The sequence below is a fragment of the Ciconia boyciana genome, chromosome 1, assembly GCF_034638445.1.
Source record: "Ciconia boyciana chromosome 1, ASM3463844v1, whole genome shotgun sequence".
NCBI lineage: Eukaryota > Metazoa > Chordata > Aves > Ciconiiformes > Ciconiidae > Ciconia > Ciconia boyciana.
The window spans coordinates 158,760,278-158,894,244 of record NC_132934.1 but is presented as its reverse complement, the minus strand read 5'-3'; the positions used below and the strand labels follow the sequence as shown (position 1 = coordinate 158,894,244).

The 133,967-nt window shown below is 41.7% G+C and overlaps 5 protein-coding genes and 1 long non-coding RNA gene across 23 annotated transcripts; 4 read left to right on the top strand and 2 right to left on the bottom strand.

The window, feature by feature from the left end:
* Positions 1–25,180: 25,180 nt before the first annotated feature.
* LOC140646271 (uncharacterized) lies at positions 25,181–32,084 on the bottom strand. Its single transcript, XR_012040387.1, has 4 exons — positions 31,990–32,084; positions 31,849–31,959; positions 28,683–28,815; positions 25,181–27,696 (listed from the first exon to the last, which is right to left on the bottom strand). It is a non-coding gene; the product is annotated as an uncharacterized lncRNA (long non-coding RNA).
* Positions 32,085–32,337: 253 nt separating this feature from the next.
* Positions 32,338–39,623, top strand: TEX30 (testis expressed 30). Of its 9 annotated transcripts, none has more exons than XM_072849916.1 (6): positions 32,352–32,367; positions 33,683–33,778; positions 34,367–34,539; positions 36,087–36,138; positions 37,690–37,895; positions 39,074–39,623. In XM_072849916.1, the coding sequence occupies exons 2-6, from the start codon at positions 33,760–33,762 to the stop codon at positions 39,245–39,247; spliced, it is 624 nt and encodes a 207-aa protein (XP_072706017.1). In that variant the 5' UTR covers positions 32,352–32,367; positions 33,683–33,759; the 3' UTR covers positions 39,248–39,623. The 9 variants fall into 9 exon arrangements, with proteins under 9 accessions (XP_072706023.1, XP_072706015.1, XP_072706017.1 ...); XM_072849915.1 differs by lacking the exon at positions 32,352–32,367 and adding an exon at positions 32,380–32,764; XM_072849923.1 differs by lacking the exon at positions 32,352–32,367 and adding an exon at positions 32,662–32,764 and having other exon boundaries at positions 34,309–34,539; positions 39,074–39,622.
* A 1,814-nt stretch (positions 39,624–41,437) lies between these two features.
* POGLUT2 (protein O-glucosyltransferase 2) lies at positions 41,438–53,456 on the bottom strand. Its single transcript, XM_072849913.1, has 10 exons — positions 53,040–53,456; positions 50,584–50,789; positions 49,961–50,166; positions 49,107–49,184; positions 45,082–45,254; positions 43,798–44,035; positions 43,011–43,220; positions 42,558–42,647; positions 41,915–42,019; positions 41,438–41,706 (listed from the first exon to the last, which is right to left on the bottom strand). The coding sequence occupies exons 1-10, from the start codon at positions 53,216–53,218 to the stop codon at positions 41,689–41,691; spliced, it is 1,503 nt and encodes a 500-aa protein (XP_072706014.1). The 5' UTR covers positions 53,219–53,456; the 3' UTR covers positions 41,438–41,688.
* Positions 53,457–56,567: 3,111 nt separating this feature from the next.
* On the top strand, positions 56,568–72,107 carry BIVM (basic, immunoglobulin-like variable motif containing). 9 transcript variants are annotated; one of them, XM_072849907.1, is made up of 12 exons: positions 56,568–56,697; positions 58,727–59,330; positions 59,688–59,714; positions 60,791–60,917; positions 61,824–61,919; positions 62,009–62,113; positions 63,987–64,081; positions 65,353–65,485; positions 66,601–66,672; positions 67,554–67,637; positions 69,594–69,690; positions 70,616–72,107. In XM_072849907.1, exons 2-12 carry the CDS (start codon positions 58,841–58,843, stop codon positions 70,898–70,900), a joined length of 1,611 nt encoding a protein of 536 aa, XP_072706008.1. In that variant the 5' UTR covers positions 56,568–56,697; positions 58,727–58,840; the 3' UTR covers positions 70,901–72,107. The 9 variants fall into 9 exon arrangements, with proteins under 9 accessions (XP_072706008.1, XP_072706006.1, XP_072706004.1 ...); XM_072849905.1 differs by lacking the exon at positions 56,568–56,697 and adding an exon at positions 57,081–57,259; XM_072849903.1 differs by lacking the exon at positions 56,568–56,697 and adding an exon at positions 57,081–57,370.
* A 1,188-nt stretch (positions 72,108–73,295) lies between these two features.
* Positions 73,296–90,459, top strand: ERCC5 (ERCC excision repair 5, endonuclease). Of its 2 annotated transcripts, none has more exons than XM_072849901.1 (16): positions 73,296–73,442; positions 73,893–74,013; positions 74,797–74,972; positions 75,487–75,602; positions 75,701–75,793; positions 76,616–76,676; positions 77,610–77,753; positions 78,687–78,894; positions 79,169–80,119; positions 80,524–80,753; positions 81,137–81,256; positions 83,486–83,699; positions 86,317–86,461; positions 87,161–87,361; positions 88,282–88,366; positions 89,710–90,459. In XM_072849901.1, exons 2-16 carry the CDS (start codon positions 73,926–73,928, stop codon positions 90,259–90,261), a joined length of 3,384 nt encoding a protein of 1,127 aa, XP_072706002.1. In that variant the 5' UTR covers positions 73,296–73,442; positions 73,893–73,925; the 3' UTR covers positions 90,262–90,459. The 2 variants fall into 2 exon arrangements, with proteins under 2 accessions (XP_072706002.1, XP_072706003.1); XM_072849902.1 differs by having other exon boundaries at positions 87,161–87,318; positions 88,292–88,366; positions 89,710–89,849.
* Positions 90,460–91,650: 1,191 nt separating this feature from the next.
* LOC140649084 (protein-lysine methyltransferase METTL21E-like) lies at positions 91,651–113,842 on the top strand. Its single transcript, XM_072855804.1, is given in 6 exon segments — positions 91,651–91,721; positions 92,073–92,222; positions 93,912–94,021; positions 109,697–109,854; positions 112,375–112,492; positions 113,418–113,842. Coding segments are annotated over 6 exon segments (1,032 nt in total).
* Positions 113,843–133,967: the final 20,125 nt, after the last annotated feature.

Below are 133,967 nucleotides of genomic sequence, written 5' to 3'. Positions count from 1 at the left end.
TGGGCAAACTAGCACATAAATAACGTGTGTGGCCACTTGGCAGTAGCCCAAACGCAGAGAAAAGTTCACGAAGCTCCTACTGCCAGGAAAAGGTCAAGTCTTCCTTGCCCTGCTGAGCGTCTGGCTGGGGAAGCTCTGGTACCCTCCCCTGCCCTGAGTCACAGGGAGTACGGGGAGCTGATGGTCCCGAGGAAATAACAGCTTTCCCATCATCTTTAGTGCAGGTCGTAACCATAGGAAATATTATATCTACTGAAAGAGAGGGTGCAAACATGAAAATCACACTTTCATCAGAAAATCTTGCAGTTGCTTGTTTTAAAACAGATGGATGTTCTAGATGTTGGAGCTAAACCAAATATGTATTCCTTACACGTTTCAAGAATTTGAGAGTTTTATATGCATTTACCACTTTGCAACCCTTCTGCCCTCCCTTCTCCTTCTTGGAAAAGATGCTGTAGAAAGAAATTGAACTGGAAAGTAGAAAAATTTAAAAGGAGCTTTGAAAGTCATAAAGCTACAAAACAATTCCCGGCTAATTAATGGACAACTGAAGGTTGGCAGTAGAAATTGGGGGGGGGGGGTAGATTTTTAACTCAATTTATAGGCATTTTCATCTTTGGATGAACAGCTTTTGAATTCAGGTCTCTGGAAGAGTGGCAAAGGAAAAACAGAGCCTTTTCTGTCACTGCAGCTGTGTATTTCACATGTTAGCTCTAGCAGTCACACCAAGTACAGGAAACACTTGGCTGTTCATTCAAATGCTCACCAGTTTCTTTTCTCTGAAATTTTATAGTTGACACCTTTTTTTTTTTACACTTGGGACCTAGTATTAAGATATTAACTGTATTAAGTTGGTATTATAAACATTGCATTTCACAGGCCCACCTGACTTTACATGTAGTGCAAATGAGCAGTCCCAAGCTAGGTCAGTAACTGTTATTAGAAAGAAGAAGGCAGATACGCTGCTGTTGGAATGACTGCCGTACCTTTTTTTAAAGACGTGGTCTTTTTAGCAGGCACGTTCCTGCTGTCATATTTATTGTATTTGTCACCAGGAGTGAATGTAGCTCAGACTGGTGCTGCTGTTGAAGTTCTGTCCTAAGCTTTGGCAATGGGATTGATGGTGAACATAACTGTTTATTTTTTAAATCATCTCAGAGGAACTAGCTTACTCTATATTGTCTCTTGTGTAAGCAACTAAAAAGGATGGCAACTGTAGGGACAGTGGTACAGCTTGCTTACAAATCATGTAGGTATGGCTCAGTTTCTTGTTTGTAAGTGATACAGGAATCAACACTGATACTCTGAAATGTAGCTGTTGTTGGCATATATTTACTATATAATTTCTATAAATGCTTCTTATGCTACAGTCTATCTCCAAGCATTTCTTGTTTAACATTGAAAATTAGTGTTGTCTGGAGGTGTAGCCCCATGGAATTAAAATTTCTCCAGACTTCTGTGAATAGGCAGACTGAGGGGAGTACAGCACCTCAGCTCAATGTGTAAAGGGGCGATTTTCAGTTATTAACTCAACATCCAATTCCACAAAGCTGTGAATTATTCAGTTGGCTTTTCTGTTTCTGTAAACACTCATGGGAATTTTGCCACGCAGACCATTTGTGGAAGACAAAACACAACAGGCTGCCAAATGTGATGAAGTAAATAAAACTTCAAATATTTTTAGAATGTGTTTATTTTTAATGCAAGAGTTGTGTGGCTTGGGTTTTGGGGGTTTTAAGTCTGGTTATATGAAACCTAATTGGTGATGTAGGTCTTTTTCCTTTTCAGTGCTATCAAACTACCAGGAAAGCTGGGAAGGGTATTCTTCCTAACTCTGCCTGTCACTGAACTCAGCAGTAGCATCCTCTTCAGTGTATAGGCAGAGTAGAACTATATTCATATTATTGGATTATAGATTAGAGTGATTTAAATTTAAAACAAATTTAAAAGTTCCTCTGCTGTTAATAGTAGCAAGTTCACTGTAAAATGATGTAAAATTGTTAAAACCTTAATTAAAAGATCGTGAGAAATAGGTATGAAAATGTTACGGTCTTCTCTGAACCCATCAGGAGCAAGAAGCTTGCCAGATTTGTGCCGAAAGAAGACAGAGTTAAAGCAGATGAGTTACAGATACTCTTATCGATGAAGTTAATAGTGACAAATCACCAGGACCAGACAGTAATTACCCAGAACTCTACTGTGAAATTACCAGCCCCGAACCAGAGTGTGGCACCTGCTGCTTAAAGTAGACTTCATACCAAAGCGCAGGAAATTGTACAAATGTGAGGTGTATTTCTGAGGGGGTCTTGGAGGGATCTAGGGAACGGTGGGCCAGTAAGTCTGACATCTGTGCTAGTTTAACTGAGAATGGTACTGTTGGTGTTAGCTGATAAATAATAAGGCATAGTGTGGAAAAGGAAGAGGGTTTTGTATGTTTTTTGAAAGTGTCTACAAACATGTAGTTCAGGGTTCTCCAGTTAATGCAAGGTACATGAATTTCCACAAGCTTTTGATAAGGTCACTCACTAAAGATCCTTACAGAAATTAAGCTTTGCTGGGATTAGAAGGGGGAGTTATCTTTTGTTTTAATTATATGTTAACAGCAAGGAGGCAATAAATGGTCAGGTTTACAATGTCCCATGGGGAGCTGTGGTACTGAATGTATTCCTAAAAGATAACGGGAAATGAAGAAAATAGTGTGGTGACAATAATGTAGAATTATTCAAGATAGTGAAAACAAAAATAAGCTGGAGAGTTCCAAAAGGATCTCTGACACGTTATGAGAGGTGATAATATGATAAATGAAATTCGGTGCTGACAAGTATAACATAATACACAGGGACAGCCTCTAACTCAGTACCACCTAGGAAAGAGATCTTACTGGCACCAGAGACAGCTATATAAAAATACCTTTGCAAACCGTATCAGTAATCAAAAACATAGAGACTGTTGTGTTTTTATAAGGAGCAGAAAAAAACCCAAAACCCCAAGAAAAAAACCCAAAGGAACATTGTTTTTCCACTCAAGGAATTGAGAGTTTGTCTCACACTTTCAGTGTGTGCCTCAAGTCTTCGATTAAAACATTCAGGGTCTCGGAGCTCCTGCAGGCTTTGCTGGAGGTCCTGGGTGGCCTGGTGAATGACCGATGAAGAATGGCAGACTCCCAGTTCTAGAGCAGATTCTCCTCATCCTTATTGCTGTAGGCATCTGCTGGACTTTTCTGGATGTGGAAAGCATGTTTGCATTCTCCAAATCGCAGGGACTTCTTAACTGCTGTCAGCAGCCAGCTAAATGTCTACAGCATGGTGTTGACAGGGCCTGTGCTGTTTGCTAACATACAAACAACTGCAAGGTGAAATTTGTTCCATCTTCAGTGTTTTGGGTTTTTTTTCCTATTCCTTATGGCTGTGGGATGAATCCCCAGCGTTAAGTCACTTACACCCAAAGGTAATACTGGTGGCCTTCCTGTTTAGCAGCAGCCAAAGGTGTAGAGCAACACAGAACATGATCCTCAAACCAAACCCACTGTTTTCATTATTTTTAAAATTAGAAATCCTTTCTCCTTGGTACCCGCCTTCTTTTCCTCACCTAGCTGAGGTCACTCAGGCGTGGTGACTTCACCACTTCCCTGGGCAGCCTGTTCCAATGCTTGACAAAAGCATTCTTTTTTTTAATTGATGTTGCATGTTAAGTTAATCAGGCTTAACCTTATTTGCACATACAATGAAACGGCACACATCTCAAAGAAGGGAGCAAAGCAGAGTGTTGCCAGATAAGTAATTATTTAAAATTGTGCTACCACATAGGGGATCTTCATGTTCAGGAGCTTGGAAGAATGAAGAAACGCTCCAAGCTTTTATGCTGAGAAGAGGGACACCAGGCTGCGCCCGCCTTGCCAGCGGCTCCTGACTGCCCTTGGCCCTGTGTCGTGCATTTACTGCCTGCTCTGTCCTTCCCTGGCAGTGCAAGCGCTGCAGCTTGGTGGCAAAGCTGTTGGGGAAACTGGTGCTGCACCACGTGGGCTCACTGCAAGAACCAAGATGGTGAGGAATGGGATTATTAATTGAGTCTGTGTTTCCATCATCTAACCATCCTCTGTGACTTGGGCTGCTCTGGATTAGGCTCAAGAGCCTTGTTTATGTGAGAGTAGATGTGTTCTGTACTTTGTGTCCACCTGTGTGATCTCTTACCTGTTAAGCAAGCGCTCTTGCTGCCTCACCGGAGAAGCAAGGAGACCGCTGAGTCAAAATTTGGCTTTGGGTGGTCTGAGTAGGACCTCCTTTCATGGGTCTTTAAGTGAAGAGCCCTGGAGTGTTATTTAAGCACATGCTCTGTAATACCAAAAGTAAGATTCTTTTTTTTTCCTAGTAGTTTTCTTGTCGTTGAGGTTTTTGTCCAGCTTCTGTATGTGCCTCCTATCATAGCAAAGACCCATTATGTAAACAAATACAGGTCATTTAGATACCATGCGCTTGCACGAGGAGATTGGTTAGAGAGGTCCAACTGCAGAGGGAAGGCAGTGGAGGGAACAGGGAGGCACAACATCTGGCACCGCTGGATATGAAAAGTGCATTTGACCACATGAAGTCATGGGTGAACCAGATCCTTTGCCCTCGTATTCACATATTGACAGCAGAGGCAATATGACACACCCATGGATTTTTTTTTTTTTGCAGCTCTTTAACTCCTGTTTTATTGTAAACGCACACACTTCTGCTCTCCTCAGCAATGAGCTTTGGGGATGTCTTCAAGCCTTCTATAGTTAATTTTTCAAAATCTGAAGCTGTTTGCTGTCAAGGGATAGTTTTAGTTTTGAACTTCCTCATTAATCTTAGTTCTCTTCTGTATTTGGACAGCACCATTTTTAATAGGGACAGGTTTTTCCCTTGGTGCCACCTCTTTCTCATCTGCTTATTCACCCCACCTGTTTGGAGATCCGCTGCTCCCTGGGGAAAGAAGTCATTAAAGCTGAACTTTCATCTGAACTCTCTCAAAGCTTGGGAAGAATTTTACCTCTTCACTGAGGAGCCCTCTGACCTGCCACGGGGTGTTGTCTTACCTCCCGTGGTCCCTCTGCCATTTCTCAGCCGCTTGGTTGCTCAGGGAAGGACTCAATGCCATCTGCTATTTTTTCCTTATGGCAAGGAAAGAGATCTTGAACTAATTCCATGGGGCTTTTTATAGAGCAAAGACTGTGATGGTCTTAATTTACCGAACTGGAAGTTTTACAGCAGGGCTGCCTTTACTCGATCTGTTTGGGGCTGGTTTCTATACACACAAATGAGGGACCAGCTTCAGCTGGCTGTGTTAAGGATGAACACACCACTCGCAGTGCTACAGGCTTGGGTGGACTGCAGTTACCACCATGCAGAGATAAACTGGCAGGGCTTTTTTAACAGCCTTTTTTGTGTGGGACACTTAGTTATCCCCTGTTGTAATAGTATTTGCCTAGGATTAAATTCTGCTGAAGCCAGGGAGAGTTTTGTTGTTGTGAGAGAGGGTTAAGTGGCTGAATAACAAGAATGCAAGATCTGATTAATGGTATCCCACTGAAGAGTCTCCTTGCTTCTCTTCCACTTGTGAAAAATCTGGTGTTACTCCAGAAGGCAGATAAAAATGGATTTAAAGTAATTCCAAGTGAATGACTAATGAGTAGCTCAAGCAACATTTACAACTAAGCAATTAGTTTTGCAACGGGAATTATTTAGAAATTAGTCTTTGCGGGCTATTATTGGAAGTAACTTCACCTTATTAAAAAGCATTGTATGGAAGAGTGTCTATTGACTTGACAGCCACCTTAATGCAATGTTTTTTAACAAACGTGGCCTTCTATGAGCTTAACTGTACAAATACAAAGGGCAGTAGGAAGTCTGTTTCCATAACTATTGTGCATGCAGATCAAAAATCTAATGCCACTCAAAGCAGCTCTGTGCCTGAATTAGTCCTCAGGCTTGATGACATTATTGAAACCATAGTTAGAATGTCAGATTGTGACCATAAGGTCAATTTCTCTGTCATTAGCGTCAGTGGGAATTTTGCCTTGGACTGTGAGAAATGTAATATTTTATCATTTCCTCACCTTTAGCTGTAAAAGGGCTCTTGTGCATTTGGTATTGTGCTTTTTCTTTTTTTTTTTTTTCATTTATAGAATGAGTTTGGGTGCGAAAGGGATAGTTGGAAGCCTCCAGTTTCACTTAAATTTAATCAACATCTGCGTGCTGCAGTATGCAATATGTTTGAAAGCTCAGCAGTCTTGTCTAAGCAAGAACTGCAGAATTTAATCCCGAGTCACTACTAATGTTTATTTTTTAAAAAAATCTATTAAGCTCCTACATCTATCATCACATCTTTGTAACTGCTTTCCAGAGCTATAAATGGGCTGTAAATTCAGTACTGACTTACCTTCTGAATCTTGCTGTGCACCTGCTTCACAGGCAAACCTGTGCTGGCTCTCTCTTAAGTAGGAGTAGGATGCTGACTTTGCTCTATAAAAGTCTAAAAGGATTACAGTCTGGATATTTAAGAAACAGCTTTCTTCAATCACAAGTCATCATTAAGCCCTTCCTAGCTCACTGAAGAGGGAGCTGCTGGCAGTGTACCCCCCATGATTTCTTTAGGACACCAAAACCAGCGCCTGGTTTTGATCTGCAGAAGCACAGATTGGGCTTTGCTGCCTTTTGGGGATATAAAGCAAAGTTTGACTGTTTGAAGGGAGACTCCTGGTATTTTTTTTGTCAGAGGGACACTTGGATCTTGGCACGTTTCCTCGGCTTCACCTACCGTATCAGTGTGTTTTTGTGGAGGTGAGAGGTGAGAAGTCCCAGGAGCTCGGCTCCAGGGAGGTAGTCGGTCTTGGCAAACCTTTTGTTGTCCCGCTGCCTCCGCAGTCATGCAGTGTGCGTGTAGTATGTTAGGAATGGCCCAGAGAAAGCAGAATTACGTTATCTGGAAAGTACCAGTAATACTTAAAGCTGTGAAACATTTGCCTGGCAGCTCTAGTAAGGCTGTTCAGAAAAGATATTTTGGGATGACTATTACAGCAAGGTTAAAACTATTCCCCACCAGCACCACCAAAAAGACGAGGGGTCGCTTCATGCATTTTAAGCCAGTGATGGGCCCCACAAATACTCTGTTGGCTTGCTCCCCTCTGAGGACACGGTCCCAGATGGAGAGCTGGGGTCTCAGTACTCGAGCCTACTTGGGGAAAAAAGGGATTATTTTAAAAGCTGTTTAAGGACCATGATTGCGCAGACAGAAGCTCAGACGAGGGGTGGCCGTGCTGTGTAGGAAATTATCATCAAATGAAATGTGTGCCATGAGTAACAGTATCCTGCCACAGAGCACAGGCTAATCCAGTGCTACAGCGGTAGCAATCCCGGACAACTACAGCTGGTGTTGCAAACCCATTTTTGTGTCCCTTACTCATCCTCTCCTGTCCCAGAGCTCTAACCTGCCTGTCTGCAAGCTTGCAGTCGCTGGCAGGTGTGCTGCCTTTCTGCCTCCGCATGCTTGGGTGGTGGAGAGCGATGCTCAGGTCCTGCGTGAACAGAGGTGACCTTCTCTTCTGTCACTGCTCTGAGTGATGCCTTTCTGCGGGGAAATTATTATTGATGTATCTCCACAAGAACACTGTGTCGTTGTATGGATGCTTTTATGTTATTTCTCTTTCTGGTCAAATACTGAAATGTATTGCTAAGATTGCAAGGAGCCCTCTCCAGCTGTTTCATGAGGAAAGAGTTGCTGTGAATGCTGTATAGTAAATGCTTTCCTATGCAGTTATCCATGCATGAGTCATGAAATTCAATTAGAAGAATAATAGTCTTATTTTGGTTTTAATTATCACCTGTTCTGCAATGCAGCTCTTCTAAAGAATGTGATTAGTGGTAGTACCATGTGAGCTGAGCTGTTTTTCCCTGCAACAACTGCCAGCTACAAAGACTTTAAAAAATAAATAAACAGGAACTGAGCTTTGCAGTTATTAGACTCGTTTATAATAACACATCTTCTTTGACCCAGGTCCTTGATCTAACATTTCAGTGACTCCAGACAGCCATCTCGGTGGGTAGCAGCTTGATTTTCAGCAAAGTCTTGTCTAAAACATGATCTAGCCAAAAGGAAAAGGCAGAAGCAGAGACAAGAGACATTGTCTACTGGGAACTAGTCTTGTCGTTGTAATTAATACGGCTCAACTTTTTGCTAAAATGTGTCATTGTAACTTGCATAACTCTGTGTGGTAACACTGGCTTTTAAATACATTATTTCTGTAATATTAATTACTGTGGGTATATCCAGTGTCTGTGTGAGTTAAGACAGCTCTGCCCTCTTTCACTGCAGTCTCCTACTGTTCCCATGCTGAGTGGGATGTTTGTAGGTGGGTGCTTGAGGCATTGCTGATCTATCGCTTGGATTTGAACATGGTCAGTGCTGGACCCTGCACGTCCCATCAATGAAGCTGCTCCTCTGCTGGAAGCCGAGGCTTCCTCCTGCATCTGCGGGTTTCGGGAGGTGGCGAGCAGCCTGGCATGCCTGCCTGTTGCTGGGGGATGTAATTCTCACCCAGCTGTTGGTCCTCCTGCCGTGCGCTCGCAGACATATCTATTGCAAAGGCACTTGCGACTTTTTTTTTTTTTTTTTAGTCCTTGCTGACCAGATCCTGCAATGTCACGCAGGCACTGCGGAGGACGCGAGAGCACGGTGACGTTCACACCTTGCTGATCTGTGCCAGATTTACAGGCTGGCGACAGGAGCGGCTGCTCATGTGCCCCCCGGCAGGGCCTTTTTTCAGGCATTTGTTGGTAACTCTCAGTGACAGGAGGAACTGGATGCTCTTCAGGGACCACCCCGATTGGCCTCAGGGCAATACATTGTGCTCTAAATCTTAAACCTATATTTAAGCACCACCAACAAAGAAATTCAGGATCTTAACACTGTGAGCAGACTCATCCTGCTGGAAGTTGAGTATGTGCTGCACATGGACAGTTGGGTGTTGGCGAGAAGCTGAGCGTGCCAGGGAATGAGGATGGTCCGGAGTCATGCCTGGGGCTCTGCAAGCATCCATACCCTTAGGCCGTCCGTGTGTGTATAAACTCTTCTGTCCCCATCTCCTTTCTACAAACTGAAGGGAAAGGGAGTCCTTTACAAGAATCTCGCTACAGCTATAGAAGTTTCTGAAACGCCAAATGAAGGATTTTTTATTTTTTTTTTCTAAAGGAGTCGCTACTTCTTTCTTCCCCAGTGAGTGACAACTTGTGAATTGGTTCAACTGAATCAAGTACCAGGGAAAGACAATTTGCTGTCCTGGAAAGCCTGCACGTATGCAGGGTGTTTCTGTGCTTTTAGCCTCCTGATTTGCACTAAAACTTCTCTTTTTTAAAAAAAATGATGCTTCTGAATTTTGATGCTAGGGAACCCCTTGGATTATACACAGTGAGTTGAGTTTGAAAGCTGGCTAAGGGGGAGCAGGATTTATCCCCTTAAGTTAAATGATTATTTTAGTGAGAGAGAAGATAAGTTTGCATTTATCCGCAAATATAAAAATGCTCTAGATGTTTATTGCCTGTCCCTGTGCAAACTGTTACTTTAAAGCTTCCATTTTTTTTAAACTGCTGGGATGGGGTTCAGGGCTGTCAAATAACAGGCTTACCCAAACCCATCTGAGTTAGGTGTCGTCTTTGCTCTCCTGTACTGCTCGCGTGGTTGTGTCTGGAGCTGACAATGGAAACCTTTCATCATCTCGGCACCAAGGTTTCCTTTTATCCCCGCTACTCCTTGCCTGACACGAAATGGCAACGTGGCATTAGGGGTTTATTGGAAGAGACTTTGCTATCCTTACACCTGCTCACTGCGATAAAATAAGAGATTGGAACTACGTGAATTGCTGTCTCACAATAGAAAGACATGCTCACAAGCAAGAGTATTTAAGAGTACTTAGACGCAAAGACAATTCTGTGTATTTGCCAAGTGAATCTCTTTGCAAAGTCAGAGAAGACCCTGTAAACAATTAAGTACAGCGAGTCATTCAAGCTCTCCTCCTTCACCTGGGGATAATCCCCATTAATTTCTTTAGTTTAGCCCCTCCTCTCATGGCTCCAGTGCACATCAAGATTTCTCTTGCTCTCTGCTGTCTCTACCCCTTTACTACTGTGCACAGCAGCACAGTAGAGTCTGTTCTCACCCAAAAAAGCAGGCAGACAAAGCCTGTGTGCTCCAATGATAAACACACGGTGCCACTCTGCAAAGTCTATGCTGACACCAAAAAAGAATTTCAAACCACTGAATACTGAAGTAAAATTCACAAATCTCTACTGAGGACGGGGTTGGCAGTAAAAACACAAAAAAACCTAGCAGCGTGGCTCTAACTAATAAAAAAGTGCTGGGGGATCTGTGGTGGGGGCTGTTAGTGTGAGAGGGCACAGCTTGTATTACTTTGATAGGATCACCAGGTCCTTGGAATTGTAGGACAGAAAATGGAAATTGTTAGTGTCAGCCTCCAATATACTTTTCAAGCTGCAAAGTGGTACATGGTGCAAAATCAGCACGGAGCGAATAGGTGCTGCCCCTGCGAGCCAGCGGTGCAGCCAGCAGACATGACAAAAGTCTTGGGAAGAACATCAGTGCAGACTTTGGCTCTGTCCTGCCCAGAGGTGTCAGAGTGCCCCTGGTGCTGACCATGCTGACAGCATCCTCCCAGCCATCTTCAAGACCCTATGGGCAGGATGCGGTGGCCTAAATACAGGTGCCCAAAGCCCTCTGAGACATCTCAGCATGTCTAGAGTAACTGGTGGGTCTGACAGAGAAGACACGGCACTGCTGGGAGACTCTCACCCTCCTGCAGCAGCGGCTGGAGTCCAGGTGGGGTACCCGAGATTGCACTAGACACCCATATTTAGGCCACTTAATCCTGCTGGGGGAGGAGATTCAGTTCCAGGTGAGAGCAGCTAAATTCAGGCATCAACATGGGGGTTTGGTTCGCTCCTATCCACGGAGATATATTCTGTATAATCGATGATTCTAGAAGTAATTAATCTCTCTAAAACCGGGATTCAGTTGCCTAAAAGCACATGTCTAATGCTATTTTAGGTGTTGTGGAGTATCCTGGTTGGCATCCTGTTGCTGCACCAAAAAGAACGTGGGCTTCCTCCGTCTTGCGTCACGTCTGCCAGCCCCGTGCAGATGTCTCATCTGCCCTGGAGTATCAAATGGCGCAAGGAGCCAACGTTAAGGGAACTGAAGACCATCTGTGCTGGTAGGGCATCCGAATCACCTTCCAGGCTCCTTTGACTCTATCAACCAGATCTCTGCTGATTATAGCAGGAGCCAAGATACTAAATTTTAAGAGAAGATATAAGCCTGACTCCCCAAAATAAAGCTGTCTGACAAAATCACAAGATTTAGGACACTGAAAACCCCTTTTTATCCGCAGCTAGATGATTTATGGGTGCAACTGTCTCTGTACCACCCTTCTCATACCTCCCAAAACAGCAGTCCAGTTTTTACAGGCTGATGGTTATTTTTAAGTCAGTTTTTAACAGTCCCTCCTGTTGTAACTGTACCCCCGCTATAAGCATCCCCTGTTACCTAGAGAAGGGTGCCATAGATGCCTTCAACCAGGCAGTCAGCAGCAAAGTATGACATGAAGCAAGGGGTAGACTTAAACTTAGGTCTTCCCCTTGCAAAGTGAAATAGATGGGAAAGCATCTTTACGGGAAGTCCATCAAGTCTTGTGCTTGGACAACAGCACTTGGATTTGACTAATTGTAACTATGGCCAGCAACTGACAAGATGGAGATTTTACCATGGAAACAGAGCTACAGGGTAGATTTTGTCAGAGCCAAGCATTAGCTTAGGGTGGAATTCACAGGATATACATTTTGGATTTGGCTGCCCAAGCGCAGCCTACAATTGCCATTTGTGATTTAGACTTTTTCCTGTCTGTGTCAACCCTTGGGAGAAATAACAGGTAAAATGGGATGGAAAGTATGTCCTCTCAATCAATAAATTGAAAAGGATTGTCTTCCGAACAGAAAAACATTATCTTTCCTCCGATCTTCTCTTCTTGGGGAAGATGTCTAGGTAAACTTTAAAAGGTTTGAGAGCTACAGAAAAATCTGCATAATGAATTTCATTATTCTTAATTTTGGCTACTAACTAATAGCTGTACTTATCATCCATGTAATAGTCTAACCATCATGTAGCATAATTTCCTAGAAGTCTCAGAAAATTGGGTTGCAATTGCTTTTAGAAGGCCATTCTTCCAGCCCAAGGCAGGAGCAACTATACCTAAACCATTCCTGGCAGATACTTGTTTGCTCTTCAAGACCACCAAAGAGATGCGGTCTTCATTTTACTGAGGTCTGTGATGAGCAGTGGATTGCAGATGCAAGACCTGGGTGCAAGGGTTAGAACAGGTTGGGACAGTTTGTTTTTGTACAGCCTCTGGTTGAAGCTCCAAGTCAGATCGCTCAGGTGTAGGACAATCATTACGGACATTCCAAATCCCATTAAATCCAGTAAGATTAAGTTGAAAAATATATGTAAGCACTTTGCTGAATGACAACTGCAGATGTGTTTGAGTGTGAGCTGGGATTACTTGCCACCTTACCATATTACTTGGTACCTTGCTAGACTGAGACTTACAGGCGAGAAGTCGCTACAACCCCTTATGAGCCAACAAGTTACGCAGGGAACAGTAAGTGTTGAGTGTCCTCTGAGTTAAACTATGCTTCTTAGTGAGATTACAGGGCAAATGCTCATTTAAAGAGAATTAATAGCATAGGTAGACAGATACGCTACTCTATTCCCACCCCCACTAAATTTCAAAACTATTTCTAAACTGAAAAGTTGATATGTCACCCACTGGTGCATATCATCTGTCCTGACAGAGGACCACATGGAAGGAAACTTCATTTTGGCATGGTGGGTTTTTTTCCAAATTGCATCAGTCTGAAGACCGAACAAGAATGTACTCACTCCTCAAACCTGGAATAAGATCCTGCAAACGGAGCTATATCCAGCGAAGTTTTATAGACTTGGAATTATCTCCAGCATCTGTGCAGGAAACATGAGAAAGGACATTCGTGCTCTCTGGTTTAAGATGTTGCTAACGAGGGTAAGGTTGCCTCCACTCCCTCTTGTCAACTCCCCCATGCACACCCAAGCTACGCCATCATTTCAAGCTCTCCCCTTCAACACTGACCTGCTAAGTGCTCTTTTCTAAAGGCTACATCTAACGGGTCTCACGTGCTGTAGTACACCTGTAAAAGGAGGAAGACTTGTCCAAGAGTACTCTCTGTGGCATCTGCCACCCTTCTCCTGTATGAAGCCATATCACCGGTTTGTGTGTTGTCTGACTAGAAAAACATTTTTCAAACAATTCTCTGCTGCTCGACTGATGGGAGAATTTGGGACCAGTTAGTCATTGCCATAGTTCTTGGTGATAAAATGCATCTCCAAAGAGCAATGCTGGCATGACTATTTTGAGCATCGTAGCACAGCTGTTTTCAGCCAGCTGCTATCCGGGACCAGGACAGCAATAGCCAAAGCCACCAAAGTCAATTGGAAGTAGCCAAAGCAGCATAAAACCCCTTAAAAACAATATCACTTTCAATTTTTTTAAATGATTGACAAAACAAGTATAGCCTCAGTTGAAGGAGACAATTTCTGCAAACATACTACTTAACTCACAGAGTTTTAAAGGTTTACTTCTGCACTTCTAATTTAACATCTGTCTATGCTGCTCTGAATAGGAGAAAACCTGCTTCTATGCTCAGAAGCTCCTTTAATAAGGATCTTTGATTTGTTGGTTTTAAATTACAGCTCACAAAACATCAAAATTCTTATCTGCTACTAAGCAATATGTAATAAACAACAGAGGAAAAACATGCATACAGCTAAGCTTGTCGTGTGCAATAGTTATCTTTTTGTTCAAATTCACCAGTGAGTAACAGTGACCTATTATTTAGGAGAACGCCTTGCCAGTGTTTGCTAATCACTATTCCTAACAGTAACAGATATGCTGGATGGTCCAACAAATTGTAAGTCAATCTTCAGGTTCAGTGCAAGGCAATATCCTGAAAGAAAAATTACTTTGGCAGTTTGTGATCAGCAACTTGAATTACAGCCTTGGTACTCTGAGCATCACACCGTTTCATTTAAGAAGCATGACCACATGTTTGCAAAGTGAGGAATGGCTTTTTATTTCATTGCAGAAGCCAAGTTAGAGATCATAAAGATAGCATGACAGCAACAGCCTGCCTCATCCAGGGGACGAAAAATCAGAAACTAACTGTTAAGAGGGAAATAATGATATTTAATAGTATAATCTTTTATATAATATATATAATGCTAATTATAACATTGGGCTGATTGTTTAATGAGAGCGCTTCTGTGCTTGTTCCACTGCTCTGATCTCTGAATACAAATGTGGTATTCATTTTTTCCATTGTGAGTACCAGGTCTTACCAGTTTATCGGAAACATTTAAATGACTGGTGTCCCCTGTCTCTAGAAAGGTCCCTTTGATATAATTTGGGCTCTGCAGCATTGCTGAAAGGTGGGGCAGAAGAGAAGCAAAGGCCAGGGGCTGCCTCGCTTTGCGTCCCCATTGATGATATGAAGGACGAGGCTATGACCCTCGCAGGCTCTGCCCTTGCTGCCAGAGCCGACCTTGGGGTTAACCAGAACGGTGCCCAACATGTGTAGGGAGAACCTGCTCTGGTTATTAATCCAGAGGAACAATGACGGGAGCTGAACGCAAAGCAACAGGCCTTTTGGCAGAGCGAAAATAAATTAGGAAAAAGCATTCAGGAAATCCTCCCTCTGTCACCCCTCAGCAGACAAGGCAGGGTTGGGCAGGGGACACCTGGACAAGGTTCGAGATGGCTAACACAAACCTCGTGGTGTGTGCCAGGTGAGGAGCTGCCCAAGCGCAGAAGGGGGAGAGGTGAGCTTTCCTGGTCCTGATCTCTGGCCATGCCACCCAGAGCCAGATGGGACATTTCTGACCTGCTGTCTTCAAGACCTAATTAGCTCGGGCTGTTTCCAATGAGCCCTGAGACCCTCCTGAGTCAAGCACCACAACGTCGATCACTCAGTCCTAGATCTGACCTGCTCAACCCTCCACGGGGCAGGAGGGGACAGCCTGCACCGGCACCTGAGCTGGCTCCCAGGAGCTCTCCAGAAGGGGGGCCACAGCAAGCCAGGGCTCATGGGGAGCTTGGCAGCGTTAGCACCCACCTGCTCACCCGCTTCCACATCAAGAAGTAGACACCCTCAGTGCAGCCAGCCGGCAGCTCCCCCTCACTGGAAGCAGGACATTTTGTGGTGAAGGAGGAAGAAGAGGAACCACGTTCTCGCTTGGATGCACCGTCCTGTGCTGGCATGGAGGCTCCCACCCTGCTGAGAGTCCTGCAGTTGACTCGTTTAAATCAATTCAACGGGGTACTTGCACACCAGGAATGAAGCCTGTGTTTTGAGGGCTTGTCCTCTGCAGGAGTGCTGCAGCTGCCCCTTCTCCAGCCAGATTCAGGAGTACCTGAATCCAGCACGTTTGCGTTGTACATGGACAGCAATAGAGATGTGAAGTTACCTCTCTCGCCCGTTTTTCCCCATCCTCCCTCTTACCCTGTTTCCAGGACACTCTCCTCACTTCTTGGCTAGAAAAGTCCACTGGCACAGTTTCACATGAGCGAAGACTCCTTTCACAGAAATACGAGCTTTTCTAATCTTGTCCACTCCCTGCTTTAAAGACCTGCATTTAGACCTCTGACCAGGTGCCTCATTAGTTGTGGTGGCTATTATGGCATTTCTAGTTCAAGAGGACAGTGAGTAACTCAGGCTGCCTTTTCTGCTGGGCTGCTGGACCATGGAGAGAAGCAGTCACACCACCTCACCCAGGCACCTCTGTCAGGTGGCACCAGGCTTATTGGTTCCCTATGGAAAGGGAACTGTCATTCCCTGATGGAAAGCCATGACCAAGAAGTAGTCAAAACATAATTTAAACACACCTAAGAAGTGCCCAAGTGCACTACGTATTGCATCTACAGTGTAACATGGCCTCAGCAGACCAGAGACTCTGGCCCTTCCAAGCCTGCTGAATTGGTGCCTAAGTAATTGCGTTATTTATTTTCACCTTTCTACTGTCAGTTACTTTCTCTTACTGACTCAAGTAGCGTTGAGTTTTCCAGAGTGGGGACCATGTCTGCCTGTAAAGCACTCGGCATAGTGAGCTTTCCACGGCGGGGTGTCCTTGTGTCCCATTCAGTTGCAGATGTCCCATCTGGACAGCGATTTCACCTCCTCCTTCGGACACAGGGAAGGAGAATAGGGAGGCGACAAATCCTTTGAATTACAGACTTTAATATACACGCGCTGTAACATCTCTGATTCAAAGTTGCCTACTGCAATAGGACACGTTTGTGCTGGAATGGAAACACAATCTTGTTTTTAGAATAAAGTTCACGATACAAATTAGGCCTCCTAATTCAATGATTTTATTTCACTAAGCCAACACCCCAAATTCTAATTCAATAAAGTTCACAGTGGCACAGATTGGCTTATCACTCGGGCATGTGTAGCTCTAAGCATCAAGTAATGCATGGCATGCTCAAGTTATGGATGTGCTTAAGGGCTTATGTTTGACCTTGGTCCGCAGCAGCAAACTCCTTTGGATCTGATGTGGATGTGATGTAGCTGTAAGCAATCCCTTCTTCAATTAAATATGGCCTGGAAAGCAGCTGCTTAATAAGCTGCAGATGCATTTAGCGGTCTTCATATTTAAGATTACTTCTTATTTTAAAAGAGCCTTGGAGTGTTTATTTCTATCAGAGGGTGCAACTCTTCACAAGTAATTCTTCTTGTATCCTGGAGCTTCCCAGCCTCCCTCAGCAACTTTTCCTAAAATCCTTTGACTGTACTGTATAGAAGGATCCTGAAAGTGTTGGGAATAACCTGTTCCCTTATCTCAGTGCACTTAAGATGTATAACCCTCCTGGAATAGCCCCGTTATCCCATTCAACGCTCCTGACTATACATACACCTAAAAGAAATTAAGTTTAGGTTGAAATATGTATATCCATATGTGCGTACATGGACTCTACACACATACATGCATACACACATTTCTTTAGAAAAAGCCCTCACAAAGCCTTTGACATACACCTATTTAAGAACATGCAGGGAGCTTTTTGAACCCAGGTGAATGCGTCTCACTTCATGCACCCCCGAACACACCTGGATCTTTAACTCTGCAGCTGGATCCCTGTGGCACTGGGAAATACGCCAAAGCTGGACACCTGACACGGCCGGGCACCGTCAGGCCAGCGCTCTCCTGATTCTGCTCCCCACACCTCCGAGGAAAGAGGAAATATCCTGGCATGGTCCTTCCCCGGGAAACTGAAACCTGAAGTCAGAAGCACACGTTACAGCCCTGCCATTGCCTCAGTGACTGATCCACCGGGATGGTGCCAGAGCGTCGCCTCTGATATCTGTCACAGTGTCAGAGGTGTTAACATCCAATTACAGGAAAAAATGAGCTCTGCAACCAAGGGAAAAACTGATGCTGCCTTTCCATTGTCCTGGGAGATTTTTGTTCCTGGGAGAGAGGGGTTTTTTGTCAAGTATGAAATAAATAAATAAAATTACTGTGAGATGTGCTTCCATTAAATTGAAAACAAGGGGTTCTTTTAGTGTGTAGATATTCTTCCAAAGTACAAGGGACATTATACACAGAAAGATTTTGCTAATGTATGAGAACGGGGAAACTAAACTGTCTAGCACTATCAAAAACTAAAGTTATCTTGATCAACATCTGAGACCTCACTGAGTTTCAGAAACACAATTTCCTTTTCTCCATTTTTATTCTGTTCATTTTACATGTCTGTTGGCATGGGTTTTTATGCTTGCGGTTTTCAGGGTCCACGGCGAGCTGTTATTTGAGTTAAAAAGGCTGATGCAAAGAATGGCACCAGACGTTACCCTCTGCACATCAGTACTTAGGATCCCCCTGCCTCTGTGGGGATTAGGTTACTGGTAAGCGAGAAGGACTTCATGGTCAAAAATACCCTGGGGATAGTCCACTTCCCAACTTTCCATAATAAGCAGTGACGAAAGAAAATCTGCCATGTTGTCGTGGTTTAACTCCAGCCGGCAACTGAGCACCACGCAGCCACTCGCTCACTCCCCCCTTGGTGGGATGGGGGAGAGAATCGGAAGGGTAAAAGTGAGAAAACTCGTGGGTTGAGATGAAGACAGTTTAATAGGTAAAGCAAAAGCCAACACACACAAGCAAAGCAAAACAAGGAATTCATTCACTCCTTCCCATGGGCAGGCAGGTGTTCAGCCATCTCCAGGAAAGCAGGGCTCCATCACGCGTAACGGTTACTTGGGAAGACAAACGCCATCACTCCGAATGTCCCCCCCTTCCTCCTTCTTCCCCAGCTTTACATGCTGAGCATGACGCCATATGGTATGGGATATCCCTTTGGCCAGTTGGGGTCAGCTGCCCCAGCTGTGCCCCCTCCCAGCTTCTTGTGCACCTGCCAGAGCACAGGAAGCTGAAAAGTCCTTGATTTAGTATAAGCACTGCTCAGCAACAACTAAAGCATCTCTGTATTATCAACACTGTTTTCAGCCCAAATCCAAAACACAGCCCCATACTATCTACTATGAAGAAAATGAACTCTATCCCAGCCAAAACCAGCACACGTGTACCCACAGATGTGGCTGCTGCCTTCACTCTCTCACACAGGTTTGGGTGTCTCTGCCCTGGCCAGCTGCGGTTCCTTCCCTTACCCCAGGAGGAACTGGGAGATGCTCCGTCTTGAGACATGCTCCCCAAGGGTGACAGGGCTGTGCTGTCCCTTTGCAGCTACAGCAGTGAGATGGCAAAGTGCCACCTGCGGGGCCAGGCTGCTCCCGCTGCTCCCTCACACTCCTGTCGCCCCACAGGGAATTGATGCAGAAAACAGAGCGGCCAGGAAACTAACCTTACAGGGGCAAAACAGGGAACAATTTTCTCTAGCTTTTTGCCCATTCAGTTCCCTGAATGCAGCAAGACTTTCTACGGGAACATCGTAAAGCAACTCATTGAAGGACTACAGGAGAGAGCGGGAGGAGGGCCAGGCAGACATTGATGGGGAAGGTGCGAAGTTAAAGGGAGTATAACCTCACGTGTCCTCCTTCCAATGGGACGTGGACATGTCTCACAGCAGGGGCTGAACCACATGCTTGTGACTTTTGGCAGTCAGAAGAAAATGGAAAGAAGATGAATCTTCGAAGACTTGCTTCAGCAGCGGGAAGTCCAGCCCTGCTCACAGCCCCTCCGTGAACTTGCTGCCCGGTCCCCAGGAGAGCGCAGGCAGAGCATCCTTCCTCTCCAGCAACTGAAACAAAGAGAAAAGTAGCCATCACCTCTTCCCCACAGCTGGCCCAGTGGCCTCTAGCCACATGGGGGTTGCCTCCTGCCACCAAGAGGTTTGTCACGTCTCCTGACCAACCAGTAATGGCACTTGGGGCTGCTGAGGACAAGATGGTGGTGCTCACTTGCCCAGAAAAGGAGAGTCCATCCAGGGAACAGGAGCTGTGGGGCACGATCCAGTCGGGATTTTGCAGGTACCTCTCTGCTGCCTGGGAGGACACCTGGGCATAGCTGCGATGGAGGTCACCTCATGCTTTTGGCAATCATCTCCTCCACAACCGTTCCCAGCACTGCCTTCCTTGCCCTTCCTGCAGGCACCCGGCAATTTATTGATCATATCATGGCATCATTTTGAAGTCTACCACTCTGCTAGGCCAGGCAGCTTGAAATTACTGTTAGGGACATGGTGACAGCAGGGTGGAAGACTCCTCCAGAGCTAGACATTGCAAGCAGCTAGGGAAGTGGGCCCCGAGAAGAGCTTTGTGCTACACCCAGACCACTCCTGTCTCAAATACGGCCTCAGACATGGTCTCATATCAGCAGAGCAAACTCCCTGACTTGCTTACCTCTTGCTCCCAGAGCTGCCTCATGGGCTGCCTACTAACGCTACGTATATCAAGCATGGCCTGAGGAGTATATCTAAAAAATTGTGTTCCCCAGGGGACCTTGATCTTGCACCACCTGAATGCTGAAAGCGAGGAGAACACTGCTGCCGGACACGCACAAGCCAGCCCAGGTGCAGGCATTTTCCGAGGTTAGTCGTAAGCCCCGTGGTGCACACGAGGATGTGCTGCCCTCACCTCCGTGGCATTAGCCACGCACATTTTGCTAAGCCGCACACCAGATGCTTTTCATAAACATGGTGTCCCTTGCACAAAGACTTGTTTATTGATATATTGCTCACTGATTGATCCCAAAGGACCGGGATGTCAGGGAGATAGATACTCAATATGTGTTTCTCCCCTGTGGATGCACTTTCAAGCTCATTAACCTAAGCACTGGTAGCTAGCTACCCACAGCAGCATGGGGTTCAGTCTAGGCTTCAAACCCTACCCCACAAATGAACAAAACAGCTCAAGCTGAGCTCCAAGCCGCAACATTTTACTGGTTTGATGCTACCGACCTAGAAGTGTTTTTGACAGGCTTATCTGAAATCAGGGCACTACAGACATAGTTCAGGCTGTTTTCACAGCACCGCTGCTCTTTCCCTCCTGACGGGTGTTTTGATGGGGATTTCTGCTCTCCGGGGAATATCTGAAGAAGAATCTTCTGAAGGGAGCAGCTGACCAGCAAGGGATCCAGCCACCCTCAAAGCCGTCATGTGAGATTTTTCACAGGATGCCAGAGAGGGCACAGAAATCAGCAAGATCACAGGTTTTCCAGGCATGGATTCCCAGTCACCCTACCTGTAACTATTAACACAAGCATTACTTCACAGTGAACGAACTCTACCCATTCCCCTTGCAGAGATGTGGCATGAGGCTCCTGCAACATTTAATACTATTTAAGCTCTCAAAATAGGACTTTAACAAGGCTTAAATGCTGCATTCGTGCTAGACCTTCCAGAGGGAAGTTTATTTCATCCTGCAGGCCTAATATTTACGAACCTGAAGCAACTCTGGTGTAAGTAAAAAGAAAAAAGTGCTGTTTTACATGTGCATAAGCATATCTGCATATTTTTGTGGGTATTCCCATGTGCTGGCATTTGAAAATGTACTCCATGAAGCATCTAGCCAAAGATTAAATGGTATAAACATAAACATGAGAAGAGCTGGGGGTTTTTTCTGCTATATTTTATTGTCTGCAATAAGCACCACATTAGAACTGCAAATGAAGAATAGGAAGCTCCGAAACTGTGAATGTAGCCCACGGATGTGTATGTATTGCAAGTCTCCATGTGTACCCACACTGCACTGGACAGAAAGTGTCACCGATGATCACTATGGTCCCTTGAGGCTCAAGATGCTCTAACCAGTCCTTGTGGCTTGGAAAATCCTTTTATCAATTGCCTATAGGTTAGTCAAAACTTGCCTGCTGTCATATAAATGGTGTAATAAATGCACACGCATCTTCCAAAGACGTGGTCTTATTTTTACAGCTGCTTTGGGATTCGGAAAAGTAAACTGGGGAATAGAAGACCTTTTTTATTAATATTTCTGTCATTTTCTTCCCTTGCTTTTCTCAGCAGTTTCTCACCATCTCTAAGATGCAGAAGGAGGAAGCCTATGCTTACTACGCTCCTGCAGTTCTGGCTAACACAGGCATTCAGTAGGCTCCAGGAAGACCATGTACTTCAGTGTGCAGAGCCAGCAATAGGCCATCCCTACAGATGAACACCTAACTCGCAGCATGTATTAACTTTACCAGCACAGCTACCACTCTGGTGGCTTCAGTGCTCCTGCTGCCAAACCAATATCCTGTGCTACGTGCGGGTACAGCGTAGGCCAAGCCACCTGCAGTTCTATAAGAAACTGTTAGCACAAGTAACATATGACTAAACCTTCCTCAAGTTGATAACAAAAAAAAGCAACTGCCACTGGAGGATTTAAGGCTCCTGAAGAAGAACGGAAGGAAGGAAGGAAGGAAGGAAGGAAAGAGAAAGAAAGAAAAAGAGAGGGAGAGAGAGGGAAGGAGAGGGAAGGAGAGGGAAGGAGAGGGAAGGAGAGGGAAGGAGAGGGAAGGAGAGGGAAGGAGAGGGAAGGAGAGGGAAGGAGAGGGAAGGAGAGGAAGGAGAGGGAAGGAGAGGGAAGGAGAGGGAAGGAGAGGAAGGAGAGGGAAGGAGAGGGAAGGAGAGGGAAGGAGAGGGAAGGAGAGGGAAGGAGAGGGAAGGAGAGGGAAGGAGAGGGAAGGAGAGGGAAGGAGAGGGAAGGAGAGGGAAGGAGAGGAAGTTGAGGTGAGTGTCTTTGGAAAGGTAAAGAAAGGGATGTAACTACCGGAGGAGAAAAAGCAAGACTCGATGTATTTAAGGTATTATCAGCCTCAAACAATAAACTAGAAAACTTGTGAAAGGTGGTCAGAACTAGAACCCATAAGCACAGGAACTTAAAGGAGTACATCTTCATGAAACTGTGAAGTCTCCATCTTCAGGCTCCCCAGAGTTTTTAGGTGTGTGGCCAGCAGGGTGGTGATGAGACCTCTCAGCCAGGTCTGCAAGTCACTGCTCGGTTTCACACAGTTACGCGTGTAACCAGCAAAGCTGGCTGTCAGAAGAGACACTCGGCTGCTGACTGTTTGACTACTGGCTATCCAGTTTCACCACCTTGGTAACAAACAACTTTGTCCCATCAGTTTCCTTGGGATGTATCTGAGGGATGACAACATGGCATTTCTGACCACTCTGCTACCCTAAAATGTGGAGGTGAGTCTGCAAGAGTCGAAGAATGGTAGAGTTGTAGAAAACAAAGTCTTCTCTACAATCCTCCACTGAACAAAATCAGAAGGAGGACAGATAGAAGGACAGACAGAGGTCAGTCCAGGAAAGAGAAGGCCCCAAAATTGCATGTAACATCCTCCAACTTCTTCTTGAAGGATTCATCTGTAGTTACCTGAGAGCGCGGCCTGTTCTCAAGTCAGCACAATCTGCTCAGGCCAAGCCACTTGGGGTGCCCACAAACTGTGCCAGTCTGCAGAGAATTTGCCTGCCCTGCCAAAAGAAAGGAGAAACCTTCTTGGGAGTAGTTGAATAAACACAGTATGAAACTGTAAGTGCAATTCAGTATTAAACATTATGAGACAGTATTCAGTATTATAAAGGCAAGCCCTGGGACTTTGCACATAAATGCTCTGTCATATGAACATTAAAATAAATATGCACTAACCTGCACTGTGTGTGCAAACAGAAAACAAGCAATCTGTTTCAAAAGAAGATAACGCGGTTCGTTGCACACTTCCCCTTGGCAGTGGGGGAGAGGACAAACATCTGATGTTAATTATATTCTTTAATATAGGTATAAGCTTACAGGGAGTGAGAGGGCTAAAGGGACTAAACAGATTACCTGCTGTGTTTGTACTAGCACAGCCTCTTCCTTCCCCTATTTGGGGTTGCGTCACCTCAAACACAAGGACTGCTGCCATCATGCAGTCTTAAAAGTTCTCAACAGCTACCACAGTGAATGTCATACAACATTGCACTGGCAGGGATAGGACTAGATGACATGCCTGGCTTCTGATCCTCTAATGTATATGGTCCTACGAAAATGCCCTACCGCTTACAAGATATGTAACTGCAGTGATGTCAAAGCATCTACTGAGATACATTTCTGCTGCATCTCCTTCTGTGGGATCCCACTAATACATACTGAAAGAAAGATTTTAAGAATTTTAATAGATTCATGCATTAATGCAAAACTGATGCAAAACCATTATTTTCTTCCAACTCTTATTTGACAAATCAACTGACTGATCTCACCAATCAACTGAACTGACCTCCTTCTTTGCTGGTACAAATTCATACCTGACTTCTAGTTTAGATAGCGTACAAACCACATGAGGGCCTATAATCTCAGCCCAGCATTTAGACAAGGCCAAGAGCTCAAAGTGAACCAAGCATCCAAGAGAATGACAAGTTAATAAACACAGTTGGCCACCTAAGACTGATTTGGCCACACTACAACACTGGGCTAAATCTGATCTTGATCCAAACTGAGGACTGATAGATCTCCCTTAATCTGGAAGTGATTCATTTTCCTAAGGGTCAAAATTCTAAACTCACTGCCCAGAAACCCTGCAGTCATTCTCTTTGGAAAAAGAAAAAAAAAAACCAAACCCAACCCACAAAACCAAAACCAAAAAAACCCCACAGGGAGCAAATACTCCCTTTGGAGCATATAAAATTGCTTTCAGTCCTTCCAATTAAACCACAAAACAAATAGCACCATAAATTCCATCTTGCAGATGATCTTTCCCTAGGTCCCTTTCTCACCATCCCTTTCATTAGCTCTGCCCCGTCCATCACGCTATAAAGCACAAGGCCAAAACCTTGCCGTGTGCACTGGTGCAAGCTGGCATAGGCGTGATGCAGCTTGCCAAGCTTGCCTCCTTCTGACTTTATCACTAGCTTGCCTCTTGACTCCAGGGAGGTGTGCCTGATGTCACTGCTCAGACATCCTCAGTCTGATTTACTGCCATTGGCAAAGACCTATGAATTCCCTGTGGAAATGAGTCCTCCAACTTCTGAGTGTAATGTAACTATTCTTAGCGTTTTCCCAGAAGGCTAAAGTGCAATGAGCTTTTTTTTTTTTTGTGGTTGTTTTTCAGCTAATGGGATTAATTGCAGAACAGACATGTGAGACACCTGTGATCTTAGATCTCAGTAAATGATGGGGCTTTGCTTGCTGAAGTAACCAGGTGATCAAGGCAAGGCTGCGTGTCCCAAAGTTCAAAGGTTAAAACTAGGATGACCAGTCTCACATAAATAAAAGTCGTGTGCTGCTACAGGATCTTTGAAGTACTCACTGTGGATGAAGTCCTGTGCTTCGTCTTTCTTCTAAACTTATTCATGTCATATAATCTATTGATTGACAAGTGCTGAGGAAAAGAAGTGCCAGACACATCTGGGACTAAAAGGTGTCATGTGGACTCCTGTAATTTGTTGCCCCTGCAGCATCTCGTGGAAGATTTTGCACTTGGCACTAACAGAGTCCTTATAAAAGGAAGGCAGATTTTGTGACATGCAACCCGTAACTTCAAGTGGAGGTCAGGATACCTGACATGGTTAACTTCACATAGCAAGAAGCTCAGAAGAAATAGGTCAGGACACATTTAATGGTGTATCAGAGAAGCTCTTATAAGGCTCAGCTTTATTTAAAAATCTGGATTTTAAATGAGCCACATGTACAATGTACCTGCACCATTCCCAAATCCTCTCTTACAGCCTATCAAAGTCTTTGCAATGGCTGTAAGAGCCATTCCTGTACAATTTCATAACAGCTTTGATCCATTAATTTCAGCTGAGTTCCAGATGAGTTCTCACCCCAGCACAAGAAAAAAGCTTGCATATTCTAACCAGGTCTTCAGCCTTATTCAAAGAGCATTCTTCATTCAGTCAACATATAATATTCAATTTTCTATGCATCTCTTTCATAGATTTTGCGGCCAAAACTACAAACAGGTAGGGTAGAGATCACTGACACCATACTTAACCATTGCTTTTCAGGCAGCTGTAAAAGATGTGAAGCACACTTGTAAGAACTGAGGTGACAGTAGAGTTGATCAGGGTTGGAAGCTCCTGAACAACATTGTTTCTGGCTGGTCTTTCCTTGGGAGGGAGATTGCGGAAAAGAAAGGAGGGTGAATGTAGGACAGCTGAGATGGAAAAAATATAGTATACAGAAACAGAAAGTGGGGAGCTTCTGCTCAGCTGAGGGAGTAGGGATACAAGGACCCAAGAAAAGGGTAAGGGAAAGGCTTTTCAGCTAGTGATGTGGCTGGGAACACAGGAGGGCTGTAAGGCAGGACATTGTCTCTCTGCAGTCAATTTCTCCTGTACTCAGAAGAGCAGGTCTTGTAAATAAAGAGATTTGCGCCAAAGATACTTGACTCCAAGACAAACGTCATCTCTGCAGATATGCTCAGCCTGGTTTTAGATATGGCAGTAAATGCAAGACTTCAAGAATGCCCACCTACTTGGACTACCAAGTGCAGCAAGATGTAAACTCCTGAAAGCACTGATGTGTGGAGCACATGCACTGAGATGAATTCACTAGTTTGCTGAGCATTGAGCATAGCTCTGCATGACACAGGAGGATTTAAAGTAGCTGGCAATAGCCATGTAAGCATTCCCCCACCTAAGACTCATTGAGCATAGTCAGGTCACATCTGAACTGTCCTTTGGGCACACTGTGAGCTAGGAGACAGCTCTGAGCAGTACCAGGTCTTTTAAAAATTCTGCCTGGGGCTATCCATAGCCACATCTGTCAGTTTTCAGACATTTACAGACTCGTTTCCTTGCTTGCCAACGCTTTTAGCGTGCATGTGTTGGTAGCAAACTAGATCCTGTTACATATGTAAATTTATGACAACGTGCAAGTTAAAACAGAAAAATAAGGAGAAGACAAGAATTAGACGTTTCGGTTTAACTTCAGTTCCTAGGCACTAATAAAGCAAATACACACGCTTTGTGTACACTGAAATCTACTTAAAGATGAACACTATCCAGAATGGATTTGCTACGTCGTGTCAAACCAAATTATTTTTCCTCCTACACCAGTGTAGCAGATTTTGTGAACAGCAGATGTTGACTTTAGCAAACTTTGCCACTGCTTCTTTCTATTAGACTAGAGAATCATAACATAAATTAAACTTCCAACAGCACACGTGCAAAACCAGAAAACACTTCTCAGTGATGCGAGTGATATCCTATCGGAAGAGAAGAATAAATCAAAGAGGGTTCCACGCGCTCCTTTCTGGAACTCACTATGTTTAGAAATATCTTGGATTACCGAGTAGATAATGTAGTTCTTAAATGTACAGGTAATGTGAGGCTGACAGGGGTTGCTGGAATGATTTCGAGAACGGGCTTAGAAGGCAAACATCTGCATAAATGAAAGAAATTACCTAGAGGAATGGTAACTGAGGAAGGTACAACTGACATCTGCAGAGTCTCGGGGTTACTCTGCAGTTGCCCATGCTTTGACAACTTAGGCATAAACAAAGGGCTTCATTTTCTGATTTGTGTGAATCTGTGTGAGTTAAAGGTAGAGAGAGGTGCAATGTCATTTTCTGCATGTTAGAACAAATCAATTTATCAATGGAAGTGAAAATGGCCTAGGAGCTTGCAACAAGATGCAAAATGTACCAAGTTCCCATATTTAGGGGCTGTAACACGGCGTTTATAAAATTAAATAGCAAAAATCTCCAGATAAGTAACTCACTTGGATGACTGATTACGTGACTGCAGAGGGTATCAGTTTTTTGGACTGAGAATTAAATATTAAAGAGTTTCAGATCTTAACACAGTGTCCACAATAAAGGTAATCCTAGCAGCAGCAATAATGTTCTTTACCATCCTTAACCATGCTAATCTTCTGAAGAAGCAACAGATAGAAACAGAGTGAAACTTCAGAGTGAAAACATACATGGAATCGAGTTCAGCACTCAAAGATTGTATGAACGTGCCAAAACTATTAATTCTTCCCTTGCAGCAGTGGGAGCAGAAAGGTTTGTTCCACTGGCTCCTGGCCAGGTCAGCTCACCGTCAGCCAAGGGGAGAGAATAGCCAGAGCCACGTCCCGCCAGCAGTCCCCCATGCAGTCCCAGCACACAAACGAATTGTAACAGCTGCCACTGCAAAACAAAGTGGTTGCATTTATCAAGAACAATGAGGGAATACAAAATCCCTAACAAAGACCCTGAGAAATGTATAGCATCCAAAAGTTGCCATCCAGAAGCACGCGTTGTGATAACACCTTCCTTAATTAAAGTAAGGACCTTCCATTTAGCACCACAATTACAAAGCCAGAAATGTTCCCAAAGAGTCTCGTGCAGTTCGAAAGGGAAAGTTTTTATGCATTGCACGTTTGTTACCTGACGTTATCCGTGCTCCCAGAGTTTGTGACCAACATAATGCTACAAAAGACACCAGTCCTCTGTCATGTCACAGTTTCATAAAAATCAGTATCTAACAAATACACATTACAGTAAGTGTGCTACTGATATATTACAGTATGAATAGGCTAATTAATGACGGATGGACATGAGAAAGCTGAGATCACAGGAACAACTAGAATAATAAAACAATTATATTGTTATCAATGTCAAATGAACGAATCACCTAATAAATACATTTTATCAGCCTGAATTACAGAATTACCACTAACAGAAATGGTTTCAGTTTGGCTTGGGTAATTCACCTTCTGACTAGCCTAAGGTCCCAAGGGAAGTTACAGCCAAGACAGTTTGTGACCTCACTAGTGGACGACATCCACATCTGCAGAATGCGAGCATCTGGCTTGCTCTTTCATCCTTCCCGGAGAAAATTGTCCAATGCAAACAGCTGAGTTCTCTGGCTCATCGTAAAGACATGGGGATTTACACACACCATGCTAAAATCCTGTATTTTTCTGCACCTTATAGTGGTTCTGCTTATCGCCTGCCCATCACTTCCTCCTTCACAGAGGACCTCAAAATCTTCTCAGAACCTCAAGAAGTACGATAGAATAGTTAAAATTAGTCAGCGTTATCACTACTTTTTAACTCAAGAAACTATACTGGCTAATCAAACAACAGTTTGCTGATGACTTTCAGAAAATTAGCAAAAGTGCTTTTAACACCTGTGCACGCAGCATGTGCATGTGTTGCTGTGTATCCACATCCTCAGGAAAAGAAAAAATGAAGGGTCTTGGTCAAAAGTCAAGTTTCTAGAGTAAAAGTTGAACTTTTGGAACAAGTATGTATGTCTCCAGCCTAAAACAAACAAACAAACAATATTTTTATGGTCTTTCATTAAGAAGTTTGAGAAAAGAAAAAAATGGTTTCTGATCCCCACATGCCCTTCAGCCTTTAGTTATTTTGCACTGAAATACAGAAAAAACCCCCATATTATTTTATACTTTTATAATTATTTTTACACATTTTTCTAAACAAATTATTCCGACACAAGATTAGTGGGAAAGGTCATCTCTGTTGTTCCTATTGCGTATAAATCTAAGTCTCTGGTATGAAAAGCTGTATTTATAATCCAAGGAAAAGAACAGGGATTTTCTGATGCGCTACCAAAAGTTAACAGGTCCCAAGTTTAGATTGGGGATAATGTCATTCTTTGATAAACAGCCACTGTTTCTTCAAACCCAGCTGTCTTTGGCATATCAAATCTGTCAGAGGTGCTTACAGCAGTGTATAGGTTATTATAACACACAACATATAACATGTCAAATCACATACCTTTCATAATTTTCATATTTGATTACAAATTTAGATTATTATGCACCATATATTGTTTTCAGAATAAACTTCTATTTCCAGGAGTGATGTAAGTTTAAAGTTATAAAATGATGGCATGCATCTAAGAAACCGAATTTTCTTAGATGTTTAATTAAAAACATTAATTCAGAAGTTCAGAAAATATTTATAATCAGTATTTTCAAAGGTGGGAGCTTAAACTTAGACTCTTCAATCATACTTTAGCATGTAAAGAAAAGCTTTTTGATTTTCAATGACTTCTGGATTTCAGCAGTTACTCGGCACACTTGAAAATCAACCAGAATCTACTTAAATGTCCCCCTAAAACCACAGAAACCTAATTTTGAGTAGCTAGATATGGGAGTTGCCTTATGTTGCAAAACTAAAAAACAATTCCTTCACATTTAAATCAACAGATTTCATTATGCATGCAGAAGTTCATAAAAACAGAATGTATCCATCATAAAATATATACCCACAAGTTGGAATCTAATATATATATTCATCCTAGCCTTTGACATATTAGCAATACTTGGGCCACTATAAAGGATGCTTATTTTCCAGAAGGAAAGCTATTGCAGAAAAAGTGTGGCAAAAATAGACTGGTACAACCCTATTCCCATGGACTAGAGGATTAAAGAACAACAGAGTCTCTCCTCCCTCTGCACATTCACATGTTCATTTGCATTGTGCCGGGTATTAGCTAGCCTACCTCAAACGCTGTGCTTATGCTGCGAAGAGTTTTAAGTATTGAAAGGAGATCGGGGCTAAGAAAATGAACAGAGAAAATAGGAAGTAGACTGGTAGCAGCTTGCTGTATGCAGGAAGCATAAGAAAATAGTTTTCCAGTGGGAAGGGGTTACACATGCATAGATTTAATAGGATACACGTTTCACAAGGCCTGCTCTGGAAACAGCATGTGAATAACCAAAAGCAGGAGAAATACAGCAGGTGGACTGAAGAGGAAGGAAAAATAAAAACAGAGAATGCAAAAATCAGACCAAGAAAGAACCAAAATAACACCAAAAATATAAACTACATCCGAGCACATAAGCATCCATTAAGTACAGGAAAGAAAGCAATAAAGAAGAAACTAGAAAATTCATATGAAGTTTTCCTTAACTCTCTTCTTTCTTGCATTCCTTTGTTCTGAGTTGAGGCTGAGGCTGTAACTGCTTTGGGATGAGAAATCTTCTCAGTCCCCTTTTGCTAAGTATCTCAATTATAAAGACTTAATCGGTATTAAGTATTAATCAGAATAGTGTGATCTCCATCCAAGTTAATCTGGCATTACTCTGAAGCAGTTTCTTTCGCCTAGTCTGCTGGAGTCCCCAAATGTGAGCACTACCTCAACACCATTTGTAGTTCAGCTCCCAGTGACCTGAAACATGTACAACTCACGCAGGCTGTGCTGGTGGCTTCACTCAGCTTTATGCTTCCGCATCTTGCTTTAGCTTGACGTTTTTTAGGCAAGGTAGAAATTCAGACAAATCAAGCTTCCCATCTTTTTCAGCTTGATTACAGATAAACTTTGCTTCTGTCCTTAACACTTACATTTTATGGTAATAAGGCCTGGGCCAGGAAATTGCCTGTGAGGCTGGCAGTCCTCAGACAGCAGGGGTGGTCACTGAGATAGCGGGTACATCAGAGCTGCCCTGCTGTGTTCGCTTCTCAGAGGACCACAATATTTGGATCCCAGCGTTTGACAACATGCAGCAGGCAGAGTGATAGCGAGACACTCAGAGCACAAGCCAGAGTGCGCTTATTTTCCAGCGGGTGAACTCATAAAAAACAAAGTTTCACTTGGTGATGGCATCTTCCATCAGCTAAGTAATACGGCATCCTCATTTATATGAGTTTTATACACTGATAATGGAAGAAAACACGATCTCTGACTAAATACCTTGCCATAGAGGATTCTAGAAAGTTTTTTTTTTTTTACATATCTGTGAAATAATACCCAACATATAAATACCACAAGCATTGTTGTAGAATATTGGTGCCGTCTTCCATCAGTTTAAGATTGTGTTTTGAACACACTATTGAACATGCTATTTTTTTCATTGTACAATAAGGGTCAGCTGTATGTTAGTACCCAAAATGCTAGCCATCTAGTCCGTCTCTCCAGTTTGTGAATGCCACATAGATCCAGTGTAGCATCAGCTGCCAGAAAAAAATCACCTGATGTTGCTCTGGACACCCTGCTCATAGTAAGGATCATATACATACCCCTTGAAGTCAGTAAGAACCTCATTTTCCAAGCAGTTGCCAAGCAATTGTCTTTATTTCCTCTGAATTATCACTAGCGGTCTGTATTTTCCACTTATGGATGAATAAAAACTATTTACAGGGAGTGGTGTGAACTCTCCAAACAGCATAGCTCACACGTAATTAATTCAGCAACTAAATAACCATCATTTTTTAAACTCCCTCGCTAGTCACTATGATTATTAAGACGTTTCCTCTTGATAGACCAACAGTTTTTAAAAACAGTTACTAGTGCCTGATGGCCACACGATGTGCACTTGACCACATCACCTGGTAATTCAGGCACCGCCGATACCCACAGCACCGAGCTCTTGCCGGACGTGCCCCAAGGGCTCCGCTTTCTCTCGAGGCCTCCTCCAGGGACGCCTCCTCCAGGGACGCCTCCTCCAGGGACGCCTCCTCCAGGGACGCCTCCCCACAGGCCTCAACCCAATCCCCGTTCAAAATTCCCTCCAGGGCAGCCCCCCGCCTGCAGCCAACACCTGCCGGCGCCGGTGCCGGTGCCGCGGTGTCCCCTGCCCCCGGCCAGGCCGGCTGCGCACCCCGCTACCCAGGGGCCGCCAGCCTCCCCGCCCCGCCATTATCTCTCCCCTCAGGCCCCGGGCGGGCCGGCTGCCTAGCCCCGCCCCTCGGGGCAGGGCCTTGCGCACCTGTGGGCCAATCAAGCACCGCGGCAGCCACCCCGCGGGGAGGTCCTCTCACGCGGCGGGGCGGGGATGGGGCGGGGGGCTGTCACTCGCGTGACGTTACGGGGGCGGGTCCGGGGGCAGCATGAGCAGGCAGGCAGAGGTATGGCCGCTGTCGTCCTTGCCCCTCCTGGCGCGGGGCCCGCCCCGCCCGGGGGGAGCTGAAATCAGCTGCCCCTTCACCCGTGGAGGAGGCCGGCGGTGAAGGGTGTCTCACGGGCCGAGAGGCGGGCTGCTCTCCTCGGCGAGGGGTTCGTGAGGCCCCGAGCCCGGGGTGAGCCCCGCGGCCTGGCGGGCCCGGGCGCACCGCGGTGTCACCGGTACTCGGAGCGGCCCCGGGCTGCTCTGGGGTGGCCGCAGGGTACTTGGTCTGACCCAGCAGCTGCGGCGGAAGGCAGAGCAACTGCCCGTGGGGGGGTCCGTGTGCCTGTTTTGCCTTCGGAGGTGTAAGGTCCTGCAGCCGGTGGCAGCTGCCGTTCGCCTCTAAGGAACCCCCAGAGGTGGGGAAGGGGGCTGGGGTGGGTGTGCTGCCGCCTCTGCCTTCCCAGGAGAGGTGTAAACATGGCTGTTGGCCAGCTGAGCCCCGCCTGGCCTGGTGTCTTCACTGAGCAACGGCCTGGTGGTCGAAGCAGCAGCTCTGGCTGTTTAGGCTTCTGTCCATCTCTGTACACGCACGCGTGGCTGCTGGCTGTCCCACAGGTCTGACTGCCGTGCTCTGTCTGGCATCCTCCACCCATTTCAGGTGGGCAAGGCTGTAAAGGCAGCAGCTCCGTGAGGCCGCTGACAGCCTCCTCCTTCGCTGTGCGCAGTGCCCCTGTAGCACCGCTGCCAAGGAGAGCCTTTGGGAGGCGGCGGTGGCGTGAAATAGCGTTCCATCCCAGCCCCAGGGTGTTTTACTTTTTGCTTTCAGAAGCTGCAGCACGTACAGGGCCACATGTGCTGTCCGGTCCCCTTTCATTCAGCTCAACATCAGTTCGTCTTGTGTCTCATTCAGCTCCTCCAGATGTCTGTCACGACTGGAGGCCATCTGTCAGCCTGCAGCTGGCTTTGTCTGAGCCTGTGCTGTCTCTCTCCTGGCCTTGGGGAGAAGTTCAGTCTTTGACTATATGGGGACTGCAGCTCCACTGAGTGGTTACCACTGTGTAATTTGAACATACTTGCTGGGCTGTGTCTTCATGTCTTATATTTCTGTGGTTTAGGCTGCTAGTTAGAGAGTAAGTGCCTTGCTTATCTTAGAATATCAATTATGCCAATAAATGAAATATGTATCTTGTGACATCTGCCAATATTTATTATTGAACACTTAATGAAAAAAGTAATTCCCGTGCTTTTTTTCTTATGGTTGCGTGTAATATCTAAAGCTATTCAGATCCATTTTTCATAATACTCTGTTTTGGTCTTTTCCCTATGTAATCAAGCTTGTACATGGATCCTACAGCTACAAGATTAAGCAGGTGCTGCCAGCGTGGAGTTCTCTTAATCCTGTATATTCCATATGGCTCTACAGACCCAAAGTAATTTGGTTGTAAAAAATGTTTACAGGCTTTCTTAATTCTTTTATTTAATAATGTCTGTGAGAGATGGGAGATAAAAATACTTTTTCCTCTACAGGAAACTGTCATTATAGAAGAGTTCATATTTTCTGTTTAAGTCTTATAGAAGAGTTATTTTTTCTCATTGTGGAAGACTTAATATTCAAGTCAATTATGGCAGTTAGCTCTCGAATAGCTAGATATAGATATATATAAAAGGTAGGAAGCATTTCAGTTTATGCCTTGAAGCATCCTTTGGAGCTAGGGATGCTTCATTTTCTAATGGAGAAAATAAGGTGTGGAGTGATAAGGTGACTTGTCCATTATTACATGGAAAATCGTTGAGCCAAAGGTGGAGTTACTCATTTAGTACTCTTAAACAGAAGAAATAAAAGTGGACTTGCAATTTTGGTTTCCTTCTTAAGTGTCTGATTGTTCTTCATCATAATGTGTAGACTGGGAACATGCTTGCTTTTTTTTTTTAATTATATCGTTTTATGTTTCATTTCTAGGTTAAAGTGAAAATACCTTTTGGAAACAAATATCTTGATGCTATCTTTTCTGTCCCAGAGAAGAAATCAACATATGGAGTGGTTCTTACCCATGGAGCTGGAGGAGATATGAATTTCCCTCACCTAGTGTCTTTGGCAGCCTATCTTGCATCCCATGGAGTTCTGTGCCTGCGGTTTACTTGTAAAGGCCTTAACATTGCTTATAGGACTAAGGCCTTCAAAACAGTTGTGGTAAGAAATGACCAAATTATGCCAAAGCTTAGATCCATGGGTGCACAGGATTTAAAAAAATAATAATTAAAAAAAAAAAAACAAAAGAAACAAAAAAAAAAACCCAAAAAAACCCAAATCCTGTCTTCTTCCAGCTTTCTTAAATTACCACCAGCTATTAGTCAAGCAGCAATGGGAAAATTAGAAATTATGATTAGCTGAATGGAGCAGTGCCCATGAGCAGAAACAGCAGGAGAAATTTTCATACAGGCAATAGCTAGAACAGCTGCAGCAAATACCTGGGTTTGAGTTCAGGGAGAGAAAGAAAAACTTGAGAAAAGGATGTGAAGAAAGCAAGGATGTTTTGGGGAAAAAAAGCAGGAAAATGAAGTATTTAGGATGGAAACAAGAGTTCTGTGAGGGCTTGGTGAGGGGAAGAGGATTAAGGGATACAGCTTTGGGAGCAGTTTTGAGAGGAAAGAAGCTGACCTGGGAATTGTGCTGGGTCTCTGAGGGTTGGCATCTGGGAGAACAAGCTGGGGAAAGAATAGGGGATTCTGGGTTGCAGGAGGAGTTGAAGCAAAAGAGATTGGGAGTAGCATATGGGAGCTCTAGAACCTAAATAGTCCTTGATTTCCAAATCAGTTTAAACTGTTATATGCATGTGTTTATCTCTTTCTGCTGCTGCTACATTATTTAAGATGTTCTTATATACCTAGATTTTGATAAAATGAGCAACCTTTTGTGATAATACTATCAGCTTAGAGTATCTTCCTGTTCTGGAGTGCGTAGGAAAGAGTGGAAATTTTCTCCTGATTAGCCACTCTTACTAGGGCGTGGGAAGGTAGCTTGAGTGCTTTGCATTGAGCATCAGACATTTTTATCAGGGAACTAAGTCCAGTTCTTAAGGAATTCATTTGTATGATGTCATTGTGATTATATGTACATTAATTTGAGGTTAGACTTTGCTAGCTTTAATGGGGACCTGTTCTCCATTCTTTTTTGAAGAAGCATAATGTTGTTAGTGAGTTTACGTTAATATGCTCCTGTGTAAAAGTGATTTAAAGGCCTCTGCTAAGATAGCATCTGATTAGTTATCTCCTAAAACCTGGAAAATTTGTTGCTGAATTCTGTCTTCTCTATCAGACGTAACTCATTGTGTCTTAAACTTTTTGTTGGAAATATGTGACCTCAGCCTCAGTGGCAGGCATTTTTGCTAATTTATTTTGTCTTTTGATGGCTTAAGAGTGTGCATGGGGTCTGTTACTAGAACTAAGTTGATACACAGTAACTGTTTATGTTTTGGTAACTTGATACTGCATCTGAAATTTTGGACTTGCTGAGAACTGATGTGAAAATGCTTATGTTTATTATGTTGTTACTGCAAAATGTTACAAAATCATTTGTGTGAAACAAGGAGATAGCAACTTGTATGTGTCTCTTCTTTGTTAATCTGCAGTGCTGAAAGAGTTTCCCGTTTTGTGTTTAGGAGCTACAAACAAAAAAACCCCACCTCTCAGCTGCCCTAATTCTGACTTGTAATGTTTCTCTTTATTTTATTTCTTTAGGAATACTTAAAGCTTTCTGATGATTATAAACTTTTGGGTGTCTTCCTTGCAGGTATTGTTTTTATTACCTATAATTTTCTCTCTTATACTGCCTCCTAATGATAGCAATCTGTAATTACTCCATTTTTTAAGTCTGTCCCACTTTGTTAAGAAGTGAATGAACAGATGTGGATGACGAGTTTCAGTTTGAGGTGGGCACTAAAAACTTGCTGTTTAACTTGGGAACAAGCTGAATAAACTCCCACTAGTCAGTACTGCCTAAGGGAGAGCAATTCCACTATCTGCTGGGAGGACCTCCTTTACAAAGAGTTGAATGCTCTGTAATCTTCATTAATTGATTAACAGTCCATTGACTGCCATGGGACTGCAGGTGCCAAGCACACTTACAGACCTGCGTTTGGGTGTCTGAATGCTACCAGCCCTGTAGCTGGCGGCTGCGCAGGGCAGGTGTGCAGCTCTGCTTTCTTGCGGCTGGCTTGAGCAGCACTGCTTCTCGGGTCGCAAATGGGAACATCCAGCCTGCAGCTTTCACCGCATGCTCTTGAGAGCATGGCTGTCTAGACCTATTCACCCTCCTCACGATGCCACAGATTGTGCTCCAGAAGGAGGAAGGAAAGAGCAATAGACCATGTTTTCCAGGTACTCTGGGAGAAAAATTCCTTGTTGTTTATAAGTGACAAGGCATGAGTTCTCTGATAATCCATGTGTACTTTTTATGTACTTTTTAACTGTGGGTCTTGAAGAATTCCGGTTACTGGTAAATGGAAAACCATTTTGCCAAAACAGGTTTTGGTAGATAAAACCTAGTGGCAGATAGAAAATCAGTTATATTATGTGAAAAAGGGAAGTAGATGGGTGTGATTAGGAATAACTTGATCCAGGAAACCCTGAATGTTCTCTGACTAAGCGAAACCAAATCTGTGCTGATGCGAGTTAATCCTACTGGAATCACTGGAATCAGCCACTTATAACACTCAATTACAGAGCATTGTCAGCTCATATGCCTCTTCTTTGAGGAGATACTTTGCTATCCCCTTGCTGTTACTGCCTAACATCATGCTACAAGTTCACACTTTATTATTTTTTCTTTTCCCCTTTTACTTTTAGGCTGACGTTTGAGGTGTGCATAAATACTTGCTGGATTTGTTTTGGGAGTAAGGCGCATAAAACTTCGGGTTTAGTTTGAGCAGATTAAGGTTGCATGAAAAAAATGATACAAGATAATAGCTTTATGATCTGGAATTTCAAGGGTCTGGAGCATAGGACCTGTCCCTCTCTTCCTCCTGCCCCCAGGATGGGCTGTTGTTCCTTCCAGTATTGCAAAGGATCCCTCTCCCTATGTCTTTTCTTCCCCCCCACTTTCTTTTTTAAATGAGGATGTGAAAACATAATATAACCAGACAAATATTTTAGCAGAAAATGTTGAAATTAGGATTAATGTTTTTCATGGAGTAGATTAATACAAGCATCCCTAGCATCTTGTACTACTGGTATGCTAAAATATACTCAGCTGAATTGTTCTTAGGGGTTGTTTACTCAAACCGAATGTAGATGAGGTGACAGCAGATACACTTTTTTTCCTTTATTTTAACATGGGAGAAAGGCCGTTCCATGGGCTCACGAGCTGCTGCCTCTGTGATACGACATCTTAGCCAGGAGGATGCTGATGACTTCATTCGAGGTCTAGTATGTTTATCTTACCCATTGCATCGACCAAAACTTCAGTCCAAGCTCCGGGATGAAGATTTATTATTTATCAGGTGTCCAGTGCTGTTTGTCTCAGGATCAGCAGATGAGATGTGTGAAAAAGTGAGTACCCTTGTAAATGCTGCTATGAAGGGGCAGTAAGGGGGAATAGGAATGAGTCTGAGTGATGTCTGTACTGGTGTACACAGCTGTGACTTTGATTAACAGCCTTCTCTAAGTATATATACATATATCTTCTGAAGGAAGCCTTGGGTAGGAAACTTCATTGGACACAAGGAAGCCTGGGGGTGCTTTCTTTTGCTGCTTAAAACTTCTGGATCGTGCTTGATCATCCACTTTAGCAACCTCATCTTTGGGCCACTAAAATACTGCTAATATAAATGTTCTGTCTTTTTCGATAGGATGAGATAGTACAAATTAAAAGTGGCCTGTGGAAGGAGTGAGTTATTTGTTATTCTATTTTAACCTTTTCGGGTTACAAAACATAAACACTGTGCTGTGCTACCAGCCCACATTCATCACGTTTTCATGACAAATTCTAGCAAAGCAGTTCTACCCACAAGTCAGACTTCTGTGGTAGAAAGTGGTATTTTTGTAGAGATGAAGAACAGGTGTGCAGAGACCAGAATACAGTGGTTTTCTGCCTTGTTTTCTTGCAAATAGTTCTTGAATAGTTCAGCTTGAATTTGGGACTGTGTGCAATTGGCATTTTCCATGCTTCAACAGTTTCTACGGAGTCATAATGCTTTCGTGAGGAGCTGTCACCAAAAAAAGTCAGGCTAGCAACCAGCAAGCAGATCCTTGGAGTGCCCTCTTAATGGGGAAATCTTTAATACTTTCTGAGCTGGTTCTTAAATCTGTTTGAGAAAGTTGAACAGAGTCAAAGCCAGTCTGTAGGGAATTATATTGCTACTCTGCCACTGTAGACAAGTCGGATGTAAGAAGTTCTGTCATTTTATTGCTAGTACTACTCTTTGGCAGTAAAAGTGGATTCCTTCGGGGGGAAGGAGCCTGCACAGGGTTGTGACCTTTGCAGTTTTTTAAGTTCTAATCTTCTGCTGTTGTGTGTTTGAGTGAGGGCTAACCTTTGAGCAAATTTCATTACTGAACACAGGATCATCACATCTTTTCTATCAGCATGTTTTTAATGTGCACACAGATCCATTTTGTTTTTAAGAGCTGCCTATTATGTGTTGCACAGGCAAAGTGAGAGACATCTGTGAGTTGCACAGTTTGTAGCAGCTGATTCTCTAACTTTTTCATTCTTATTTTCTCCGTAGCAATTGCTAGAAGGTGTGGCAAGCAAAATGAAAGCCCCTAAAAAAATCCATTGGATTGATAAAGCAAATCATGGGATGGCAGTCAAAGGACGAACAACAGACGATGTCATGGAAGAAATAAATGCACAAGTTTTTTCTTGGCTTAGAGAGAACATTGAACTGGAGCACAAATGATTTGCAGTGTTTAAGCAGTATCTTCATTTAGCTTTTCCTAAATGCAGCAAATTAGAGTTTGTTATTTCTGAGAGACTTATTTTTTAAAATGGGTATTTTCAGAGGTCTAAGTGTAAATGCAAATAAAGCATTTTTGTGTGAATGAAAAAAATTATGCAAAACAATAAAGAACTTCTTAAAGGAAGGACAGAAATTTTACCAAATATTTAATACCATGGCAGCATTGTTTTCTGTGTTTCTACGCAAATAACTGTATATAACACTTACTTCCTTGTTAATGCAGAGCACTGCTTTTGACTGACATTTGAAGTAATATACTGGAAAGAATCTATTTTGACAGCAAATCTTTAGATGCATTTAATTTCTGAGTATATTGCTGATGCTATACTTGTTTGAAATTAAAGCCTACTGATTGTAGAGTTCCGTGAGCACATCCCCTGAGGCTGGCCAGCGTGGGTTGTACTACTCTGCCTTGGTACCCCAGTGTGCTTCAAACCCTGTGATGTAGGTAGAGGAGTCTCTTGTCATTTACAATGTCACTATCCTAAGGAGCCAGATTCTCAGCCTGTGGGGGGGGAAGAGGTAATGCAGACATGCTTGTGCATGAAGAATGAAGAACATGGCTCAGTTTTGAAAAGTCACCCTCTAGGAACTTCCCTTGCTTAAAGGACTGATCACAGAGGCCCTTTGGAGAGATGGACATGGAAGACTATTAAATAAAAACTGATAAAAGACAAATTATGCTTATACTGGTGGAGGAACTCCTGGAGGAGGAAGCAGTTAGGACATGTTGCACAAGGCTCTGTCAGGAGGGCTCAGAAGAGGCAGGTGGGGGTCTGGACCTCGTTACCCACTAGCAGAAGGAACTCAAGTCTTCAACTGAGCTGACCTTGCAGAGTGGATGAAATACTTTGTCTGCTTGCAGCTGCAGATTTCCTCATCATAGGCTATGAGTAACCTGTTGGTATAACCAAAGGTTATAGCAATATATTAATTGCTTTCAGCCAAGTCATCAGCAAGGATCAGCTGCATGATGACCCCTGAGATGAAATGGCTGGTTCGTCCTGAGAAAAGCATCTTGGTTTTGCCTCCAGAGATGGTGGTCTCCTCTTTACTGCCAAGAGTTGCCTAAAACCTGCTCCGGTCATTCTGCAGCTTGCAGCTTGCTGCTGCAGTGTGACCAGTTGAATGTGAACAGGCAGCTTTAGCCTGGAGGTTGTTCTTGGGAGGAGCTGTCGTGTGTGAGAGTGCAGAGCTCCTTAAATGTATGCTGAGTCAGCCCTGGTGAGCGGAGAGGATTTCTGTGATGTTTTGGTCAGGTGCTTAGATCGGATAGCTTTATACGGTGCTGTATTGTGTAAAAGATCTATTTAAGACTCTAGGTTAATATAGTTAAATTATAACATATATTGTTTACTACATGATCAAACTATTCCTTAGGCTTGCTTTTACTATAGTAAAAATAATAGGCAGGTGGGAGTTAAAAATCAGATACATTATTCCATTGTTTCTCACAAGATGCCTCTAGAATGCTCATCTCCCAGCAGTAATGATGTTCAATAAGCACAGCACACATCTAAATGATTGCAAAGAAAAAGCCATGTGGTTTTTAAATGGACTGGCTGTGTTACAGAGAAAATAAATCCTCACTTTGGAGTGGAAACATACGTGCTAACTTTAGAATTCGATGAATTTAGACTTGACTTTAAATCCGCCTATGTATCATTTTTAGATTATGTTGATATGCTCAGAAAGTAACAGTTGAATTACTTAGTATCAGTGGAAAGCAAGTATTTAAAAAATAGACTAGACTGTTGAAACAATCAGTTTAGTTTCAGTAGTCACTGCTCAATGCTACTTGATTCTTTTCACATTGCCAAAGAGACTGAGTTTCACAGAGAAAGCATCTGTGAAAAATCATATGGAACTCAAAACTTTTATCTAATATTCCTGAAGTGTCCAATAGCACAGTGTTTTTCCTTCAGGTTACAAAGATATATTATAAACCCCACATCGTTGTCTTTGAGAATACTGATTCTCTCACAAGGAACAAAGTTATGGTCTGAAAAAGATGACAATTCTTATCTGCCCTTTTTTTGCAGAACATGCTTGTGAGTAGACTCAGTATAACAAGCATGAGTAAAAAGTATCTGCATTTCCAAGGTATCTATCTCAGGACAGTAACACATGACTGATACAAATACTGTTTTTATTTAAAAAATTATAAAAATGTTTTTGAACAAGGTTTATCTGCAACCACTGTATGATAAAAAGGAAACAGAGGGTGCTTGGTTTTCTTCCATATGTAGATCATGATACAGTAAACTTCATAATATCCACTGACATTATCCATTGGCATTTTAATCCAAATTTTTCTTCTTTCCTTAAGAAGGCATTCTCAATGTAGGTAAATATCCAAAGAATTATTTTATTTCTTTCTGTCAGAGTTCATCTTTGGCCTGTAGTCAAGAAAGAAGAAACATTTTTCAGTTAATTGGAAACTCAATTTTTAACTGTCTAGTCCTGCAAGTACATTAAGAAATATTTCTAAGTTCAATAGGTGTTCATGCTCTGGTAACCAATACCATGGGCAATGACTGTTCCTGTTTGGCTGAATGTGAGCTGAAGACATCTAGCACTTTACATTTAACAATGTACGTACTGTACCTTTTTTCTGTGGCAAGTACATGGAAAAAGGTCATCATCAGGCTGCTGCACTTTCTCCATCCCATCTCTGATTTTTGGCTCACTCACTTGCAAGCTGGCATACTCCTAGTTTTAAAGAAGGAAGGTATCATTAATTCATAAACGTGTTAGATTGTACATCTGCTTGTAAATACTGCACCAGCTCAGCTGAGTAATTCTGTAAAAACTCTGGGGCTACACAATCTGTTACTCCATACTGTGTCACAGACAGGGTAAGCAGATACTTAACTGCAGACAGGAGCCCCTTCGGGTGCCTCACTGGAGTTTCGGTATGTCGGTGCTAATGCACAGATATTTTCAGCTGTGGTTCACAGGGTGTGCGTCTGATGTGGAATTCTTTGATCATTGTGGGCAACATATTCTTGCAGATTAGACCAAGATTTATGGGATCCGATTGCTTCTCTCAAACCGCCAGCGTTGTCTTAAGGGGTTTCATAGGAAATAACTGCATGCAATGTTTGTAAACCAACTGAACTTCTTAATTGCTGCTGCTTGCTTTGTGGCTTCAAGTACTGGACTGGCCGATTTCCAGCAGCTCCGTGACCCTGAATTCTTTTTGTGGGATTTCTGTTTTTGTGGTAGTAGCCGTTAAAAATATACTAACCTGGAAAAGTTTGAAATAGTAACAAAAAATGTGATCTCCCATGAGATTGTTTCTTGCAAATTCTTGTCCAGATTTTGCGATATTTTTTGCCTGTCAAAAAAAAATTAAAGTTTTTTTTTAATTCTCAAAAAATAGTAGTTATTTCAGTATTGATTCTGGAGTTAAGTATAGTGTTGACAGTTTAGGATAACTTACTTATTTTTATTTAAGCATTCTTAATTTTAAAAGTAAGGCATTCTTATGAAAATACTCGTATTTTTTCCAAAGTTCAATTTAATGTCAAATTAAGGGCAGTATTATGTATTTTTTTAAAAAATGTTTTTCTTATTTGTAGAGTTGATGAAAATAATTTTTAAGTCCTTCTGACAGACTTTTTTGTTTTAAAGAAATGCACTTTTTGCTCTTTCTATTTTGTCTAGAAACATTGCTGAGTACTTCTAAATGTGTCTTTACCTCTTCATCATGCTCTTTTGCCCACTGTAGTTTTTCTAGCAGATCACTTAGGTCACTTTTAAATGGAATATAATGTTTCCATGGCTGCAGCTCGTTATAAAAATGCTCATAGTAGATGGAGTCTTGCTTTAGCACCACACTGTTTCCTGCTAGTAGATAAGGCAATCTGTATGCTGCCACTGTGCCATCAATATTAATTTGATATTTATACTGGAAAGAAAATTACCATAAGTTATTAACAAACAGAAGATCAAAGTAGCTTGGTTAGGTTATATTATTCTGAGGGCGCTGGTATTACTGACTTGCTGATAGTGAGAAATGTAGGATTGGCTAGGCAAGCATCAATGTTTAAGTAGCTTTTATTATTTAGTTTGGAATTCATCACAATGCAGGGTACACAGAGATGCCCTCTTCATCAATTAAGTTCTCCGGAAATTCTTAGACGCTCATCCTCGGATGTGAGGGTAGATGTGCCACTTCATCCACTGATTTTCCCACTATGTTAGTTATGTTAGTAGTCCTGATCGCTGAATCAGGAAAAAGAAATAAAAAGGAACTTGGAGTTACATAGATTACACAAGGTTCTACAGAACCTTTAGATGTAAATCAAACATTATTGTCCTCGGTGTAAGAGATACATAGCAGTTAATCCCACTGGAGGGATGCCTATTCATGCTTGTTATTGGTGTTGTGCTGAAAAACTAAAAATCACTTTAATATATACAAAGTTATTTGATAATCGGAAACAACGAGAACCTAATTCTATGAAAAATGGTTAGTGGCTTACCTTAAAAAAATCAAAAAATGAAATGTGCTTAACAATGGGGCCATAGAGGCTTTCATCATGTTTAAAAAAAAAAAAGTTCGTGAAAGCAGCATCTATGATCTCTGGGTATTTTCTGCTCAGTTTTACAAGCTCAAGCCTCTCTTTGCGGCTGTCACGTCCTCTCCAGAATGCTGTGGTATTCTTGTCTTCCCATGATGGGCCAGTATTTGCTTGAACTGACATCATATCCAAACTGACTCTGGAGGAGAAAGAAGTGATTTAATAGTGAAGCCTACTGGAAATTTTTTTAAGTGCAATTACTTAAAAGAGTTTACACTACCAAGAGGTAAATACCAAGGATGAAGGTAAGTCACGAGCACACCCGTATATGTATTGTATCAGCATTTGTGCAGTGATAAAAATAGATAAGGAATGTCAAGTTCACAGGCCTGTGGCAAGACAGCACCAGTTCAACGACAACATGGCGCGTGGAAAGAGCACCTGTCAGTTGTCATGGAAAAAAGTGGCTAAAAGTGGATATGGTTGCCAGACAGATGAAGGTGATACAGGGTAAAGCAATAGCTGATAATGGTGATGAGGCGGTCATGATAGTCCAAGGTTTTTATGTAACTAGCTTAATACAACATATTTCACTTCCTTTGCTAAATGAAAACACATAAATTGGGGGGCCAGGGGGGAGCAAATTTAGGAAAAGTCTTGATAATAAAGACAAGGAACCTGAACTGAATGCAGAGAAATTATAAGCTCAAAGTGGGTAACAAAGATCTCTTAGAAGCTGGCTTTGTAGTGTTTCAAGACAGCAACAGAGCAGCTACGAAGGCCAGTTATCATCAGCAATCAAAGTGGGAGATGGTAGGTCCTAGGTCGAGAATTCTGGCTACGTAAGGCTTTAAAAGGTACAGAAAAAAGATTCTAGGAAAATGAGGAAAAAAGAGACCTGGCCAGTTGTCAACATGTTCATGGGGGGGAAACAAAGCAAACAAACAGAATACCTACCCGTGAAACATTCCCTCTAAATGTTGTTTTCAGTGACTTCACCATGTTTAGATTAATTTTGACTTTTGAAATGAAAGTGTGAAGTATTTTAATATATGTCATTTACGTTACATAATACATAACTTGGTTAATGCTAAGATATTGATTATGCAGTTATTGCCTACCTATTGAATGCCCATGTCTCAATAAATAAATAAAGAGTAAAACAGTTAATATATGGTTAATACAAATACCTTTTTGGAAGATCATTCACTGTGAATTTTGTGAAAATTTTAGGCAATTTCTTACCGTCCCATAGTCTCCAAAACTGAGTCTGTTAAGTCATATGTGGGCATGACAATGTCTTTTGACTCACTGGACCCACACCATGAGAAGATGGGGTGCAGGTTCTGTGGGGACTTCTTTTTCTCCAGAGGCCAGTCTCCCAAATTAACAAAAAATTCTACATCTGGCATTTTCACCTAAACAGAAGGAAAGTAGGCACAAATGCATTTTAATACAAAGCAGTATTCTTCTGCTGGTATCTTGCATTTTGAAAACAACCTCACTAAGAGAAAAAATAGCCAGGTGTCTAATATACTTAATGTACCTGTAATAAACTGTTAAAGTTTAGAAACATGTTAGAAGTACTGAGACCACAGAGTAAAGCCTACAAGACAATAATTTTTTTTTGAAAGATTTGCACAAAGTCACATAAATGCTCTCTCTTTTTTTTAAGGGATAGGAACACCCCAGTTTAGAGGATGGCTTCTTGTTATACTTTACATGATTGGCCACACAATCTTTGTACCAGGCTAGCACTGGGATCTAGTAAGTGATCGTATAGTTCCAAGGTAAGTTGAACCACCTTGTTGACTGTATTGAAAATTGCTGTTAGGTGGTAAATTAGTTTTCTGTCACATCAGTGAACTGATTTGCCCTGTGTCTGCACGATGACTAAATCCAACAGAAGAGAAGTAACAGAAATGAATTATTAATTCTTAAGCGTAATGTCCTCACTTATTTAAAATAGTTGGTGGTATGGAACCATATCTGAAATCATTGTCGCAGCTAAAAAGCAAGTAAAATACTGTTGATGGCCAGGAAATGTTATAAAAACAGGACAAAGGGCATAATTTTGCTGCTATATTAAACTTTGATGCACCCCCATCTTGGGCACTGTGTGTGGTTCCGCTATTTGCAAACAAAGCAAGCTATGATAGGGATGGACCAGCTGCCTTGTGAGGAGAAACTGAAAATGGTGGGACACTTCAATCTGGAGAGCAGAAGGCTGAAGGTGACATAGGGTTGAGTTTTACAGAACCCTGAAGGCATGTATAACGTCAGTGCAGAACTGATGCCGTATCTGTTCTTAGTTCACACTCTTCATGACATTAATTTTTTTAAATTACAAATCTCCACTACATCCCCCTTAGTTGCCTCTTTCAAAGCAAAAGAATCCTAGTCAAATTAGCTCGTCTTTGCATGTCTGAACAGCTTTCTTGCTGTGTAGTTCTTTTTGAGAAAGTAAAATGAGAACTGCACCATTTTCACAAGATAGGCATATCACAGGTTTTATACTGTAATATAATCTTTTTTTCTTTTGTTTTTGCCTCCCTCCTTAGTAAATCTTAATTAGGTATTTGACTATTACAAACATCTGATTCTTATACTGGCATTTTGGGAAAACTGTTGGAATGACTCCAAGATCTCTGTCCTATCTACTAACAGATAATTTAGAGATCATGACTGTATGTGTGTGATTAGGACATTTTGTTCAAGTGTTATCGTCAACTATCTTAATATCTACATGAGAAAATGTCTTCTCTGAAGAAAGAACAATTATGAAGGTTAATAATTCTCAAATTAAAATATACATATATACATAAAAATAGAGTTTAAACATATTGCTGACTCCTCATCGTATATATGCATCAAAGCATTTCTCCTCTCAAGCCCCTTTATTCTTCAGATCAGAATGGCTGGTCACAGGCTAATATTTCAGGATTCTTCTGTGGCCCAAATAGGTTTCATTAAGTAGGTTTCATTAATTTAATTTATCTTTATGGACAGAGATAGAAATTAAAAATTTGCCAAATATCAAACACCCTTCTAAATGGTTGAAGATATTAGTCTCTAACTTGACGACACAGGAAAACCTTTGGCAGAGACATCCAGAAATTCTAAAGATGGAGACCCAGAGCAGTACTTTTTGTTTTCAGTATACAGACTGACAGAAAAGGTTTTATTGTGTACCTTCATTTCGAAGGGGGGTTGGCTACACGTTCTAATTTTCAGCACTAAACTTTACTAGTACAGTGCCATCTAATGGTTATAATGGACATAGAAAAGCTACAAATTATATTTTATCTACATCCTCAATGGCAGAATCATTCAACAGGTTAAATCTTCTCCAACCCAATAGATCTGTTGTCTTTCAGTGGCACTGTCTTAATAGAAATTCCTGCAGTATTTAATGGAGATGAGACAAATTGTGTTTTCTAGATCTGTAAACAGTTTCTGTCTTTGGAGTTAGCAAATCTTTTCCAACATTTAGCATAAATACCTTCGATGCACTTTAATTCCAGTATTTCTTGTCCAACACTACTGACACTGAGAACAGCTTACTTCCATCTTCCATATAACAACCTTTTAGATCATTAAAGGCTACATTTGTGTCTTCCCTTAGACACTGTTAGGTGAAACAATCCCCACTTAAATGAATCTTCATTTGTATGTCTAGTCATTCTTACCACTCTCCTGTGCAATGTCAGTAATTGAACAATCTTTCTTGAAGCATGACACCCAAAGGCAGACACAGTAGCATAACTGATCCATCACTAATCCTGAGTATAGTGGAAAGATTATTTTACATTTCCTTCATGTGTTTGTTCTGTTAATGTGTGTGTTTAGCTTTTAGCAACAGCATGCCACTGTTGACTCATGTTAAATTTGTGATACTGTAACCTTTACACTTTTCTGCAGAAAATAACCACTCACTCCCTATTTTAAATAGGTGTCATAAGGATATGTGTAGTATCCTGCCTTTGTGTAGCATCCTGCCCTTGTCACTTTATTTTATGCATTTTTCCATACAATTTCTCTTGTTAAGAAAATTTTTAATTATGATTCTGTACTGTGAGATGCTTGCAGGTTCTTTAATTTTTGTTATCTGAAAATTCAATAAGCATATTCTCTAGTCCATCATTCAGTCAAAATATAACTAAGTTTTTAAATGGGGACTGAACCTAGGACAAATCTCTGAAGAATATATTTGTGACACCTTTCACTTCTCTGGAAACACTGGCAACTATTATTTAAGTAAGGCTTTTCAAGCAGGTTACAGTAGTTTCTTCTTGGCAAAGTTTTCCTATCATCCTGTTTATGAGAAACTTGTGAGACTTATCCTCAAAAGCCTAACTAAAATTAAGATACCTGACATCAATACAGGAAGCCTATTATCTTGTTATAAAAAGAAATTATATAGTTATGACTTATTTTTTATGATAAATCCATGTTATTCCATACCAATTATCTTACTTTTCAGCTGCTTATAAATAATATGTTTATTTTTTATTAGATTTTTAAGGAATTTTTTCTAGGTGAACAACTCCATACTTCAGTAGCTCCTCTCTCTTCTTTCTCTCCTTTTTAAAAGGCAAAGTGCTTTGTCTTTTTACAGTCAAAAATAGACATTAACTCAGGTATCTTTGTATTTCTCTTACTACTCTATTTACGTAATAATCACGTATTTGTGTGTGCTGAAACTTCAGCCCTGCTATATTCTGTCACTGTGTACATAATGGCAGTTTTTTTCCAAAGTTTCCCTAAGAAAGAGTCTGCATGGTGCTCTTTGCTTGTACATCAAGGGAGTTTCCCCACATGCCACCTGTTGGGCTTTTGGTGCTCTTTCTCAACCCCTCCCGTCTTGTTTTCAACATATGGGATTTAATGGAGAATGATATACATTCCCTGTTTTTTTCAGTCATCCTGTAAAATGTACTAGCAGAGACAGAATTTTCTATTAGATGCTACAGGACGATTTATTTAGTCTATAGAAAAAAAAAAAACCCACACTGCCCAAATCTATCAAACTCTCCTATAAAAGCCTGCTATTCAATTAACACTTGTGATACTCCATACACTGATCAGATAGCATTCTAGAACATGCCAACTTCAAACAAGGAAAATCCGTCTGACCTTTCCATTATTAATCAAAGAACAAGAAGGGCTTTTTAACAGAAATAGCAACAAATATGCTGAGGTATATTTGTGAAGCCCAGGCTTCTATAAATTAGGACGTATAGAATAAATGACTGTACAGATGTACTCACTTTTCTTGTCAAAGAAAGCAGTATGGCATCCATGAAAATTCTGAAGCCAACATGTTCCCCATACGTTTTTATATAAACCTGAAAATAAACAAAGGTTTTACTGGTCTGGTGTTTTCATTTCAGAGAATGGCTGGCACAGCTTAGAGCTCTTTTAATCACTTAACTAGTGAAACAGTCAGACAGGTTGTATGACTGTATAGATTTATCAATCAGCTGGGAAGCTTTAGAAATCTCATCTCTCTAACTCATCACAAAAAACTGACCAAAAGGAAAGGACAAGCTTTGCTTGCTTTTAGAGACGCTTTAGGTCTGTCTCATGGAAACAGAAACTGGTTGCCTGTTTCTGTTCTGTTTCATTGTTCTCATTTCCATAAGAAACTCTACCGAAGTCAGTACAGTTTTGTTAAAGAGAATTGCAGCTCTGATCCTCAGTGGGGCTAAAAGTGGTATTTCTTTACCTCAGGATTATGCACAACATAATTTATTGATGCATGTCAAATTAGATGATCGTGACACTCCACAGCAATGTTACTCAGAGAACAGGAAACTGAATTAGCATTTAGGAGACTTGGGTCTGTGCCCAGTACTCATATTGATTGCTTGGAAAGTAATTTGCCTGCGCTGTGCTTCAGTGGCTTCAGTTGCAACATGGACAAAAAGCATGTTACAAAGTAGGACAGATATTGTTGAGCTCATATACAAACTGCAAAGTATTCAAGGACAGAGAAGCAAGCAAAGAAAGTTTCTTAAAGAACAGACTACAAGAAGCCTTTCAACTGGGAACAGCCAAACAGCCTAGTTGTACGACTTGCCACCAAATCCCCATATGGACTTCAGACCAACCCATTCTGTACCTCGTTATCTTTGATGGTGTAATGACACAAACTCTGTCTTTGTCCAAACCTCTGTGGAATTTCTTTTGCAATCTTATCTGGATCAACAATGGGAAAATTTGCTAGGTCTCTTTGAATCTGTGGAATGATTTGAGGGCAGTTCATCTCTTCCAGCCATGCACTGCTCTCCTCCTGAGGGCAGTCACAGTTTTCATGGTAAACAGGTCCTACCAGGAACACAATTATTATTTTATTTTTAATAAGTCACACTATTGAGCTATTGAGATCACAAAAAAGGGTCAGGCACTGAGCATTCATTGCTTAGGGCCAAACCTTCAGCAACTCTAAATGGACATGTTTGAATTTTTTTTATTCCAATGGAGTCATGTCAAGCTACATCAGCTTCTGTGTGAGCCCTCTACACATATTTGCTAGGCAACAGCTTCACCGCATTTGTTTCTTTTTATTATTTTGAATAGTACATGCAGGACACTTATAATGAATCCATAATTTCAATGGGATTTGATAGTCCGGAGAAGGACTGAGGTCCTGCAGAATGCTATGCTAATCATAGAAGACATTCTGGGACACAGTTTGTGAGAAAAAGCCGTGATAGGAAATCTGTGTGTGGTGCTGCTTCTTACCTTTTAAAATATATGGAGACTTTGCAACATGTTTATCTCCAGTTTTGACTTCTATCTTCAGGTTTTTGTAGCTTGCATACATCCTGTATCTTACAAGGAAGGAACCATCTTTCCTGTCTAAAACTTGCACACCAACCCGAGTGAACTGTTCATCAGGAGCAGTGATCTTCACCTTGAATGCATTTTCACCTGGTGATGAAGTAAACCTACCCAGAGAATAAGTGGGAGCTTAATAAAAAAGGAAACACACAACAGCTTTCTTAGTCTGATCCATTCCTTTTCAAGTTGACAGACTTCCAGTGACTTCACTGAGCCATGCTAGGTCTTTATGAGCACATCCTAATGTTCACAAGCAAGGCATGATTTTTCCGAAGAGAATTTTGTTAGGCTACCTAAAACATCTCATGCTGTTAGAAGCATTAGGTATCAAGAAGGTTCCACTCAGATACTCACGAACACACCTCCAAAATCACTTGGTGCCCTACATGTTGAACAGTGTTGGAAATATGGTCTTTGATTATATGGGAACAGAGCACCTTTAAAAATCCAGCACAGCTCTTGATTAGTAGTAGCTCAAGTGTAAAATGATGGGAAGAGAGAGCATGCAGATAAATGGATCTTGGTAGATATATCTTGGTGTCCTTGTCCTGTAGGCTGAGGGCCTGTCCTGTAGGGACAGGACAAGGGGCAACATTTTTAAACTGAAAGAGGGTAGATTTACATTGGATATAAGGAAGAAATTCTTTACGACGAGGGTGGTGACACACTGGAACAGGCTGCCCAGAGAAGTTGTGGATGCCCCATCACTGGAAGTGTTCAAGGTCAGGCTGGATGGGGCTTTGAGCAACCTGATCTAGTGGAAGGTGTCCCTGCCCATGGCAGGGAGGTCAGACTAGACGATCTTTAAAAGTCTCTTCCAACCCAAACCATTCTGATTCTATAAAAAAAAGACATACTAGAACAAGCTTTAGTAAGTCTGTTATCTTACATACAGAAGCAAAATGTTTCCAGATTACTTTATTTTCCAGGTATTCTTTAAGGAAGTAAAGAATGAAGTTAAACTTCTTAATCACTATGGTAGCTCATACAGGGGAAAAAAGAGGATATTACAAATGCCAGTGTCTTGGTAGAGAAAAAACATTATAGTAGTATCACGTAATTCAATGTGTACTTACGACATTTTGACATTAAATTTCACCACATACCAATCATAGAAAAATCTCCATAAAACCAAACAGAATAAATTTGAAAAATCATGAAGTTATCACATATCATTGAAGTATTAACAAAGTTGGCACAACCGAAATGCTTATCTGCCAACTTTCTTCCACCTCTTTAAACACTGTCGCAAATATGTAGGGACAGCTTGGGATAGAGAGAGAGGTGGTGGGAGTGGCTGGACTAACGGATTACAGCCCAGCAGCCTGGTCACCTTTTCTGAAACTTGTCCAGACATACTAGAGAGCTGCCAGTTCAACTAAACGCAGGAAATATTTACTCCCCAAAATAAGCTGAATTGGCAGCTTCCAGACTTGCACGTGCCACGGTGCATGTAATCTGGACAACCTGGATGGAGCACTCTGAGCTCCTATCTAGCTTGTATGGTTAGGGTTTATTTCCTGTAGAAATGGAAAGACATGAGTGTCCTCCGAAAACTAAGTTTACCTATTTCATTCCCACGAAGTTTACCTAATGGCCGATAGAGTAATTCCTAAATGACTCTACTGATCTTGTGCCTACGCGTTTAGGAGAAATACTGATGGTACTAACAGTGGAAACAAGCAGGACACCTGAGCAGGTATATCATAAGTTAAATATATTAGTCATTGTTAAGGTTTTGACAAAGCAGAATAAATCATAAATTGTTAGTTGGACTAATACGTGTGTTTTGCTGTTGAACATTTTCATCCTCTTTTCTCATCTCATCCCCTTTATTTGATAGTTAATTGATACTTGATTTGATACTCCTAAAAATATTAATTAGCTTTTTCTAAGTGATATACAGAAAAAGTCACATAGGGAACCTTCAACCTTCCCGTTCTACAAGAAAATCCCAAGTACATTTCTGCCTAAAAGGTGAAAGTGGTTCAGCTGGGACGTGGGCAGGCAAGGTCAGCCTCGCCGAGGATGGGGCACTGCTGCGATTCAAGGCGGGGAGGGAGCAAGACACTTCGCTCCCTCACAAGAAACCCAGCAATTACGATTTGGACCCAGGGCCCGCAAATATTTAAGGGGCTGCCCACCGTGGGTAAAGTCGCACACCCACGCACCCGCGGGGGGGGGCTGATGCCTGGGGAAGGGCGCGTAGAAAGCTCTGCCGCTCCCCCCCGACTCGTTTCCCGCTCCTGACCGGGAGGGGGTCGGTGGGCAGGGAACGTGACTTTTTAACCCACCCCTCAGATCTTTTTCTGCCCGCGATCTCCGTGAAAAGCAGCCGCCGTCGCCGCCGCGCTTACCTCTGCCCTTCGGCGTCCACGGCCTGCACGTAAAAATAGCGAGCGGGGAGGGCAGCCTCCGCCCGCAGCCCGGGCCCCCATACCGCGCTGCGCTCGGGGCTCAGCCGGCCGTCCCCGCCCGCGGCGGCGCCCGCCGCGACGGCTCCCAGGGCGACGCAGAGCGGCCACAGGCCACGCATTTACAGCGCTTCCCCGGACGGAGAAACACCGCCGAGGCGCGGGAGGGAGCGCAGCCGGGACCTTCCTCCTTCCCTCACGGCGGCACCGAGGAGTCCCGCCTCCGGCGCGGCTGCATGGGGCGTGGGGGGGGATCGCGGGGCCGCTGCCGCCCTGTCCCTGCGCCCGGCCGCCGACTCGGCTCCTGCGGGCACCGTTCCCGCGGCGCCTGAGGGGAGCGGGGCGGGGCCAGGCGCTCGCCCGCCACACCCAGCTGCTTCCGCGGGGGCGGGCGGCGCCGCACTTCCCGCGCGGAGCGGCGCTGCTGGGAGGCGTAGTCCGGTTCGGCGGGCGGCGGGCGAGGGCCCGCGCCCGGTTGGTGCAGGGCTGCCTCAGCCCCGCAGCGGCCCGGCGGCTCCGAGCGGCCCAGAGGCTTTGCTGGGACCCACCTCAGAGGAAGGGGTCTGAGGAAAACTGGCTCGGCCCGCGTCTCTGACTTACGCATTCGGACGTCTCGGTGTCGCTGTTTTCTCCGTGTCATGAGCTCAGGTGTCCCCCCGCCCCGTTCGCTCCATTTCCATGACGTTAGGGGGAGAAATAAAGAGTTTACAATGGGGAAATTGAGTTTTCAAAATCCTCCCCAGAGCCGCAGAAGCAGGTGCGTGGTGTCCGGTAGCTCAGGTCACCGTCCTGGGTTGCCTGGAGCAGAGGTACGAGGGCACCTTGCCAGGCCCCTGCCATGGGGCCATCGCCCAATGCGCGCCTTGGGTGGTTCAACGGCCCTTTGTCTGTCAAATGATCCAACCCCAGGTTGCAGAAAGCTGGCATGAAACACTGATGCTGTCCTTAACTACATACAGAATCACAGAATTGTTTAGGTTGGAAAAGACCCTTAAGATCATGGAGTCCAACCGTTAACCTAGCACTGCCAAGTCCACCACTACACCATGTCCCTAAGCACCTCACCTACACGTCTTTTAAATGCCTGCAGGGATGGTGACTCAACCACTTCCCTGGGCAGCTTGTTCTAATGCTTGACAGCCCTTTCCCTGAAGAAATTTTCCTAATATCCAATCTAAACCTCCCCCGGTGCAATGTGAGGCCATTTCCTCTTGTCCTATCACTTGTTACTTCGGAGAAGAGACCGACCCCCACCTCACTACAACCTCCTTTTCAGGTAGGTTGTACACACATACCCAAATGCTTTTATTTGTCATTTAGCTACAGAAACCTCACCAAAATTAAGGCTTCTTTGTGGGAGAACTTCAATCCTAAAAGGTATTTTTAATTTTGCTCTTTATTGCTTTTCTCTTGTTAAGGCAAACAATACAGAAAATTGAACCTCATCATCAAGGAGTCATGAATTTCAAAGAGATTTTGTATTTTGCATTTTTAAATACTGCAAATACATTTATAGAAAAGCACACAAAAAATCACTTGCTTTGAGAAAACTGCAAGCTGAGAAAGGACCACTTGGGTCAATGAGCGTAGTATTTTCCAACCAGCAACCTCATTACAAAATGCCTTAAAAAATTATCAAGCTCCAACTTTTAAAGGCATAGTTTTTGTCTCCTGCTGTTCCCATTGACATGATTCTTCAGCACATTCAGCAGTTAGAAGACTTGACATTTCCAATTTAAAAATTCATGAAGGCCCTATTTTATATCCATGACCCTTCAGCTCCTCTCCCTTCCCCACCTTAACTCTCTTGATGTATTTTACAGGCTCAAATCACCCTCCTTCCCAGCTTATGTTTTGCTATATGAGACAAGCCAGTCTCCTTTAGAGGAAGAGAACGTTAAAGATGTTTTTATTTAAAAAGAAATTTCATAGCTATAGAATTCACAGAACGTCCTTCCTCTTCCTTGCAGGGTGGCATCGGCACATTAAAAAAAGCACAGCAGCGATGAAGTAAAGGCGACACACTTCTACCCTCCTGCTGTTCTCTCTCCTCCAGCTTTTCTCCCCCACATAAGCGCAGCTCAGGGAATCTGTGTAGAGATCTGGCACTATTTGTCAGCACCCAAACAAGTTGTAAAACAAATCATGCAACCTAATTTTAGTCCTGGCTGGCAAAGCCAATGTTGCTGCTATCCTAATGCCTATAATTTGGCTCAGAGAAAAATGCTTTGGAGGCAGAATTGTTTAATTACTTCAAAGGCTGTTGGCCAACCAAGGCTCAACAGGCTTCCAGCTGGCAAAGACATATGGGACGCTCTCCATTATGAGAGGTAGCTTGCCTCGGGATGAAGCCACATCAAATTCTAAATCTGATCTTGGTCTTGTCTTACTTGTGTTTGGGGGTTTGCAAACTTGGCTGTGCCAACAAGCGTTAGAGGACTTTTGCACCTTTGCTCTGCCTAACCACTGAAAACTATCAAATAACTCTTAACATTTGAGGAGAAATTTGATTCTTCTGTTATTTGCAGCGCCTTTCAGAAACTATTGCTGGGAGTAGGGGCTCTGTGGGCTGAGGGCACCGTGCTGTACTCACTAGCATTGAATCTTCTCTCAGCAGGACACCATATAACTTTTTGATCTTTCTCAGTTTTGGTTTTTATTTTAAATTTTGTAACTACTTTGTTATAAAAGCCATCATTTAATATTACAAATCTGAATATTTAAAAATAAATACATTTTAAATAATTGTGGCAGTACCAGAAGTGCTCCACTCATGTCTCCAGTGTCACCGTGTTTGTTCACGTTAAAAATATGCTGACTGTAGTGAAGATGAGGTGGGAAATATTGTCATCAGTTCCAGACACTGTTACCTGAAACAATCTTCTGTTCCTTTATATAGTTTTCCGGAAGCATTTTTGTTACAGGTATTCTTACTACGGTCAGGAAAACCAAGACAAACCTGGCGCACACAAAAGGTCCAGATGCCTGTCCCTTGCTCCCCAGGAGGAACCCAACGCTCCCTGTTACGCTCCTACACCTTCCCCGCCCTGAAGGAGAAGATGTAGCCATTTTGGAAGCGCGACACCAAAACTGAGGCAAGACTTGCCGTGAGCCGAGCCTAGCCTAGCCTGCTTTAACCCAACGGCAGCTCGGGGCAGCAGGGACGGCCGCCCGGGCACCCGGCTGCTCTCGGAGCACCGGGCACAGAAAAGCGGCCTCTGGCCCCGCCACCAGCCCGCACCGGGCGCCTGCGCGGGGCCGTGCGGCGGAGCTCCCGTGCGCCGTAACCCGCTGCCCGAGGGCAGGGAGGCACCGCGGCCGGGCGGGCCCGGCTGGGACAGGCAGGTGCCACAGGGCCCAGCTAAGCAGGAGCGCCCGCATTCGAAGGGGATGCGGTGAGACCGGGGCGGTGACCCCGAGCCTGCCGAGGCAGGAGTTTCAGCGGTCGGCCTTCACTCAGCAGCTGCCGCGCTCTGAGGGACCGTCGGCGCTGGGTCATTTGTACGGGATTTTCTGCAGCCACGCACCCATTAGTCAACGCTGCTTCACTTTTTTAAATGCACCTGGAGCTTCCCGCTCCGAGCAGGCACGGGCCCAGCAGGTAAACCCACGCGTCTTGCTGCTCTCCTTTCCCCCACGCAGCGTCTCCCACTCGCTCTAACGTTTACGCCTTGCCTTTCCCGAATCCCCGTGCGATACCCGGAGCCTCACCTCGGCGGGCAGGTGAGGAGAGCTCTTCCCTGCCCCGCTCAGGCCAGGGAGGAGCGCAGCCGCCAGCCGGGGTGCGCACGGCTGCTCCCGCCGCCAGGCGCCGCCGGCCCGGTGCCGACTCCCCACGGAGGGGGCCGCCGCCGCCCCCCGTCGCCATCCCCGAGCTGCTCCTCCCCTCCCCTCCCCCGCCCGCCCGCGGGGCAGCAGCGGACGAGACCATGAGGGCGGACACGGGGGGGACACGGCCAAAGAGGTGCCTCTCACAGCGCCGCGGCGCAGTCGCGGCCCAGCCGGGAGACGCGCGGCCGGTTCCTCTGAGACGCCGTGAGGGCCCGCAGGGGGAGCGCGGCCGCCGCCACCGCCGGGCAGCCCCGCGCCTCCCCCCGGCCGGCTGCGGGAGTTGGTGCCGGCCGGCGGCGGCGCTGAGGAGGCGGGGGGCGGAGGGGGCGCAGGTGAGCCCGCGGCGCGGCACCCTCCCCCCCGCGCGCCGTGTCTGTTTCCGGCGCGCTCGCGTCCCCGCTCCGCCGCGGCCGGGGGAGGCGACGCAGGCGGGCGCCGCGCAGGTAACGGGCCGGGAGCGCGGGCCGCGCCGCCGGGCACCCGCCCTTCCCCTCTGCCCCCGCCCCGCCGGCCTTCGCAGGCGCTGAGGAAGGGAGCGGGCCCGCCCTCCCGGCGGGCCCCGGGCCCCGCTGCCGCCGAGCCGCGGCCTCTTCCCCCAACCCGCGGCTGTTCACTCTGGAACCGACTGGCGGCAGCGCGGGGGGCGGGGCCGCAGAGCCGCGCCGAGGCCCCGATTGGCGGCGCCCCAGCCCTCCCGCCCCTTCCCGGTGCTGAGGCCGGGCGTCCCCCACCCCGTGGCGAGCCGTGCGGGCGTCCGCGGTGGGTGAGCCCCCACGGCGCCGGGGAGAGCGGGTGCTGCCGGGGCTGCTCGGCGGAATCGGGGCTGGGCGCCGCTTGGCTGCGTCCATTGCAGGCAGCCGCGGAGTACGTGCATGTGTTTTGGTCTTGCAATCTTTCAAGTAGAGCCCTGCCTGCGTTGGGTTGCGAGACCCGCTTCTGGCAGGGGAGGCCCGTGCACCGTTGGTTCGGTTCAGTGACCAGACGGCGGGGTCGCAGGGGGCTGCGCTGGAGTGAAACTCCTGCCTCCTGCGTGCCGGGTTTCCCATCTGCGGCACGGCTCTTCGCACCGCAGCCGTGCAAACTGCTGAGATGACAGATAACACATGCTATCGATTCGTGTTTTAAAAAAGGTCATTAAAAGCAAGCCCGCCTTCTAAATTTGTGTTTGGTAATTCTTAGCTGCTGTAAATAAAACCTGATGCTTTTCTTTCTCACATCCTGAAGAATAATAGGAGGCGCATAAAAATAAAAGGGAACCCTTAACAGCCATACGAGGAAAGCAGTGAAACAGATTGAGGGTAGTGTTGTCAATTTACAATCAACAGAGGTAATAGTTACGGTAGTTTTCTGTAAGCTTGAACTTCACTTGCAGCAAAAGTATGCAGGATTCTTCAGAATTGTGACCTGAAGTTGCTGTTTCTACTAATTTTTACTAATTTGTATAAATTATTTTGTATTCCACATATGCGGGGTATCGTGACTGTAAGGAATAGAAGTGATCAAGCACAACTACATAAATGTAGAAAGCTTTTCATTTTTAAAAATTTTATTCATGTGCTGGTTTACAAGTGTAATTACTTGTGTTGTCTTCATTATGGTATCACTATGGTGTATGCTGTTGGCACCTCACAAATAATAAAAAGTGCTGTTTGTAGAATTCTAGAGATGCTTAGGAAAAGCCACGGTGTATGTTGTGATATATCTTGAAGGGTATTTCAGCTTTTATTGGGTACAAGTTCAAAGACAAGTATATTTTATGTTGATTGAGTCACCTGTACTAACTTCTCATTTTCTTTCAGGTACCTCGTTGATACCTTGCAGAGGCAATGGAGGCAATGATGCAAACTCTGTTGTAATTAAAACATAAAGAAAAAAATATTCTTAGCTGTACAATACTCTTTCAGTATCGTTCAATGCCTAACATTTCAGAAGATGAAAAGGAGAATGGTTCTGGAAATAATGGAAACACTGAAAACAAACCTGGGAAAGAATCCCCAGAAGCTTCTCTTCATGATCCTGTGAAGCCATACTGCATGTCAGACGCCTCTGCTGCGCCCTTGGTGTCTAGGGGAGATGGACATTACCCATGGGGATGTCCTGTGACTCATACACGAGAGAAATTTTATACCATCTGCTCAGACTATGCTTTTTTAAACAGAGTAACATCTATTTGTAAAAGCCCAAGTGCTTCAGTTAGTGCCTGCCTGTCAGGCAGTGCTGCCTTAAATGTTGGAAATAACACACCTAGCTTACTTGGCATTCAAACTGGTGCTTCAGAGATAATCTACAGTGAAGATGCTAACTTGGAAAGCTTGCCTGGCGATCTCGGAAAGCTTCCACTGGCATGGGAAATCGACAAATCGGAGTTCAATGGCGTGACCACAAATCTGAAGAACAAAGCAGGTGAGGTGGTGAAGATCTGATGTGATAGGAAAAGGCTTCATGTTTACAACTTGTTTGTGGAGGGGGCTGGCCAGCACATGTACCTCTTGAGGAAGTGCTATAGAAGAGCCTGTGCGTCATTTCAAACAATTTGCTCATTGGTAAAGGAGAGAGTGATGTAGGAGGAATGAAAGTCAAGTGTAGCTGCCTGGGGAAGTGGCTCTAAAACAAGGCTGGCCTCTACTTAACTGTGTGAGGGTTTTTTGGGGGTATTGTTTCTGGTGACTTGTGGGTTTTTTCCTTGTTTTTTTGGGGTGTTTTTTTCTTTCTTTTCTTTTAGTGCATTGTGCAGTGATTACTTTTACCTGTTAAGTGCAGGCTTGTCACCGGCAGAAATGTTTCAAGGTAATTCAGAGATGTATTTTGAAATTAAAGATGTGGTTTATTTATGACAAGAAGTAAATGAAATCATTACAGTTATTTAGGAAAGCAGTTGATTTCTGTAACAAAATTTTTGTTGATTTTTGTCAATATTTTGATTTGCTATACGTATACAGTGTTAGGGAGCCCATTTCTTTAAAACTGGCTTCTTTGCTGCCTCCTGTGTTCTTTCTCTGCCTCGTCATGGATTGCAACTGTGAATCAGGCATTTGTACACACACTTGGTTTTCTTTGTCCTGTAATCCCTCTGCTTATCTAGAGCTGGCTGTAGATTTTTTTTCCTTGATGGGTTGGCTAGCTAGTAAGGTTGCTGTTTTGTCTATTAGTGTGGAACCGGTTTAGCAAAAATATGGGTAGCAAATTGTCATTGCCTTTTCATGTGTACATGTAGTCTTTTTAAAAATAAGAAACAAATGATAATATCTTACAGGATGGTAAATTTTGCTAAAATATATGTGGTATATTTCATTTGGTTATGATGGCTTCAAAACAGGACAGAAATATTCCTGCTCTAGCATGTGGCCCAACTCTTTTCATTTTCCACTGTCTCAGTGGCTTATAAAGAGGAAAAGACCTTGAGGGTATGTTATTCTCACTGGATTTGCAAGTAAGTTTTCATCAGAAAGTGTAGCTGGTTACAGAGCTTGGCTGTGAAAAACAAGCGTTTCATTATCTTTCCCCGTGCATTTAATGTTAGGAGATGGGAAGTCCGTGTTGGTCTGAGAGTCTGTTTCTGGGATGGCTGATTTAATGCATTAGAATAATCAGATTAACTGCTCTCTCTAAACAGTTGGGCAGGTCATCATTAATTCTATTCAGAAAAACACGATGATGTTTACGGAGCTAATGGCAGCTTTACAAACCTGTTGATAGTCTTGATTATGCATTTGAGCTATTTCCTTCAATTAATGTTTAGTCCCAGTTTGCATTTACTGACACAACCAGTGTCTCTGAGGTGCATGCTGTAACTAAAAATATTTAAGAAGAAAGGTATAAAAGGTAAACTAGACGTTCATTTGTTTCCCAAATCTGTTTGGCAGGCAACATGAAGAAACAAGCGACAAAGAAAAAATCCCTAGACAAAAAAAGCAAACAATACAGGGAGTGTCCTCAGCGTTCTGCTCTTGAAGATGTGAAGGAGAGGAAAGTGTTGGACCTCCGGAGATGGTAGTATTTATGAATTGTATTTAAGATTATCCCCATACAGTTTGTTGGTAAATGCTGTTGCTGGTTATCTGATTTCAAACCTTCTAATTATGTCTTCATACTTTTTTTTGTTAGAAAAGGGGATATGTTAAGCATACATAAACTAAATCTCATACTTTCTACAAGAAGCATGAGATCCCTCCCATCTGTTGAAATTCTAAAAACATTTTTCTTTCTAAACATTTCTTTCAATAAGGAAAAAAATTATGTGGGGATTCATTGCTAAAAAAAAAATATGCAAGTTCATTAGCATGGTCAGGCAAAAAGTAACCTTAAACATAGTACTGATATGTCTTACTCCTGATTTTTCTTTTGACTGGGAAATACTTGATCAGAATCTGTAAGTTCTATACAACCTGTATCATATGAACATGGCTCACTAAGTTCACTTAGTTTAATGAATCTGTATGGTTCTTACAGTCTATCTATGACATCAGAAAGTTAGAGTTAGTCTAGGGAATCTGTGACCTGGAATGACACTCATTAGTAAATTGGTAGAGATGCAGCTTACTACAAGTTCACGTGTTAGAAGAGACTGGATCAAACTGTGCGTTATATTAGTACAGAACCTTTTTTTCCTACAGGATCATTTGTACAGAACTCCCGTGGGGCTGTTAAAAATTTGACTGATTTGTATGAAATAGGCTAGTAGTATCTGACTAAAAACTTAAAGAAATTGGTTAACATATTTGCTCAATTTATTTTTTCTTTAAATAATGCACTCCCTTTTTTTTCTCACAGGCAAAGTAAAAACATTTAATATAACATGGCACTTCAATGGCATGGCACACAGAAAAGTAGTTTTGGTTGCTCCTGTAACTAAATCAAGAATGCTTACTAATGTGTTTGGGTTTTTATTTGTTTTAGGTATTGTGTTAGCCGACCTCAATACAAGACTTCCTGTGGAATTTCATCCTTAGTGTCTTGCTGGAATTTCTTATATAGTACACTGGGAGCTGGAAGGTAAGTCACACATAGACCGCTTTGCCTCTAGAGAGTCTAAAACATATTGATCATTACTTTATTAAACAATTTTTTTTTTTTCCTCCCAGTTTACCACCTATTACTCAAGAAGAAGCTTTGCATATACTGGGCTTTCAGCCCCCATTTGAAGAGATTAGGTTTGGTCCCTTCACTGGAAATACAACTTTAATGAGGTATGTCTGGTTCTTTTGATGTGGCTAAGTTGTTAATGTATAAAAAAATAACATAAAACTAAGAGATAGAACCTTTAAAAATACAGTAGTAGTTCATTTATTTAAAAAAAAAAAAAAGTGGCTGACACAAGTTAGTCCTCTTTAAGTTTTAGAATAATGAAGCATACCTGGGTACTCTGACAGTGCCCAAAGAAGCCTTTCAAAGAGTTTTTTGCACTCATCATTTTGTATAGTGCGATGTTGCTACACAGATCAGGTGAAAATGAAATTCTACTTGATTTTTGGTTCAGTTTGTTTAATGGTTGTATAATACTCTAATGAATCCAGTCTCCTGGTTAGGAAATTTTTTCTTTACCCTCACTTTCCTGTTTTTGAAAATGCATGTTACATGCTTGTTAATGTCACTGAAACAGCCTGAAAAGGCAATTGATATACTAGTAGCTTTATGTAAAAATTAATTTAAGAATTGAAAATGAGATAGTGAGTGCTGCACCTTTGCTGCAATGGAGCTGTTCAGGAGGAGGAGGGGGGGAAAAAAAAGAAAGAAAAGATGGGGCTGGAGTCACAGAAGACTTGGACTTTCAAATTCTGTTTCACTTCTGCTCTGCTGTTTCCTGATCTTGATGAGTTGGGTCTAAAATATTTGTCCTTTTGTTTTGTTTTGTTTTCTTAAACTCATAAGGAATTTTAGGATTAAACAGGGCCAGGAGCATATTGTACTTGAGTGTTGAACATCTTGACAGGGCTTTGGTGTGTTACCCTTCTGTGAGATTTAAAAATTTTGCAGTGTTCTTGCCTGTTTCATGAGTTGCATTTGATCTAGTTAGTATTTTTTGAAGGCAATATATAATATTTGGCACAGAATGTGGGTGCAGGATTTGAAAACGTGGCAGCAGTCTGTTCTTTAATAGTGGCATACTGGCTAGATCATTGAAGAGTGTCATGAAAACTACCTTCTCTGCCTTAGGAGACTTGGATCCAGATTTTGTATCTCTTTAGGAGTATTGTCAGGGTATAGCAACCTTTATAGACCATGCTGATAAAATGTTTTGTCTCTTTATGTCAACAGTCTGTACAGCCAAAAGTTAAACTTGGAATTCTTCTACCTTTTCCCCTGTGAGTGCCCTAAGCACTACAGAAAGTTACCCTTATTAGTTTGGGTTTTTTTTCTGCCTGGTCAAATAATTTTTAAGTACTTGGCAGACTGGGAAACAGGAGGGCTGAGTGCCAAACCTATCACCCAACATGGCTTCATGATTGAGATATTATCTTCAGAGATGTGAATTTCAGTCTTCTAATGCAGAAAAGTAAATATCTGAGAAAAAAAATCTTCTTGGCAGACCTATCCTCACTTACTGCTGCTGTGAGGAGTTGCAGTATGGGACTCCTGTAACACTTGGGCACTGTGAAGCTTATGTGATAGAACCCCAACATGATACGCAGAAAGTCTCACTTGAAGTGTTCTTCCTTCTGATGTCTTAGAAGATTCCCTTTATGCAGCTTACAAATCATGGTTGAAGCTTGGCATTTCAGAATTTAAATGTCTTTCTAAAGGCTGAGTAACTGAAAGTTAGAGGTGACTGGATTGAACACAATAGGACCAAAGTTTCAAATCCAGCCCTTTGGTTATTATGGTTCTATGTCGGGTCTGAAAAAGCAAGATGGAGGAAAAGGCTTTGAGTATTTATTTATCTCTCTAGGATATGTTAATTTTTGTTTGTATTGGGGTACCATGGTCATCCATAATCTATATACTAATGTGGTAGGTACTTAGTAGCACACCGAGACTTTTTTCTAAACTGTCAAGCGGGAGGAAAGACAATTGCATTTAATAACTCTTGAGTTACTACAATCTTTAAGCTTATTGTTTCAGATGGTTTAGGCAAATAAATGATCACTTCCATATCAAGGGATGCTCATATGTTCTGTATAAACCTCATGGGAAGAACAAGACAGCTGGAGAAACTGGTACGTAGCTAATCCTAAAGCATTCATCTTACAGTATGTAAACTGAAAAATCCTGCAATGTGTAGCATTTGACAGGACAAATTCTGTAAGTAGTACTTTCAGTTTGAGATAAGCTATCAAATAGTTCTAAGCCACCTGATTTTTATGGTTTTACTTTTTCTCTTATTTTGCTAAAACTTTCATTTGTACTTTTATTTATATAAAATATATTCTGCTATCACAGAACTGGAATTCTAAGGTATCCAGGAGGACACTGCAATTCCAGTTCTGTGTTGGTGACCTGGGAGACGTGTTTGCTGTAAGACCCTGGGGGAGCAGCACGTTTTTATTTCAGCATTTTAGAAATCTGTGTTGTATAAAAACTTAGAATGTACAGCACAAAAGTATTAATGTTTTTAATAAATGTTTTGTACTTTTAAAAATGCAGTCTTAAAGTTAGTGAACTCATCCATTCTGCCTGACTTTAGCTAACATCTGTCTCCAAAGTTAGGTGATTACTCTCAATTAGCTTACGAAGCTGTGTTTTTATGTTTACTTTTAAGTGTGCTACGTAAAGAAAAATTATACTTTCATGTACAGTTTATAGCCTTTAATATAGTCTGGGTAATTATCTGCTAACTGGAAGGTTCTTTAAAAGGATAAAACCATGCTGAGAAGTTTTGGGGGAGGTTATTAAAGTGGAAATCCCCTTTTTGTTCATGGTATCCCATTTGAGAATTCTTTCATGTTTCAGTGCCTTTTGTAGTCTTTTCCTGAAACTGAGCACTGCAGTCACGTTACAAAATATTGTACGCCCAAGTGTGGGAGGTGTTCCTGAGACCAGGAAGCTCCAAGAAGCTCATGATACCAAAACGTTTGAAAGCTTTCAGGGGTTTCAGCAGTATCATTGATATGCACTATATCTGAATTGGGGCAGTGGGAGTGCATTGTGCTGCAGTGTGTATTTCCTAGGTTAAGAAATACTTTTGGTTCTTTTTGCAGAACAAGTAATTTTTAATATGACTTTGATCTAAATACAATGCATACTTTATATTGCATTTCCTTAGTACAGACTGTGTGGCAGATGTTGTTGGTTTTTTTTTGTACCAGGCAGGAAATTAAATACTGAGAAGTTTGAAATCAAAACTGTATTTTGTGCATGCCTGTCAGGTCATGTCCTGTAACTTAAAAAGCAGTGTAACCATTTTATGTTATCAAATAGGTCTTTCTTGCTTGAATATGTTATGCAGGATCCAAAGCACTCTGGTCTGTAACCTGATCTTTCTTTGTAGCTGCAGGGGCCCTTGCAAAGCTAACGCGTGGACTGAAAGATGAATCAATGGCCTACATCTACCATTGCCAAAACCATTATTTTTGCCCAATTGGATTTGAAGCAACCCCAGTAAAAGCTAGTAAAGCGTATAGGTAAGATACTGTTTATGCTTATTTTAGTGGAGGAAATGTACAGAAAAATTTACTGCAAGTTGATACTGTTTTTCTCCCTAAATAACATAAGCATAAGAAGACAATCCCTGACAAAATTAGCAGATAGTGATAGTGGGGAGTGCTAAACAATGAAAAGAGTAGGTCACTGGTGTCAGGTGAGTCTCAGTCTTGCACTTTGCTTAACAAGCAGTCTACCTTTGGCTGTGTTGAAGATGTAGAGTCACATCAAGGAATGGAGAATGCTAGCTCTACTTTTAGAGATCAAAATGGTAATTGTGTGGAGGTAATAAAGCGTAATCATGTGAATCTAATTTGTTCCCAGTGTGAGACTGTGACCATGGGGTTAATGAAAGCTTTTAGTATATGAACAAAAGAATACGGAAGATTTTTATTAAGACTACATTCACTGACATGTCATGTGAGTGAGAAGAGTTTGGAAAACATGTCCCAAAGAGAAGTCCAACACATTGGTGTGCTTAAAGTTACCAGAAGGTTAATGGCTTGCTTACTTGATCAGTTACTAAGAATCTGCATTGGAAGAGCAAAGTTAAAAAAAATTGCTTACTAGATTGAAAATGCAGTTTGAGAAATAATATGATCCAGTGTGTGGAAACTTAACATGCCTCATCTAGTTTGAATTTGTATTGTTTAGTAATGACTGAGTGCAAAAATTTCAATACTTTGCTCATGGTTGAAATGGATTCTCAGTCACTAGTGATGTTATTTTTAAGTCAATACTAGATTTTCTTCCTAAAAACAGATCTGTTCTAACAGTGTAATGTGAAGTAATGAGTTCAAGGAGCTTTTACAGCCTTATTTTAGGCTGCAGGTCAGATCAGAAGAGCATCCTGTTCTCTTCATATCTTCTAATATCTTACTGGGAAGAATTATGTTTAGGTTCCAGAAGCACTATCAATAGATTCTGCAGCAGTTCTTGTTTACCTGGTTTTGCATTCTAGTTAACAAAGGAAAGCTTTTCTTTAAAAATCAAGCTAAGAAATGTTTAAGTTCCAAAAGAAATGGGTAGATAGGTTGCTAGGCTGAGCTTAGGAGACAGTTCTTAGGTCACCCACAGACTTCCTGTATGATCTTAGGTTGCTGGATTTGGACTCGGGAGACCTGGGTTCAGTTCCCAGTTCAACCACAGACTTCCAGTGTGACTTTAGGTAAGTCAATTAATCTATCCTGTGTCTTAGTTTCCCATCTGTACTACGATGGCATACATTGTTATTTTACAGGGAATTATAAGTAAACAAATTATTGCAAGCAGTAAGGCCATATGCTGTCTAATTCCCTAGGCAGAAGAATCTCAGTTTTTGTTACCGTTGAAACTGAAGTAGATTTTCACAGGATAATTATACACAGGAAGTCACAGAACAATCCTCTGTATCTCAGCAGTCTGCCCTGACGTCAGTCACAAATTTTCCCTAACAAAGTTGCAGGCTTTGAGTTTCTTGGAAGTTGCTCACAAACTTGAATGAGTATTGGTTGAGGGTTTTGTTTTTTAATATGTGGTATTGGATGCTTAGGAGGAAGGGATTGAAGTTACCAGTTGTTTTCATACAGGTTACCCTACAGCTTTTAGTAACAACTGTCAGCTGGGGTGTAGTTTAAAAATAGTGTAAGGGACTCTTTCATGACTTTTAGACATCACAGATAGGGAAGAAGACGTTTGTTACACCTTCATTTGTACTTTGTTACACCTGGCTTTCCACAACTATTATTTCCATTGTTACATATATATTTATATTTGGATTTTACACTAGGATGCCTTTCATCTGTGTAACACTATTTTTTTAGGAAGATCTTTATTTTCCCCAAATAATAAGCAATAGCTTCTGTCTTGCTTCCAGGCCTTGTGAAACAAAAAGTTTCCCTGTATGCATTTGCAAACACTATTTGTAGTGCAGGAGCTGATTTTTAGTTTGGCTGAGGAAACAATTTTAAATGTTAGAAAATCCTAAAAAGAACAATAGAATGTTAATCTCTCTCTTTCTTTTTAGTATGCACAATAAATCTTACTGGGGTTGTATCTTCTATTGAACAGAGGTCGTGTCTTGCAGCAAGAAGTAGAATATTGGATCTTAATTGGAGAGCCAAGCAGAAAACATCCAACAATACACTGTAAAAGGTAATTTAGTTGGTGAGAATTTAAAACAATATATTTTATTTCAAAACAAATTGTATTTCTCTACTAAGGGTCATCAAGCGACTTTATAGGTTTTTTTGAATGAATATACTATAGTTCTAACAGAAACAGGTGCTTTAGTGAGAAATTTCACGTTTTGAAACTTCAAGACCGGCTCTGCAGTTTTATATCATGTGGCAGGACATGTGCGGGCTGCTGAAAGCCAAAGCCTGTTTCTCTTGTTTGAGCGTGACACAGCTCACATTAGTCAGGAAGGAAAGACACCTCAGCTGCCTGCCATCATGCCAATTGTGATGTACAGGCTGTACGAACCTGGGAGGAGTTCCTGCTGCAGTTGGGGACGTACACAGGCTGTGTCTGGGGTGTGCACAGGATATTATGCTGCTACCAAGATCTAGCTCAGGCGCGGGTACAGCCTGTACTCTGTTATGTTATTAGCTTATCTATGGATTAAAACAATACATTTATGATGAGGTCTGGCTCATATGAAGTTGGTGTCTAAACTAGACATACAGACTAGGAGAGCTAGAGGGCACTATGTAGAAATTTCATTAATTAGTTATATTTGTCATGACAAATTAATAGAACAGCTTTCTCAGCTTTACTTGACATGCTAGTTCATAATGCCTAATACTAATTTCTGAAATGAGGGAACAGTGCAAAAGAATAGTATTTCTCAAGAAACCAATTCCATGGCCAAAATGTACGTTTTAGCAAATAGCTTCTCTGCCACTTCCCCCCCCCCCCCCCCCAGTTAATTATGGAGTGGTTTTTCTTGATACATTAGGAAGAGAGCTGTGGAGGAAAAAAAGCCATACAACTTCTTCTGTTTCCTCTTCTTTATTCTCTAATTATTTTGAAAAATTGTTTGAAAGTGCTTATCTGATGGTTTCATAGCCAGTCAGATCTATCCCAGTAGCTAAACCCCAGATGTCTTTTTTGTTTTGTTTTGTCAGTGATGCGACTATGTCAATAACTGTAAATAGCTGGATATTTTGGACTAATGAGATTAAGTGCAACAAAATAAAAATCACATTATGCATGTGGTTGCTGTGCTGAGAAATGGCATACTATCCATCCCACTGACAGAATTTTGTCCTGTGGCATATAAGCTACAAATGGCACAGGAAAAGGTTTCTGAATATGGAATACAAACCTTTGTAATATTATTTTTGATTGCGGAGACATTCTTCCTCCTGCTACAGTCCCAATGAGAGCCAGCAGAAAGTTCTGTGCTTAAGGTAGGAGGCAAAGGTTGGGGTAGAAATGAATTCTCTGAACTTGGAGGGTGATGTGAGAGAGAAGCAGGTAATTAGGCATTGACAGAACTGAAAAGGCGATGTGTAGGCTTAAAGAGGTCTGGAATATGGGGATATTTGTTTCAGTTGGGCTAGCAGGAGCTATGAAACTCTGAAGAGCTGAGTGAATGGGGAATGACTGGATTGATAGTTTATTACGGATGGGAATTAAAATGGAGGAGTGAGTTATGGTGAGAGCTGTCTAGTAAAAACAGATTTAGTGGGTGAAAAAACCAAGGGTTTGAACAAAATAATATAAAAGCGTAAGAGAAGATTAAATAAAGTAAAAGCTAATGTTTCTCCTTGCCTAAACCTCACTTTGCTTCTTCCTTTCACAAACTGATGAACTGGTAAGGGTAAGCAACCCAGCTAATGACTTATGGTGCTCTTACTTATTTTGGAAGGTGCTTCCCAAGAGCAGGAATAACCACTGAATGCTTTGATTAAAAGTGATACTTTTATATCTAGCTTGATGTCTCTAATACTGAGGCTTTTATATCTTTACACGTTCATTTATCTTTAAATCACTGGTAAGACTATTTAAAGCTGCAGATCTGTATTTGCATGTGTGTGTACATGAGTCTTAGTGGTGCTGAGGTTTCATAAATGTCAGCTGAGTAGTAATAATCTTACTCTGTAGGTGGGCAGATATCGTCACTGACCTAAACACCCAAAATCCAGAATATCTAGATATCCGACACCTAGAGAGAGGATTGCAGCATCGAAAAACAAAAAAGGTAAGGTAAATTTACTAAGATGGGAGGAAACGCATGGTAGATTTTTGGCAAACTTACTCATACTTCAGCAGTGTAAGATAACTTCACTAAAAGAAATTTGTTATGAAGTGTTGCTGAAGACAAAAGTCAAATGTGGGTACTTACATACCAGAGTAATTTATATTTACTTGCAGGACGAGATACAATACAGCAGTAGCCTGGCATATGCTAGGTTGAACCAGGATATCTGCGTATACAATATATTTGGTCACAATATCTAACCTTGTTGGCTTAAAATGTAGCTGCAGCAAGTAGAGAAATACTCTACAGAAAAATTACAGGTGGATCCTTTTCATGCATGGCCTTCTAGCTACATGTAAGCAGGAAAGAAAGTACAGTCGAGTAGGATTAAACACAAAAGAATGCCTGTGTCTCTCTTGTGCGGACTTCTTGTCAATACATAGAGCTTTCTTTCCTATGGGTAGGGCTATATCTCGTGGGTGGGGGATGTATTTTTGATTTGCAGATTGAAAGTCTATGAGAAATAGTAGGCTGAAGAGATGATTTCAGATGTGGAGACCCTATGGAAGACAGTGTCAGCAAGATGAGAAGGGACCAGAAGAGATAATTTGTGTGAAAATGTCTGGAGAGTAAAAAGACCAGCAGAAGATAAGTTACACTAGCCCATGGAAGTTAAAAAGGGTAACTTAAAAAGATGAGAAAGAAGGCAGTAATTGGATCTGGGAAACAATCAGAATTGATTTAACTGAGTTGTTTGTTGCTGGATATGGTTTTGCATGTGGGGGTTTTGTTTGTGTGTTGTTGCGGGTTTTTGTTTTCTTTTTTAAAGAATTCTGTTACCTGCCAAGGTGTTCATTTCAAATATCTATGTATGTTACAAATGCGCCTGTGTGCATTTAACAAAGAACCTTTCTACTTTGATTAGGTTGGAGGAAATCTTCATTGCATCATTGCCTTTCAGAGACTTAACTGGCAAAGATTTGGTCCTTGGAATTTTCCATTTGGAAATGTTAGACAGGATAAACAATCCCAAACACAAGGAATTTCCAAATCTGAGAGTGAAGACAATATCTCTAAGAAACAACACGGACGACTGGGTCGATCTTTCAGTGCTGGCTTTCATCAAGAATCTACGTGGAAAAAATCTAATCTTCGTGAGAGGAGGAACAGTGGGTATCAGAGTTATAATGATTATGATGGAAATGATTAAAATTAACTTTAGATAATAGAGTTGATATATTAAAGTTAGTTTTAATCAAGACATATTAGGGTTCTTTAGTCCTAGAATACATATGAATAGAAATTATGGTATATGATACAGCTTCATAATTATTAAACAAATCTGATGATACAGTTGCAATGGATGAGATCTGATGTATAAAGTGACAGATAAGCACAGATTATTGTACTTTTCAATCAAAAGTAAATATGACAGCAAAATCAAATCATTTCTTTTGAAATAATTGTACTATGTCCTGATCTGTGAAAACAAAAGATCAGATTTAAATTAGTCAATGTAATAAACAGACTTAATTGAAAATACTTAGTATTCAAAAGCATGAAAACTTATTATATGACTTTATAAAAAGGGTTATTCTGCAAATGGTGTAAGGATAAAAGTAAACATTGCCTTCCTTTTTAACACTCCATTTTATTAAGGCTGCCCATATCCAGTGAAAATAAAAAAATCACACAGGTTAGAAAACCCTGTCAGATTTACAAAGTGAATGTACATTTCCCATTTAGTTCCCAGTAGACTTCTGTCAGTCAGATAATCATATTTTGTCAAGTAGGTCTCAGTTACTTTTCCCTTAGCTGGATGCCTGTTTTAGACCGAGAGGAATTGCCTGTGGCAGGGAAAGTTCGAGGACGGACCGTCTTTATTGCTTTTGCTCTGTGGATACTGTGTCTGAATTCTTATCCTGGAGCCTCTTGAGAGCACGGACTCGCTTAACTCGAGCTTGTGAACTTCAGTATTAAAAAGCTGCATTTACAATTAGCCAAATAAGCCAGCTGAACACTGCGTTCTGTTGGCAGTTCTTTTCCTTATTCAGTCTTAAAACCTCTGTCACTTTTCTGCTGCTCTTTTAATTTTGCGTGAAAGGGATGCAAGTGCTGAAAACTGCTGGCAGCCCTGATGATCTTATATACCTCTCGGCCAGCAAACAATTCAAGCTTTTTCAGGTGTCCATGTGCAGTCTTTTTTTAATTTTTTTTTTCTAATTTGAAATGTATCCAGTTGTTTGCTCAAACACATCTCAATGGTTGTAACTTCTGCGTACAAATGTTCATACCTGCTCAAGGATTATTTTTTTGACATAAACAGATTTGTCATGGAATGCAGGGGTTTTGTAGGTTGCTGCTTTTGTTAACCAAAAATGGGAGACTTTTAGACTTTTGTTCATTCAATAAAATTTGTTTTCTATTTTGTTGTTTGCTTTTCCTTTGTCTTGGGAATGGTGACCCTACATTTAGTGAAGATTTTCAGGAAAGCAGGTAAACAAAGGATCAGAATTGCAACCCCTGCTTAGCAAAGTAGTCCTGGAAGTAGGATCTCTTTGTTCATAAGCCTGTGCAGCCTCTGTGACTTAACCTCTAATATTTAACTTGCCAAATTCTGCAGGCTGATGACTGAACAGAACCCATAGGTTTTGAAAATGTAGGTGTTTTCAAAATGAACTATTTTCAGACTTTATTTTTGCAAGCTAGATTTGGGCGCAGGGCTTGCATCTCTTTACAATGCTTGAGCTGTGTTCTTTAGGGTATTTCAGGCTTAAACGAGTTATATAAATATCTCTTAAGTTTTGCCTAATAATGATAGTTGCATGGAGGAACAGGGAGTTGCCTCTCTGATACGAGCCTGCTGGTATTCCTAAATAAGTGTGTTGTGGACTTTAGTTTTACAGTCACTTTGTTTTAGTCTTGCTTTGGAGATGGCCCCATGTCATCATAAAGTAGGTGGCATCTTTAATTCTTCCAGCATTAGCAAAAGGAAGATGCATGTCCTCGGGGTCCTGCTGCTGGGACGTAGCAAAGGCTGCCTGCAACTTTCCCTAGGGCTTCTCTGGTGGGAGAAGTGGGGTGCAGGGAGAGGCACTGGGGATGTGGTGGGAGCAGAGCGGGGAGAGCGTGGGCTGCTGGGCAAGTCACGCTGAGAGGCCTGTGCTACCTGTGCCATTTGGCATCTTTCTGGCTCATTTTCTGAGAAGTCGGAGAGATGGCTACGCGGCTGAGTGTTGCCAAAAACATGAAAGAAAAAAGATTTGTGGCCTTTTTGCTGTTTGCGATGTTGTGTTCGGTACCTCACCTCCGGGCAGCTGCCGGCCTCCTCGCTGTGGCCCGCCCGCCTCAGGCGACGGTGCGCCGCTGCGGCCCCTCCGCCTGGGATGTGCCACAGGCGGCTGCGGCTGCGGCCGCGGGGGTCCCTCGGAGAGGGCAGAGGGACCCGCACGCCCATGGCAGCTGGCACCGGGGGGGCGACGCCGGGGCGTGTGAGGGGCGAGCGGGCCGGGGGAGCACCTCCTCGCCGGGGCGGCACCGGCGCCCGGCTCCGCCCCGCGGACTGCACTTCCCGGCGGGCAGCGGGGCGGCGCGAGGGAGGCGCATGCGCACGCGCACGCGGCGCGGGGAGGCCGTGGGGCCGGAGCGGGGCTGCGGGGGGCTGCGCGGCCTGAGGCGGCCGGGCCCGGTCCCCGTCCCCGCGCCGGGCTCCGCTCGCCGGGCGCCCACCTGCTCCGCGCCCGTCGCCGCAGGTAGAGCCCCGCTCCGACGGACACCCCGCTTTCCCCTGCCCCGCCGCGGCCTGGCGGCCTTCCCCTCCCTCGGGCTGGGCCCCCCATGCCTCCCCCGGTCGGCGCGGCTCCGCGGAGCGCCTCAGCCTGTTCCGCGGGCGGAGGGCGGTTGTCTGGGAGCGTGGCCGTCTCTGCAGAGAAGAGAGCCGAGGCTCCTAGAGCTGTCTGACAGCCGGCCGGCGAGCAGCTGTAACGCTGCGCTCGACCGGAGTTTTTAAAGCTTTTTCATGTCCCGAAAGCTGAGGGAATCGTCCGGAACCGGCCCGAGCGGCTGCGGGGCTGGCGGGGTGCCCTCCCCTCCCCAGCGCAGCCCGCCTCGTTATTTCTGTTGGCAGTAATAATGCATGCTCGTTCATAAAGCATACGTGGATTGTATAATCATTGGGTTATGCCTTCTTTTGTTCCTCATAGATTCTTCTCTCTCAAAGTAGCTGAGAAAGGACAATGGGAGTTCAAGGACTTTGGAAACTGCTTGAATGTGCTGGGAGACCTATAAACCCAGAAACGCTGGAAGGAAAAATTCTTGCTGTTGGTATCCTTTAAAAGTAAAGCTGAGGAACCAAATTTGTGAGGAGGGTTAACTATTTCACTTATTTCTACGTGATCTATTGTGTTTAGCTTTTTAAAAAGTATTTTAAATCGTGACAATATTTTGATAAGTAGATTTTATGTTTTATAATATGTGGAATACTAAGCTTTTTTTTATGTTTTAAAAAAGACTCATTTAGTAGATTCCTTACACAAGTGTTGGGCTATAGGATTTTATGCTTTGTAAATAAATGCGCTGCTCTCAGTAGGACTATAAGATGAAACAGTTTTAAATACTTTTGCATCAACTTTCCTATCATATATACTTGGTTAAATGCTGGAAAGATGTGGAAAGAAGTTACTGTTCAGGCTGCCCAGAGAAGTGGTTGAGTCGCCATCCCTGGAAGTATTTAAAAGATGTTTGGATGAGGTTCTTAGGGATGTGATATAGTGGTGGTCTTGGTAGTGTTAGGTTTATGGTTGGACTTGATGATCTTAAAGGTTTTTTCCAACCTATACTATTCTGTGATTCTGTGATTTATTTGTAAAAATAACTGGGGAGGTACTACTTGCTGCACAGTTGTTTTCAACTCTGCTTTTTGTCCAGGGTGATAGGGGCAAGAATTTATTCTTCTCTGAAGTTCACAAGTATTTGGATAATCTTAGTTTTTATAAGCCAAGCCCGGAACAGTGGGAAAAAGCCACTCAAATATGTGCACTTTATAGGAACTATTAATATGGTATATGTGTAAGATAGCACATTTTTTTCTCTTAACGGTTCTTTAAGATATCAGTATTTGGTTAAACCAAGCAATAAAGGGAGCCAGAGATCGTGGTGGTAATTCCATACAAAATGCTCACCTCCTCACTCTGTTTCATCGACTCTGCAAGTTACTGTTTTTCCGAATTCGACCTGTCTTTGTTTTTGATGGAGAGGCACCGCTTCTGAAGAGACAGACCTTGGTAAGGACGTTTGCTGAGTCATTGCAATGCAAAATAGGATGTACATCTGCTGATACTAAGTAGCCATTTTCAATTTCCTTCTTATGCCGCTTATGGGTCTGAGCCATGAGGATGGAGGGCTTGAAGTGCACTGCTGTGCAGGTGTTCTTTGCAGTCACAGTCCTGATTAGCTGCTGGAGCATGCAGCAGCTCCCTTTTGATATATTCAGGTTTGATTTGCCTAGAAACCAGATTGTAGAGAGGTAAACGATGGCATAAGCCTGGGTCTTGCTCCAGAAAGGACCTGAATGCAGCTCTTGCAAGCATTTGTACCCAGAAGCTGAAAACTGTTCCGAGGCCCACAGAAGAACCTGACATAGAGAGATTTAAAAGATCTGAAGGCTATGTCCCCATTGATGTAGGATGAGTTAGGAGTGGTTCATAGACTCAGCACACAGAATTATAACAGTAATTCACTGGATGTGTATCTCCAGCATCCAGCAAAATCTCGTTGATGTTAATCTCATTTTCACAGGCTAAGCGAAGACAAAGAAAGGAAGTCGCCGTCAGTGATTCCAGGAAAACTACAGAGAAAATCTTGAAAACATTTTTGAAGAGACAAGTTATCAAAACTGCTCTTAGGGGCAAAAGGCAAGAATAAAAATTATTTTCCCCTTGTTTATAAGTGGCAAGTAAGTTTTTATGTAGCTATTAATCACTGGGGTTTTTTTTCTTTTTCTTTCCCTAAGCAATGAAGTTTTGCCCAGTATTACACAAGTTCGAAGACAAGAAATTGATGATATGTATGTATTGCCTTCTTTAGAGGACGATGAGAAGAACAGGTAGGTAGAATTAAGAAAAATAGCTTAAATGGCTATAATAAACTCAGATAAAAGTATGAACCACATTTTTTGATGCTGCTGAAAGGCCTTTGACTCATGAGACTCCATAATATATAAAGTATATTTCTTTAATTAATATTTTATTTCAGTTTCTTTTTGGAGAGTTTGGTTTATAGCTCTGGATACAGAAGCCTTTAGTTATTTATGGGAAAGTAACAGAAGAAGCTTTCAGCCCACAGATTAAATTTCTACACGGGATTCATGTTTAAGGATGAAAGTGCTACCTCAGTCTCTGTGGCCATACCTATATGACAAAATGGAACTGATTTTTCAAGCTTGGGTAGCTGGTGTGTGGCAGCTTGATTACGGTTTGCGTCTCCTCATTCAGTAGCGTAGATGTGTTCAGCAGAAGTAGGCTTTGTATGTACTTGTCAAACTTGTGACATCTTCTTAAATAACACAGTGGGAATGTGGAGCTATCTGTTAGATTACTCTTTGCACATCTTATATATACTTTTATATACTTTAAATGCTGACCAAATAAGAATTGGGTAATGATTTAAACAGCAACAGTTGTCTCAAGCTAGTTTTAACTGACATAGTCTGCCTTCTTGCTTTCTGTTCAGATCTTTTTGACTTGTGTATGTATTTACATGTGTGTGCATGTGTTTTTGTATGTATATGCATATATATGTGTGTGTACTTCATGTGTGAATTTTTGTACTTCCCGGTGAAGGGATGAGTAATGTCCTTTTGCTTAAAATAGGAACTTTGTTTTCCTAGGTAAATATATACATCTTTTTTTCTCTTTGTGATTTTTAGCTCGGAGGAGGAAGATGAAAAAGAATGGGAAGTGAGAATGAGCCAAAAAAAGATGTTGCAGGTAAGTGCATCCTAATTGCCCTGTTACTGTGAACAATCCTCTCATTTGTGTGCCATGCTTAAAAGACAAACAAAAAGGTTAAAAAAAAAAAAAGTGTTTGGAAGTATTCCTATTGTATACTGTAGTATTCCTACAATATTACTTATCAAGCAAACAAGTTAATTTTCAGTACTCTATGAATTCCTACTAGTGAGGAAATACAAATGCAATCTTCTCCACTAGAATACAGTAGAATAGGAATTTCTTACGGTATCTTTTTTTTTTCTTCCGGCTACTTTTTCTGGACATGTGGAGACAAAATTGTTTTTTGTAATGATATAAGTGAAATGTATGAATTTGTGCACATGTGTATGCACCTATAAGACAGCACATTTAACAAAATTCCCATGCTTCTCCAAATATGAATTGCTGTTGAAGCACTTTGGTCCTCGAGTTTTCACAGATAAATTCTGTATTCCCCTCTGGTGTGCTGATCTCATGGGAAGAGGAGAAAAGAAATACATAACCTAAGAAGAAGGCGTAATGAATAATAAAATTATCTCTGCTTTCATCAAAGAAAAAAAAAGAAAAAAACTCTTGGAAATACTGTTTATCTTTGAGATAGTTTGAATTCAGAAGGAGAACCTCTTTGGAAGGATAAAATCAGACTAGCTGAGGCTATAGGATCTGCTTCTGTGATTTATACTAAATATCTTTTTGTAAAAAGAATAAACCCATGTTGCTCCATATAGTATACATCAATAATTATGTACTTTATTTTATTAGGTAGTAGTTACCTTTTTTTCTTAACTGTTTTCTTCACAGTATAGGAAGTAGCAACAAAGATTTTGTGGTTTTTTTTTTTCTTTGTTTGGAATGATGCTCTAAATATTTTATTGTTCGTGCTGTGCTGTAATATAAAATAGGTGTTTATGTTGTTTTCCATTTTTATAGGAAGAGTTATGTGAAAATCCTAATTCTGTAGATATTGAATCAGAAGATTTCAACAAGCTGCCTCCAGAAATAAAACATGAGATCTTGACTGATATGAAAGAATTTACAAAGCGAAAAAGAACATTATTTGAAGCAATGCCAGAGGTAATATTTAAAATAGTTTTCAAGCCATCAGAATGGAGCTATTGCCATTAATGCAGATGAAGACTACATAAGAGTATCACATCTGGAAAGCTTTACCCCCAGGCCTGTTTAATAAGAGATGTTACGTTGAGGGGAAAAAACCCAGTGAGATAATGACTGTTTAACAGAGCCTTCCCATGTGTCTATTCAGAGTCCTATCTCTTGATTTTCACTAAAATTGGCAGAGCTAATTCAGTTTGGCAAGAATGGAAAAAATCATGCTGGGTCTCATGCCTCATCAGCATTACGCACAAGATTTCAATTGCAGGAACATACCACTGGTGTGGATAAACCAGGCAGAATGAACACAGCTTGAATTCCAAACCCTCAGGTTGTTAGGGGAGCTGGCAGCTGGGAAAAGGCTTTTGTAACATAGGCAGATGTGTCACTGAAGCCATTTGGAGACAAATGGGGAATCCTGTAGTTCCGCTTCTACAATAGCTTTTCAGAGCACAGTTAGATTTTAAAAGTACAATATTTGTCGGATCAAATGATAGCTTACACTTGGGCACAAGCTAAGAAGCATCATCATAACAGAATCCACATGTGGATGGTTTTACAATTGCACTGTTTTTAAGATGGGGACCAGCTCCGTTAGCCAGCTAAGTTTTGTTGGTCACATCATTGAGATCTTGTCATGTTTAGCCAGCATGCAGAACTACTTAATGGTACCTTTTAGAATTGTGTGTTACCAGGCTAGTGTTGCTGTTGCTTGGGAGTGCAGCATTCAGTAAAAGACAAATGTTACCTGCTTAAAGGAAACTCTTAAAAGGCTGTCCAGAGCATGGTAAATGAACTTGCTTAAATGGTGCAGCTAGTGGCATTTTATTTAAATTGACTTGGTTGTTTGTTTTGGTTTTGTGTGTGTGGTTGTTTTTTTTTTTTTTTTTTAAGGAGTCCAATGACTTTTCCCAGTACCAGCTTAGGGGTTTGCTTAAGAAAAGCAACCTCAATCGGTGCATAGAAAATGTACAAAAAGAATTGAATCAACAGCACTCGGGTGAAATCCAAACACAATATGAAAATGAAGGTGGTTTTGTGAAAGAAGTGGAATCTAGAAGGGTAGTCTCTGAAGATACTTCTCACTATATCCTAATAAAGGGTATGTCAGGTCTTAATTTTGTAAAACCTCTTGTTTAGTGTGTGCAGTCTGCAGCTGTCAGTTTTAAGAAAAACCTGAATATTGTTTACAGGTGTATATAGCCGATACTTTGTATCAAATGTGCATTACTACTAGACATAATTAACTGTGATCAGTAAACATGTAGAAAACTGGTTTATTAATCATTATATAATGATTTTCATTATGTAAAATAGAATGTTAGTATAAAGCAGTTTTACTAAAAAAAAAAAATCAACGAAAAATTTTCTTTCAGGTATTCAAGCAAAAGAAGCTACAAGTAGAGACTTGGAAACTACTGCAGGACCCTCATCAAAAATGCTCGAATTTACTAAATTGAATAAAATCAGTGAATCTCCTCCTAATGCAAAGCTAGTTGCATCTGACAGGTTGCAGACAGAGAAAGATAACAATGTGGTGACAGCACCACCCTCTCCTCGGACTTTGCTTGCTATCCATGCAGCTATGGTAGAAAGCAGCTCAGAAGAAGAACTGGGGGATGAAGATACAGGACGATTGAACATGGACCAATCTGTAACAGAGGAAGGCAGTGTGTCTCCAAGAACACTACAGGCAATTCAGCAAGCTCTGAGTGATGATAATAAAAGGGAGGAAGTTGTTACTGTTAGAACTGACGGAGTGCTACCAGAAAGATCAGAAGTGAAGGATTCTCTGCTTAGTAGCTCAGATGAGGAAGATCAGATTCCTGAAGTTAAGGAGGGAAAAAACATACCTACATCTACAATTCATTCGCCAAAACAAGTGATTATGCAAGATGCTGAATTTGAACAAAAGAGTCAGGAGTTGGAAGAAAATCATATTACACCCAAGCACACCAGTATATCCAGAGCTGAAAATTATTCTTCTATTGACAGTACTAGAAAAGGCAAAGAAGATTTAGACAAGGAAGAAAATGGTTCCAAAATGGACTTAAATTCTTTGGGAGATAAGGGTGTAAACTTGTGCAAGCAGGAGCCAAGCTGTTCCCCTGTACAAACTAGTATAGGGGCTTTGATTCATGCTGAAACAACAGACCTTTCTAAAAATGAGGAAAACTTGAAAATTTCTGAAAATGTAGGGGAAGTAATTTTGCAAACAGAAGAGAATGTATCTGAGGTACCAAAGGATATTAGATTTTTTCCAGAAGCAAAAGGTCCTGAGGAGGAAAGAGAAGGGATATCACAGTCTGAAGACAGTGATTCTGATGGTATGTGCCTTTTAATTCTGTGACAAGATAAGAAAATAGGACCTTATTGTATTTGTAGTCAATTGAAGTTAACCTTTTCTCCTAGTAAGAAAAGCTTTAAAATACATCTATTCCTATGTATGCAAAAGGTGGGAAGAAAATCTGAGCTATGTTTTTCCCCTTGGTGTTATGTTTTATCATTGAAACCTGAGTATACAATATGGAGAGTAAGGAAAGCATGCTGTTGTGTACATTGAACTTAACTGGTGTATTAATGGTCAACCACTTGGTTTCTGTAATTTCACAATCCTTATATCTATTACTGCATATAGAAAAAATAAATCACTGCCCAAGTTAAAAAAGCATACAAATACCTGTTTTTAAACAAGCAGCAGGAAGTTGAAATCTTTGTTTTCCTTTAATAGGAAGCTTTATTGAAGTGGATACTGAAATCAGTAATGAGGCTGAGTTTCCTACTAAATATGATGAAAAACTGGGTGACGAAACAGCACTTCCGGAAGTGGAGACAGACAGACATGATATTGTCACACAGGACTTGCTGAAGGAGTCTGAAGTGCAGTTGGCAAACGACCAGAGTGTTGAAAGAGAAGATGATGGTAAAGATGCGGCAGATGAGTGGCAAGACATCAGTTTGGTAACCCCTTGTTATTTGTTTTGAGCTAGTAATGAAGTGCTCTGTCCCCAAGTAGTTTTTAAGGAAAACTGTTGGAGAGCTTCTTACTGTTTCATTGCTTTCTCATGTATGTATCTAATTCTATGGGAAATGATTTTTCTTTAAAGATAATGGTTAACCATAACCTGTCTGAAATCAGAGGGAAACTTTAAGGTTTTAGCACTCTGATGAATAGACCTATCTCTGGTCTTATAATTTACTGCATTAGAGAAAGTATGACAACTTCCAAGTGTGAATTACTGGAGCATATACTACTAGAATAATTACAGTTGGCGTCTTAGTGCTTTACTTAACTAAGTATACCTGAATTGTTGAAATAATGAAAATCTTGTTTTATTTTTCAGGAAGAATTAGAAGAATTAGAAAATGACCTTTCTGCTGAGCAGAATATGCTTCAGGCTCAAAAACAGCAGCAGGAACGTGTTGCTGCTTCTGTAACAGGACAGATGTTCTTGGAAAGCCAGGTGGTATTTGTGTAGTCATTTTGATTTGATATAGCATGATGTGGTCCTCCCTCCACCCCAGTCAAACATTTTCTCAAAAGCTGTTAGTAATTTTGCTTAATTATAGGTCACCTTTTTTCATCTTAGGAGCTTGTTTTCTTCAGTCTGCTTGATTTAAAATATTGAAACTATTGACATAATCTTGAATTCCAACAATTTTAAATAACGGTTTGTCCTGGTTTCGGCTGGGACAGAGTTAGTTTTCTTCCTAGTAACTAGTATTGTGCTGTGTTTTGGATTTAGGATGAGAATAACGTTGATAGCACACTGATGTTTTAGTTGTGTTGCTAAGGAGTGCTTACACTAGTCAAGGACTTTTCAGCTTCTCATGCCCTGCCAGCGAGAAGCTGTGAGGGGGCACAGCCAGGACAGCTGACCCCAATTGGCCAAAGGGCTATTCCATACCATATGGTGTCATGTTCAGTATAGAAATTGGGGGGAGTTGGCCAGGGGGCAGCGATCGCTGCTTGGGAATCGGCTGGGCATCAGTCAGTGAGTGGTGAACAATTGCATTGTGCATCACTTGTTTTGTATATTCTTTTATAATTATTATTATTTTCCCTTCTTTTTCTGTCCTATTAAATTGTCTTTGTCTCAGCCCATTAATTTTACTTCCCCCCCCCCCCCCCCCTGATTCTCTCCCCCATCCCACTGCAGGGGGAGTGAGCGAACAGCTGTGGTGTTTAGCTGCCTGCCAGGTTAAACCACAACACTGCTATAACATTATAAAATAATAATAAAATTATGAATAAATCAACATTTTTTTAAGCACCAACTTTTTAACGTTGGTCCAGTTTGATATGAAAAGTGCAAACTGAATAAAAAATATTAGGAAGTTACATTCAGTAGTATGGAACTGATGTAATCTAAGTGTTAGGTAAATTGTGATTTCTCCTAGGGATTAAAAGGTAACAGCTTACAAGAAATCTGTATGGTAACCCAGGTTTGTGCTCTGGGTAGCTGATTTTAAAGAATCTCACCAGTAATACCTGCATAAGCCTGTAACTTCTGTTTCAGTATTAGCATTTAAAGGTTAATGCAGTCTAATGCAAGGACTTCTTGCAATACAATATGTTGGGGTTAACATATCCATAATATAGTAGGCTAGTGATAGTACCTATGATTTATTAAACTTATTCTAACAAATTAATTCTGAGAAATATATAAATCCTTTTATTTTTGCATAAAAGTGATTATTTAGTCTTAAAATAATTGACATTTTTGTTTCCTTTGTTAAATATTTGCTCATACTTATTTCTTCAGATGAATTTTTTTAAAGGCCGGTAGATTGTGCTTTTGTAATATTACGTGCCATATAATGGTAGATACACCATTATAGTTGTAAGTGTTTTGACCTTGTGCTTTTGCTCTTTATTACTACATTGTAAAAGTTTCAAGTCTTGAGACTGGCTTTGTCAGGGCACAAAAGCCAGCTGCAGTGAGAAAAAAAAGTGTATGTATGTGCTGATATATGTATACATATCAAATATATATCTAATAAATTTTACACCTTAGGTTTTGCAGTGATTATTACATCCAACTTGGGAGCAGGAGAGTAAATGGAAAGCATAATTTCTGGAGATGATGTAATCCAAAATTGTGTAACTAACACAAGCCTGTAAACCTAGTGTGTGTGTGATATTGAACTGAGGTTAAATAATGTATTCCATAAAAGCAAATTGTGTAAAATGCATCAAAATACACGTATATTGAAACACCATCCAAAGGATGATTAGTCTCCCCACTGTTTCCTGCTTGATATTAATGTTTCTCATATGCTTTCATACTATTTTCTGAGCTATGGTGATGACTAATTTTTTTTTTTTTAATTTAACCTGTATCTTTCTTTTATGGAGCCCACATAATTGTAATGTATGGACTTTTCTCCATGTTATGGAAAGCACAATACTTAAGTATGCTTGTGTAATTAAGATAGCAGATTGTCAAACTGTGTAGTAATAGTGTGATCAAGTACTGCTTGACTTAGGTGGCACTATCTGCCTGAGATGAGTAAGTGGGATTTGCCCCTTGACTTTTAGTTGTGCTTGGCACTTTTTAGTGGAAATTAAGATTTGCTGTGAAATATTAAATACTTCCTGAGTGTGAATCGAGCAGTTCCAAGTCAAGCCGAAGTATAATAGAAGTTCATTCTTCAGATGAAATATTAACTGTTTTCTTTCCATCCTACAGGAGCTTCTCCGTCTGTTTGGCATTCCGTATATTGAAGCTCCGATGGAGGCAGAGGCACAGTGTGCTATATTGGACCTTACTGATCAGACCTCTGGGACAATCACCGATGATAGTGATGTTTGGTTATTTGGTGCACGACATGTTTATAAAAATTTCTTCAGTCAAAACAAATATGTGGAATATTATCAGTATGTTGATTTTCAAAACCAGCTAGGTAAGCCTCAGGTATTGATTTGTTGTCTTTAATAAGACAGTGCTGCCATGTATCTTTTTGAAGTTGTATTTTCTACAGAATTTTGTGTGTCTGTTATTACAATGCCTGTTCTTTGGAGACTCTCTGAAGACTTTCAGTTGGGTTGCTGTTTTACTGCCAGATGACCCCTGAATTTGCAGGCACCTGCATTTAATACAGTGAGTTAATGTGATGATCATCAAGGCTGGAGGCATGAACTATGGTACCAGTTGCTGGGTAAATATCAGCATGACTTTTCTGTCATGGCGGGAAAATTATACTCTGATGTCATCAGATTTATAGTCTTCTGGAAATGGAAGTTAATTTTGGACGTATTGACACATAATTTATTAGAAGAAGATCTGGCATATGTCTATGCTCTGTAAAAGATTTTTCACTTAGTTACTACTGACAGCTTTTTTCTTCTTTCAGATTGCTCTTGTACCAGTCTAATCAAATTGTTGCTAATTATGTTGAACTACTAAACTTCAGTGTCACAGAGTGTATTAAGGAAAATATGAGCCAATTTTAACTTTTTCTTATGCCTTGTTTAAGCAGAACTCTTTTAAAATCAGTTTTGACTTTTTCAAAGTTGAGAGGCTATAGACCTTGAAACAATATTTTAATGTCTTCAGCATGTAAAATTTCACAACATTTTTATGCGGTTAAATATATGTCTGGTTTCTTCTCCCAGCAAATTGAATGAAACATTTTTTTCCCCTACTTAGGTATGCTACTGTAGCTTACTTGGAAAGGATTGCTGTAAAAGTATGTGTGTGATTTTTTTAGCTGTTATTAATGCAATAAACCAGAGCTTTTATTTATTTATTTATTAGGGAAAAATAGTCACCATCGGTCTTCATGTCACATTCCTCTGCAGTCTTGTACTTCTCCTTTTCCATGCATTGCACAATTCTTCTTTCTTGACAGTTGATGGATATCCTGACTAGCATGCTGATGGTCTTGCTTTGTGTGCTTAGACACACATCCGTCCTTTTTCTCTACTGATTTTTTTAAATTTTATTTTTTTTTTTTTTTTTTTAAATCTAAACTCCTGAAGCTAGTCACTGAAAATCAGTCTAGTTGCCTCAGGTCTTATAGTGTACCAAGTAGCATTGGTCAGCTGAGTTATTCCTTCTTTCTGCCTGTTTCACAGGCTCTTTTGGTCTACTTAGTAACTGCACTAGCACAGAGCAAAAGGCTTCCAGTTTGGGAACACTTTTAAGAAGCAGAGGCATTGATATTATGGACTAGAATTCAAACTGAATGTTTTTATTTCTGATTCGGGGGTTATTAAATTCAGGTCAGCATTAGATGAGAACAGGACAGTAATTGGAGAAATATATGTAAAATAATATCTCTTAGCTCTTAGAAACCCAGAATTTCCCAATGATCTTTACATTGTAACATTTTAATTTTGGCAAGATGTGTTTAATATCTTTACCAATGATCTGGACGAAGGGATCGAGTGCACCCTCAGTAAGTTTGCAGATGACACCAAGTTGTGTGGGAGTGTTGATCTGCTTGAGGGGAGGAAGGCTCTGCAGAGGGACCTGGACAGGCTGGATCGATGGGCTGGGGCCAACTGTATGAGGTTCAACAAGGCCAAGTGCTGGGTCCTGCACTTGGGCCACAACAACCCCATGTAATGCTACAGGCTTGGGGAAGAGTGGCTGGAAAGCTGCCTGGGGGAAAAGGACCTGGGGGTGTTGGTTGACAGCAGCTGAATATGAGCTGGCAGTATGCCCAGGTGGCCAAGAAACAAGCCAGGATGCTGTTGGCTATCAGGAATAGTGTGGCCAGCAGGAGTAGGGAAGTGATCGTGCCCCTGTACTCGGCACTGGTGAGGCCGCACTTTGAATACTGTGTTCAGTTTTGGGCCCCTCACTACAAGAGAGACATTGAGGTGCTGGAGTGTGTCCAGAGAAGGGCAACAAAGCTGGTGAAGGGTCTAGAGCAGAAGTCTTATGAGGAGCGGCTGAGGAAACTGGGGTTGTTTAGCCTGGAGAAGCGGAGGCTGAGGGGAGACCTTATCACTCTCTACAACTACCTGAAAGGAGGTTCTAGCGAGGTGGGGGTTGGTCTCTTCTCCCAGGTAACTAGTGATGAGAGGAAATGGCCTCAAGTTGTACCAGGGGAGGCTTAGACTGGATATTAGGAAATTTTACTTCACTGAAAGGGTTGTCCAGCATCGGACCAGGCTGCCCAGGGAAGTGGTTGAGTCACCATCCCTGGAGGTATTTAAAAGACATTTGGATGAGGTGCTTAGGGACGTGGTGTAGCGGTGGTCTTGGTAGTGTTAGGTTTACGGTTGGACTTGATGATCTTAAAGGTCTCTTCCAACCTATACGATTCAGTGATTCTGTGATTCGCCAAGTTAGCACAACCGGCGGTGCTTGAGCTAGCAGTAGCATATTGATACTGCTCCAGAATATAATTTAGCAAATTCTGATGTTGAATTAAATGTAATTTTACAGAGTTAATGCCTTTGTGTTCCTTTTGGGTTTTGCCTTTCAAATAATATATATTTTTTTTAATTTGTAAGAGAACAGATGCTGAATCCGCTGGTTTTATTTGGTTTACTCACTTTCTTTTACAGGGTTGGATCGCAACAAGCTAATTAATTTGGCATACTTGCTTGGAAGTGACTACACTGAGGGCATCCCAAATGTTGGCTTTGTAACAGCGATGGAGATTTTAAATGAATTTCCTGGGCATGGCTTGGAACCTCTCTTAAAATTCGCGTATGCTTCATCATATTTTGTTTATTTGAAATGGCAGGTAAATAAGGTGACATGTTGATACAGCAATTACAGTGAGACTTATGAAGATGATAGAACAGCTGTAGAACTGTGCGACTGCCTCTGAGTTCATTGCAGAGCTGGATCCGTAGTGGAGTGGAGGTTTATTCTCCCTGAGTTTGTGAGAAGGTGCTGTAGCTTGCTCGTATAGAAAAGAGACTTGATGAGTGAGGAATGGATGACCTGGAAAGAGACAGACAGGTATGCTGTGGGGAAGAACAAGATTTGAAGAGGGCCAAGCCAGTTGTATTGGCAATGGCAAGGATGGTTAGAAGTCCTTTTTTTTCTTTTCTTTTTTTTTTTTTGTCCTTGCATACCAAAAAATGTCCAAAAATGATCATGATGTGTGGAACATCCTCCCCAAATGAGGCTGAATTTATGGCCTTCTGTTTAGCAGCTTATGGAGAATCCAGGTGATGTTTGCTGCTGTGGCTTAAAATGGCTGCATTTACTGTGTATGTTTTGTCTTTTCTACTTTCAGATTGTATGTCCCTTTGGCCATCTTTTATTTGGGAATTTTCTACCTCATCTCACGTAGTAACTGAAGTAGGGAGACTAAGGCTATTGAAATTAGCATGGTGACTCTTGATATACCAAATTATATTTTATGGAGGCAAATGAATACCTTCCTCTGTTTTTCAGTGAGTGGTGGAATGAGGCTCAGAAGAATAAGAAATTGAGACCTAATCCACACGATACCAAAGTCAAGAAGAAACTGCGGGAGCTGCAGCTTTCTTCAGGTTTCCCAAATCCAGCAGTGGCAGAAGCATACCTGAAGCCTGTGGTGGATGAGACAAGGGGTTCGTTCACCTGGGGGAAGCCTGATGTAGAGCAGATCAGAGAATATCCTTTTACTGTATGGCAGGACTTGTTAGCTAAAAGTACTCGGATTAAAGTTCATAAGGCTAGTTAGTGAGTCAGTAACAGAGTGTCAAATTCTTAACATCTTATTTGTGTGAGGGGGGCCCCCGCTCCGTCTGCATGTGCTCTCCTGCCATACCACCAGCTCTGGAATGGAAGGGAATGCAGCCATGCATGTGTGGCATTCAGGGCTGCTCTGCCCTCCTGAGAGAGCGGGCTGCTTCACTTTGTATGCAAAGAGAGTCTTGTAGCTGGACTGACTAGTTTGTTGCGATGTTATATTTCTGTAACTGTGCTGTGCCTATTTCTAGACTTAGGGTGGGATTGTTTGCACACTCCTGATGTATGTTTCCCATCTTTCACAAATAAGTTTCAAAACCTAGTTAGAAATGTTGATTCAGTCTGTGCTTTATCCCTAGTTATTCACTGCATTTCTTGCAATAAAGTCTATTTCTTTGATCCGTTGCAGCTTGAGCTGCAGTGAATTGTTGAAAAGTAGATGGCAATGCATGCAGAGCTAATAGTGTTTCAAACAATAAATGAAACTTCCAGTGTGTACAAGTGTAAAAATAAGATTTATTTATAGGTATTTTGTCTTACGGCAGTACTGTATAGCCAAATGAGTTCTATCTTCACTGAGACACGCTTTTGGAAATGTTGATACTAGAGAAAAAGTTCTGTAATAGAGATGTAACAGCATGATTAAGATACATAGCATAATACTGGAACCATGCAGATAAGTCAGCTGTAATAACTTAGAGTATTTTGTCTGGTTTTGTAGTAGAGAAAGCTTTGAAATAGAGAACTTTCTTCCAGACATTGTTTATTTGAGAAGTTTTCGTTTTATGTATTTACAAAATACTAGTAATAGCCATTTTGTAAAGATCCTTAACTTTCTGCACTTTCTGTCAGGATCACTTTGGCTGGACCAGGACAAAGATAGATGAAATCCTTTTGCCTGTGATAAAACAGCTGAATTTGCAGCAGGTAAAGTATAAATCTGTGTATAGTTTAAGGGTAAGTGGAAGATTGAGAAGAAAAAAAAAGATAAGCATTTTAAAAGGAACAGCAAGGCTTTAATCTAAAATACATTTCTCAGAAACTGGGATTATCTTAATATATATATTTAAAAGTCATTAAACTTACTTCTCTAGACTTCATTTCTATATGATTTGGGTGTGCTGTGAGGCACTCTACATAATTTCAACTGTTGGTTTCCAGTTTTGTTATCTATCGAGCACCTATCTCTAGTCCAGGTTGCTGTTTGTTCTGGAGCTGGCTGAAACTACAGGTACCTCAGGTGCCTTTAGTACTTTTAAAAGACAGCATGCTGTCTCTAAAAATGATTTATAAAAATGCCCCTGAGATTTTGGTGAAGTGAGACTGACCATTTGGTACTATCCATATCCTTTGAGGAGGAATGCAGACTGAACTGTTGAGCAAGTACTTATTAATAATATTACTCTAATTTCCAAATAAATGTTCTGTCAACTTTAATAAAACTTAAAAGTGAATAGTGGTGCATCCAGTGATACTGTGAAAGTCAGTTGTAAAGCTGATCGCCTCAGGTCAGATTCTTTTCTCCTTTTTCCAGAAGCAAGATAGATACACAATCTAAATCAGTGTTCTGGGTTCTCTCTCACTCAAAGGAGTGAAAGATACCAAAACCCGTAGTTAGATCCATATATTTTCAGGTTGACTGAACATCCTGTGGAAGCGTCTGTATCTCTTAGACAGTTTTAGGGAGAACATAGAGGACTAACTTAGTCTATACAGCAAGCCTATCTGTGGTTGAATAACACAGAGGCAGTGTGTGACTACTTCTAGTTCTACTCTTAAGTCTTTATACCGTAGCAGCATGTGTTACAACTTGAGTCAAATGACTGCATTTTGTTGCACTAGCATATGCAAATGTAAAGTGCACTTACAACATTTGCTTAGTAAACATTCTGTTGTTTTAACAGCTTGAAGCTAAGGATATGTTTGTAAGGACATACTTAAGAGCACTACAGAGATTCTCTGTATTAGGGTTGAAAATAGCAACATATGTCTAATCATCAGCAGCATGATGTTTATAAAATTTCACTGGAGTTTGCTTATTATTTGGTTTCTGTAAAGGTTCTTGTTGCATAATTTATAATAAAGTATAGGTATTATTATAATAATGCATCTTATTGTTCACATCTATTTACATGCATATTAATTTCATTAGTCCTTTGTCCTGCTTTAATTTGGGATGCTTTATAGTATAGCTGAGATAACTGAATTCCCATCACAAAACCATCCAAAGGTTTTATTTTCTGTTTTATTCTCTGTTTTATTTTTGATAGACTCAGCTTCGAATTGATTCATTCTTCAGACTAGCACAGCATGAAAAACAAGCTATTAAAAGTCAGAGGCTGCGCAGAGCTGTGACTTGTCTGAAGAGAAAGGAAAAAGAAGCCGATGAAATTTGGGAGGCTGCTGCTGTTACGGAGACTGAACTTAAACAGCATGAGGAAAGGAAAGGGGAAGGTACTGCAGGCTACGGAAATCATCAAGCTGTGGCAACAGAAGTCCAAAGCGGAAAGAGAAGAAAACATTCAGATTCCAGAAAAGAACATTTATGTGGAGGTGGTTTTATTGGGAATTTGCATCTTTCAGAAACTTCTAGTGACTCCTCAGTAGAGGAAATGGAAAGCAGAGATTTAGGCAAGAGCAAAAAGAGGAAAAATGTCTCTGCAATGGAGACAGCAGACCATAAAGAGAAAAAGGGGTGCAGTAGCTCAAGTGGTGACGATGAAGAACTGGGAAATGTAGTCATGGTGACTGCAAAACCTGTGTTTGAGGGCAGAAAAAAGAAATCACAGAGTAAGAGAGGGAAAAAAAAGAAAAAGTCTTAAAGAAAATAAGTCTTAAAGAGAGGCTGTGTGTGCGTGGTTTTTTATGACTTATGCTTTGTAAATATTCTAATGAATTTTTGATAAATAATAAATTATCCCTATTTGTCATGCGTTTTGTTTCCAGAACTTGGAGGGATATGAAACAATGAAAAAAATAATTTTAGCACATTTGCTAATAAAGACCTAGATTGGACTTGATATGAGTTTTCTGTTTTTAAAATTGAGATTTTAAAATTGAGCCAAAACATGATGCCCATTCATTTGCATTCTAACGGAGGGGAGATAGCTGTTAAAAATCACACACAATCTGTTGCTTCCTTAACTTTAAACTTAAATGAAATTTTGAAAGCGACTTGGATTGTTTCTAGGTATTGAGAGAAGAAAAATCGGCTCAATTAGTTTCATTTTCCTTATTCCCTTCACTATGCCTGTCTTGAAAGTTTTGTGCTCAAAGTAATGTTGCTTATCGAACCCTTCATGAGACAATGTCAGCCCTCATAAAATCTCACAGAAAATCATATGGTACTGTAAGTCCTTATATAATCTGAGGTGCTGTAATTGTTTATGTTCTGAATGTAAATGTCGTGTTTCTAGATTTGGAGTTACGTGACCATGTCCAAAGACAGAATTTGTCTGCAAAAGTGGTGTTCAGAGGTGCCCACTGGTTGTAGCACTCATGTTGGATTAATTTGAGAGAAACAATGTGTTGGGCTCAGACTTCCCCCCTGCCTCACCTGTCTCTCTCAATGATTGTACAATTTATTTATAGCTCCTGTGGATTAAGATGGAAAAGCATTGAATGCTGCCAATCAAACTTGGGTTCTTACATTACATTTTAGTCTTCCTCCTTGCTTCTTTTGTCTTCTCATTTAATATTTCTACTTCGTTTCTCATTTTTTCATTGTTTGAAAGTCCAAGTCCATACAATTAAGTTTTGTATGAAACAGTAGCCTCCCCTTATTTACTTAAAAATAAGAATTTACTTATTTTAAGTAAATTCTCAGCCTGGACAGGCTGTTTACAGCAGTGTTTTGTAAATCACTCATTAGTATTACTGTATTTTGCTTTACAAGTGTAGATCAGGTCTTGGTGATTTGTTTGATCGTTTCTAGATGTAGAAGAGCTCCTATAAATTTCTCCTACCAAGTATGGTAAAAGTACAGAGACCTTCAGTTCTCTGTAGGGCTCATTTAGTATTTTTGTACAATAATTTATTATTTTTCAATGGCACCTAGAAACCCCAGTTGAGGTTGAAGTCTAATTTTGCTAAAAACTTTGTAAAGTAAGAGACAGTTCCTGTCCTGAATTGGTTACAGTCTAAATAAGGGAAGTCTTAAAGATACCTGTATTTGTTCCCATGGCAGTAAGTGGCTGTGATCCATTGAGCGAATGTACATCTTGCATGTACAAAAGAGGGGTGGTATGTGTATAATTATGCACGTTCACAGCTGTCTCATGGGGTAAAGTGGGCTAGGATTTTGGGGGTTGTGTACCTTGTTACAGTTCTGCATTCCAACGCGAGCACACATTTATATACCCCTGCCACAAACGCACCCCTGCCGCTTAGTGAATTGCGCTCGGCGCTTGGAAGACCCCTTTGACTCTGAAGAATGATATTTAGCTCTTTGGTTACTTTTTAGTAACAGTGAGTGGTTACTAACACTGTGCTGCTATCTTACTTTTGTAAAAAATACTCCGAAGTTGGTTACTTTGTTGGTTGGTGCTCCCTTGACTGGGTGCCTGCTGCTGTTACGAAATCTGCTCCCTTACGTCAGGGAGTGCGTGGTGCCCACTGTGTGTTCGTGCTGCAGCTGTCGAGATTTATTCTTGCTTCTGGTGTGGGGATGTTGGCAATGCGTGACACACGCTTCAGAGCACACTTCTGCCTGGGAGGGAAACGACCGGGCGGTTAAGGACTCTTCTGTTTGAGTACCATCTTTGGAAAGCTGCAAGAGATTCAGGTAATGTTGGCTGAAACACAGTGGATGCCAGTGGTGTTTCACTTATCCGTGTCTTTTACTCTAAATTACGTTGTATCATTTACTTTAAACAGCGTAACTCGGCAACTGAGCTGTTCTGTGCTGTTCAGTTGGTTGTAGTACTCCTGAATTCTTGTGTTAAGTCAGACAGGTAGTTGTGTAGTTCAGTGAGCATCAAAGGATATTTTTAGAAGGAAAAAAAAAATGTAGAGGACCACAAAATACAAAGGTTTTCCCTTTTAGGGTGATTTTGTAGTGCCACGTTGCTTGTCCTTCAGAATGCAAAGGGACTGATTATTAACCTGTTATTTTTATCTTCTAATGGGAAGAAAATTTGTCTTTTTTATACTTCTGAGGTAGATGACAAGCTGATGGATGTGTGTAACATTTACTGCTTAATGTCCCAGTAGTTTGTAATGCTACTTGTCATTCCGAAGATGCATACAAAGGTTTTGAATCCCATTGAATCTCTTCTCTGTTCCCCATGTGGTGATGTTACTATTGCTAAGTTCATAGATAGACATAAATATAATAGCAGTATTTTTGTTCTATGTGTTACGGTAATGTGTAGAAGCCCCCTAAGTTATTTTTCACCTTCAAATAGGTTAATGGCTGCTGACACTGTGGTAGTGAAGTTAAACATTAAACCCGTGTGTCTTCTATAGGGTGAAGTCAAGAGAGTATGATGCATCCTCTCCAACAAGACAGGGCTGTTCTATACTGTCCTCTTTTGTCTGAAGTTTTGAGAGGAAAACCTGCTTAAGGCTTTGCAGTGTGAGGAAGTTTTATTGATACTCAGCATATGTTTTTACTTTGATTGCTTTTTTTTTTTTTTTTAATACTAGATATAGTCCTTCACCCATTGCCTTATTTAATTGCATCCCTATTGGGTGTTTAGACATCTGTAGATTATTAATCATATGCTGCCTGTAACCATTCCTGCAAAAATCAGTCAAATTTCCATATAGCAGTGCAAGAGCTTAAAAATAAACCAGTGCTCTGATAATTTTTATTTTTCTGTGAACTCAGTGTTTTTCTGACTGTAAAATATCAGGAATTGGAGACTATTGGTTGTCTGTCTGCTTTTCTGCAGACAGCTGAAAATTGTATTGTCCTCTGTCATACTTTTATTACTTTTTTCTCCTGAGTCTGCATGTTCTGTGTCTGTTTATATATGCACATATACATTCTGTTCTGCATGTTGCCTATAGATCCTACTTCCTACTTATTCTCATGTGCAACTTTTACTAATAGGTTGTTTCCTTCCCTTCCAAGCCAATTAATTCAAACAAGATTAGATCCTTTTGGTGCATTTTTTCTTCTCAGACATTTGTTGCTACCTTTCCTTTCAATCATTTATAAGCCTACCAACCCTGATTTGAATTGATTCTAATTTTAAAATTTCATAAAATGGTTTTAACCATTTAGCAAAGCTCTTCTTCTTTTTTTTTTTTTTTTTTAAAATCTACTTGCTTTTTCCTATCTTTGAGAGTAGAACAGTTGAACTAGTTTGCTGCTTCTGGTTCTTTTATGCTTTGAATATTGATATTTACATGTCTACATGTCTTTATTATCAATAGAAGTAAATTATAGCATAATACATGTAAAAATAATTTTAATTTTTTTGTGAAGTGTTATGTGGGGAAAAAGAAATAAAGTCATTTTATTCAGGCAGGCTTGTGTTTCTCTGTCCCAGGTTTTGTGGCATAGTATGGATTTGACATCATCACAACATAATCATCTACAAAATGAACTGATAAGAGAATTGGAAAGACAAGAAGGTAAAATGTTTCTTATTTCACTATATTTTCTTGTTGCACCTAGGAATATTGTTAAGTATAAAGAACAAGATGTCTTGCTGACAATGATCTGTCTTCTCATTGTTTTTCTCTGAAGAATTGTGTTTATGGCACTTGTACAGAAAATACAACAGATAGCGCTGTTGTAGTATTCTAGCTACGCAGTAAGTATCTGCTGTACCAGCATACTCTGGTCCTGGCAGTTTCCTACCAGTGCCTGGCATCTGGCCTCCGGATATTTGCCTGCGACTGGTTCCAGGGAATGAAGCCATGACTACGATCAAGCTATTCAGAAGAGGTTTGTTTGCGGGGTGTCAGTTAAGGAGAATTGGTTATTACAAGCTTGGTTTCTGTCTAGACAACCTCAAACCTAATCTTCAAATACTTTCGGGGCTGTTGGCAGCTTTTTCTCTTAAGCAAGTTCATGGTTGCACATATTTCAAGATCCTAAAGCATCACAAGTAATCTCCTTTTTCGGGGTCACCAGGAGTAGACAAGGTTTTAGGGCAAGTGCAGTGTTGTTTTGGGATGGGGTCTAGTTATGTTCTACAGCTGAATGTGAAAGAAGGAGGTTTTTTTAAAAGTTTTTATTTTCCATAATATTTTTCTTTAAAATCTTAGCCAAGCTGTGGTCCATGTAGAGCCAGGCTTTGGGGCTTTTTCAAGAGATCTTAGCATCTGGTTTTGCTTTGCTACCTGTTCAGCAAAGCAAGGTGGAGCTTCGGGCATGATTGCAATACTTAAAACTAATTATTTGCTTACTGAAACTAATGTTTGTTATTTTACTTTCAAATAGTTTTTTTTAAAGTACCCCAAATTTATGACCTTCTCTGGAAAGCTGATATTGCACAAGAAGATGGCTGATAGGGATTGGTATAGATTGCTGCTCCACAAAGCACTGTTCAAGTGCCTTAATCTGGAGATTTTCTTTAACGCAATTCCCTTTCCTATTGTGTAATTCTGGCTTGAACAGAGAGCTCAAGTTGATCATATGCAATGAAGCATGATTGTTGGGAGAAGAAATATCTAGAAGAATAAATATTAAAGGTAGAGCTACTGAAGACTGAAATATTGATGACTGTCATTATGTATTCTGTAGTACACAAGGGCTGAGGTAAAGTTGCACAGTCATTTCTATGCTTCTGCAAGCTTGGCTCTCTAATATTGATACTCTTCATGCAGGAGTCAGAGTGAGGAGAAGTGAGTCTGCATGTAATTTCTTTAGCTTTTGAATTATGAAAATAAATTGAGTTCTGGGACATTAGGTCAATGTATGCAGAATTAGTTGGTAGGGCAGAATCTTTAGATCAAATACAGAAATATATTCTACTTAGCTAACAGAGTAACTGTGTTGATAACAATAGCAGGTGGTTCTCTTCCATGTCTAGAAACACTCATTTAAGAGGATGAGGAGACATGAACGGAACATGGGATATCTTTACAGTTTCATCTGACACCAGGCTTTGGCATGTTAAATTCCATGCCAGGTTCTGGACGTGAAGGGTGCTGAATCTGCTGCACGGAGACTTACCTGCTTGATCACACTGAGCCTGGGGCCTTCCTTGTTCTCATCCTTTTCTGCTACCGCCTTCCCCATTGCCATTTCATTAACTTCACCTGCCCAGTCTCAATCTCTGTTTCTCAGGGTTCTTATTCCAGTTCAGTTTCTCTGCAAGTTCCAGTCTGACCTCTTTATATTCGGAGCCTTCCCCTTTCCTTCTTAATTGGCTTGTCACAAGTTCTCCTGGTTAAAACTCCTTATTCTTGTTCATGATTCACATTACTACTGGTTCTCAGCTTACAGGTAGGTCCTCACCCAGTCTAATCTTTCCTCTGGTGTCTTTATCCAATCAGTTTTCCATCACACCTGCATCATTAGATGTCTCTTTTCTTTCCTCTTGTGATTTGTCTTGATCATTACCTTTAACTCTCCTCGGCTAAACTTTTCTGAGATCAGATTCTGCCACTCCCATCTTTGTTTCTTGGGATACTAAACTACTTTACCACAGTTGCATTATATAAATTCACCCCAGAATAATTTTGTTTCTGACACACAAGGAGGAGAGCAAGTTTGCAAGGCGTACTTGTCCTTGACACTCCATCGTCTCACTTACTTGGCCAGGGCTCAGTTTTTAATCCATAAATATCTGAGAAAATGCTGACCTAGTAACCTTCACATATCTCCCAGCATTTTAGGAGGGACACACTCCTTCTACTGACCCTGCTTGACAGATGTACTAATTGATGGCAATTCCTGCCATCATTTCAAGTCTCTGGGTGGAGTCCAAAAGGTGCCTTAAATGGGACATAGTTGGAATGGAGGCAAGTGAGAAGCAGCCTAAGCCTGTGTTGTGGTTTAACCTGGCAGGCAGCTAAACACCACACAGCCTCTTGCTCACTGCCCCCCCACCCCCAGGGTGGGATGGGGGAGAGAATCAGGAAAAAAAAATGTAAAATTTGTGGGTTGAGATAAAGACAGTTTAATAGGACAGAACAGGAAGGGAAAGTAATAATAATAATAATGATAAAAGAACATAAAAAACAAGTGATGCACAATGCAATTGCTCACCACCCACCAACTGATGCCCAGCCAGTTCCCAAGCAGCAATCGCTGCCCCCTGGCCAACTCCCCCCAATTTCTATACTGAGCATGACGCCATATGGTATGGAATAGCCCTTTAGCCAGTTGGGGTCAGCTGTCCTGGCTGTGCCACCTTCCAGCTTCGTGCTGGCAGGGCATGAGAAGCTGAAAAGTCCTTGACTAGTGTAAGCACTCCTTAGCAACAACTAAACCATCAGTGTGTTATCAACGTTATTCTCATCCTAAATCCAAAACACAGCACAAGACCAGCTACTAGGAAGAAAATTAACTCTGACCCAGCCAAAACCAGGACACCCTGTAACTTAGAAGTTAAGATATTCAACTGGGAAGAGGGAGTGACTTAGTGTCTCATTCCTATTTCCTTGGTTACTTCTAAAGATACTTATCATTCTCACTCCCTTCCCCACTGACACTTTTCCACTGACTTCAAAGACTTTGCTGTAAAATGTGAAAAACATCCTGGGACCAGACGTGGAGCCCAAGTCTGCCTCTTCACAACTGAGTGCCCAATTCATAGTTGGGCTTTTGCTTGTTGTCCTTCTAGCATGATTCTTGCAATCCTGGTTTCCTGATGGCCTAGCTCTGGTGGTGATGAAGGGGAGTGGAAGCACCTGGTTCTGTAGGGTGGCTGGAACACACCCCTCAGGAGAGTGAGTTGTGAATTTGAATCCTTCTGAGGAAGGTCCAGCACCCAGTTCCTCCATTTTCTGAGTGCTTAAATTGCTGAACCATTCTTTATATAGGGGACTTTGCAATTAACAGTGCTGGTTAAAAAATGAGCCTATTTATACTATATATAAATGACACTTTTGCTATATCTTCCCACCACCTGCCTTCCCTTGTTTCATCTTCCTCTCTTTTGTCTCTTAGCTTTGAATTATGCTTCTGTCTTTAAAAAAAACTAAAACAACCGAACAACCTCTTCCATTAATTCTTGTCTCAAACGCATTAACATCCCCTCCCCGCCCCACCCCCAAACTCATGGAAGTCACACCATTAGTTACCTACATTTTTTTTTCTTCACTGCAGGATTGACCTGAAACATCAGCACTCAAATTCTACTCCTCTTAGGCAACAAGCTGTCTCCAAACAAAAAAAAGACTAAAAGAGGTAGTGTGGAATAAGACTTGAGTATAACCCAATTAAGGAGTTACTAGAGCTAAACTGTACCTTCACAGCAAATCAGAATAGTCTAAAAATACCTCTTCTCTGAATTTACCTCTTGGTTATCTTATAGTAACTTATCTCTGAGCTCTTTTGTTTGAAAGTGGGAGCACTCAAATACTATAGTAAACATCAGGTGTACTAATTTGATTTAACACTTCTGTGTTCCTTTTCTCTTCCCCACAAGTAGACCCACTTTTGCTGAGGACATTACTAAACTCAAATGGAAACTTCTTGTATGCGGATAGGACAGATTTGGAGGCAACACACAATCAAAGCATGTGTTAACTCTGTAGAGAAGTCTGTAACATAATCTTCCCTCTCAGCCATCTGTCTGTCTTTTCTGTTTTCACATCTTTCCCCTTTACAATAACTGCATTTCAACAATAAATTAAATATTTCTCAACTGCCACATGAAAAAGGTGGTATGTTTGCATGGATTGGTCTTGTTAGGTTACTTTCAGGTCCTTTCCTCAAATAAATATTTTAGAAATCCAGAATTATTGGTAGGGGAAAATTGGCAGGCATTTTGTTGAGTCCCATCCGTTCTGCCAGCTGCGGTACCTGGCGTGTTCTGGCATGTCATTACAAGGAAATAAGAGCTTTCAATGGCACAAAGCCCTCTTGACCGGGCAAGGTAAGAGATGTGAGAGATTAGACTAGACAATGTCTTAGAGTGTCTCAATTACTCATCCAGAGCCTTCCTCTCTATCAGGAAATTGGCGGTCAGCCTTTTATAATGTACGTTAGATCATCTAATTTAAGAACGCAGTCTACTTTTGTAATCAAAGGGAAATCATTGTTATCTTTAGAGATTAAATAGCTGCTGTACCTAGACCTGAAGATGTTTTCAATGACAGACGAACATGATGAAGTAACAAGGGAAGTACTTGGCACATTTGAATTCATTATATTTTCATGAGATAATGAGATAATCTGACTATGAGATAATAATGAGATAATCTGACCATGATATGATATAATCTGACTATGATATGAGATAATCTGATTATGATTTCATGAGATAATCTGAGTATGGTACTTCTTATTTTCAGCCTTCTAATGGTTTTGGATGACCTGTGACTTGGATGGGGCTGGGATGTCAGTGGTATGAATTTCAAATTGAAAATGCACCTCTCAAGTCTGGGTAAATACATAGACTGGATACTGTGAACATACCCCTCTCCTGTTCTTGTCTCCTCATGTTCTGAGCTAAGTGCATCTTGTCTCTTGGCTGAGAAGAGGCTGCCCGTGGGTGGCAGTTTTGTATTTCTGCATTTCAAAGTATAAAGTTTCAAGCATTATATTACCCTGTCGTAGTATCTGAGATTAATCAATATAATATACCTCATCATTGCCATCACTTCAGCACGTTGAGCTTGTAATGAATGTACTGGAATGCCTACACTCAGTTACATGATCATTTCCCTCTGTAGGTAGGGATGAAGTAAGGAAAAATTGACTTTGTAATTTAGATAAGTACTGGAACAGTACTTTGCTTTATATTCTTAGAAAGGTGTAGGTTACATCTGACTTCTGGAAAGTCAAGGGCATGATTAGATTTCCCCCCCTCCCCTTCCTTTAAGGGTCCTTCGGCTGTAATGGAATGGAATGAAATAGAAATAAGTTGAATGAAATAAAGATACTAAAGTGATACCATCTGGAATCTGGGGACTATTCTGTGATTCAGGATTGTGTATGTTTCCATGGAGCCATCTGTAATGCTTGCAAGACCAGGGCTCTGATCCTGAGATGTCAGCAGCTCAGTAAAAATTGTGAGACTCCAGAGTCCCTTAGAATTGGGACCTAATGTAGATTTGGGGTAAACTTCTTCTGAGCCATTGGAAATACCCAGATGGATTCACAGGGCTACCTTCTGATGATTCCTATCAGTGTAGTAATGTAACTCTTCTCCAGTCATCTCTTACAGTTACAGAACTGGTTGCAGATCTGTTCCCTTATTGACCTTTCTGCAGGTATCTTCTTGACATTGGGATATATAGATAGCTATTATAAAAATATAAATGTATATATAATATATGTAATGTATATTATATATATTATCTATATAAAACACCTCTTGAATCTTTACTTTGATATATATAAAATACATCTTGAATCTTTACTTTTGGTGACTCCTGTTCTGTGTGTCCAGAGTGGGGAGATCTGAAGAGTCCTGGCTATCATGAATTGTTGGAACTTTCTCTCATGCATTACTCAATCAGTAATGTCAGCACAGGTAGTCCTCCTGTGTTCATCAAACTCAGAGGCAATTGCTGAGAAGTCTTAGAGGAACCATGTACGTCTTCACAGCTGTTGATACATGGTTCTTAAAATATTTGTAAGTACAAGTCTAAATGGTAAATTTTAAATCTAAACTCTATAGATGAAAGTACACAGCTTCTGAAGAAGGGAGAGTATGTTGCTGTAGGGATGAACTCTGTCAGGTCAAGTTCATGCTGAAGGCTTGGATTTCATTCCTTTTGCCAGCTGGAGAAGATCCATCAAAGCAGGAGAGAAGCAGAACACGGCTGGGTCTTATTTCCTTATCACCTTGGGCTGTGACACCATTTGACCTCAAGATATTAATAAGTAGGGTCAGGCCAGCACTTGAAAGAGACTAATCTGTATTTTTTCCCCCTGTAGGTTGTTTTGATGAATCATTGGGTGAAACTATTGTTTCTGGATTAATGCTGTCCTAATCCATTAGCAAAGTACTTGGAGGATGTTTTGTTACCTGTGTGCTGTTTGTGAATGCATCTGAAAATGGAGATATTGACTGCTAGTATATTCTTCACAGCTTTTATGTGGAAGCGTAATTGTACTTCCTTTTTTAGCCACATTTTAATTCAGGTATCTAGACAGTGGTATCTATTTTTTTTAAATATAATTTTAATTCAACCCCCTTGTCTTTGCTGCTTTTCCTGCATTTTAAGTGCTGTTTAACAGTGCCTGTCTCTGTTCCCTTTTTATTCAGTGGAGAATGCATTAATGTAGGCAGTATCATTAGTTATGCAGTGAGAGATTTAAGATATGCTATTAATTGATGGAAGATACCCAACCGAATTTTAAGGTTACTATTTCCTGATGGAGCTGTATACTTCCAACCATGATTTTATGAAGCAATTGGTAAAGGGAACAGCTGATTATGTAGCACGTTTCTAAACAGGTACTATTTTTACTCATTCCAAGCAAAAAGTATGCAGATACAGATAGCCTAAGGTCCATTCGTGTGATTTGTTTCATTGTCAAAGAAAAAGATGCTGCAGTTTGCAACTTGTTCCATTCTGACCTGGTCTGCCTCCTGTTATTTTCCTTCTACCTTCCCTTCCTCACTTGAAGGACTTCTCCAACTCTGCCTCAGCAGAACTCACGTCCTTTTCTTTCTTTAGGTTTTGTTCTAATATAAAACATTTCATTTGACATTTGAATGTGTCAGCAAAATCGTCTGGTTCCCTACATAAGATTTTGTAGCTCGACACATGTTTAACTAACCTGCCACTGACTTCATAACTCCAGTCTTCCACATGATTTAGTATGTCTCTTTGGAAAACTATGTTCGCATTTCAGTTGTAATAACGATGATTGCTTTGCCTTTGAGAATGATGTTTACACTGCTTTGTTAATCATGTGGTTGGTAATAGTGCAAGATGCGTCAGCAGTATATGACTTTTCTCCCTCAGCCCTGATATTAACTTAAAATCAAGGGAGTTCAAAGAACATGCTCCAAAGACGTTAGACTTTTATGATAATACTTTACCTGAAATATTTCAAAGAACGCTATAAGAAATTAACCTATTAGGCAGAAAGTCTTAAGAAACTTAGAGACATTCAAATTCTTCAAGAGAATTTGGGATATCTATAGATGAGAACTTCTTTGTGAACAAAAGTTCAAGACCAAAGGAACGCTATCTGTTTCACTAACAAAAATTATCTCAATTTCTATATGTTACCTCAACAGGATCATACTGCCTCATCTTAATGTAAATAAGGTTGTAGCGCCTGAAACTCCAGTGGTTTCTGTGTATACATGCTCATGCAAAGAGATTAATAGGCTGAAGAAAGTTATTCTATGTATATGCCACTTCCACACCTCTCCAAATCACAGAATAGGACTGAGGGCAAACCTACCTGGTCAAACCCAGGCAAATGAAGAAGGGAGGAACCAGTCCTAGCAGACCTTTAAGTTCTGACAATTTAGTATGGGTGCTCAAGTAGTATTGCTGGAAATGCCCTTCCATTCTTACAAGAACTGAGAGCCAGGTCAGTCAAGCCTCCTCTTCTCTTGTCTGACCCTATTCTACTGATGAGTCAGATCTTGTCTTAAAATGTCATTAAAATCATTAAAATCCATTCATTGAGTCATAATTCCAAGAATTTTTCTTTCTGAACAAGAGAATATGGACTAACACAGAGAGAAACACTTCCAGGAGAATAACTTCCAATCAGCTTTTTATATCTGTTATCAAGAAACTAGTTTGATCAACATACCAGCAGAACTTTCTCAATGTTTGCAGGTATTAAAAGACTTCATCTCACTTGGATTTTGCTTACTCTGATAAAAATTTTCTTGTTGCTTGAAAGATTTCCCACTAGTTCATTATTTTTCTGTTCTGACTGCTCTGAAGGCAGATACAGAAAAATTAACTTCTTTCCTTTTGTGCAGTCCCACAAGAAGTTATTCTGAAAGATACAAAGCAGAAAACAGAAGAGTGCCTTTTGCAGTATGAAGGGAAACTTGTGTATAAGTAAGCAAATCTGACTAAAAGTCTGCATTCCTTATTTTGTCAGCACTCTGTCAGAATCATTAGCATCCTGGTCCTGATAAAATTTCTCATTAGGGTTTTGAAGCCTGTCTACTGTGTGACATCTCTGATGAAACAAATACTGTTTTTGATTCTCCACAATAGTACGATCTTCTTATGGGGAAAACAAACATATAAAAATTACGTAAACTTCTCCAGGTAACCCACCTGGGGGATTACCAAAGGGATGAGATGGCCAAAGATTTAAATGGTGTTATTAATCAGCAGATTTGGGATTCTTCTTTCAGGGGTGTGGACAGTTTAGCTCAGGTAGGGAGCACTGGCCTACAAACTCTGTTAGTGTAAGTGCTATGCAAGCTTTAAGTAGAAAGATTGCTGATAATGTAGGGAATAGGTGGGAAATGTTTATTGAGCACTAGAGGGGTAGCTGTAATACTGCTAAAATTTTATAGATCTTCTGGCAGAAGCTTTATAAGTTAAGACTTAATAAGTTACGGCTTCTCAACAAAATTGGATCCAAAACAGATGTCAAGGGAGGAAGAATCAAGAAAAATGGTTGTAATTGGGAGGTAATAGAAGGAATAGCTTTTTACTTCCACAGCTAGTACTGATCACAGAACAAGATCAGACTGCTCTAAGCAATCAGAGAAGATTAAAAGCAGGCTATATCTGGTATGCCTGGAAACAGGATGATATATTAAATACACTTACGATATGTGTAATAAGACAGCTTCATATTAATTCTTTCATAAGAAAAGATTCATTTTGCCCTGGAGCAGCATTTCTCTGGCACTTAACTCATGTTTGTGCAGAGTTCCCTTCTTGCAGGCACAATGACACATGTGTTTTCTCTCAAGTTAACATTAGAGGCTTGCAGAAGATGTAAAGGGCTGCCACATACTACTTATTTCCTAACATCTTAAAATATCATAGCTTCATTGTTGACTGTTTTATTTAAGTTACCTTTATAAAATTAGACTGTTTATATTTTTTCCAGTAGTATATGCATTACATTATTTTTAATTTTGCTGTATCCCATGATTAGGGTTCCCTCCCCCCACCCCAATAAATTTTTGGGGTACCGTGGGTTGGTTACGTTTTTTTTTGTTGAGTTTTTTTGTTTGTCTGTTTTTTTAACTTTCAGATTGTCTTACTGTCAACATACTAAGATTGAACATGAACAATTTTGCTTTTTCTTCCTTGCTTGTTGCTATTCTCTAGTTTCCTCTGATGCTTAGAGTAAGTTGAGTTACAAGCTTAAAGCACTGGCTAAAGAGCCTGAGCATCTTACTGATGTGTTTTTGTTTGGTATCATCTCTTTCTTTGTTCACCCCTGCTTTTGTTCCTTGGTCCTTCTATCACAAGGAAGGGAGAGAGACTTTGTCAATAGGTTGTGGCAATAAAAATTCTGAAGCATATGGCAGAGCAAATGGCAACACTTGAAGCCATTGTGTCCTGTGGCTGCAGTGATTCAAGGGGGAAGAAAACATGAAGACTCCTCAGTAGACCAATGTGTTTTATGCTGATGAAAACATGAATGTTTTCATTTTTAATAGCCGTTGGGCCTGCAGTTTTCATGCAGATCCTGATCTTGAGATCTGTGATTTCGATGGTAACTGCAGGCTTGATACAGAAACTCTGCTTTGGACAAGATGGTAACCTAGTTATCTAAATCTCTAGCATACTTTCTAGGAGGTGTAGCTTGTAAACATGTTTTGCTTTAGCTAATTTGCCAAGAGATCATAGTTGGCTGTGAAAGCAAATTTCCTGTGAAAACTTGGAATGATTCTAGTCTTTGCTAAGCAAATGCTCTGGACAGCTTCACTTACATATTTTTTTTGTAACATTGTGGTGCAGCTTTGTGTGATGATGGCAAAACTGAAACTGGCTTGGTATTCAGCTAAAAAAGAATGAATCCTCTCCTGTTAGAAGAGTTATCCGGGATTATGTTAGCTATCATAAATATCCTTCGCTTAGCAACAGGGATGGCATTCAGGATATCAAGCCAACTGGAAAGAATCCCTCTGACAGGGCTCTGTTGGGGTGGGTGGATAAGCTTTCCTGACAACACTAGTGCTTTCACTCCTGTCTGTCATACTTTGTGTTGCTAGGATCTATTTCACAAGTTTTGTGACAGACTTATAAATGATACTGTAGCTCCTTTTGTTTACTGTCAAAAAGAACCATAATGTGGGGAAAGTGAACAGTAAAAGGATATGGAAAATAATAAAAAATCCAGGCACATAAGACCATGAGCGTCTCTACTAGGGCAGCTGTTCTTGAAGGGAAAAAGAAGTAAAAAATTTCCTTTGGATTGCTGAAATTGAAAGCAATATATAGTAACAATCCACTTCTTTACTTTTTATGAACTTGGCTTCTTCGGCAAAACAGGAAAGAAATTACTTAGTCATAAACTGAGAACTTCAGTTAGAATTCAGGAGACTTCCCATGTATCATGCTAACCATTAACGGTGAAATGTATTTTTATTTACAAACGTAATTCACATTCATAGAATCATAGAACAGTTTGGGTTGAAAGGGACATTTAAAGGTCATGTCCACCCCCCCTGCAATGAGCAGGGACAACTTCAACTGGATCAGGTTGCTCAGAGCCCCGTCCAACCTGACCTTGAATGTCTGCAGGGATGGGGCATCTACAGCCTCTCTGGGCAACCTGTTCCAGTGTTTCACCACCCTCATTTTAAAAAATTTCTTCCTTATATCTGTTCTAAATCTACCCTCTTTTAGTTTAAAACAATTACCCCTTGTCCTATTGCAACAGGCCCTGCTAAAAAGTTTGTCCCCATCTTTCTTATAAGCACCCTTTAAGTACTGAAAGGCTGCAATAAGGTCTCTCTGAAACCTTCTCTTCTCAAGGCTGAATAACCCAACTGTCTCAGCCTTTCCTCATAGGAGAGGTACTCCATCCCTCTGATCATTTTTGTGGCCCTCTTGTGGACCCACTCGAACAGGTCCATGTCTTTCCTGTGCTGAGGGCTCCAGAGCTGGATGCAGTACTCCAGGTGGGGTCTCACCAGAGTGGAGTAGAGGGGCAGAATCACCTCCCCAAACCTTCTGGCCACACTTCCTTTGATGCAGCCCAGGATACAATTGGCCTTCTGGGCTGCGAGCGCACATGGTTGGCTCATGTCTAGCTTTTCATCCACCAGTACCCCCAAGTCCTTCTCCACAGGGCTGCTCTCAATCCCTTCATCCCCCAGCCTGTATTGATACCAGAGGTTGCCCCGATCCAGGTGCAGGACCCTGCATTTGGCCTTGTTGAACCTCATGAGGTTCACATGGGCCCACTTCTCAAGCTTGTCCAGGTCCCTCTGGATGGCATCCTGTCCGTCAGGCATGTCAACCGCACCACTCAGCTTGGTATCGTCTGCAAACTTGCTGAGGGTGCTCTCGGTCACACTGTCTATGTCATTGATGAAGATATTTAACAGTACTGGTCCTGTACGGACCCCTGAGGGACACCGCTCGTCACTGATCTCCATGGGGACATTGAGCCATTGACCACTACCCTCTGGATGTGACCATCCAACCAATTCCTAATCCACCAAACAGTCCACCCATCAAATCAATCTCTCTCCAATTTAGAGAGAAGGATGTTGTGGGGGACTGTGTCAAAGGCCTTATGGAAGTCCAGATAGATGACATCCGTAGCTCTTTCCTTGTTCACTGATGTAGTCACTCTATCATAGAAGGCCATTAGGTTGGTCAGGCAGGACTTGCCCTTGGTGAAGCTGTGCTGGCTGTCTCAGATCACCTCCCTGTCCTCCATGTGCCTTAGCGTAGCTTCTAGGAGGATCTGTTCCATGATCTTCCCAGGCACAGAGGTGAGGCTGACAGATTGGTAGTTCCCAGGGTCCTCCTTTCTACCTGTCCTGGTTTTGGCTGGGACAGAGTTTCTTCCTAGTAGCTGGTCTTGTGCTGTGTTTTGGATTTAGGATGAGAATAATGTTGATTACACACTGATGTTTTAGTTGTTGCTAAGGAGTGCTTATACTACTCAAGGACTTTTCAGCTTCCCATGCTCTGCCAGGCGCACAAGAAGCTGGGAGGGGGCACAGCCAGGACAGCTGACCCCAAGTGGCCAAAGGGCTATTCCATACCATATGGCGTCATGCTCAGTATAGAAACTGGGGGGAGTTGGCTGGGGGCAGCGATCGCTGCTTGGGAACCGTCTGGACATCAGTCGGTGGGTGGTGAGCAATTGCATTGTGCATCGCTTGTTCTGTATATTCTTTTATCGTTGTTGTTATTATTAGTAATATTATTATTTTCTCTTCCTCTGCTGTCCTATTAATCTGTCTTTATCTCAACCCATAGGTTTTACTTTTTTTTTCCTAATTCTCTCCCCCATCCCACCGCGGGGGAGAGGGTGAGCGAGCAGCTGTGTGGTGCTTAGTTGCCCACTGGGGTTAAACCACGACACTACCCTTTCTGAAAATGGGTGCAGTGTTTCCCTTTTCCAGTCACCAGGGACTTCACCTAACTGCCATGAGTTTTCAGATATCACAGAGAGTGGCTTGTCAACTACATCAGCCAATTCCTTCAGGACTCCGGGATGCATCTCATCAGGTCCCATAGACTTACATATGTTCAGGTTCCTCAGGTGGTCACGAACTTGATCTTCTTTTACAGTGGGAGGGACTTTGCTCCCCTAGTCCCTGTCTTGTGGTCCATCCACTCGAGAGGTGTGGGAAGAGAGGCTGCCAGTGGAGACTGAGGCAAAGAAGTTGTTGAGCACCTCAGCCTTCTCCTTGTCCGTTGTTACCAGTTTGCCAGTCTTGCTTATCGGGGGGGTACGCTTTCTTTAACCTTTCTTTTCTGACTGACATATCTGTAGAAGCCCTTCTTATTATTCCTTGCGTCCTTTGTCAAGTTCAGCTCCAGCTGCACCTTGGCCTTCCTGACCCCATCCCTACACAACCGGGCAGCATCCCTATACTCTTCCCAGGATACCTGTCCCTGCTTCCACTGCCTGTGCATTTCCTTCTTCCCCTTTAGTTTGACCAGCAGGTCTCGACTCATCCATGCTGGTCTCTTGCCTTCCTTTCCTGAGTTCTTACACCTGGGTATCTGTGAGAGACTGAAAGAGTTAATGTCTCAAACATTGTGGAGAGATGAGGTGCGATTTGCATGGCAACGGCAAGTCGGCTAGCATGGGATGGGGAGAGCTTTTCGGAGGAGAGACTAAAAGAGGTATTGTCTTGTGAGACACTGAAAGAGGTACTGTCTCAAACATTGTATCGAGATAAGGTGCAGCAAGTCCGGCTAGCACGGGATGAGAAGAGCGTGTTGGAGGATGCACAGTTACCATCTATGGCCAGAGGTCACAAGAGTTTTATCTAAGGAATGGGTCTACAACCACCCGAAACTTGGAATGAAACTCCTCGCAACCACCCCCCTCCCCCAGTGCCTGTGAACTTTTGACTAACTTTTGAACTACTGACTAACTCCTTGAACAGCTGGAATTTAGCGTTCCTGAAATTCAGGGTCCTAATTTTACTCTTCACCTAACTCATATCCCTCAGGACTGCGAACTCCACCAGTGCATGATTGCTGCAGGCCAGGCTGCCTCCAATCTTGATGTCACTGATTAGCTTGCTTGTGTTGGTGACCAACAGGTCAAGTATCGCGTCCCCTCTGGTAGGCCTGTCTGTTACCCGGCTTAAGAAGTTATCCTCAATGCACTCCAGGAGTCTGCTTGATTGGCTACGGCTCGCCGTCCCACTTTTCCAGCAAATGTTGGGGTGGTTGAAGTCCCCCAGTAGGATGAGAGCCTGCGAGCATGATGCCTCCTGTAGCTGGAGTAAGAAGGCTTCGTCAATATGCTCCCCTTGATTGAGTGGCCTGTAGTAGACACCAACCACAAGGTTCCCTTTGTTGCCTCGATCTCTGATTCTTACCCATAAACTTTCAACCTGCTCGTGGCTATTCTTCAGAGACAGCTCTTCACACTCTACCCGTTTCTTGATGTAGAGGGCAACCCCTCTGCCCCTCCTTCCTTGCCTGTCCCTTCTGAACAGCCTGTGGCCATTGAGAGCTGCACTCCAGTCATGGGATGCGTCCCACCAAGTTTCAGTAATGGCAACTAGGTCGTAGCTTTCTAGCAGCATGGTGGCTTCCACCTCCTCCTGTTTGTAGCCCATTCTGCATGCATTGGTGTAGGGGGACTTCAGCTGGGCTGTTGGCCATGTCACCTTCTTAGAGGAACACCCCTTAATTCCTTTGTGGTATTTCACTGGTGTTTCCCTGTTGGCTCCTATTACCTCGGGAGCCTATGGCTCGTCTCCATAAGACTTCAAGTATGCTGCAGTGTAGCCAGCATGTCTCAGAGCAACAGGCTGAGGGCCCTTGCTAGCATCCCGTCCCTCTAATCTTGGCATGTTATCCCACAGCTTGTCATAGGCAAGGCTGATATTATTCCCCTCCCCCTTCAAGTCTAGTTTAAAGCTCTGTCAATGAGCCCCACTAGCTTGTGAAAAAAGACCCTCTTCCCCCTTTGAGAAAGGTGAAGCCCATCTGACACCAGCAAGCCTTGAGCCATGTAGGCCATTCCATTATTGGAAAACCCAAAATTGTGGTGGTGACACCAGCCATGGAGCCACATGTTAATAGATTGGGCCCATCTATTTCTTCCAGTGTCGCTGCCTGCAACTGAAAGGAGAGAGGAAAAAATAACCTGTACTCCAGATTCCCTTACCAACCGTCCCAAGGCCCTGAAGTCTCTTTTGATCGCCCTTGGACTACGCGTTGTGGTTTCAATGCCACCCACGTGGAAGAGCAGTAATGGGTAGTAGTTCAAGGGCCGTACCAAGCTAGGAAGTTTCCTAGTCATATCCTTAACCTGGGCCCCAGGGAGGCAGCAGACTTCCCTAAGAGGAGGGTCTGTCCAGCATATTGGACCCTCTGTTCCGCTCAGGAGGGAGTTGCCTATGACTATAATCTGTCTTTTCTTCCTCGTGGAGGTGGTCATGATACGGGGGGTAGGCCTTTCTGACCTATTCTATTCAAGCAACATTCTTGCTTCAAATCATCTTTTCAATATAAATTGGTAGTTTCATTATCAGTCCACTCAGCATGTTTGACCTTTTATACTTTTGCTTCCAGGGGAAAAAGAAGATGAACAGCTAGCTGCAGAAATCATGAGAAGGCGTTTTTTTCCTGCTCTTATAACTCATAAGGCCTGGGAAGGCTTTCACTTTGCTGGCCATGAGATAAGAATTACAGAAGCCACTGATTGTTACGGGGCAGTCGTCTGGCCATCGGTACAATATTTATGCAGTATTGTTATTTTTTAATTTTGGATTCTTTTAGCACTTTTAATTTGTTTTGCATGATAAATATGTTTTGTTGTATGTTGTAAACCCAAGGAAAACATTCTGTGCTTCTCTGTCTCCATTCTGCAAATCCCAAACCTGAATTTAGCCTAATTTCATATGGATTCCTGGTTCTCAAAGCTTAAATGGTATTTCTTGTTTGTGCCCCTATTACACAAGATGTATGATCTTGTGTCCCCTCCTCACCTACCGGTAACTTTTGATCCTATTGGCAAATCACAAGAATATTTTGAAGGAAATATGGCAGTCTTATGATGATTACATTTCTGTACATTTTGTAAATACAGACGGCTGTATAGCAGGCAGATCCAGGTTGTGGAAACAGCTAAGGTATGAGCTCACAAGGTATTAGCACTCATAGAAGCTACTCAACCTACTCATGTGAGAAACACATTTACCTTGTAAATACAGAGACATGGGAAAAGGTTCAGCTGGAGCTTTCAGTTTCTTAAACAGCCAGAAATCTAGTGGGAGGGAACTATTGTCCTTGGGTCTTGATATAAGAACCATCAGCATGCCCACCATACAAAGAACCTTCTTCAAGGTTTTGAATCTGGGCAATGCAGCTGACTGTTATGAGATAATTAAGAGTGAAAGAAACCACTGTGGTCAGGGAGGTGCCACAATGCACCATTGACACTTGTGACATTCAGAGAACATCCCTGAAACAGAACCATCTCCAGGAGCCCCTAAAGGAGGGAGAGGACTAAAACCCAGGAGGCTCCATTTCTGTCCCAATGGTATCAGCCTCCTAGGATCGTACTGTTTTTAAGAAGTACGGCCATAGTTCAGCTGAGGAGAGTTAGCGTACTCTGCTGTTTTGAACTCCAAACAATTTTCCTTGTCTTAGCAGACCTGGACAAGTCGTTGATACTATATCTCTTAGTGGCCTCAGTGCATATCTTCAAGGAAAGGTTGGCTGACTGCCAGTTGTTCTTACAAAATCATGGGCTGTACTGAAAAGCATATTTTTTTTCTGGAAGGGTTTAGCCAGTTTTGCTGCGGAAGGAAGGCAACCCTTCTGTCTGTGTCTCTTCATGTTCTCCCTTCCTGTTCCATCCAGCAGTATTTGAACTATTCCAAAAAACATCAGCCAAATTTGTTGAGAGGGAAGAAACTTTAAGGAAAACAAAATTTCTGTATGTTTCATGGAAAGGAAGCCAGATTTCAAAGTTTCCCTAATTTAACCCAGAGAAATTTTGATCATGCCAGCCAGTTTCTACAACAGAATATGGCACAACTCTGAGGGAAGAAATTATAGGAATATATAGAACTAACAGGAATTCTAAAAATAATGTGTTTTTAAATGTCAGCCAAACATCAGGCACAGTCTTTAGGTACCTGGCTTTAATTAGTCCTGGTACTCACAGACTTATTTCTATATCAAAGCTTTGTTGCTTATGAGATATATGTAAGTTCGCATAAAAGATCCTACTCTTTTTTGCTCTGAATTAAGAGGTAGAAAACAAAAACCTTGTTTGAATTTCTAGCTTGTCAACATTGGGTCAACAGTACTCCTGTTCCTTTCCTTCTATTTCTTAATTGGTTAAAAGCAAAACTAAGAGTGTAATTTTGCTGTGGCAGACTAAGCCACTAATAATTGCCTTTCCAAATGGTCATCTGTGTTGCAAGAAGATGTGGCAACCATCATACATACTTGTCAATGGAGACCATATAATTATCGAAGTCTAGGAAAAAATGTGGGAGATAAGCTAGAGACTATCTTTACCAGAGAAATAAAATTAGGAATTTCTATTTCAACATTGAACTAAAACTCACTGGTCAGTATGAGACAGGGAAGAAAAGCTGAAGAAGCTTCTTAATCACAGTTTATAAATGCATATATAAGGACTCTGTTTTAGAGGGCTCTTTGTGGCTTTGTTTGCTAGAAAAGTTTGCTAAGCTTAACAAGGTAAGCACATACAAACTGAAAATGAACTGGAAGAAAAGGGGTAAATCTGTTGGTCCCTTTTGAATCATTATGGTAATTAATTATTGTTAGAAATTATTAACTATTGGAAGAGCTTAACAAGGGTTGTGGATTTTCTCTCAGAAGCAGTCCTTATATCAAGGTGTCTTTGTGAAGGACATTTTAACTCAACCAGAAGTAAGTGCAGTTATAAGCAGGAACTGCTGACTGGAATTTTATAGCTCATGTTATGCAGCGTGACAGATTAGATAATTGCAGTTGTTCCTTCTGGCTGTAATGCTTTGCAAGCCTATATTGAGGCATGTTGTGGCATTTATTTTGTCAGCCTATAGTGCTCAAAGATCATAGTGAGTGTGATCCTTTAGGGACAGTGCTTGAATGAATATTGCTCATTTGAAGAGACATGAATTTTTGAACAGATAAGAATTTTTTGCATGCTTTTAAATGACAACTCATATTTAGTGAAGGGATTTATTTCTTTATTTGTTCAGTATGTTCATGGCTTCTCTCCCCTACAGGCTCTTGTTCTGTGTTATTTTTTGGAAACTAATTCTAAACAATACAATTTAGTTGACAAAAACGTGATTGAAATTGGAGCTGGAACTGGGTTGGTCTCCATAGTAGCCAGTTTACTGGGTAAGTACATGCCATTGCTCTTATGCTCTTGGAAACATCTCTCAGATGAATACTGAGGACAAAGGAAGCAGCTCAGTTCTTCTAAAAGGCTGTTGTTTGAAAGCTTCCTAGAGCAAGAAAAAGTAAATTCCAAAAGGCTTGATTGGAAACCTGCTCTGTTATTTTTTTCTGTAAAGCTGTGAGGGTATTGATGAAATAAAGGAGGTCCCAGTAGCTGATGTTGTCATTAACAGTGTTAAAACAGGGGACCAAAATAAGAAACTAGTGGCCTCAGAGGGTGTCAGTGGCAACCAGATGAAGCCAGATGTAGGTATGACCAATGCATCACCTTCCATTGACCAAACAGCTCTTGAATGCCAGGTCACTTTCTTTCCATTTGTGTTCAGCATTTTCTTTCAGCCAACTGATCAGCAACTTGATTTTTCTGCTACAGACACTGTTGTGTTTTCCCTTGTGGTAGCCTATTCTTCCTCAAGAGTAATCCAGATCAGTGACTTCTACATTTTACTAGAATTTTAGCTTTCTGTAGTCTGAGAAGGCTTCTTCCTATGCGAAAAGGAAAGAACCTGAGGCAATGCTTAAGTCTCATGCTGATGTCTTGGAGTCAGTAACTGGTATTCTTCAATCCCTAGTCACTCACTGTACTTTTAACCAATATGATATCAAGATGCAGTAAGTATCTGATTTCTCCCCGCCCATCCCCAGCTGCATTTAGATGGCAATCTGTAGAGTAGAACTACTGGGAACCAAATATTTATTTTAAGCACAATGGCTAAGAGCTATTGGGAGCATTTGCATTGTTCTGTTCCCTTCAGTGAGAGCTACCTGGTAAAATCAGTTCTTTGTGCAGTGGCTTTTGTGAATGGGTTTTTACTCAAGTCTTGAACTATATTCAAAGATTACATTTATTTTCTCCCTGTCACAGGTGCACTTGTGACTGCCACTGACTTGCCAGAACTGCTGGGAAACCTTCAGCACAATGTTCTCCAAAATACAAAGCTCAAATGCAAACACCAGCCCCGTGTTAAGGAATTGTCTTGGGGTATTGATCTGGAAAAGAACTTTCCTAGGTCTTCCTGTCACTTCGACTACATTTTGGCTGCTGATGTAGTTTACAACCATCCCTTCCTGGATGAACTCCTCCTAACTTTTGATCACTTGTGCAAGAATGACACTGTTATTCTGTGGGCTATGAAATTTAGGTTGGACAAAGAGAACCAATTTGTGGGCAGATTTCAGACGCTGTTTGACTTAGAGGTGATTTCTAATTTCCCCAGTTTGAACATAACCTTGTATAAGGCAATGAGAAAAGGCAGGATGAAAGCCAGACCTTCCAAACTGATGGTCTGAAAGAGAGATACAGGGAGGTGACAGTTTCAGCTGTTCTGCAGCTTGTTCTCTTTGTAATAATTTCCATGTTAGTAGCTGCTAACACCTGCATAAATGACATTTTTAGAGATAGCTAAAACAAAACATCAGATTCCTAGTGCATCCCTAACAAATTCCTAAATTTAGTTTGCCAGTAGTTTTATGTACAGAAGAAATGTATCTTTGATGTTTTCTTGACTTTTATGTGCTAAGCTGACAACACTAAACTTTCACAAGTATTACCATTATTGTTATGGGTTGTGTAATGAATATTTCCAATAGCTTTCAATTGCATATTTGAACAATGTCTTATAAGATCAACCAATCATTTAAAACTTAAGACTATGATAAATCTTTGTATTTAAAAGTTGTGGTGTTAAATCTGATCTTTCCCCATTCTCACTATTGTGTAAATCTTTCCTTTGAATAGCCTTTATAGGACATTAAATTAGCTGAAAAGACCCTCCACATGGGAAATATACTATCATAATGAAGGGACAGAATATATTAGTTACCCTTTGATTTAATGATTATGCTTTCTTCCCCTTCCATTTTTTATTTAGATTCAGGGATTCTTCAACAGACAGCCGCACATGAGGCAAGAGGGAGTTAAATGTTTTGTTGCTTGAACAAAGGTCTTGGATAAGAAGAGTACAGCATATCACCAACTGACCTTTGCAAAGACCTTAAATTCTTGGAGGTCTGCTTCTCCAAAAATAGACGGTTATCTGGACCTCAGGGAACAATAATGGAAAAATGACAGTGGCCATCAAGAGAGGAGTTTTGCACTGCCGGCTGGTGGTGACTGGAGGTAGAAAACTAAACCAGCCTGACACGGTGTGGCTGAGGCATGGGCAGGCTTAGATTTTTTGTTTGGTTGGGTTTTTTTGTAGTATGGGCAAACAAAATACTTTTCTCCTAGGTGCTCAGTACTGCGTGTTCCTGTTTTCAGTGGTCAGGTTAATGTCCTTGAAAGCCTATCAGAGAACTTTCTTTTGGGAAGATTAAGAAAATGATTCTCTGCACACCCCATATTTTCTGTTTCTGTTTGTAATTGAGTGAGAGAGATCTTCAAGTCCCTTGCAGGCTAGAGAAGCAAACCCAGCTCATGTGCTACTGTCCAGGCAGAGCTTTACCACCTCTGCAGTAGCAGGCAATTGCTCTAGTAATATGAGGGCTCTGGGGGCTGTCAGTCTTTACCTTTCCAGCTCCTATTTGTATTCCCTCCAGGAGTTTTTTATGTATTGTCAGATCTGAGCATTTTTTTACGATGACTTCCAGAACATACTAGTGTTTGTACCTCTTCTTGTGACAGATGCATGTTACTTATTTACTCGGCTGGCTGGCACAAGTATGGGGCAGAACTGTGATAAATGACTGGTATAACTGGAATGTACTCTTACTCCCAGCTGAATATTTGGTTTTCTTGGGACAAAGGTTCCCAGCATTAGAGATGAAGCGGTGCAGAGAGCAGACTGTAAGCTGCCAAGCTTTTCCAGTGGGAGCTGGGGATTCCATGTGTGAAATGAGGTGGTGAAGATAATTTTGGGGGGAGGATGGATGACGATGTGGCAGGAGGGATCTGGAGTTGGAGGGAAGATTGCAGAGAAAAGGTAGCTGTAGGGAGAAGGTGAGATGGAGGAACAGAAAGAGAAGTACCACTGGCAACAGTGATACTGACTTCAAAAAGGGTTAGGAACCATAGCACAACGGTAGACCATCTTTCTTGCTACTAACTGTAAGGAGGGCATCCTTGGTGAGTCACGGAGGATGACTCTCTGGTAATACTAGAGCAATCAGTGTGTCTTAGCCCAGGACAGCAAAATGAGAAGAAAGGAAACCAAGTATATTGACTCTACTTTCTGGCTCTCCTGCTGGGAGATCACATGTGAGGTTTTGGCTTGTAGCTTATTAATGAAAATCTTCTGATCCTCATCAGTTAGTTTCCTGTGACAAGGTTTGTAGGTAGAGGTAGCATCTTTTATTGGATCGACTCTGTGCCAGCTGGTATGGAGTATTACCTCTACTTACAGATGTTGTTATGCTTATGTCTTTAGATCACTACAGCTGTAGAAAAACACAGCTACAGAATGGAAATATTTTTTTCCACACTGCGTAATAGAAATAGTTCAGTTTAAGTGAATAAAGAAACAAACATGGATCTCTGCCATTTCTAGATTTCCTCTCCCTGCTTCCTTCCTCCTAACTCACTTGCAACCGTCAAATCCACTGCAATTGAAGCTCTAATCCTTGCATCCTAAAGGGCATCTCTGTTTACAAATGTTTTATGGATAAATGGATTGGCACTGTAATTAATGGGTAACAGCGAAAATATCTTGTGAACTCTAAAGTGATGAAGGCTAAAGAGGAAAAGGAAGACTACAGAAAAGTAGTTAAGCGCGATCACTTTTAAATAGCTGTTCTGCCGATTAGCCCTCCTATTTGCGCTGCAGGCTGTATCCTGTATGCCAACCTAAGAATAATTTATTGAGCAACAATATATTTCAGTAACTTGATGGTATTTGTTAGATTTTCCACAAACGATATGCTTTTCAAATGCTAATGTTTTCAGGAAGGGTTCTTTTTCTATAAAGTAGATATAAAATCATTACAGTGATTTACTTTGCTGCTTATTATATAACATCTCCATCAAGGTCTTTTACAAATCATTGCCTTTTCCTTCTTAGAATTAAGGTAACAAACACTTTCAACATTGTACAGTTTCCATATGGTCATATTGAGTTTTTGGCTCTGTCTTGTTGAATTGTGATGTTGCAGCTCAGAGTGATTTGGTTTCATTTGCATTATTAAACCCACCGATTTGAGCTTTTGGCTCTTATAACAGCTGTAAGAAAAAGGTGTAGCCGCTGAACATTTAGAAAAAGAATTCAAATAACAGTACAGATCTACTGTGCAAACCTTGTTTTCATTTAGAAGCAGTAATGGAGACCCAGCCTAAGAAATGCAACTGCCAAAAAATACTCAATTAACTACCCATGATACAAATGGCAGTTGAATGATGAACAACGTACATTAGCTATTATGCAAGTACTAGTCAGTGTTAGGTGAGCAAAGACGACTAGCTGCCACATGTGTCCTCCTTAACGGTGATTGGCATCAAAGATCTGTTGAGTATGTCAGCACATGCGCCACAATCATCTGAAGAAATACTGCATTTACCAAACAACAGAGGATCCTGAAACCTCGATGGGCTTAGAAGACCCAGATTCAGCTAACACCCTTTGAGCTCTGGAGACCTGAAAGGTACAGGATTTTTGCCCACTCATAGCCACTGATACTGCACTGGTAACCATGAAGTGATCTCAGGTAAGTTCAGTGAGAAAGAAAGATAGGTAGATGCTGTCAAGATGTTATTGCTCCATGGATGTCCTTCAGAAATTGGTATGTTAATTCCTATAATAGCTCTGTGACATCAGGGAAATATTGTTACACAGGTGTAAAGCAAAGAGGGAACTGAGCTAAATGTCAAATGATTTAACCTCAGTCACAGTGGAGAGTCCAGTACCAAAGTTCTTTCACAGTAAAAATAACATTTCCTGTGCTCTATCATGTTTGAATTTGCTCACATTAAGGAAAAATTTAAATTAATTTTATTATTTCATAAAAAAATATTTTTACATGCCACTCTGTGAATAAATTATAAAACCCCTAAGAGTATAAGCACTCAGCAATAGGCAAGAATAAAATCTTAAATTTCCCTTTCACATAGTTATGCCAACCAACCATACAATACACAGACTGTATTGGCTACTGTGGAATTTCAGAATCATTCAGGTTGGAAGGCACCACTGAAGGTTACCTAGTCCTACCTCCTGCTTAAATCTGGGCCAGATTTAAAGTCTGAACAGGTTGCTCAGGTTCTCCTGTTGGTATATTAAAATCTCCATGAGAGAAGATTCCACAACATATCTGAGCAGCCTGTTAATTTCAATTTTTTTTCCCCCCACATATCCAACTGGAATTTCTCTTGCTGCAACTGGGCATCTGTCTTTTGTCATTTTGCAGTGCACCTCTGGCTTCATCTTCTCTATAACACTCTTGTTAGGTAGTAGAAGACAGCCATTAGATCCACCCCTAATCTTCCCTTCAGGCTGAACAAACCCACTACTCTCAGCCTCTGCTTCCTTCAGCCCCTTAACCATTTTAGTTCCCTTCTGGATTCTCTAGTTTGTTAAGACCTTTTTTACTAGTGGCTCCACAACTGGACAAAGTACTGCAGATGGGGTGTCATGATGCCATGTAGAGGGATAATAATCACTTTGAATGATCTGCTGGCTACACTCTTGTCAATGCAGTTAGCTTGCATCAACTGCAAGGCTACAGCACTGTCTTTGTTCATGTTCCATCAGGACCTCCAGGTCCTCTTCTGCAGAGGTTCTCTCTAGCCAGTCAACTCATGGCCTGTGCTGTTGCATGGTGTTACTCTGTTGGACTTTATGTGGATTTTATCAGCCTATTCCTTCAAAGTCTGTCAAAGTCCCTCTGAGCAGCAGCTCTGCCCTTACCCCAGTTTGGTGTCTTAACAGCATTTCATTTCAATGTATTTAATCCATTGTCCAGGTCACTGAGGGAAACACTTAAATACATCAGTCTCTGTCCTGACCTCACCTGCATCACTCCTACAGGGTGCTAGCTGTGCTTTGAACTTTTGATCGCTATGTTCTGAGTCTAATGGTCCACTCATTTTTTTTGACCACTTTGTAGTCCATTCATCCAGTCTGCATCTCTACAATTGAGCTACAAAGCCTCCATAGGAAAAAATGTGATAACATTTATCAAAGAAAAAGCAAATTATATCCATTGTGTTCCACTTATCCACAGGACCAGTCATAGACAGCAATTAGATTGTTCAGGTCCTTAGCAAATGTGTATTGGTTGTTTGCAAACATACGTGCTTGGAAATGTTTTCCAGGAGGGTTTGTTGCATAGTCTTCCTGGGGACTGAGATGAAGCAGATGGGACTGTATCCCTCTTGAGCCTCTCTCTAGTTCTTTTTTAATATGGGCTAATATTTGCATTTTTTCAGCCATTGGGAGTTGTCTCTGACTGCCACCTTTCAGACATGATAGACAGCAATCTTACAGTGGCATCAGCTAGCAACCTTGGCATCCTCAGAAGCATTCTGCCCAGTACCATAGACTTCTGTATGCTCAGTTTACTTAAGTGGGCCCCAACTTGATTGTCCTACACTGCTACTACCTCTCACCAAACTCTGTCACTAAGAACAGAGATATACAAATCCTGAGAGCTGACCTTGCCAGTAAAGACCAAGGCAAAGAAGGAAGGGATTAGCTCAGCCTTTTCCATGTCCTGTGTCATTCAATTCCCTGCTCCATTCAGCAGTGGATTCATATTTTCCATGTCTTCTTTTTGTTGTTGATGTACCTATAAAACACTTCACATCCCTGTCTTCTAATCCAGCTGAGCCTTGGCTTTCCTGATTCCACTGCTGCATGTTTGAGCAACGGCTCTGTATTCCCCCTGGGTAGCCCACCTCTGCTCCCACTTTCTGGGAACTTCCTTTTTTCCATTTGAGCTCAGTCAGGATATATCTCTTTTTCATACTAGCTTTCTGCAGAGCTTGTTCAACTTTCTACATGATGGGATAGACCAACCTTCTTTGAGGAGTTTGTTCCTGAATATCAGTCAACCTCTTGGCTGCTTTGCTCTTCAGGGCAGTCTACAATGGGATCCCACCTACTGGTTCCTTGAGCAGTCTGAAGTCTCCACTCCTGAAATCTAATGTCTTTATTCTGCTACTTGCCTTCCTCACTTTTCTCAGAATCTTCAACCACCATCTCAGGGTCGCTGCAGTCAAGGCAGCCACAGGCTATTATATCCCTGACCATTATTTATGAGTAGCAGATTCAGCAGAGCACTTCCCCTATCTGGCCAGTCCAGCACCTGCATCAAAAAAATTGACTCCAAAGCACTCCAGAAAATTCTTGAATTGCTTGCAGTGTTGCAAGTTACCTTTCCAACATGCATCAGCATTGGTTAAAGTCCTTTGTGAGAACCAGGGACCCTGATCCTGATGCTTCCTCAGACTGTTTAAAGAAGACTTTGTCCACTACCTTGTCTCTACCAGATGGTCTGTAGCAGATGTCCCTGCTGGTCTCCCCTCTGATCCTCCCCATAAGCTCTTGGCTAGCCCATTGCCTCATAGATAGCAGGGTGCCATGCATTTGAACCTCTACCTCACATAGAGTGCAAATCCACCCCCCCTCCCGTCTTTGTCCTCTCTTCCTGTCCTTCTTATAGACCTGTGGACCACAGCACTGCAGTTGCGCAGTTTATCTGAAAGACAAGGCTCTAAAATATACCAGTGTGACTCTATTACTATCTCTGAGGAAGAATGGTAATTGGAAATCAAGAGACAAGTAAATCAGGATTACTTAAGAGATGCTGCAGACTCTTAGGAGCTATCCAGACACAAAGTCTGAATGCACTGAAGTCCTGAATGCTCATGTTCTGGGATGTCCATAATTACATGAGTTTTCTACAGAACATTATTCATCAATTGTTAGATATGATTAATCTCTAGTATCAGATTATTGCATTATTGAATTACCCAGATTATGTATTATCAGATTATCATTATTATTACAAATTAGCTATAGGCCATCTCTCCTCTGTTATTGACTCTACTCACATCCCTTTCAGGCTTGAAAGCAGTTCATGAAAACATAAAATGTTGTTGCTCTCATGATGCCTGTGATTATTACACCCATGTGTGCAGCAACGACGGTTGCACTCCGAGGTGCTCAGCCTTGGCAGCAGAGTAAAAGGGTCATTAGACATTGGCTGGGTTCCTGCCAGGAGTCAATCAACTTATAGTAGCATTAGCACTCCTGTATTAATTGGTAGAAGTGTATGGGCACTCTGGGTAACTGAATGGATTTCCTGATGGTGGAGGAGACCATCTTTGTTTGGAACACATGATTTCTCATGATTTCTTCTACTGATCTCTCAAAAGAAAATTGTTAGCAATGTTCCCCAAGTGGCCTGAACAATCACAAAAAGTGGTCCCAATGCCCTGACAGTGAAATCCTGGAATGCTCTGCTGTCATGCTGCTGTAAAAGGTAAGAAAGACATGTGGCTCCATTCCAGTTTATTGAATCTTGGACAGTGTTTTGATTTACAATGGGAAGACACAGATGGAGATAGATGATAAGTCTGATTTAGAGGATCAGAGACTACAAGCAGAAATAATACTTTCTTGGCCATTTTTGCCTGATATGGATGACTGAAAATATTTCTAAGTGCATTCCATAAGCACAGTCTGCCTCTTTCCAGACTGGAGTGCTTCATCAAAGAAAGGAAGCTTTTGGGGAGTGTTTTAGTCTGAATTAAGAAAAGAAGCCTCACAGTTTCAGAGAGTCATCTGGGATTTGGGGGGTGACAGTGAGTGTTTGAGGAGCCCTGTTAGTGCCCTGTCTCCCAAGATGGGTGCTACCCAACGCTCTAGCACAGGTGCCTTAAAGACTTTGGCTCAGACTACTTGGTGGACAGAGACTCTTCAACTTTTGAAATCTGGTTTTCCTAGCAGCATGGTAGGCAAATAAATAATTTCAGTCAGAGTGTGTTTGTTGAAACTGATATGTTCTGCAAAGCTGATGTTTTGCACTGTAAGACAACTTTGTCAGAAAAGTCCCAGCTAATTCTAATTAGGAAAATGCAGTAGGAAGAAATCTGTTGAACAAGCTGCGCAGAAGGTTGCAGAGGTAAGAAATCATATGGAAACTATTGCTGAGCTATGTAAAATAGCCCAGCTTTATTCAATACTTGTTTTCAGTCTTGTGCCCATTTTTTAGTAAACTCCCAGCAGATGGTCCATATAGTAACCATAAGCATCTGAATAATAGAGGCATAGGAAAGTTCATAATATAAGAAAAACTGTCTGACAGCCTGTGAAGATAAATTTGCCTTTTAATAAGTATATAAGGATCCCCACTTGTAATCTCATCACTATCTATATGGAATGTTTAGAGGCTACATGGGGTGTAGCTGCAATTTAGTAAGGTCTAGTCAGGGAGAATAAAGATCTCTTTTGTGAGTGTCTCATTGTTGTTCTCATATCAACACCATACATAGAAGTTGTCTGTTTCTACCCTTTCTCAAAAAATGTAGTCGGTCCCCCATATTTTTTTTCTCTCTTCCTCACAGGTAGTAATGGTTGGGGAAAAAAGGGATGATAGAATATAGAAAGGAGGAAAGAATAGATCTGGGATTCTTTTTCATGTATATGGCATTATTAATTTTTTTCTAGCTCATAAGTTTGATATAAAATGTATATACATTTTAGAGAGTGGTCTGAAGCCTCCTTGCTGCGTCTTGCCAGCTGAAAGCCCTTTGTCATTCATGCAGGGTTAAGCTTACCCTTGGGTCTCTGGGGTCTGGCCCCATGACGCCTATGTTCCTGGATACAGAGCAGTCCAGACTCAAAACCAAAGCGGAGATTGTTCCCACCTAGCTCAAGGATGAGAAGAGACCTTGAACTTCAGTCTTCATCTTCTTGAATAAGTGCTGTAACCACTAGACAATTACATAAAATTGTGTACCACCACTTCCCAGTCTGGATCAAGAGACACCTTCAATTTCTTTCAGTGGGAGAAGGAGATACCTAATTTAAGCAGACTAGATCATTGTCAAGGTGTTTAAGTTCTGTGTAATATAAATGGAGAGATGGAGGCACAGATGTTAAGTGCATTTGAAGACTCAGTGGATCTCTGGAGCATTGCCTCTCTGCTAATTGTCTAGGGAGTCTTGATAATAATACTGAAGGGACTGGATTTGTCCTTGCACCTTCAGGCAAGTACCTAATATTTCAATGAGATAATGCCTAAGTCAAGTATGTAAGTTAGGAGAACCTAATTTCACCTTTTTTTTATTTGTTAGATTTCCCTTAGTCCTTAAAAGAGTTTACTCAACCAGTTCATTTTATAATTAGTCTTTTCTTCCCAGAGCATCTTCTCTGCAGGTAACACAGTACTTCAGAGATAAGCCCCTGATATTAGAGAGAGTTCAGTCAGCTGTGGTCCATAAACCAAGTACCAGATTACCACAGGAGAGGCAGATTTCTTACTCATATAAAATAGATCATCCCTTGAAGTTGTAGTCATTCCAAGTAGATGCAGATACCAACAATTCTGTTGTTAAAGCATCTTTGAAACCTGACATACGTTTGGCAGTTGATGTTTCTGATATCAACACAGTTCTGTTTTTTTCCCAGCATACAGACAAGTGTTTTAACTGCTTAGTGATGTTTGTGAGGCTTTCACTGTATCACATATAGGCTTTGGATATATGGCAACTGCTGATTAACTAGTACTACATGCAGTGCCTGCAAGCCCCGTTGGATGCAGACAACACCTTCAGTCTGCATATTTGCTCCTACTGTGATACTTGAATTTTCTTGACTGGATCCTTCCAGTCTTCCAAAAAGTGTGAACCTAACCACTCGTTTTTGAGGAAGCAACCCATTTAATTTTCACATGAAGGAGGCTTGTACTCCACAGAAAACTTCCACTCAACATTTGTATCTCCAGACATCCTTATTTTGCTTCAGCTGACCTGATCCATAGACCATCTCAGGTTTTTTATGCTTCCTTATATTTGTCTTCCCAAACCCATGAAGTTCCCACACAGACTGCCTGAGCAACAGGTAATTGGGTCAAAACAAGCACTTTAATGTATCAAGAGTTGTGAATCCTTCCTTCCGCTTTTCCTCCCCTTCCCTCTTTCTGACACCATAATCTTCTGTGATACACTTTTTTTGGAGTGCAAGCATTTAGGTATTCCTGTGCCTGAGAACTAATTATCACAGATAAATGCTACACTTGGTGTAGTATCCAGAGCTTGCACAATGCTATTTGTGTCTCTGCTGAATCCCAAACCCTGTTCTGCAGTCTCTTTTTACAGGGATTCTTCTTATGAGGGATCTCTGCAAAAGGAGGGCAATACTTCCCTTGGTGTGCAAGAAATCTCACTTGATCTTGTCTCAGTATTTGGAGTTCATGTCACCCTTCTGCTCTTCCTTGCCATCCAGGTTGACAGTGGCAGGTGTCTCTTCCTTCAGCCAGAAAGTTCTTTCCAACCAGCTAACAGCCTGTGTTCTCTTGTGAAATGCGATCCCCATATAAATGTGCTGAAGTTCTGGGAAGTAAGAAATAGGAATTGTGCCATCTTTCTGCATGTTCAGGGCCACCTTGTGTCAATAGAGATGCACAGCACCACCATGGTCTGAGCCTTCCCTCCCAGTGGTCAGGCATCCATCCATACAGTGGGTACATTGAACAGTGGGTACATCGGTCTGCAGTATATTTTCCCAAAGCCAAAAGCATGGTAGTGACTGGGCTGAATGATGATGAATGGAAAGATTGTGATGATATCTTACAAGCATTGGATGTAAGCTGGGCTTTTAATGATGGGAGAACAAGACTGTTCAAGAAGACCCTGGCTGAACCTGTCTACAGCTGAAAGATCTACAGGACTTGCTATTTTGATGCAAAGGTGGGACAAGATCCTTGGAAAACCAATTGTGAGAATTAGAAGTGGACTCTGTCACTGTTTAAGCAACTTTACTGCCTCCCTTTTGGGCATTTATGGGCTGCTGCTTGGAGCTTTGTGATATTACCGGAACGTGTCAGTTGCCTCTGTTGCATTTGTCCTTCAGTCCTTTATTCAACCAAGAACTCCCTCGTCTCTCAGGGGTGTGTGCTGCTGGGAGTCACCTGCATGGTGAATGAACCTGTAGGCAAGCTCTTGAAGCAGAAAGAGGTAATATCTACCCCTTTTAAAGATGTAATCTCTATAGGTACTCTGATACTTGTCCTATCAAGACCTAGAAGGATTCCCTGGAAATCTGGTGTTGAGATGGAAGGACATGAAACGACATTTTTATGGCTGCAGGTACTTCTGTGGAGGGGAGTGGGAGCCTGTGTATGCCACTATAGATACTGCAGAAGACAAAAAAAATTGTGCTACCACTGCTTGTAACTATGTACATGAACTCAATAGCACCCCATTGAAAAGGACCAGTTAGAGTTGCTCTTCCATGACTTGGTCTCATCTTAAACCCACACTTTTTTCATTTATGCCTATCAACAGTCAGACTACTGGCTGCATCAGTATGGGTCCTTGAAAACCATTAGCCTGGTAGTATTTCAGTAGCTTGGAAACCATAATGAAGAGTGCCACCTACAAAAATTAGTGCTGGGTAAGATGGTAGCTCCCATCTCAAGCCGAGTCTGAGAAGGTTGAGCTTGCTGGCTTGGCAATGTGTGCGCACGTACATGGCAGTACATGGCAACGGTTGTTAACACAATTAGATTTGTCATACTGCGGGCTATATAAGGGATGACACCATTACATCCCTTCTCCCACAGAGTTCATCAGTCCGGCATGGGAAAGGTTTATCACCTGAACAAAGCTGTTGCACTCATCAGAAGCTGAAATACAGAAAATTTTCAAAATTTAGTGTCAGAAAGTATTTAGCTGCTTAGTGTACATATTTCTGCGTTCTTCTGCCACACATTAGCTGTTCATTCTTCCAACTTTAATTTTGCTTTTCCTTATTTTACGATATTTGATTTTTTTTTCATAACTTGTGATGTTTTTCCATGTTTGATAAGGAGACATGAAATGTGTCCCACTAAACACTATATGCAGAGATGCTGCTAGAAGAATTTATAGATAGATAAACAAGCCTTGTTTAATTAAAGGCATACCAGCTAAAGAAATGGCTAATGAATTCTTTAAACTTCGCTCTTGTGGACTTAATTCGAGATACCATAGTTAGTTAGTCTTCAACTTTGATCCAGAAGTACATGTATTCAATTTCTGTCTCCATTTCCAGACCCACCTGTCACACATAAATAATAATCAGGGATAGTTTTACCTTTCCTAAAATAAGTTTAGAAGTGTGAAAGGCTCATGTTGGCCACTGGAGGTCTCTGTAGCTCTACAAAAAAAAGAGACCCATTAATTAACAACTGATTGGGGAAAGGTTTAAAGATAGAGCGTTCTGGGACTTTCTGTGTTTACGGTGTGAAAACTGTGGGATAAAACCAATAAAATCGTATTGCAAAATGTGACATATTTTGGCACATATTTTTTTCAAATTGTGCATGTTTAGGATTTATTTTGAGCAAATAGTGTAGGAGTCCACTTCCCACGTGCTCCTTCTCTACGTGCTGTGAAGATTTCAAGTGCTCGGGGTGAGAGAGGAGGCACTAGGCTAGTGCCCGTCCTCTCATCTTTACACAGGGAAGGGATTTTCCTATCAAGAATTATTTCCAGCCTCATGTGACTGTTATCTGAAGCCTCTGCTTCCCTGAGCTGGACACCTCTTTGGGAGACCTAAAGCATGAGGATATAGGAAATGTAGATTACTGTTTTTTGTGATTTCTTGAAATTTCACCTTTGTCCTTCTCTGTGCTCTCCAGACAGGGAAGTGCCACATCTGCCTTCCAGCAGGCAGATGATGTGCTCGGCCACAGCAAGCCCTGCTGCACCCAGGCTCTTGGGGCAGGACCCAAAAGGAGCTCTCGTTACTCCTGGTCGCTGATGTAGAAGCAAACATGGTAACTGGCTACAGCTGCTCTGTCACCGAACTGCCTTGACATAAAGTTGTTACCTGCTGCATGTATAGCAGTGACACCAAGGGAGGCTGCAAAACCTATCTGAAAAGGTGGTTAGACTTTCTGGCCTTTATCCTGCCCTGAGCTCCTTGCTGCTGCAGCGGTACTGCCATCAGCTGTTGAGCCGGCCAGTTTAAAGCCAGCTCGGGAAGGATGAAATTTTGGCAGTAATACACAAAGTGCTTTCCTGCAGCAAAGCACTTTAACATATGCTCGTGCTCAGGCATAGCTATGTCCCTGACTTCAAATGGTGCGTAAGAATAGGGTTGGAGAATGTAAAAACTTTTTAAAAGACACAAAATCGGTTAAGTTCTAGTACGAGGGTGCTTATGAAGCTTCCTGCCTCTTGTACTCTAATAGCTGCTCTTTGGAGATCTCTCACAGGAAGACACAGACCTTGTCTCAAGAAAGCCTTCAGTTAAAGACAATCAGTGAACAGTTAATATGAAAAGTGTAAGTGAGGGAAAATGCAGAGGGAGTGAGATTCTGCTCCAGTAGATCCACATCTACTAAAAGCACTGAGATTGAGGTTCATCGTACCCACGGTACAAGCCTCAGTTTCCTTTTACAGTTTAGCTCTGAGGGGATTCCTCGTCTCTGCCTCCTTTGAACTGTGCAGAAGAAAGCATAAGAGTGAGCGAGGGTTGACACCTCCCTGGTACAAAGTACCCACCTTTAGGTGACAGTCGTGCCCAGCGGTGAGTAAGAAGAGCTCTGCTATCAGCAGCACGAGAGACTTGGCTTAGAGGAATCTGCCTGTTTCGCTGGGAACAGGCTTGTTATAAGTGAGGCAAGCTGGCAGACCAAATGGCAGAAAAGGTCACAAATGTGGTGCACTTCAGAGACAAGCCATGGTCGCACACATCTCTTTCTCTGAGGGAGGTGGTAACAAGCCACTTTAATAGAAAATTCATGCATGCTTAAGTGTTGGTTGTTTATTATGTATATTGACATCTGACATGTGATTATGCAAAAAACCCTTATGCACGTGTCTGGACACTGATAATGCAAAGGGTGGCTAATAGGCTTGGTAGACAAGTGTGTTGTGGATTAAGATAAAAGATGACCAAATCATGGAGTCGAAGCCTACAGATTCATCTGTCTGCATATGTACTTATACTGCATGCACTCAGCATGTCATGCCTGTAATGGGCTCATGCAGAGAACAACAGCCCTGCAAGGTATGTGGGGTAGGTATGTAATATGTCTGTTACTGTACTGCAGCTGCTGGGTTTATGTCTGTATCTCAATAAAGAAGCAACAAATTTGGAAAGGGCTTGAGATTTTGATGTTTCCATTTCAGATCATGTGTTGCCTCATTTTCCCTGGTGACAGAATGTCCAAAAAGCCTCTTTGTTTCCTGTGAGGGATGCTCAAAATGGTTATGAATGGGGCCTTCATGAGTGTCCATCAACCCCTCCCTTAGGAGTATTGCCACTGAGGTCACATATTTTTAAGACTGATGTTATCTGTTAGAGTTGTTGGCTGTCTTCATGGACTCACAGCAACTCTCACTCATCTAAGGAGCTGTTAGGATGTTAATATCGACATATTTGACTTCACTAGGTGCGTAAATGCGATCAATACATCATTAGAATTGAGCCCTGAGACAGAGTTTGAAGGAGGATAGAGAAATGCTATTCCAGGACAGTTCATTGCACGTGTCCCATGCATAGAAGATAGCTAGTGTAAAAATGCCTGTGAAGACATTTGGGAAAAATGGGAAAATAGGGGAATAGGCTCGTGGCTGGTGTCATTGCTGGGCAATGGTACCACAAGGTTTACGGACCCTCTGGCACAAAGGGGTTACTAAATCTTTGCCTGCCACAAGGCTTGTCTCAACAGGATTACAGACAGAAGGGAGAGGCTGGTACAAAGGACACCATGTGAGGGTCATGGTGTGTGCTCTGCTGCTTCCAGCTGGCAGAAACTGGAGAGGTTTAAAATGCTGACTTTGAAGTTTGATCTGATTTACTAGCCTTCTGAGTTTTTTTCTTTGAAAGTCAAGTGTGGGAAGAGACCTTATTTGGGGCTGCAATTTTCATTCCACTGTGCGAGCCTAGGTTTGAGTCACATCAGAGACAAGCAGAGAGCAGTGGGACCGAGTTTTCTCGGAGGGGCCTGGAAAAGCCTGCCAGGAAAAGGTGTCTAGGCTGAATGCGGAGGTCAGGCTGAGTCTGGATGCTGTACCTGGGTTTCCCGGACAGACCTGGAGAAAAAAGGACAAAGAAGCTGCCAGGTGCAGCGGTGATGCCTGGCAGGGGGGAGTGTGTGCATGCAGCGGTCTGGGCGGCACGTGCAGAAGGGTGAGTCCCAAGGGGTGGGCGCTGGTGCCCCTGCTCACTATTGAGAAACACCCTTCATTCCTTTTCAGAGAGAAAATGGAAATCATGCACTTAACAACTCGTCAGCCAACTTGGTTGTTTTCAAAATGTTTTGTGTTTACACTCTTTTTCTACCATTCAATTTGAATATCATACAGGGAGAAGGATTTCAGAGGAAGACAAGGTAGTTTGTAAGGGATTTGCAGCAAGGATTTCACCATAGGACAACTTCTCAAAGGAAATTTTTTTAGAAAAGTTAATATTTGATCCTGACCTCCAGTGTAATTTGGAAAATCAGCTCTCTAGCTGCTGATTAGAAAGTGTGGCTGACAACTCTATAAAAACCAGCCATGGAGAGCAGGTTTTTATACCAAACAGGAAACCTGGCATCTGAAAGACATTATCCATCAGTCTGTCCTTAGCACCACATCAACATCTCCAGGAGAAGCAGGACCAAACACAGGGCAACGTACCTGGAGCTCAACTTCACTAATTATTGGTAACTGACTGAGTGATTTTGGGCAAACCTCTGTGCTCCTGCCTCTGTTTTCCTATCAGTCAAATATGTTTTTTCTGCCAAGTGCTACAATGTCTGCCTTCTCTAAGACACTCCAATATTTTCAGTCTTTTTACCAGTTCTTTTCTCTGTTTTTCCAGGACAGCCGCTTGACCTGTTACTATACATTTGACAGGGATATCTGACAGCCATGGCATAAGCTGCCTTTGCCTCCTAGATCTTCCGAAGGAGCCTACAATGCATCTCATTCTCTGTAAGGCTGTGTCACACCTCCTGTTTCACACGGACCTGTGTCCACCATGGTGGCACATCTGAGAACAATAACCAAAACCTGCTGGGTCTGTGGTTTCAACCTACTCATGTTCTCCCTGCTCTTTCTACCAATACCAATCGTAATGTAACGGTAGGTGTAACTTCCACCCAACCTTTAGCTGGTGGGGATGAGCAGATTAAAGCAAGTCATCTTTGCCTACACTTGTGAGCCTGGTTCAGTGAAAAGTTGGTGCTATTATGGGTCATGAAACATAAGAGAAGGAAGTGCTAGTGATAACTGGATATGTCAATCCGTGCCAATAGCATCACCAAATCCTTTCTTGGGCCCTTCATGGCAGGTTGCCTTCAGAGGAACAATTCGGTCTCTCGCTTTTTCTTCCCCTCTAGTGGACTCTGTCCTGTGTAACCTGATATATTGCTTCCTTTTATTCCTCTGAGCTTTCTGAGGGTACATTGTCTCCACCGGGATGATTTAGAAGCACAGGCAGGTTTTGGGGCTGTTACTGTCATCCACGAGAGGTCGTGGTCAGAGCCCCGCTCAGCTCCAGGGCTCAGGCACATCAGTCACACAGGCTGCATGAAGTCCTCTTCTTACCAAAACATGTGAGCCTTACCTGCTGCTGCTGCAGATGCTCAAAGCATTGCCACAAACGCAGGAACACCGTAATGGTCTTTGCCAGGACACCTCTACAGTAAGAGTGAACCTGTTTCCATGCTTCACTCTCACACAGAGGTGGAAGGATTGCCCTCGCCTTCTATCAGAGCAGCTCCATACAAGACAAGGGAAGGGGAAAGTGCCTCTGCTCTCCAAACCTGGCTCCCTTTCTGCTGGGGTGGACATGCCAGGACAGACTGCCAGCCTCCCTGTTCTCTCCCTTCTCCCTGCCTGCTGGGGCTGTCCTGAGGGTCCAGGCTTTCTCCCAGCCAGCAAATGCTCTGTTGCATTTAGACCTTGCTCTGCTGGAACTTGTTTCTGCCAGGAGCTCGGACATGTGGCCATCCTCTGCAACCACTTGCACATTCCTATTTTTAACATTATAAATTAAAAAAAAAACCACCCCCAAATGAACAGGTTGTCATCTCTGAGCTAGCCACCGGTTAAGACACATCATTCCCCGCCTCAGCTTGACAAGGTTTGGCAGTGTGTGTGACAAAGACCCAGAAAGAGGGTGCAGATGGACACGTACATGCAATCATTCATGTGCTAATGTGGTGTGTAGCTCGTTGCTTTGGTGGAAGCTCACTTCCCTGGCTTACTTATCTTGCATGGGCAATGGAGGCATTTTCTCTGATTGATTGCTCACAGTACTGTGTGTTCTTAAGTCACTGAGGGTGGGCAATTAGCAGGGCTTGTTTCTAGCTGTTGGGATTTTGGTTGCAACATGCACAATTTTGCACAGGCTTCTGAAAAGTCCTCTCTCAGAATTAAAAGATCACAAGGAAATTTCATCTTTGTAAATTTTTTTTCTTAAAAGCAAACAAACAAAATAAATCTTTCTATGTTTTGTTAAAAAATTGCTGAGGGCCGTATCCTGGACTGCTGTTCTCACTTCTCTGTGGTAGATACTACAGTAACACATGATCATACATATCCAGCCCATCTTTCACTACACATTGTACACGGTGAATAATAATGTCTGACTGTGGGCCACAGTTTAGAGAACATAAAGTTGGGCAATTTGCAGTAAAATTTGGATTTAGACACGTTACTGCTAGTCTTCATCATTCCCAGTATAACAGACAGTGGAAAAAGGCATTAAAATAATAAATTGTCCACTGAAAAAGCTGTAAATCCAGACTCTGCTATGAATTTAGCACTGCAGAACTGCCTTAATGAGCCATGGGCTGCCACCTACTGACATGCTATTCAGCAGGAGACTGAAAGCAAGAAGGCTGTAATGTTAGCAATGTTACGGGACTCGCTGGCAAGCTGCAGAGGTATGAAGAAATAGGTAAGGAGGAAAACCATTAGTCTGTTCGTGTTTGGAGCAGGAAATAACAGCTGCAGCTCAGGGAGGTAGTGTTGTCATACTATAACTGCTTAAACATCGCATAACTTTGTGATAAAATTTTTCCTTAGGATTTATTTGCCAGTGCCCTTCACCTTGCAAAATGGGCATGATATTTGGTCAGTGCAGTCGCACCAGAGGAATGGATACTGCAAAGACAGAGGCAGGTAGGCATTCATTCGGCCCAGTACAACTTGAAAAGGTTCGAGTCTGAGTCAATATGCTCAAAAATAGAAAACAAGAAGAGCCACCACTTTTGCTTTTTAGACAAGTCTCAAGATCATGAGAGCTTGATTTAGCACTGGTGAAATCTTCAAATGATCAATACCATAACTGTCTAAGCAATTGAGATGCAACCAGAATTGTTGAAGAAAGTGTACTCAGAGCTGGGAATCAGGAATGTATCTATTACTAAGGGTATTGTTATTATTTAACATTATAGATGTAATTACCTTAATAAAGGAATAATTATATAATATACAATATCATTTTGATATTAAGAAGCATTTAGATTTTAGTATTTAGATATTAAAAGTAATGCAAAATTTCCCTGTTGAATGGGCAGTTTAAAGAATTACACTGGTTATACCACCAGGGGAATTCAGTTTCTGCATGAAAGAACCCAAGCTTTAAACAGCACAGCAAAGGGTTTTAAAATGAAAGCAAAGGTAAATTATTTTTCACTTCCATTTTATGTCTGCCATTATGGGAGGTACTGATGAATGTGTATTTCCCAAAACATTTTCACAGTGCGTGCAGGAAAAGTTTAGATCACTATCTCTGGACTGGGATTTATCTTGCATAGTTTCAGACACTTGCATTGTCATCTTCTACATTTTCTGCTAGATAGCAGACTTCTTGAGTGCCTTAAAATAGATGCTTGAAAACGCGATTCACCTGTCCTGCTTTAAATGTCTGCCTAAGGATGAGATGAGTCATGTTCCTTGCTGTTGACGGTGAAGGGAACTGACACAGCAAGTTCAGATGAGCCCACCCCTTCTCTCATCTGAGTCCTGAGAGCAGACATGGTTGGAAACAGTGACAGAACATTTCCCCAAGTACCCTACCACTTTCTCCTGCCCTTGATTTAGAAAAGCTATACAGAAAGGGGGATTCAATTTCTCTAACCGCGTCTACAGGATCTCTCATGAGCAGCTGTGAGAGCATTTGACAGCACAAGGTGCCCGCTGATGCCCAAAAGCTTTGCCTACTTTTGGGCATGCAACCTGCAGGCAGCTCATCGGGGTGGCGGGGATCTCACGGTCTGCTGTCCTTGTGGGGTGCCCTTCACTTGTACCCAGGCAGTGCTGGCAGCTTCTGCCCATGCAGGCTTTGGCTCTTGGTTTAGCGTGGCAGTGGGCCAGCTCTCAAACACTATACAGACATATTTCTCCTTCCAATTCTTGGCTTTTCTGTTGTCAGGAGAATCAAAAAAGACCAACCGGGGTGATAGTTCTTGTGAGGAGGACACACAGTCACCAAGATCCTGACTGAAACAAGCAATTATTTCCAGGTGAGAACATTTCAATGACAAGCTGCCTTAGGATAAGAGAACAAGAGGAGGGAAGTGGGGGACACAGTCCATCTAAATGAGAATATGCTTCAGAAACTTGCAAATTTCAATGGAAAACTAATGAAAATTTAGCCTTAATTTTTTCCCTGTAACTGGCCCCCTCACATCTTACAGCTGATCAGTAATTTGCTTTGACATTTGAGTTGCAAAAAGAAGGGGGAAAAAGGGAAACTCATGGCAATATGCCACCTAATTATATCTACCACACAAAATCACTGCTTCAGCTGTATCTGACAAACATCAGGGAAGCTTTAAACCTAACTATGCATGAAATTTCTAACAGACTTACCACATGTGTGAAAATTCCCTACAAAACATTAAAAAGGATAAATTCTACACTTTATTGTGTTCTAATTAAATAGACGATGAGGCACCGTATCTGTTTTTTTTTTAAAGCCTTAGATTCTTGCATATCTCATTATAATAATTAACAATACCACTGCAAGTGAAAATCAGTTTTGAGGGAGCTGATGCCCAAGTTGTCATGAAAGGGAATAGTGAGGAGAATTGCTTTCTACGTGGAGAAAAGCAAGCTGTGAGATTTCAAAAATAATTATCATGACTCTGAAAAATCTGCTTGGCAGCTCATTTCATTTGGGGTTGCCATTCTTTCTTTTCAATGATTTCTTGCTAGGTCTAAATACAGACCTCCAGTCTGAAGTTAATTCCCCACCCCAACTTTTAAACCCTCTTTTGAAGAGAACTGGGAAAGAATTATGTTTGGTGACTTCCATGATACTGGGCATTT

Coding starts and splice junctions, on each gene's coding strand:
- ERCC5 (XM_072849901.1), top strand. CDS start 73,926: ATGGGAGTTCAAGGACTTTGGAAACTGCTTGAATGTGCTGGGAGACCT. Junction 78,895..79,168: donor TCACTATATCCTAATAAAGG/GTATGTCAGGTC, acceptor ATTTTCTTTCAG/GTATTCAAGCAAAAGAAGCT. Junction 83,700..86,316: donor TGATTTTCAAAACCAGCTAG/GTAAGCCTCAGG, acceptor TTTCTTTTACAG/GGTTGGATCGCAACAAGCTA.
- POGLUT2 (XM_072849913.1), bottom strand. CDS start 53,218: ATGCGTGGCCTGTGGCCGCTCTGCGTCGCCCTGGGAGCCGTCGCGGCG. Junction 45,255..49,106: donor TGCTTTCTTTGACAAGAAAA/GTGAGTACATCT, acceptor CCTTCTGTTTAG/GTGAAAATGCCAGATGTAGA. Junction 43,221..43,797: donor CATTTTTTGATTTTTTTAAG/GTAAGCCACTAA, acceptor TTTTCTTTCCAG/TATAAATATCAAATTAATAT.
- TEX30 (XM_072849914.1), top strand. Junction 36,139..37,689: donor TTTGGGTGTCTTCCTTGCAG/GTATTGTTTTTA, acceptor CATGGGAGAAAG/GCCGTTCCATGGGCTCACGA. Junction 37,896..39,073: donor CAGATGAGATGTGTGAAAAA/GTGAGTACCCTT, acceptor TTTTCTCCGTAG/CAATTGCTAGAAGGTGTGGC.
- BIVM (XM_072849907.1), top strand. CDS start 58,841: ATGCCTAACATTTCAGAAGATGAAAAGGAGAATGGTTCTGGAAATAAT. Junction 64,082..65,352: donor CAAGACAGCTGGAGAAACTG/GTACGTAGCTAA, acceptor CTTTCTTTGTAG/CTGCAGGGGCCCTTGCAAAG. Junction 69,691..70,615: donor AGCATCGAAAAACAAAAAAG/GTAAGGTAAATT, acceptor TACTTTGATTAG/GTTGGAGGAAATCTTCATTG.